This window comes from Pongo abelii, chromosome 5 (genome assembly GCF_028885655.2).
Source record: "Pongo abelii isolate AG06213 chromosome 5, NHGRI_mPonAbe1-v2.0_pri, whole genome shotgun sequence".
NCBI classification, from domain to species: Eukaryota; Metazoa; Chordata; class Mammalia; order Primates; family Hominidae; genus Pongo; species Pongo abelii.
This window is the reverse complement of record NC_071990.2, coordinates 9,102,833-9,247,011: the sequence shown is the minus strand read 5'-3', so window position 1 is coordinate 9,247,011 and position 144,179 is coordinate 9,102,833. Positions and strand designations below refer to the sequence as shown.

Sequence of the window (144,179 nt, the reverse complement as noted above, 5' to 3'; positions counted from 1 at the left end):
TATCAACTCATTGTGATTCCATAAAAGACTGAATTCTATACCCGCTGAGGGAGAGTAGGGAGGCAAGCAGGAGGGGTTGAGAGGAGGAGGGAGGGAGCTGGGGATGCAGCGAATGGCAAGGCCTGGCGCTGGGATCTGGCAGCCGCGCTTCCACAGTGAGAGTTTGCCCCGTCCTGTTCCGCTTCTCTCCCAGTGTGGGGACTGAAGGCTGGGAGATCCCACCACACGGCTCAGTGTCCTGTCAGGTTTGAAATTATTTCTGACAGGCTACCAAAACAATTGGTCCCTCACTCCAGCAGCTTTTACACTAGTTGAAGTCTAATTTATAAGATAGATCATCCGCTTCAGTGATCTCATGTCGGCTCCTCCTAAGCTACCTTATGCAGAGACCTCATTTGAGAAATACAAAGCTGGCCCAAAGCCCAACCCTTCAGAGCCCCCCACAAATGACCCCTTTGAAAGGACAGCTTGGAGGCCTCTATTGATTATTGCTTAATGTAAATACTCTTCTTAGCACTCAGCTTTATTTTTTTTATTGAATGTGCAACCGTGGTATTTATATGAAATGCATGCTTACTGGTGGTGTTTTAATAGAAACTAGCTCTGGAATGTGTCCACTCGGTCTACTCTCACCCTCGTCAATGCTGAAGGAGGGCTGACTTCGTGTCAAAGAGGTTGTTCCCGCTGTGGTGCAACCTGGGTCTCCTGCCAGGAGAGCTATTAGTAGAAAGGTTTTGGAAATAAAATTCAGAATTCCCAGTGGGTTTTGTGGTTGGAGGGGAACCATATATTTTGAGAATATCTATAAGGTAAATGAAATATTTAAAACTTTAGAAATATTATTATATAGAGAGTCCATTTTAGCTAAATATAGTATTTAGAAAATTCTTTGGTTAGGAAAGAGATCATGTCCTTTGCAGAAACATAAATGGAGCTGGAAACCGTTATCCTCAGCAAACTAACACAGGATCAGAAAACCAAACACCGCACGTTCTCACTTATAAGTGGGAGCTGAATGATGAGAACACATGGACATATAGTGGAGAATAACACACACCGGGGTCTGGTTGGGGGGTAGGGGAAGGGAGAGCATTAGGAAGAATAGCTAATGGATGCTGGGCTTAATATGTAGGTGATAGGTTGATCTGCTCAGCAAACGACCATGGTACACAATTGCCTATGTAACAAACCTGCACATCCCGCACATGTACCCTGGAACTTAAAGGTTGAAGAGAGAAATAAAAAAGAAAATACTTGTATTATTTAGAGATGCTATTATTCAGAAACGGCACTCAGCAAATATTAGTCTATCTAACAACATTGAAAAGATAAAAGCCGAGCTGTTTACTTATACAGTCCATCCAAGGAAACTGTCAATTTTATACCCTACACCCCAACCTAAAATTGCTTAAAAGCTGTAAACAATGCAGTTCTGGGAGGATTCCAGCTAATGCATGTTTTCCAGCTTCTCTCGGATCACAGCGGTATACTACTACTCACGAGTGGTTTAAGCTCCTAGTCTAAAAACTGGCCAAGAAAGCCAGTGTCTCCACAATGATGTGGAAGCCATCAGTCCCAGTGGCCACTGTTCTTGGAACCATAGCAGGCCCTGAGAACTCATGTTTCTACGTCCCAAGATTAATTTGCCCACTTACTGGGCCAAGTACACATTTAGGTATCTGGAAAAGTGGAGTGTTGTTATTTCTTTTACTGATCTGTGGCCCAACATTGAGCTTATAAAAAACAACTGTCACTTCTGTGGATTCAGTTAGAGTTTTAGTTATTTAGTATTTATTTACTCCCTAGCTCTTAAAGGTGATGGGAGTAAAGTTCTCAATGCTCATTATTGGGGAAGTAAATATTTTCCAAACTAGAAGTGTTCGTTTTCTATTTTAAAATTCTTCTCAGCGTACACTTTTTTGATAAAGGCTTGGTTTTAGATAAAAAATAAAATTTTAAAAAATTAAAATAAAAATAAAAGAATTAGGATTATTGCCTAACATATGAACATATGAACAAAATACATAGTGAATATACTATTTTTAAACCTAGAAAATAAACATGAAAGCTGGAAACCAAGGAAGGGGCAGCAACTTACAAGTGTCAGATATTCTGCTAGGCACTGAGGTTAAGTATCTCAAGAAATTTAATATTCTGTAGGTGTGATCAGGTCAGATAAATTAGAGCTTCCCAATGAAAATGTGAAATAAATTGTAGAAGCATCACACACTTTTGAAAACTATTTACACTTAGCTAAATCACTGAATAGACCAACATGAACTATTGACTATGCAATGAGTTAACAGGCCTAGGTAACCATATGTTGTTTGATTTTGGGAAATAGTACAGCATAGTCACTTAAGATAATCTGCCTATGGTTCAATGGGGAGAGCATTCTAACAATTTATTTTTCACCTGGGAAAACTTCTCTCATTCAATTGCTTTTTTTTATGACTACACTAGATATCTAAACATTGCACTTGAACCACAGGTGAAATTTTATAATTCTTTTATTTAAAAATCTTCTTAGGGCTGGTGGGGTTTTGTTATTATTTTAGGCACTATCAAAAATATGGATAAAAGAGAAATCTCAAATTCTCTTTCCCTGGAACTTGTGAAGAAATGGAGATAATGTAAAAGATTGTAACAAACAAACAAGAAAAAGATGAATACATCTTAATCTCTTGTGATTTGAGAAGGAGGCAAGCTAACATGTTGAAAGCCCCACTAATCTGAATTAAAGAAAGTTTGCTCCTCGTGAGGGCATTTTATGAATATCACAGGCCATTTCACCTCTCTGAACATCAACTGCTAGCTTAGAAAATGAATGAACTGGACTAACGAATATCTAAAGTCACTTTGAATTCTAAAGTATTATGGTTCTTTTAAAATCAGTTGCAAAGTGAGATTGGACTAAAAATATTACCTCACCACTCTTATTCATTGTGTCAATTCCCTAAGCCTTACTATCTTTTAGAAAAGTTTTCTGTTTGCTTAATAATGTATTCCAGTACTAATTGTAATACTAACAGCTTCATGTCAACAGGCGAGCCAAGCTAGAAAAAAAAAACAAAAAACAAAAAAAACAAGAAGTAGACACAGAAGTACTCTAAACCAGCTTGGTTTTATGTAGTCTTGTTTAAAGAAAACTTCCAAATTCCAGCTGTGTACTGCTTAAATGTCTCCTTAAATGAAACTGACAGAGGGAGAATAGGATCCAATTAGCAGGAGTTTCCTTTCCTTGCATCTGATAAGTTAACATCTGTGCCTTCTGATAAAGCCACTCTATTTTTTTTTTAGTGGCATTTGCACTATTCATTAGTTCCCTTTTAGTGCAAATAGCTGACTCCAAAAAATGCCCTGGGGCTACAAGGAATTGTTAGACAGGTGGTAGAGAGGCATCACCTGAGAAGAGAACCTCTCCAGCTATACATCTGAGTTTCCACATTAACAATATCCATTCAAATGGGAAAGAAAACTTTATTAGTCACATTGAGTATTTTAATATTTCCAGTGATTCACTTAATATAGTGTAATAAGGTTATGATGATATCAATAATGATGGCAAGATTAATTACTAATTCGCAGTTATCTGCTGCTTCCCTTTAAGGTACACAAAGTATTTAAGAAAATGCTGTTGTTGTTGTTGCTGTTGTTGTTGTTTCCTTGTGATTGTGTGTCTCTGTTCAGACAGGAAATTTTTTTTTTCTCTTACCCTCATTCCCAAATGTCAGGCCCTCAGGTTATATTTTTGTTTGCAGAATTCTCAGCCCTCCTCCAATTTTTCTGCCAATTTCCCCCCTGCTCTATCATGTCAGACAATGTCCTCTGGAGCCTCCACCTGTCAGCAAGCACCTCTACCCTTTTGTTTCTGCACGTAATACTCCCTCCTCTTCTGTCTTAAAGGAATTCAGAAGACATCAACCAGTTCCCTTGTAGTCATCCCTTTTACTGAGAGATTTCTGGTTCTCGCAAGCCCAACACCTACTTACCATATGAACAATATGTAATGTTGGCCAAATCCTTGTGTAACAACCTCTTCTCTTAAAGGCTTCTGCACTGCAGTGATTTCACCAGAATCAGTCCATCTTTTTCCTCTATCTATCCACAGACTCTTTGAGAAACACACGCCTCTTCTCATTCTGACAAGACTGTTAAGAGCTTTGGTCCAGAACTCAGTGTTTGAGGTAGTTCCCTCCTTCATACCTTAAAGATTCTGAAATAATAGTCTTAATAATCTGCCATTACCTAAGAGGAGATCCACCGTTTTTAATCAGAAGAAAACTTTATATAGCAGGAACTCTGCAAGAGTCTGCAAAGATGGGTTCCAATCACAGGAAGGGTCTTTAGCAGTCACCTACGAGTACACTGTGACGTAGCACCCTTTTCCTGTCATTGCTGAACAGACAGTGATGGCCCAATATCTTCCACCCAGAGAGCACAAAAAATAACAAAAAAAGCTAAAAATTTATTTTTAAATTATGATGAGCTGACTTACTTATCCATATGGAGTCCAGACCACTGTGACACCAACCATTGTGGTAGGTAGGAAATTCATTATATATTATTTGCAGCACTTCATTTGCAGTGAAAGCTTTCACTTAAATTAGCACTTATTTATTGGTCAGACAAAATATGTGGCACGATTGCTCTACCATTTGATTGCAAGCAGAGAGACGGTATAGAGTCAGATGTGGGGTGGGCATACTAAATGTTGTATCAAGCAAACAAGAGCGACAACAGAAATTTCCATTCTTAAAATTTGAACAACACTGAGGATCCCCACTGTGAAGAAATGTCAGCAGTTCCCCTCCACCCAAAATAAACCCCAAACTGGATACAATTGTCAAAACCTACCACTTCACAGCTCTGTGAAATGCCATAGCTAAACAACAAATACAGAAGCATCTATTCATGAAAAATTCTTGGGCTCCAGGTAAAAACAGTGGAGTCTGTTGCATTCTCGCCTGGGGATGTCCCATTCTTCTTCTTCCCCAAGTCAGTTGAGATGGTAGTGCTGCTAGGACAGGGCTGGTTGTAAAAATGAGCAACTCTGTTTTAATTTGATTTGGCAAGGGGCAAAACCTTATACCCAGTGGCACTGTCAATGAAAGCAGCAAATTCAAAAGAAAATAAAAAGGGAAAACATGAAGATGGGGTCCTGGTTGGGTGAGAAGTTGAATGGTGGACTAGTCAGAAATTTAACCAGGGGGTCCTGGAAATGAGAGGGCAATAAAGGGACTAAGTAAGATTTCTACACATGCCTGGCTGACTCAGAGTCTGTCGAGACAGTTCCAGGATGTCCCAGCAAAAGTAAACACTTGCACAAATGTGAAATCTGCGTGACATTTAAATGCAGGCCCCAAACCATACTCAGACCTGTCAGGAGAGGACAGAGTTTTACTGGCAAGAGGTATTTGAGCAAAGCCTCTGGCCAAATGATTGGCTAACTATGAAGCCATGCAGGTTCACGTGTGATCTTTAGGATGCCAGGATAATAAATAAAAACAAGAATAAGAATAAAAAGAACTTGAACGGAGACACAGTGGGCCCACACCGTGAGGGGAGAGTAAACACAATAGTCTAGACAAATTACTAAAAAGGAAAACAAAATGGAAAAAATAACAACTCTCAAAATCCAGAGTTGCTACAACAAATTGTCTAACATTGCTATGTTTTTAGTAAAAAAAAATAGGATATACAAACAATAGGGAAGTGTAACATACATAGGGAAAAAGTAGTCAGTAAAAAGTGTGAATGGGCAAAGATGTTGGTTTTAATAAAGTCTTCAAAGCAGCTATTATTTATGCATGTTAAAAAAATTAAAGAAAAATATGATGAATCAACAAATAGGAATCACAACAGTAGAAACTCTAGAATAAGTTTTAGAAATAGAAACTAAGTAGAAAGTTTTAAAAAGTGAAACTCTAAAACCAAATGGAAATTTTTAAGTTGAAAAGTACAGTAACTAGCATGAATAATTTATTACATGTACTCAACAAACAGACTTAAGATGACAGAAGCAAGAATCTATGAACTTGAAAATAGAGCACTGGAAATTATTCATTAAAGAAAAATGAATAATCAGAGACTTGTGGGATCAGTAAAAGCCTGTCAACATGTAGGTGTAATGGGAGTCCTGGAAAAAAACGAGAGAGGAAAGAGGCAGAAAAAATGTTTAAAGAATAAATTCTTATAATTTTCCAAATTGGATGACAAATGTTACTACAGGGAAGCTCAATGAATCCAAGTAGGATAAATACAAAGATATCCACACTTACCACATTATCGTTAAACTTTTGAAAGTCAAGGGCAAAGAGAAAATCTTAAAAGCAGCAAAAGAAAACGGACTCACTGTGTACAGAAGAACAGCAATATAATTAAAAGTTGCCTTTTTTGTCAAAAATGATAGAGATCTGAAGGTAGCGGAGTGGCAAAATTAAAATTCTTTAAAAAGAAAAAGCAAAAACAAACTTGTCCACCAAGAATTCAACAAAACTATCTTTCAAAAAGAAAAAATAAAGGCATTATCTTGCCTGAGAAAATTGATTGCTGGCAGAATTGCTTTGTAAGAGATGTGAAAGAGAGTTCTACAGCCCGAAAAAGAATCACACTAAATGGTAATTCAAATCTAGAGGAAGAAATGAAGAACACTGAAAATGAAAAATACATGAGAAAGTATAGAAGAATACATAGCTATCTTTTTAAAAAGAATTTTTAAAATTTCTTTAATAGTCATGGGCAAATATTATTATGACATTATATTTATGGCTTTCTAACATATATACATGTAATATACATGACAATTAGAATTAAAAAATGGGAGGAAAAGGAGCTACACTGGAACAAAGCTGCTCTATTTTTCTGGAACTAAGCCAGTGCTAACCTGAAATAGACTATGACAAAGTAAGAGGCATGCTGTAATGCCTAGGTCAAACAACTAGATTAACAGACATACAGTAATGAGACATTTTAAAATTATGAAAAGTTAAGAGTCATATAATACTCTCTAGAGCAAAAATATGTATCTTTTACATAAAAGAAGGCAATAAAGGAGGAACAAAAGTTAGGCATATAAAAATCAAATGGAAATGAGCAGTCATAATCCAACCATGACAATAAGCACATTAAATGTGAATGAACAAATCACTGTAATTAAAAAAACACAGATTGTAGGACTGGATTTAAAAAATCAGGATACAACTGTCTCCTAGAGAAACACAATAGAATCATGGGCACAAATAGGTAGGATGTAAAAGCGTAGACAAATATATACCAAACAAATAGTAGGTATAAGAGAGCAGAAGTATCTATATTAATATCAGAAAAAATAGTCACTAAAACAAAAGTATTACTAGAGACAAAGTGAGACATTTCACAGTGATAAAAGGATCAATTCAACTGGAACATGTAATAATGGTAAATGTATACTCAAAAGGAAAACATCTAAAATAAATGAAGCAAAAACTCACTAAAAGGAAAGGTATGAAAGACAATTCAACAATTAGAATCAGAGTTTCAGTATTTCACTCTTAATATATAATAGAACTAGACAGAAAATAGTACACTCAAACAATACCTTGACTTAACTGCAGATTGATTTAACTCAGCAACAGCAAAATACACTTTCTTTTTATAACACACATAGAAGTCTCTAAAGTAGACCAACTACAGATTTAAAACAACTCTTTTTTTTTATTATACTTTAAGTTTTAGGGTACATGTGCACAATATGCAGGTTTGTTACATATGTATACATGTGCCATGTTGGTGTGCTGCACCCATTAACTTGTCATTTAGTATTAGGTATATCTCCTAATGCCATCCCTCTCCGCTACCCCCACCCCACAACAGTCCCCAGAGTGTGATGTTCCCCTTCCTGTGTCCATGTGTTCTCATTGTTCAATTCCCATCTATGAGTGAGAACATGCGCTGTTTGGTTTTTTGTCCTTGCGATAGTTTACTGAGAATGATGGTTTCCAGCTTCATCCATGTCCCTATAAAGAACATGAACTCATCATTCTTTATGGCTGCATAGTATTCCATGGTGTATATGTGCCACATTTTCTTGATCTAGTCTATCATTGTTGGACTTTTAGGTTGCTTCCAAGTCTTTGCTATTGTGAATAGTGCCACAATAAACATACATGTGCATGTGTCTTTATAGCAGCATGATTTATAATCCTTTGGGTATATACCCAATAATGGAATGGCTGGGTCAAATGGTATTTCTAGTTCTAGATCCCTGAGGAATCGCCACACTGACTTCCACAATGGTTGAACTAGTTTACAGTCTCACCAACAATGTAAAAGTGTTCCTATTTCTCCACATCCTCTCCAGCACCTGTTGTTTCCTGACTTTTTAATAATCGCCATTCTAACTGGTGCGAGATGGTATCTCATTGTGGTTTTGATTTGCATTTCTCTGATGGCCGGTGATGGTGAGCATTTTTTCATGTGTCTTTTGGCTGCATAAATGTCTTCTTTTGAGAAGTGTCTGTTCATATCCTTCGCCCACTTGTTGATGGGGTTGTTTGTTTTTTTCTTGTACATTTGTTTGAGTTCTTTGTAGATTCTGGATATTAGCCCTTTGTCAGATGAGTAGATTGCAAAAATTTTCTCCCATTCTGTAGGTTTCCTGTTCACTCTGATGGTAGTTTCTTTTGCTGTGCAGAAGCTCTTTAGTTTAATTAGATCCCATTCATCAATTTTGGCTTTTGTTGCCATTGGTTTTGGTGTTTTAGACATGAAGTCCTTGCCCATTGCCTATGTCCTGAATGGTATTGCCTAGGTTTTCTTCTATTGTTTTTATGGTTTTAAGTCTAACATTTAAGTCTTTAATCCATCTTGAATTAATTTTTGGATAAGGTGAAAGGAAGGGATCCATTTTCAGCTTTCTACATATGGCTAGCCAGTTTTCCCAGCACCATTTATTAAATAAGGAATCCTTTCCCCATTTCTTGTTTTTGTCCGGTTTGTCAAAGATCAGATAGTTGTAGATACGTGGCATTATTTCTGAGGGCTGTGTTCTGTTCCATTGGTCTATATCTCTGTTTTGGTACCAGTACCATGCTGTTTTGGTTACTGTAGCCTTGTAGTATAGTTTGAAGTCAGGTAGTGTGATGCCTCCAGCTTTGTTCTTTTGGCTTAGGATTGACTTGGCAGTGTAGGCTGGGCATGCTGGCTCATGCCTGTAGTACCAGCAATTTGGGAGGCCAAGGTGGGTGGTTCACTTGAGGTCATGAGATTGAGGCCAAGATGGTGAGACCCCTTCTCTACTGAAAATACAAAAATTAGCCAGGAGTGGTGGTGAGCACCTATAATCTCAGCTACTTGGGAGGCTGAGGCAGGAGAATTGCTTGAACCTGGGAGGCAGAGGTTGCAATGAGAGAGCTGAAATCACGCCACTGCACTTCAGCCTGGGTGAGAGAGCAAGACTCCGTCTCAAAACAACAATGACAAAAAACAGAATAAAACAAAACAAACAAACAAAAACCCTTAAAAACGATTAAAAGAACTGAAATAGCCAAAGTATCTTTCCCAACTACAATAAAATTGGAACTGAACAACAGAAAGAATATTGGGAAATCCCTAAATATTTACAAATTAGACAATACAATTCTAAATAATACCAAAGAAGTCACAGAGAATTGGAAAGTATTTTGACCTAAATAAAAACAAAACTCAATACATCAAAATCTGTATTACATGCTGCAACATGGATGAACCTCAAAAACATTATACTAAGTTAAAGAAGCCAAATGCAAAAAAAATTGCATATTACCTGATTCCGTTTAAATGAAGTATCTGGAAAACTCAAATTTGAAGAGACAGTATTCAGATTAGTAGTGCCGGGGACTGGGGTGGGAGGGGAACATGGTGGGTAGGTACAGACATTGACCGCAAAAGGGCATGAGGAAACTTTTTGGGGTGATGGAAATATTTTAAAACTAGATGTGGTGAGAGCTGCACAACTCTCTAAACTTGCTAAGAATTATTCAATTGTACATTTACAATAGGTCTATTTGATGGTGTGTGAATTGTACCTCAATAGAGCTGTTAAATACACAAACAAATGTATTGAATAAGTTTATAACATGGTCAAAATCTGGAAAATTTGTTTCATAATAATTTGGCACACTTTTACTTATTTCCAAGAAAAAAAATCCCTATAAATCTTTATATTTAAAACAAAGTCGTAGACTAAAACTTCCTAAATTACAAAACCCGATTCTTTCTAGAGAAAAACACAGTATAGCTATAGCATTTCAAGCATTCAAAACAGGTCACCACCTTTTGTGTGTTCCTGTGTACATGGATAGGTAGAGGCTAATCAATTTAAGACCAATAACTGACTGGCAACTTGGAGGAGTTTTTCTGAATCTGAACTGGGCACAAAAATTGAATCACATATTCTTTAAAAATTTTTGTTTTAATTTAAAGCACTTAAACAAAAAACAATTCTGCAATAACTATGCCACAATCATTTCAGTGTTACATTGGTTATTGATGTTCAGGTCTACTTATTGGAGGTTCCTACTATTTCCCTGGAATAGCCACAGACAAAATGAAATTTTTGCAAGTTCTTGCTTTGGTCTTATTAAAGTAGAACATGAACTGTGCATTAATTTAAAAAAACTAATCTTTCTAGATTTTTATTAATTTTCATTATATGTGACAGCAAAAAGTAGGAACTTTTTATTTTCTAGACTTTTCAAAAAACAGTCAATTGTGTTTTTAAAGAAATATCTTCTTAGCACATGGTCTGTCTCTCTTTTGTGCTCATGTTTTTTTTTCTATTTACATGCTACTTAATTCAAGTTTATAGTTGTAAAACAAAAGCCACTGATATAAAAAGATGTGGAAACAAAAAAACCATTGAGGCAAACATAGAATTGAGCTGGTGGAAGCCAAAGTGTACAGGTTTTTTAATTCATCTGGCCAATAAGGTAAATGGATATTTTTTTGTAGCAAGTACTTGCAAAAGATGTTGTAGACTATTTAGCTTTCATGTCGCTCCCCCACATTCTCTGTGGAACTCCTTTCCAGCCCTTGTATCAGTTATATATTGCCACAATGAGGCTGCACAACAACTGCAAAATTTCAATGCCATATAAAAATAAGCATTGATTCCTCACTCATCTGGAGCCAGTGAGGGTAGGCTAGACTGCTCTATTGATCTTTATTGAGTTCTTCATGCTATTGACTGGTCTCCAGTGACCTTCATTGGTTCAAGTGGGGCAACTCAGCTCTGTCTGCTCTGAATGTCTCATCCACCAGCAAGCTAGCCTGTATGTTTTTGGAGGCGACAAAGGCAGAGAAGCAAGAAAGAAAAAGCCTAAAGAACAGGTTATTTTTCAACCTCTGCTTTGTGTCTAATTTTCTAACATTCCATTGGTCAAAGCAAGTCATGTAGTTGAGCCCGGAGCCAAGTTGTGGTTCTGAATGCCCCACCCACAATGAGGGAAAGCATGTCAAAATTACAGAGGAAAAGGGAGATTTAGGGTAAGAAGAATGGAGGACATTTTTAAAATCAATCTGTCACATGCTACTATCCCGGAGGCTAAAATCATATGCATTAACTTCCTAGCACCTGAGACTTGCAGTCCCTTTTCCACCTCAACTACTATTATTCCTTTGCCCTTTCCTTTCACTACCAACTCCTATGGCCTCACCCTTGGCTGCTAGAGGTCCAACTCTCAACCTAAATTCCAAACACACTTTATGAATAAATTATTCTACCTGTCCAGCTCTCTCCTTCCCTGACTCTACTTTTCCAACTTCAGTATCCTTGTGCTCAAAGCCCAGTCTTTGATCCTTTCTTCCCTGGTCTCCAAGTGTATCGACTGCCCGTGGATTCATTTCTTTCCTCGACACAGGAGAACTCAGTCCTCATTAGCTGAACATTTTCCTTGTTACAATTGCTCTTCCCCCATACTCCTTTGGACAAACTTTAAACGCAAATGAAATCAACTACCCACGTTTTCCACACTGATACCTGGGTCGTTTTGTGCTGCTGGAGAAAAAACATAGAGCTTGGCTGAGGCTGAGGTGGCTAGCCATCTGCCAAAGATTCGCGGTGCCTTTCATGGTGTCAATGTATTGCTGTGAATCAGCTTTCTGGCCAAGTTCTACATTTTCCAGCAACTCCTTTGAACCTATATTAGGCCATATCACTGAAGGTGTCCACTGAAATGGAACCATGCCACTTCCAGACGGGACACTAAGAATGCCTTCTGTAATTCTCCAGTCCTTTGTTTTTCTCTCCTTGCCGACTGGCTACAGAGTATCCAGCATAAGACCCTGAGGTCCCACAGATAATAGTGCCACAGAAAGGAAAGAGCCTGGGTGGCTGAAGGAACATAAGGAATGTTACCTAACAACCACAAACAGCTATGTTGGAATCAACAGGAAGAGGGCAGGGCATGGTGTCACATGCCTATAGTCCCAGCTACTGGGAAGGCAGAGGTAGGAGGATTCCTTGAATCCAGGAGTTCGAGACCAGCCTGAGCAACATAACAAGGACCTGTCTTTAATTAAAAGAAAAACAAAATATATATATATATACACACACACACACATATATATCTTTTTAAAAAGATATATATATATATATACACAAATTTAAATGTTGATTCCATGGGATTTTATATATATATATGTATATATGTATATGTGTGTGTACATACACACACATACATACATAAGACTATATATAGTCTCATGTATCTATATACACACATATATACATATATAGTCTTGTATATATACACACGTACACATATGTGTATGTATATGTATGTGTGTATATATATAATATATATATATATATATATACACAAAAGACATTTGGTTATCGTGTTAAGCCACTGGTTTTATATACACACACACATACACAAACACACACACACACATACACACACACGACATTTGGTTATTGTGTTAGGCCACTGAAATGTTGAGGTAGACATCTTCAGCAACGTGTGCTGCATAACTTAATTAATATCTATTAGTGCTGTAAGATCTGCAGTCTGCTATTTCATTGTAGCCTATTATATGGTTCTGCAATACTGAGCCAGGTTCCTGTAAGTCTTCTTCGATTCCTTTCAGCAACTGTTCACACCACTTCTTCTCGCCCATATCCTCACCTATTTACTCTCTCACAATTCCAATTATTCTGAAGATAAACTTGCTTTCTTTTCACAAAAACTGAAGTTCCTTCCTCATCTCTGAAATACAAGTACCAAGAAAACATAAAATATGCCCAATTTTATAGTGGCTCAGAATGAATCAAATGTTCTTTAGCAAGTGTTTAAACACATAAGGAAAATAAACTCTTTCAAGCACTGGTGGGTACTGGATTTAACTTTCAAGTTTAGAAACAAGCTACTTATAGAAAATGTAAGTCACAAGCTGCTGACAAAAATCAGTTATAATGGACATTTCATTAGAATATTTTTCTTCAGTTATGAAGGCAAACACATAAGATTGTTTTCCTTTAGTAACTATCTTCTCGGATGGGATTAAGTTTTGCTAATCTTGTAGAGCAGTGGCTCTCAATCTGTTAGGATTTACGGCTTACTTTCAAATTCAGAATTTTAGCATACTTGAAGTGATGTAAAGCCTCAGAACAACAGGTAATAAGCAAAAGCTAGAGGACAGTTGTACTCTGGTATAGCTGTTCTGGAAGGGTCTGTAGTCCTTCAATTATTCTCTATTTCAGAGCTATATTGGTTATGCATAGAATAATTTCTGCCTTGACTTGTTTTGTTATACTCACAAGGAACATTCCAACAACTTTTTGGTAAACATCAGAATCTTTCTTTGCTACCAGTTTTCCTTTAGACTGAAACTAAGCCTCTTACCGCTTGCTTACAAAAAACAGCAGTTGAATTCTGCTGTTCTTTATTTCGCAGAAATCATTCCATTAGGTTATCTTTCTCACAAACAGTATCCTAACAAAATAAATACTTAAGTTTAAGTATGTCCCCCAAAACATTTCCCATTACTGGACCATTTGTCAAGGGCTTAGAACACATGTACGAATTGTAATAGGTTGGTTGAGAATAACTGTTGCAGGGAAATTAGAACAGGTAATTCAAACTTTATAAAATGAGAGTGTAAATGAGTTTGTTTAGTAGTGATTCCGCAGGATCCAACTCAAGATGTTCAGAAGGCAAATTCATTCATAATATCTAAGGGCATCAAAGAGAAGGAAATTTTGGAGCATGGAGAAAATCAAGTTAAATATAGATTCTATTTACCGCTAACACTAAAACATTATTTGTTTTAACAAAAAAAAGATAAGGTGAAATTCAAGACACTGTTAGGTATCAGGGGTCCATAAGATAAAGTTTCCTTCAGTGATGAGATTGTGAAGAGTATTTCAATGTTCACTAGTGTCAACAAGATTAAAAAAGAAAAAGAATAGAATGGGATACAGAGCACATCTAACAGGAGTGCTGTTTATCTGGCAGAGTAGAGTCATGTTTCAAACAGAAAAAGCCATGTTTCTCTCCTTTCTAAAATGCATGAAATCCTCAAGACAGAAATAACCATCATCTTGAAAGTCCATACAAAAGGAAGACTATAGCATTAATCTACCAATCAATGAGCCACTTTCGTTGATCCTCCAAGCAATTGAGAAGAACTAGACATCATTATTAAACAAAAAGCACCATTTTAAATGGCAAACGTACATCATAATTTTAAATAATAGTACCTTACATTTGTGTAGCACTTCAGAGTTTACGAAGCACTTTTATATACATTATCTCATTTATCAACCTCTAAAAGAGGAAGAAAAATTTAAGGCAAGGAAAGGGATTAGTATCAGTGTTGCACTGGATAAATGAGGGTGAAGTTCTAGAATAATAGAAGTCCTCAACAAATCTTCATCAGGAGCTGATGAATTGCCCATCTCAACTTCATTATCCTTATCATGAGCACTTATGATAGAAATGAAAAATTGATGAGCACCGTCATAATCAAAGAGAATAAATGTTTCTCTGTTAAAGTGAATGCATAATCTTTCCAGGAATAAAATAACAATATTCATTAATTATTAAATTCCGATAATGCTGACACCAAATCTCATTTCAACCAGTGAAGAAAATTAGCAATATAGAAGAAAACTGTTGGACTTGGTGTTGTTAACCTATGTATACACACATAAAGTCATTGAAAAGACTGCCTAAAGTTTAGTCTTTTGTCTCTCCCAGTTGGGTGAATATTCTCAGAATCCATTTATATCAGAATATTCTGTTACCTTCTAAAAACAGATTGAGCAAATGTCAAAGGCTCTGCATGCATTACTTATAGCAGAAGTTAAGGACATCTTATGACAAAATATTTTCTTGAGTCATCAGGTTTTATTAGAGAATTGCCATGTTTTCTTCAGTATCCCATATAACCTCTCAGCCCAGCCCAACAAAAATATGCTGTAAGAAGTATAATTTACCCCATTAAGGAATTGCCTATTTTCTTTATCTGATCCCATCAGTTATTTCCATTCCACTGATGAAAATTACAACAGAGAATAGTGATAATTTGCCATTAGATACTTTAAAATGTGCATTAGTGATGTCTTTAAGATATAATGCTTTTTAATCACACACCAAAATTAAACTTCCAAATAAATACCAAATGTAACTAAGTAAAACAAAAGAAAGGAACAAATAAAAAAGCTTCAATACTTCTCCAAAGAGATAACCACTGCAAAATTATTGGTTTAGGTTTTTCTAGTCCTGTTTTCTATGACTGTGTGTGTATCTCTGTGTGTGTCTATGCATATATGACTCTGTGAATCTATGTGTGTATGTGTGTATCAGTGTGTGTGTATTTTTGTGTCTGTGTATGTTTAGTCTGTATCTGGGCACTTCCATAAGTTAGCTAAAACTTGCAGGCTTCTGTTACAAGTATTAAGGGAGAGTTAGCAATCTCTACAACATTAAGGCTAGATTAAAGCATATTCCTTCAAGAATCTATGATCTAGCCATTACAAATATTTATGTTATGAAATAATTATTGAAAGACAAAAATGAAATATAAATGAAAATATATTTTTAAAAATAATCATAATACGCAGTTTTGTAACCTTCTGAGAGCTAAAGATGCAGATGCTTCAAGGCTTAACAGATGGTGATTATGGTTTAAAGATATGCATTTAAAAGGGATCATACCCAAATGATAACAAGTGTTGTAAGTTTTGAGCACATATCCTGCACCTAGAAATCTATTAAGCATTTAAACTATATTAAGTGTGTTCCTAATTCCAACTTTATTACACACCGATTGTATTATGCAAAAGTAGAAATGTCTCCTTTATTTACTTGACCCTCAAATGTCATCTTAGGAAGGAGGAGATGACCATTTGAGAGGGAGGACACTTACTCTTGCCAGTCGCCCTTATGTAGTCTCTGGCTTTAACGAGTCTTTTATATTAAGGTAATATTAAGGCAATTTAAATTTCAAATTCCTTATTAGTCCCACTCCCCCCCAGGCCTCCATGGTTGTTCTTCCATGATCACATTTTGGGCTAATAGCAAGTTTCTGGAGACTCGGGGTGGTGGTGGAAGAGGTCCCTGATTCTGTCACCAGGTTGAGGTCTGCTTGCTTGGGACCCTGGGCTAAGACTCACTGCTCAATGTCTTAGGCCATCATCTCTCCCTCTCACTGAATTAATAACATTTATTGCTTCAGGGGGAGGCCACACACCACCTAAAACAAGACATTAATAGTCAGCTTTGAGCTCAGAACTAAAGATGTAAAATCATTCATAGAATTTTAGTCTTTAAAACCTGAGATTCTTGAAAGAAAAAAAAGCTATTTTACTTTCCCAGGTCTGCTTCCTCTCTATGTTAAAAGAAAACCTTGATAATCTGAACACAGGGCTTTCCTCTAAGTCATGGTATTGAGGAAGAAGAGCATAAAATACAGGAAGTCCCTTCCAAATACAAAAGGGAAAGTTACTCCTGGTACTTGGAGAATCTTGGAGAGAGGTTTGGGAGGGGGAAAGTACAGGGGCAGAGCCCAAATCAAATGGAGCCACAACCTTCCCCTGAGACATGGAGAGGCAAGATGATGGATATGGAGAAACACAAGCACACAAGTTCTAGTTACCCATTTCTGAAGTTTATCTGGGATGTCTGTAAGCCTCAGAAAATCCTACACTCAGCATCAAATGGAAGCCGTAGAGCATCAAAGATGACAGAGTCCTCTAACATCTCGACCCAAAATGACCATTTAGACACATGAAAGGAAATCTAGGAATTCCATGTGATTTGGTCATTGGACATGGATGTGCTGAGAGACACAGAAGATGCCTGAAATTGGGCAGAGAAGATTCCTTCAATAAGACATCACGGAAGGAATCATGATCAGCATCATTAGGTGTCAGCATAAGTCTCCAGAATTCCAAGTGGGCCAGCCACTCCTTATTAACATAGAAAGGGGTGACCAGGATCTAGTGCAACAAGAGCATCATTACCCAGAGGACAGGCCAGGGAGCAGGGTTCCTTGGTGGAAGCTATGAATATGCCTGAATTTCAAGAATACCCAGGGAGGGAGCCAGGGGAAGAGACTGCCTATAGAGTTGGACCTTGAAATCAACTGAATATTTACTCTAAACTGAAAGAAATGGAGTTTCATTTATTTGACAATTTTAAGTCACTTAGGTAGAGGTTGGCAAGATGTGAGCCTTAAAGTCCCAGAAATCAGTTTCTTAAAGGGCGCCTGTGGCCTTTCAAGGAATTTTGGACTAAAAAATTCTGTAGTTTCTGAAACTGTCTACTTGTCTTTTAAAACAACTATTTTGCAGCATTTAAAAATTTATATTTTAATTTGCAAAAGCTAACATGCCTAGCAAATAAGATTTCACTGTTACAGAAAACAAAATTTGTAACCAATCCTATAGCCTCCAGTAGGGGTTGTTCTATAACGTTGATTCAGAAAATCTCTGAGGTCATTTTGCTATTGGAAGTAGACATTTATTTTAGCTTAGAGTGTTTTCCCTTTCTTAATCTCATTAATATCAAATTTCAAAAATTTTTACATCTCTGACCTAAAAATGATATATGAAAAAATAAAACAATTAAATATAAAGTTTAGAAAGTAAACAACCAAGCAAAAGATTATTTAATCATCACCATCATGTTACTTTATTTTTTTTTCAGTAATTTTAAACCAAAGCATAAAAATAACTTATTTTGTTGCCCTGGAGGAAATTACACAGAAAACAATGTTCAGAATATTATGGAACAGTCATCTATAAAATGAAAAATTATTGACCATTAAAATATTTATATTACTGCTAATAAAAATGTAGTTTTGATATAATATGTACCTATGCTCTTATTTTGGAAATATATTTGTATCTTTCTGAAAAAAATGATTATAAAACCATATTTCAGAATATTAAAATGTGTATTTTATTGGCTTATCTTAATTTTTTAGCAATTTCTTTAAGGAAACTATGTGCTGTAAAGAATGAGAAAGTTTCGACTTAAGTGGAAAAAAGACAATTTTTGTGTTGTTAAAAAAGTTAATGTCTCCCTGTGGAAAAAAGAAAAGAAAAGGATAACCTATCACATAGAAGTAAACATATACTTGATATTATAGCAAATGAGAAATTGGAAGTTGGGAATTCTTTGCCTGAAATGGTTCTTGAATTTTTCTTTTAGCTCAAGCAAGTCCACCTACTTTCCATTTCTCTAGTTACCCCTTCTCAAACCTTGCAGTCACAAATTAGCAACAGACACAGGATTGCATGCCACCAGCTTTGCTCAGGAAAGACTTGGGCAGCTGCTCAACTGGATGAAATGTTGTTTGAGAGATTAACTCAGAAAGATGATGAAACCAACAGGAACACAGCAGTTGGAACTTGCCCCAAGTCATCGAAAGAATGAAGTTCAATATAAAAATCTAAAATAAATAAGGGACTATAAATGAGGGGACACCCTTAAAATTTAGGAGAAAGTTTCCAGGTGAGGAAAGCTGCACCTCTAATTTCCCATTTCCAATCACTTCCCTTGGAAGAAGGGCAAGACCCACCCAGTGGTCAGCAATCCTGCAAATGCAGGGGATAGGATATTTTCAGAAGGAAAAATTCAACAGCTTCAATGGCTTACGATTTTTTTTCCCAAAAATTCCCCCTAAGAATTAGGAGTGTCAGACATTGACATAAGTCTCAGAGAACTGACCCGTAAAATAATTAGAAGAGGAATTCCCCCAGGCCCCACCCTCTTGTCGTAGAGCTGGGTCAGATGAAAGATGCCTCTGTTTACTTCCTGATCCATCTAATTTCTGTAACAAGGACCATCCCAAACACATCTCCCAGCAGCTGCTAAAGCTGAAACTCAAGAGGTTGCCCCAGGCACCATGGCACCTTCTTAGAACTGTTCGACCCGAATGGATTAGTTTTCCTTAACACAGGTGGCAATTTAACAGGAGACCAAACTTTTACACTAGTAAGAGACCATTGGAAATAACTTCAAAGCCCGTAGGCCTAAAGCACAGGTAAGAAAACACAAGGTTTTCTAAAATGCAAATCAGCTGCCCAATCTCCCACTCTCAGTTTTCAAAGGATGATAATTTTGAGAGTAGTGGGAATGACAGAAATCAAAGAATAATGCAATTTCAAAAATAAAGAAAAGTCAGCATATTTCCATTAGAAATTCTAAAACTGCCATTTTTAATTCTGAAACAAAGCTGGAGGACCAAATTTTGCATAAGACTTGGTCATATTTCAAACAAAATGTTACCACACTTTTGCCCGCGAAACTTCTTACAAAGTTCCAAAAACAATATCAAGGACTAATTGATTTACTTTTATTATACAATATTTTCCATGGATTTTTAAATACAGAAAGCCAAAACAAAAACAAACAAAAAACTGCATGATCATCCTCTTCACAATAGCCCAGAATTTTAATTAAGCTGCTTACATAAAAATGTTGGTAAACAGGGCATAACATATATACCATAACATTTCCTAATATATGATGAGAGCGCATGAAAAAGTTTAGGAATTAGGTGAGTCAGAGAAAGAGTAGATTAGTTAAAAGAGATTAGAGGCTGACAAAAAATGTCTCTGAAGAGCTGACAGAGACTCCAAATTACAGGATAATGGACATAAAAGCACTTTGACACATGTAAAAACAAAGTAACTATTGTTGGAAGTTTAATAATTCAAAGGGAAACAATACTCATATATTGGTATTTACTTATACATGAATTTATATATACATATATACATATGCATGATGAACTAGCAGAATATTTCTTCTTTACTTTTTCCAACATCATATTTTGTATATTTAACGATAGATCATAAGGTGATTTCGAGATTGAGTTCTTTTTTGCATTCTTAACATAACACCCGGTTTATTGAAATCAAGGGAAAGGAAGAAAAAACATACACTATTCCTAACTGGAAGGTTGGAAAAATGTATTTGTCTTAAATTTTTAGATTTTAATCTCATACTAGCTTATCAGTACCTAACTATATGTAACTACCAGAAAGAATTCTTTAAAAAAGTGGAACAGAGGTGGAAAACAACAATGGAAATGAAGACTTGTTCCATAAGTAAAGTCTCAAACTGCCTCATAGTTCATATTCACTCCGGTTTTATTTTTTATTGCATAGAATAGAAAATTGACATGAAAATATATGGAGTTTATGAAGACATTTCGTGTCATAATCACACTTTTTGTAGAAAAAGAATTTCTGCTTTAATCAAATAGAGCTGTGCATTCTCGATACTTGGATGAGACTTTCTCTAATATATTTACTAATTTCGTACATGAATTAAACTTGTGACTGTCATGTACAAGCAAAAGAATCCTAAGGGGTTTGATAATGATTTGAGTAGGAGTTTGGGACCCCAAATGTGATCTTTTGGACAGATTCCCTTTCATTTTTCACACCCTATTTGTTTTTCAGGAAACAGTTCATTTTTTTAGGCACGATCCCAGCGTGGATCCTAGAATCCTGCCTATTTTGAAAATCTCCCGTGCTCATTTTATGAGGTTCCATGGGGGTGAGGGTGATTAGGAATCTAGCAGGAGAGAAATAAGCTGGCAAAAAAAAAAAAAAAAAAAAAAGTGCTGACTTGAGCCTCAGCAAGTCCAGTTTTTGTGACGTTGACTAGCTTTGTGAGCCTAGGCTGGTCACTTCATTTCTGTGGATCCAATTTCTCATTCTTTAAATGAAGGGATAGGAGTAGATTCGATTTTTAAAGTCAATTGTAAGATTACCATTCTATCGTAGGGCATATTACACTTTAATTTCATATTAAAATAAATATTTTATTATGTCATATTCTATAACATGCCATATTCTATAGCATGTCATATTCTATAACATTATTATAACTCCTGCATTATTTTTTGTTGAAGTTGTCTTCATAAATGAGCTGAGACATCATGCAATAGAATAGGTCAGCCCGTTTTGTTTGCCCATTTTTAAATGTAATGGAATAAAAGACCATTTAATTTCTGACTCAGTGGAAGTCATGCACCAGATTAGTGATAGATTAGAGAAAAGAAACTAAGACCCCTTTCTTCCTAATCAGTCAGTGTTCTGAAGTAGGTATGTATTTATTTAAGAGAAGTTATTTGTCAGGGAGCACTAAGAATAGATTTGACCCTTGCAACCATAATCTGTGAAGAATCATTAGTAAAATCTTCATTCTCTCATTTCATTACTTACACCCTTATTTTAAATTATTTGTTATACAGGCTATATCAAACATTGCACAGAGTTTTCATAGAATGTGTGCTCAATAAATATGTGTGAAGATTTGCCTAGAATGTAGATATTAACTTGCAGTTTCTGTACTAAGAAATATAACCTGTTATTTAAATACTCACTTTGACACTTGGCCTTGTGATCTTCAGCAGATTACTTAAATTCCCTGAGCCTCATTTCACCATTCCTACCTCACAGGATTATCATAAAGATTAAAGGAGATAATGCACGTACTGGCCTGTTTGTTCTTCTTCCTTTTGTTAATTTTATTACTATTTTTATCTTTATTTATGTCCATCTATTTTTTCTTCCTTTCTCCCCAAAGACAGAGGCATGTCTTAGTCAACTTTATCTACCAACCCAGAAGAAATTTAATTAGTATTGCATTCATTAATCCACATTCTCTGCCTATACTAATAATTTTGTTAGATGCTTCCCTTGTCGGTGATAGCTCTTTCTCATGTATCCTGGTTGAATGTGATTCCCGCATATGGCCCAGCTGGGCAAATTCCAGGGAAATAAGAGAAGCTGCAGAGGAGGGGGCTAGAAAGGAGCTGGTAAATTTTAGAAGTAAGCAAAGGAAGAGAGGAGCCCCAAGAAAGGCAATATTTTAAAACTGAGTCACTAGAAAGGTGAGAAGGTCATTAGCAGAATTAAAAATCAAGAAGCACGACTAGGTGGGACAAAGAAAGAGCTCATGTGGGAAATGTTACCCATGAAAGACCTTCACATGCTGAGATTTGCACACACAGGGGAAAGGGAAGGATTGGTACCCGGGAAGTGGTGAGCCTGGAGTTGTCATCGGTTTCAAGGCTCCATGAAGCCATAATGTTAAATCAGGTTGTTAAAGCAGAGAGAATAACTGGAGAAAAGATGGTTAAGGACAAATCCTTGGGACAATATCTATATTTAATAGTTGGAAGGAGAAGGAAATACATTAAACATAACCACTAAGCACCATCGCCAAGGTTTTCATAGGTAAAACTCTAGAGTATCTCTTTAGTTAGGCATTATCCCATTATAGAAAAGATCAGTCTGAATGTTGAGACTTGCTGGAAGTCACACAGGCTGTACAAACAATAACTAAAATGATTTATTTTTTCTTCTCCAATCATTAATGTTTAATAGAATATTTTAATACTAACCTAATATTAGTACCTATAGAAAACACCTTTTCTAACAGGATCTAGAATAATTTTAATATATTATCAACTATATCAATATATCAATGCTATAGTTTAAGTTAAGCTGTAAAATTGGTTCTTGATTTTCTGCCAGATATATGATGAGAAATACAAATTTGTAAATAACTTGAAAATGATCAGGGATGGATTTAGACTGTATTTGTGCTCACTAATGAACATGACAATTTTTTTACCTTCTGGCCTTTATGTCAGATACAATGCAGAATGACGATCTGTCTTGGGGAAGCTGGGAAAAGCATATTTCATCAAATAAAAACTTGGCTAGCCCTTCCTGATATCACCCACATGCTAAGGCCTCCTTCTCAGATGCAAAACTCCTTTATTCACAGGTTCCTTGGAAGAATGTTTCCCAAAATAGGCTGCATGTTAAAATCACCAGAAGGTCTTGCAAAAATACTGATGGGTAACTCCAAGATATTCTGATTTAATTTCTGTGGGGTGCCACCTGGGCATCAATATTTGTAAAAGTTCCTTAGATGATTCTAGTGTTCAGCAATATTTAAAATAAAGAGGCTCCCAATGTCTTCCAACCAGAGATGAAAGGAATAAGGAAAGATTGAAAGTAGGAGATGTCAACAAATAGTAACTATTTGAAGCAACAGAATTTCTATAACATTTACTGTTCAATTCAAAGTAAGTGCAGCTAAATCTTTCACAGATAATAAAGAGGCTACCTAAGACAATATATAGGAAACTCTAACAAAATGCAGTTGTTCAAATAATATACAATTTATATTTTAAAAATTTATATAATACATAACAAGGCCCATTTTATGAATTTATCACTAAAATATATTTATCTTTAAGAGCATTATTAGAAAGAAATTTCTATTTTCAAACAGAAATACCAGCATATATAGGAATTTTCTGTGTTATGAGTTTTCAGAGCATTTTTGTATATTTTAAAATCAATCCACATAAGATTCTTCTGAGATGCCATTGTTAAAGAATGCAACCCAAAGTATCTACATCATAGTCATATTAATTGTTTGCTTAAAATGTAAGGTTTTTCCCTTTCAATTCAAGACTTACCAAGAATCAAAATTTCTGAGTGCACCTCAATTTTCTTTTTTTTTTCTTTTTTTTTTTTTTTTTGAGACGGAGTCTCGCTGTCGCCCAGGTTGGATGCAGTGGCGCGATCTCGGCTCACTGCAGGCTCCGCCCCCCCGGGGTTCACGCCATTCTCCTGCCCCAGCCTCCCGAGTAGCTGGGACTACAGGTGCCCGCCACCTCACCCGGCTAATTTTTTGTATTTTTAGTAGAGACGGGGTTTCACCGTGTTAGCCAGGATGGTCTCGATCTCCTGACCTCGTGATCCGCCCGCCTCGGCCTCCCAAAGTGCTGGGATTACAGGCGTGAGCCCCCACGCCCAGCCCTCAATTTTCTATATACCTAAATTATTACAGGACTTCTATCCTAAAATAATAAGAACTAGGTGCTGTTCTTCATTTATAGCTAAGGAAACTAAATCTATAGTTATGAAAATGATTATGCTCATTTGAGTGTTTCTCTTTTAATGCTGGATAGATACATGATTAGCTGAATTTCCTTCTTCTCAAAAGGTTGGAATGGAGAAGACATAACATTTTGGGGTCAACACCTTAATAATATTGAATGCTTAATATGTGCTAAGAATATTGTCTTAAACACTAGAAACACAATAATAAAAAAAGACATGATATATGGAATCAAGGGACTACTAAAACCTCAAACTCACGTATTACTTTAGGTGAAGACGCAATTGCAGAGACTTCGTAATTGGGAGAACTAAACTGACTTTCTGTCCTTAAGAAGGGACTGCCCAGTTTTGGGGGACGAATAACTGCCACCAGGCTTTCAAAGAAGTATTAACAAGGTAATTTCTGTGTGCCTCTATAATGAAGTTAGAAGACCTTGGTAGAGCTTGCTATATCTAGAATTGGCTGGAAATGATTCACAGTTAAAAACATAAACAAACCAAACAAACAGAAAGTTAGATTTTTTTAAATAGAATATGGAGTTTAAGAGAAGAAGAGTTGATTTCAAATGCTAATTGAATTAGCATGTATTAATGGAGAAAAAATCAGTGACTACAGTGGTTTTGATTATTTTCTTTTTGGATGGTGGAAAAAATATATATGAGTTCTTTGCACGTATGTAATTTTGCACACTTCTTTCCTTTTCAACTTGACACATACCATGAGCACTTTATTTCTTTTTCTTTTTGGAAAAGTTTTTATAGGCTATGTAAATGTTTGACATGGAGATGGACCATCACTTATATTAAAAATCCAATTATGTTACAGAATTTTTATTTACATATTTTGGGCATAATAAGCAAAATAGTAATAAATATCTTTGTACAGAATCCAATGTCTATACTGTATGTTTAATTATTTTATTAAGAGAGATTCCTAGAAGTAGAATTATGCTGGATTCAGTTGGAGAGATAAAGGATACAAACTCTTTGAAGGTTATGATTACTTACTGATTAACTGTTTTCTGGAAGAGTCATACAAATAAAAGCTTTCATTAGTATTTCATGAGTGTATATCTCCTCCTACCCATTCTAACACAATATTATTGTTTTAAATCTTTATTTATCACACACTTTCAATTTGCTATCATCAATTATTAGTGATTAATAATATGTAAAACTGATTAATAACTTCTTGCATATTTAAAAGAGTGACAATCATTTATTTTATTACTTATTTGAATTTCAAGGATTATAATACAAATTTGCCAATTAAAAATGCAAATGAAAGTCATTTCTGTCCTATGAAACCAAATAGTGATGGTAATTTTCAAGAATGAAAAAAAGAAAAATAACATTTTTGGCCAAGTACTGTATACTCTTATAAACATTTGGGGATTTTGTTGTTATTGTAGATGAGAATATCAGAAAGTTTAAGTAAAGTTTTCAGGATTTTTAATTTACTATGTAGCATCAATGTTATTCAACATCAATTGTGACTTCAAATTTTATGTTCTTTAGATTATATAATTACAAATAATGTTTTTATTTTTATTTCCATTGTAAAAAATATATGAGATCACAAAGGACATTGTATTCTCTAAGAGCTAACTTCTTAGAAATTAAGTAATGATAAACAATAATTAACAATGGATTAATATAGTTAATTTAAAAAAGATGTTCGCCTAAAAATACAAATAATATAAAAAAAGTGACAGGGCAAAAACAAGTATATTTAAATTTTATTGAGCCACAGATAGTTTAAAATTAGTTGAAGACAGTCAATAAACTTAAACATTGTTTTTCATCTTAATCCAATTTTGTTTTTGGTTTATTTCTTCTTAAATGCCACATCACAGTCTCCCTACTGATATCATCTAAAGCTTTGATGTCTGATGCTCATAAGTCACAACAAAAGTGAATGATATTTCGATTATATTCAAGGGTATAGAATTGTTATTTCAGTTTCAAAATACTAAAAATGACAAAGCTGAATTTTAGTACTGAGTCAAACATTTCCAGTTTAAGATGAAAAACAGCTTTTTTTTCCCAAATATAATTTATTTAAAATGTTTCTTTGAGAGCACAAAGTTAATTTTTAGGCTAATAACAGAAACTAGAATTTGTTTAATATATAAAGCTTCATCTTTTGATATCAGGAATACATATGTATGCATGGAGTATATATATTTAGTGATAGATTGAGCTATATTGTCTCTGTTTATGAAAGTAATATATTTCTATATATAAAATGAAAAGGTATTCATATATGCACTTACAAATATATAAATAAAAAATATATTATCAATTACATATATACTGAGTTACAGAATATGTCTCTGGTAAATAAGCAGTACACATGTCATAAATATGTATTCTTTGCATATGATGAAAGTAAATGTTATTTTCTTCTATAAAAATTATGTCACACATTTTATTTGGAATAAAAATAACACTGAATTTCTTTTAAAAGGACATTAATGTGATTCAACATCAGTTTTGAAATTATGAAAGTAAGTGACTAGGAACCCAGTATATAATCATAAAATCTAGGTTGTACATGTAAATTTTCAAAAGTAATAAAGTATAACGACAGAAACAAATTAATAAGGTCAATATGCCTAATGATGAAGAACATATAGACAGCTTTTACCTTCTATTTTTATATCTATCATTTATTGCCTATGAGTGGAGGAAGGAAAATTTCAAAAACCAAAGGTAAAGCGTATGTAGGAAACCAAGTAAGTTACTTTCACCCTTAGAAATAACTGTTTACAGTCTATTAAAATAAATAGCTTTGAGTTTAAATAATGATTACAACTAACTATGAAATAAATGGACAAAGACCCAAGAAGTGTGCACTATTTCTAAAATCTCTATCAATCATGCCTGCTACAAAACTTATTTCATCAAGAATTTGTTAAAGATCAGGCCCCTTTTCTTGACTGATTCTGCAGACAAGGACAGTTAACTCCTCCTGGTTAGAGTAAAGGTGATTTTTTCATGGTATGGCTGTGGTTACTAATTCCAGGCTGTTCCAATCCTGAAGATCTATAAACTGGCCAGATCTGACGTTCTGGCTTAGGAAATCACTAAAGAAGAACTCTAGTTATTAGATAAGGTCTTTCTTCGTATTTTCCAAAAGCAAATTAAGTTACGAAATGTCTGTTTTAACACTCGGAAACACACAGCATACTTACGTGGTGAGCTAGGAATGCAGAAAGGCCAAAAGAGATCAAAGGAAAAATTTGCATTTTCTCTTTTTCTTTAGCCCAAATGTCATTAGTAATACCTCCAAAATGATTACTTTTTACCAGGTTTCTTGGCTCCCTTTAGCCCTCAAGCTCACAAAATATTAAAAGAGAGACGAAAGAATCTGAAAGAAGTACCTACATTTAAGCAATTGTACATTAAGAAAAAGAATGCTATCTATTTAATTAACATGTCACCTTCTGGAAGGCCAGGTGTTCCTTAGAAGTTACCTATATAAGTATTGATCTATCTAAACCTCATATGGGTTGACAAGATAATGTGGCAACAGAAGCTTTGTCTGAGGGAAAAAAATATGTCTAAAGACTTGTTTACTATTTCAGCTTCTGTTTAAAAAAGGATTTCACAGCGCAGTCTTTGTTCCTAAGTAGGGTTGTGCCTTTTGTACAAGTTAATGCTTGCAGAACAATTTTACTGTGATTATTTGTTGTTCATTACTTAGATATGTGGGTTAGAAATGTGTGCTGTTACTGGAGTTCCTTAGGCTATATTCATCTCCCAAATGTGGGCGACATATTACATACATTTAGCTATAACAGTGTTGATTTTAGAAAATTTAAAAATACTATATACAATAGGAAAAGTATGCTTATCTGCCTCAATATTTATTTAATTATATACATTTATATATGCACATATATACACACATGCACATTTATGAACTATAGATACATAGTTATAAATATATTTGTGTATTAAAATGTTTTTATGCAGATCCAGAAATTGATCAGAATTGTTAATATATTGGAATGGATTTTTTCTTACTACTTCCTTGAGAAAAAGGAAATATAAATATGACTGGCTCACAATTCCTGTCTTACAAAACCTTAGAAATAAAAATGATTGCATAATTCAGAAAAACAATTTAAGATCAATGTAATAAAAATATAGATGTGTCCACGTGTCGAGCTTTGGTTTTATTAATATAACCAAATATAAAGATAAGGCCAACAAGTGCCGTTTCAAAATTAGAGCTGAACAAGCCCTAATAACAGCAGACAGTAAGAAACTTTCACTGGATAACCACTTTCCATTGCCAACAGTATGACTTACTGCTCACTGAATCAGTGAGAAATCAGGCAGAAATGCTTAAAATAAGACTAAAAGTAATTTCAAATTGTAGAAACTAAATGTGAAAATGCACTGACAGAATCTGCCATCACTCAGTGAATTGACAAGTAAGCAACAATGCAAGGAGAAATTGAGACAACTATCCTCCTGCTCTGTATAAAAGAGACAGGAACACACAGGAATTCTGGTGATCAGGAGGATTTAATGTAGGTAAGGCAGGAGCAATTGTCCAGAATGTACCACAGCATGAAGAAAATATTCCACTTCATTCATTCATTTCATTCATTTGTTCCAGGATTTTTTTTTTCTTTTCTTTTTTTTTTTTTTTTTTTTGAGATGGGGTCTCGCTCTGTCACCCAGGCTGAAGTGCAGTGGCGCGATCTCGGCTCACTGCAAGCTCTGCCTCCCGGGTTCACGCCATTCTCCTGCCTCAGCCTCCCGAGTAGCTGGGACTACAGGCGCCAGCCACCACGCCCGGCTAATTTTTTGTAATTTTAGTAGAGACGGGGTTTCACCGTGTTAGCCAAGATGGTCTCAATCTCCTGACCTCGTGATCTGACCTCCTCGGCCTCCCAAAGTGCTGGGATTACAGGCGTGAGCCACCGCACCTGGCCAGGATTTCTTAAATTGCGATTTTTTTTCGGTAATCTATTGCTATGTAACAGATACATTTTAAGCTCAGTGACTTAGAACAATTACCATTTTAATATTTCATAATTTTCTGGGTTGTCTGGGCTTAGCTGGATAGATTTCTGGTTACTGAGATGTCACTTGACTGGACTTGAACTCCAAGATGGCTCTTGAACTTGGTTGGCAGTTAGTGCTGGCTGGCTGTAGCCAGTTCACTTGAAATTTTTGAGAAAGCCTCATCTCTCTTCCATGTGACTCCTTCATGTGGTTTGGGCTTCTCTGGGCAAACAATAGGTCACAAAAAGAAGCATTCAAAGAAGACACATTCCAATGCCTGAGGACTCATCAAGCCTTTGCATTATGCTTGCAAATATCCCATGAGCCAATGTTAGACATAGGGCAAACTCAAAGTCAAAGTAGGAGGAAACTACACAGGGTCTAAATACAAGAGGGCATGGGTTCACTGGGAGACTCAAAAGTAACATAGTTTCCCTTGCATGCATGTGTTTGGATAGGGGAATGGTTTCAGAAGTGGATTCGGGGTAGCAGCATTGAGAAGGCAAGAAGGCTAGCGAGAATATAGCCTCAGCAGTACTGCAGCTTCAGACTGATCCTATGGGAAGCTCTGAAGCTAAATTTTCACCCAGAGTTAGTCCAGCCTTAAGACAAGGGGGGCATGGAGCACTTCTAATTAGGCCAGTAAGTCTTTAGCTCTTTAGCTCTAGGAAGGAGAAGGGAAGTGACGGGGCATGGCCTCCCAGTGAGAATAGGGTGGCTGTAAGTCATTAGCAGTCAACTATCATAGTAGCTGGAGCAGGAAGCACTTACAGCGCACACAGCATCAACTACAGATGTTCACCTGCAAAGCTTTGTTGTTATGTTCCTAAGAATATTGAAGCTCGCGATGTTGATTCCACACATATCATGGAATACTCCTCTTTGTAAAAATGTCATTCATTCTAGTATTTTTATATTATCATAATAATAGTTGTTTTTTTCTCCTTATGCTTATAAGAAATCTATAGAAGAGAAGAAGAAGAAAATCTATAGCATTTTTATTTTTCCTTACTTATTTTTGGAAAAAAAATCCTAAAGTGAAGAATTCACTTTGTAGCATCAAATGCTCAGCCCATAATTATTTCATTACTGGATGATGATAATGAGTAAAAGAGGAAAAGAAAGAAGAAAAAGATAAAAATAGCAAAGAGAATTTCTACAAAGAGGACTTGGAGAGCTAGGGGGAAAAAAGGAGGCTTCCTGAGGTATAAGAATGAAGTGTCTTTTTACTCAGTGGGAACCTTATCAAAGAGAGCTTACCAGAGAAGACAGGATTTATTGAAAAATGTTTAATAAAGGCCATTGAAAGATGTGTTTGTTCATGAAATACTCAACTAAAGATATAATTTAGAGAAATACAAGTGTTTTAAAATCTGAAAAGGAAAACAATGATCTATCTTAAGGACAGAAAATTTTGTATGTTATCACAAGAGAATGAAAATAGGAAGAATCATCTGATATATTTATGAGAGTTTTAAAAATCAATTATTAAAGAGATTATAAAATACTTTGAAGAAATAGAAAGGAAGCTGACTTTAAAAATAAATATATGTTTATATTTATAGGACACTACAGCAGAAAAATGCAATAAGATTTGCATGTGTATAAGTCTTTCATAAAGTTTACATTCAGATTGCATGAAATATGATATATGTTAAAATTACTTCTATGGTTTTGACATAAAATGTGTAATTGAACAATTTTTTATTCTAATGACAATATTCCTGATTTAATGTGTAAATTGAATATTTTAAATAAAATAATCCTTAGTGTTTGCTTTTGGTTAAATCAAGTGAAAATTCAAATTGTTAACAAAAACGTTATAGTCAACAAACATTGGTTAGATTAGTCAGCTCATTTACCAAACGTTAAAGTAGCACTATAATAAACATAACAATTTAGTGCCAGTAAACGAATAGTTTGTTGGGAAGAACAGAAAGTCAAGACAGACTCAAGTGCAAATGAATATATGTTTAATATAATAAAAGTTGCCTTAAAATTAGTTATGAAAAGATGAATCCCATTATTTCCTTGTTCTATAGTACAATTCCGATTTCTCTGTAGTTGATATGAAAATAACACATCAACTAATAAACGTACTAGAAGAAAACACATTACTCAAAGAATAAACTTGGGTCAAGAAAGCATGTTTTAGCAAGGTCATACTCTTCTAATCACACAGTGTGAAAATATTGATAAATTATAACAGTTAAACATTTTTATAAATTAGAAAACCAAAAGCAAAATCATATTTAAAACAAGAAATGGGACAGGCACGGTGGCTCACGCCTATGATCCCAGCACTTTGGGAGGCTGAGGCAGGTGGACCCACTTGAGGTTAGGAGTTTGAGACCAGTCTGGCCAACCTGGCGAAACTCCAGCTCTACTAAAAATACGAAAATTAGCCAGGTGTGGTGGCGCATGCCTGTAATCCCAGCTACTCGGGAGGCTGAGGCAGGAGAATTGCTTGAACCCGGGAGGTGGAGGTTGAAGTGAGCTGAGATCGTGTCACTGCATGATAGAGCAAGACTCTGACTCAAAAAAAAAGAGAACAAAATGTTATACAAAGGGTATAAAAAGGTTAACACTCATCTTTGATAAAGGTCATGTATAAATCATAATCAATAAACAATCAGATGAAATTCTATTGTGTGTGTGTGTGTGTGTGTGTGTGAGTGTTTGTAGAATAAGAGGGAGAACATACATATACTGGGTAAGCAACATGATAATAAAAGGCCCAATTACTTAAAGGAAAAATAAGCAAACCACATAGACACACAGATTGATTTTTAAGAAAAGAACAATGGTTAAGGAACACATAAAAATATGATAAAGTCGAGGGTAATTTTATAATCTTAGTTAAAATATAAAATGTAAAACTTAGCTGGGCGTGATGGCAAGCACCTGTAGTCCCAGCTGCTTGGGAGGCTGAGGCAGGAGAATTGCTTGAACCTGGGAGGCGAGGTTGCAGTGAGCCGAGATCGTGCCACTGCACTCCAACCTGGGTGACAGAGCAAGTCTCCATCTCAAAAATAACATAACATAAAATAAAATTTAAAAAAGTAATAAAATATAAAATGTAAATACATCGTTTTAAAATCAATCATAAACAATTTGATGGAGCAAAGTCTTATCTAGGCTAGTTTGAGGAAATATGTACCTCATGAATTATTGGTGGGAATGTTAATTGATGCAACTTGCTTGTAGAGAGAGTTAATATCTACAAAATTTTAGCATTCACATATCATTAGACCAAGAAAATTAACCTAAAAATACATTTGAAAATGTACATGTTTAGGGAACTTCATATAAGCATTGTCTGTGATTCAAAAAGATTAAAACAATGATAGGCTAACATCATGGAATAATTTACAGTTATTATAAAAGAATAAGGTAGATCTACCTGTGATCTAACGTGATCAGAAACACATGTACACACATGCACACTTATAAACACACATTCTTCCATATGCTTTGAAATGTCCTCCAATAAATAACCTTTTAATAGAACTTGGCTCTGTGGAAGACTAAACGGGTATAATACAAGTACTGGAAGAAACCCTGGAAGGAGAGGTATCTGTGATAGCTGAGCCCCACAATGGAAGCAGGGCAAAATCCCCATCACTCATAGAGGAGAGCTGCCTGGGCCAGCAACCAGACCCATCTGATAACAATAGGAGTGGGCCAATATTGTCTTATTCTACCAAGATTTGGGGATTTATTTGTGACTGCAGCCTATCCTTGTCTATATCAGAAAAATAAAATGTATACATTTATTACTTTTTCCCCCAAAAGTGCAAAATAAATTTTAATATAAGAATTATCTTGTTTGATTTCATAGTACTTTATTTAAATTTTTCTTTCCTATAAGGAAATATTTTCAAATTTTTGGGTTAGGAAACACCTAAAAATTATCTTAAATTCCAATTATTTCAAGATTTCAGCACACAATTTGGCCTTTATTTTTTCCAAACCAGCAAATATTTTGCAAAACAAACTTAGTTGCTCAGCTTTCAGATAGAGCCTAAGACTATACACATAATGTAAGAGAGGCAGTGAATAATTTATTTCACAAAATATCACGCAGAAATTGTGAAAACAGAGGAATACAGCCTGTGACTACTTAGATGCCTCAGGTAAAAGATAGGTCTGTATATGAATCATTGCTCAACCAAAAATCTAGTAATAACCCATCTCAGGTAAAGTTCATATTGCACAAGTAAAGAAAACTTTACAGAAATATGCAGCTATAATAATATGCTTCACTATTTTGAACGATTCTAAACCTATAATTTGCAAGTGACACCAGATCACAATGTTTTACAGTATTTGGCTTACATTATGAAATTGAATACAAGGTGGCTAAAATTATTCCCAGGAATAAAATGTCGTCATTGAATAGTGAACATAGTAAAGATGATCACATCAGCAGTAGCGATGCCTTTATTTGAGCTTTGCCTAAATATCAAAGAATAATGTTAACTTTAACTAGAAGAGAGCCCCCTGTGTTCTTAAATACACAAATCACTTGATAGTAACAACGTTTCAAAATATTGAAGGCTAAAATTTTAGTGTTTTTATTTACAAAATCAATTCCTTGTCAGTGTTTCATCTGAGTCTTTACTATCTAGAGAGTAATCTAATTTACTAAGCTACAATAGTTTTGGCATAAACATAAATAACATGTCTTTCAGAAATCAAGACTTTATTTGCTCTATCCATGAAAAAATACAAGAAAGTCTATGTTTTATTCACAAATTATTTTTATACGTGTGTGGATATGATTTTCTGTAGATAAGCACATTGGGACAAAATATTACATACTGAGTTTTTAAACTGACAAATAATAATTGTACATATTCATGGGGTCCATAGTGATGTTTTGATACAGATCCTACATAGTGGTCATATCAGAAAAATAGCATATTCACCATCTCAGACATTTATCTTCCCTTGGTGTTGGGAACATTTAATAAACTCCTTGTATCTATTTGGAACTATATATTAATGTTAACTAGAGTCATCCTACAGTACTATAGAACACTAGAACCTGTTCTTTCCATCTAGTTATGGTTTTGTATCCTTTAAGAAAATTTTTCCCTATTCCCCTTTCCCCCTACTCTTCCCAGCCTCTAGTATCCGCTGTTCTACTTTTTACTTCTATGAGACCACCTTTTGTTAGCTTCCACAAATGAGTGAGAACATGTGGTGTTTCACTTTCTGTGTCTGATTTATTTCACTTAACATAATATCCTCCGATTCTCACTATGTTGCCACAAATGACAGGATTTTTTTTCCTTTTTAATGCCTGAATAGTATTCCATTGTGTATAATATATACCACCTTTTCTTTATCCATCCATCTGCTGTTGGACACCTAGGTTGATCCCATACCTTGGCTATTGTGAATAGTGCTGCTATAAACATGGGGTTGCAGATGTCTCCTCCATAAACGGATTTCTTTTCCTTTGGATAAATGCCCAGTAGTGAGATTGCTGGATCATATGGGAGTTCTTGTGGTATTTTGGGGAAACTCCATTCCGTTCTCCATAGTTTTTTCTGATCTCTCCACATTAAACTCTCCTCTCTCTCAAAGCAGGCAAGCCTTGTGGCACACTTGGGGTATCTCTGGCTTACGTAATTTGTCTTCTACAGAGTGTTCCTTCTTGTGTTCCCACTACTTTGGACAATCATCTTTTATTCTATTTTCTCATAAAAAGAACTTCTACGTCAACTGACTTCAGTTTTCAGATGAATACCTGGCTCTCTATTTTATGGTAGAATTGAAAAAAAAGAAAGTGATAAATAATCTGGTTGTGGAATCAATTAGATTTTTAAACAGATTTCTCTTCTCAGTATTCTCCCAATATTCCATAGAACAATATATTTTTAGTCAATATTCTTTTAAAATATTTCAAGGTCTCACTAAAGGCAAGACACATGTATATGAAATTTGAAATGTTATTAAAATGGAAACATTCTGCTAGCGGTGATTTCATTAGCAGTGGGAAATATGCAAATATTTCTAGAGTAAATTGATTTAGGTTTATCTCTCTGTGAAGCTGCTTGAAAGTTTCCACCCTTATCCAGGTGTTGCAGTGTAGGCGGACACATGTAGTCAACAAAAGGGCTCTTTGATGCCAACACCATATCACTCGAAACTGAACAATGCACGTTATTACAAGGCAATTCTTTCTGTTTTATCCCATCATTAGAAGAAAATAAGAGTGGAAATGCATGTGCTTGCAATACACTTGTTAGAAACAAGCTTGATTGCGCAGGGATGTAAAGCAAAAAGGACTCTTCTGCAAAGAGGCTGATTCACCACTAAGTGCATGCTTTGGATGTATCAGGGTAAGAGATGGAAATAAGAAGATGCAATAATCTTTCTTTGTTCTTAGACGTCCGGAGATATTTTCCTTCATTCATTTGCTTTCAAACAAGTACAAACTGCTGCTCAATGTCCTCTACTATTAGCCTTCATCTGGTTGAGCACATTTTATCTTGAACTTTGACCCACTTCTTACCTTCTTTCTCCCTGACGCTTTACATTGGGATGCAAGCTTTATGCAGGTAGGGACTTTGTTTTGGGCACTGATATCTCTCCAATATCTAACACATGGTCAATAAACACCTACGAATGAATGAATGAATGGAGCTAGAATTGTATGAGCTACATATTCTCTATTTGAGACACAATTTTGAATCTCTGTCAAACAGACACTAGAAAGATTTGGAGAAGAGCTACTAAGACCATCTATTTCTTCTGTCTCTACTACAAACGAATCCAAAACACCAAAAAGAAAAGAAGTGTTAGTTATATCCTTATTACTTATTTCTATAGAAAATCTAGTTCACTCTAATGACACATATGACCACTATGTTCATGTTTTTCTATTATTTTTAAAGCAATAGAGTTGTTAAAATAATGGACATTTCATTGATTATTTTAGTTTTGACTTTTCAGGTGATTTCTGACAATGATATTCTATAAGACAATAAAATACCATTATTATAATAAGAACTAATATTTTATTAGCACTTCACAACTTAAAAAGTACATCCACACTTATTTAGTAGTTTTATAAGCCATTACTCATTTTGTTTTTTTCTGACCTTAAACTTTAAACATATATTTAATATCTCACTCTATGTTTATTAATTATTCTTCTTTATTTAGTGTCTGTAATGCCTTACATATGATCTGTGGGTAGAGGATATGGTAGAGGCTTTTAACATATGTTATTTTATTTAATCTCCAGAAAATCTTACAAAGCTTATAATACTCCCATCACACAGACAGAAAAAATAAGATTCAGCAGGATAGAGACTACATATTTTACAGTCTATTTTCTTTCTGCTTTTTCAGACTGCTGTCTACATAACACTTAATATGTTGGGTTAATGACTATCGAGACTGGTTGGCCTACATCGCAAGGTTCTTTTTATTTGCATATCTTCACTTTTAGAGAAATTAGTCACAAGAGAGTCATCTAGTTTGTCCCACTCCTACAGGTTTTTTTCTGCTAATTTTTTTCCTGGTATTTTTTTAGTCTTGTTCAAAAACTGTTGTTAGATAAAATGTTCTTCTCAAACATATAACAAACTTCTGGATTGAATGTTTCCTAGTAGTAATTTTTCTTTTTATCATTTATTGCCCTGCTTCTGAATGTGGAAAAATATTAGATCACAAATTAAAGTTCTGTATTAGCTCTTTTTATTTTAGTATAGCCATGCAGGGCAGTATAGTCGGGAGGTGGGGTAAGAAACACAGACAGCTCAGGTAATCAATAAGACTACCACTATTTAGGGGTTATTCAGTTCTGAAACCCAAAATGTCAGCAGTACAAGCGCACATCAGTTAACATACTAGCTAATGATTGAAATTTAATTTGGTTATATGTTGTGTAATCCACATTTTTACATAATATGGACTCACTTTAAGTTATACCCAATAACAAGTTTCAAAAATGGAGATGCCTCATTTGCTTGGACCTTGGTGTTTTAATCCTTTTCTCCTAGATATGATTTCAGCTATAACCTGTTGTTTAAACCAGAATGTAATTTATTCAAAGGGCTTCCAAGTGGAGAAATACCTTATAATCACTCTTAACTGTCTACACCGTTGCATAACCACTCTCATGTCTGAATTAGTCTCAAAACAAATTGAACTGGACTCAGGAAAACAGGAGTCTAATTCCAGATCTGCCAATGGATAGTTGTGAGACGTCTTCAAAGTTTGGTCAATTATGTTTGTAGGATATTTTTTTGTTTGCCTTAGTTATTTTTGCCCAACATTATCCCTGAAGTTTTTAGGCCTCCCTCCTTAAGGAAAAAGCATAAAATTCCCAGAATCATCTATCATTTGATTGATACTATCATATCTTTCCTTCTTATTATTAGTATCCATACGAAGGCTAAAAAAAAATCTCATAATCAATTGCCATTCAATTCAGTCAGTATTGGTGTCTGTAAAATGCCTTAAGGAACCTTTAGTAGATTCGTAATTTAAGAGAAATCTTATATATATGGTAGCTAAACTAGTTAAGGGAGGTATACTACTTATAGATTTAACAAGAAACTTTATGATACAAAAATCTCCGTAGAATTTTATTTCTTGTAATTTGACTTACATTTAAATATGTTTAGCCAATATGTTATCTACACTTATTTAGCACATACTATGTAATAATCACTGCACTAGCATCCCAAATGCATGAAACTGTTCCATCTTCACATCTTTGTGGGTTGTAAGTATAAGGCTATGAGAAGTTAATTAAATTATCCAAGGTGACCCTACAGGATAGATCCAGTATTTGAATTGTGGATGAGATGACAAAATAAAAGATATATCTGTTATGGAATATGGTGTTTCTGTAGGAGCTTGATATCTTTTTAGAGTATCTATAGGTCAGGATCCAATCAGGAGAAAGATATCACATAGTAATGTGAAAAGATGAAGTTTAATGTGAGACATTATTTAATTATGATAAAAGTTACTACAAAAATATACATAGAACTCTGAAGGGTTCTATAGGGATAAGTGAGAGTATTCAAGGGAGGACAAAGTTGGAAGCGGAGTCTCTCCCAAAGCTGAGGCTCCAACCTCATTGGAAGAGGTGTGCTTTATGTCCATTGGAAGGCAAAGAAGTTTGCTGGTTTTCCTAGGCCAGAGAATAAGCAGAAGTAAAATTTTCAGGGTATAAGGAAGCTGAGGCTGACAGGCAGACACACAAAAGGAGTAGGGGTGCCGCTGCAAGTGTGAGACCAGGAGGAGCAAGTGACAGCCGTTTTGGGAGGAAAACAGAAAACAACCCTCTGGATTGCAGGCAAGCAGAGGCTGCTGCAACTTTCAGAGCCATAGGAAAGTTGTCAAAGAATCAAAGTTGGTGGACGGTTTCTCAGAGGACATTGGTGTGATCCTGCAAGTTATAGGCCTCAAGCATGTAGACAGCCTGTAGGCAAGGGAATTTCCAAGCCCAGGCCAAGGTTGTAAAGTCACTGAGGAACTGTGCCCTCTGTGTCTGATGTCTCTACCCACATACCCTATTAACTAACTGTGTTGCAGAAGTATGAGAAAACAAAATAAGGCCTGATAGAACCAGGAAGGAAATCTCCCTTTCTCCTACAATGCCTCTACAGCACCCAATTCTGACCAAGCTTTATATAGTGGTCCCTGTATAGAAGAGATGCTTAGAGAGTTCAGTACATTATCACAGAGCTGGTACTCAAAGGTGGATTTACAGACCAGATGCAGTAAATTGATAACCAGCACAGACCATGACAAATTTGTTGTTACAGAGCTTATTTACACAGTTTAAAAATCACTTGAAAAGAGTGCTACCAATAATTAAAATTATCTCTTAAGTTAAACATCTGAGTTATTGCACAGACTTTTTAAGACCACACAAATTTTGTTGCAGAAATTGCAAGGAATGGAATTGCCCCCAACCTAACACAGCCACTGATTGCTCGCATCTTTCAAAGTATAAGTTTCCCTTTTACATTATTGAATAAACCACTTTTCTAGTCTCATGTAAGGAATGATTTCAAATGGAAGGGCTTTAGCCATCTCTCAGTAACAATACGATGAAAGCTATCAATCCTTGTGATGACTCTTCAAAATCTCAATCATAAGTGCCTTTCACTAAAGTAGACATGTTTCATGGAAGATACACAGATTTTAAAAAAAAAAGAGAAAAGTTAAAAAAGAGAAATTTATGATTTTCTGTTATAATTGCTTTTAAAACTGAAAGGAATTTTCATTCATATAACCCAAATTCTATTCTAGTTTTAGGTTTAGAAGATGTTGAAATGAATCAAGAAACTATAGCATTGTTCTTGGTTAACTTTTATCATTAGGATCTAAGTATAAACCCACTTGTGTTCTCCTAAAGTTTTGAAATCGGTTCTGGTTTGAGTTTTGAATTATTATTTGGAGGAAGAGAGCAGAAATTATTTTTTCAACCATTCTTTTTAATATGCTTGGAAGAAAATCAAGTAGGACTGGGAATATATTAAATTATAATTTATGCTCCCTTAAGCTTAGCTAGATTTGAAGAATTTATGTTGCCCTAAATACTTGAGCCAGTTTTATGTTCTTAACATAGCAACAAACAAAATGTTAAAGAAAGTCCTTCCAAATTATTATACTGCTCCAATTATCTTCTCTTCCCTGATTGTGAAGGAAATGTCAAGTGGGGGAAGTTTAAAATGATTCATATATTGCTCTCTAATTAAAATAATAGTAGACAAATTATACTGAATGGGCAAAAGCTGGAAGCATTCCCTTTGAAAACTGGCACAAGACCAGGATGCCCTCTCTCAGCACTCCTATTCAACATAGTATTGGAAATTCTGGCCAGGGCAATCAGGCAAAAGAAAGAAATAAGGAATATTAAAACAGGAAGAGAGGAAGTCAAATTGTCTCTGTTTGCAGATGACATGATTCTATATTAAGAAAACCCCATTGTCTCAGCCCCCAAACTCCTTAAGCTGATAAGCAACTTCAGCAAAGTCTCAGGATACAAAATCAATGTGCAAAAATCACAAGCATTCCTATACACCAACAATAGACAAGCAAAGAGCCAAACCATGAAAAAACTCCCATTCACAATTGCTACAAAGAGAATAAAATTCCTAGGAATACAACTTACAAGGGACTGAAGGACGTCTTCAAGGAGAACTACACACCACTGCTCAAGGAAATAAGAGAGGACACAAACAAATGGAAAAAACATTCCATGCTTACAGACAGGAAGAATCAATATTATGAAAATAGCCATACTGCCCAAAGTAATTTATAGACTTGATGCTATTCCCATCAAGCTACCATTGACTTTCTTCACAGAATTAGAAAAAAAAACTACTTTAAATTTCATATAGAACCAAAAAAAGAGCCTGTATAGCCAAGACAATCCTAAGCAAAAGAAAAAAGCTGGAGGCATCATGCTACCTTACTTCAAACTATACTACAAGGCTACAATAACCAAAACAGCATGGTATTGGTACCAAAACAGATGTATAGACCAATAAAACAGAACAGAGACCTCAGAAATAACACCACAAATCTACAACCATCTGATCTTTGACAAACCTGACAAAAACAAGCAATGGGGAAAGGATACCATATTTAATAAATGGTGCTGGGAAAACTGGCTAGCCATATGCAGAGAACTGGACTCTTTCCTTGCAACTTATACAAAAAATAACTCAAGATGGATTAAAGATTTAGAGGAAAACCCAAAACCATAAAAACCCTAGAAAAAAACCTAGGCAATACCATTCAGGACATAGGCATGGGTAAAGACTTCATGACTAAAACACCAAAAGCAATGGCAACAAAAGCCAAAATTGACAAATGGAATCTAATTAAACTAAGGAGCATCTGGACAGCAAAAGAAACTAGCATCAGAGTGAACAAGTAACCTAAGGAATGGGAGAAGATTTTTGCAATCTACCCATCTGACAAAGGTCTAATATCCAGAATCTATAAGGAACTTAAACAAATTTACAAGAAAAAAACAACCCCATCAAAAAGTGGGCAAAGGATATGAACAGGCACTTCTCAAAAGAAGACATTTATGCAACCAACAAACATATGAAAAAAAGCTCATCATCACTGATCGTCAGAGAAATTCAAATCAAAACCACAAGGAGATACCATGTCATGCCAGTCAGAATGACAATTATTAAAAAGTCAGGAAACAATAGATGCTGGTGAGGGTGTGGAGAAATAGTAATGCTTCTGCACCGTTGGCGAGAGTGTAAATTAGTTCAACCATTGTAGAAGACAGTGTGGTGATTTCTCAAGGATCAAGAACCAGAAATACCATTTGACCCAGCAATTCCATTACTGGGTATATACCCAAATGTTTAAAAATCATTCTACTATAAAGACACATGCAGATGTATGTTTATTGCAACACTATTTACAATAGCAAAGACTTGGAACCAACCAAAATGCCCATCAATGTTAGACTGAACAAAGAAAATGTGGCATGGAGTACTACGCAGCCATGAAAAAGAATGAGATTATGTCCTTTGCACAGACGTGGATGAAGCTGGAAGCCTTCAAACTCAGCAAACTAACACAGAAACAGAAAAGCAAACACCACATGTTTTCACACATAAGTGGGAGTTGAACAATGAGAACACATGGACACAGGGAGGGGAACAATGCATGGACACAGGGAGAGGAATAGCACAACCAGCGCCTGTAGGGGTTGAGGGCAGACAGGAGGGAGAATATTAGGACAAATACCTAATGCATGCAGGGCTTAAAACTCTAGATGATGGGTTGATTGGTGTAGCAAACCACCATGGCACATATATACCTATGTAACAAACCTGTACGTTCTGCACATGTGTCCTGGAACTTAAAGTAAAATTTTTAAAAAGGCTATTATAAGAGATTTGCTCACAGTATGGCCAAGTGAAGGCCTAAAATTAAAGAAAAACAATTTTCAGATTGTAACAATGAACTCAGAAAAAAATAAAAAACAATCATCTACAGGCATGGGATAGTGAAAAAAAATTTTGGCAGATTTTAGTGGAGAGCCAACCAGTGAAAGAAGGAAAAAGCATAGGTGGTTTCCCACTTTACCAGCTTTAAACAGACAGATTACAGTCAATCCAACATGAGACAGACAAAACTCTAGGAGAAGAAAAGATCTATAGTGTTTTCAGTGTGAATACAACCAAGTAAAATCCTTGCTTAAAAAAAAATCATTCTTGGCTGGGCATGGTGGCTCATGCCTGTAATCCCAGGACTTTGGGAGGCCAAGGCAGGTGGATCACGAGGTCGGGATATCGAGACCACCCTGGCTAACATGGTGAAATCCCATCTCTACTAAAAATACAAAAAATTAGCCGGGCATGGTGGTGGCCACCTGCAGTTCCAGCTACTTGGGAGGCTGAGGCAGGAGAATAGTGTGAACCCAGGAGGCGGAGCTTGTAGTGAGCTGAGATCCCACCGCTGCACTCCAGCCTGCGTGACAGAGAGAGACTCTGTCTCAAAAAAAAAAATTGGAGAAATACAAAATAATAGAAAATCTACGCAACATAACAGTGACAATGGCTAGGATACAACAAGACATAACCTCAAAATTATCCCACAGCTAAGATGAAAAGCATAATTTATTCTCAAGAGAAAGGTTAACCAAGAAATACAAACCCAGGATGACCAAGATAGAAGAATTAGAAGGCAAGTTTTCTCAATTTGGAGAAAGATAGAAATTTATGCATTCAAAAATATTAGCAAATCTCGAACAAGATAATTATAAAAGCCACCACTAAGCACATCACAAATAAAATACAAAAAAATAAAAATTAAGAACAAGTCTTGAAAAAAAGCCAGAGAAAAATGGAATATGATGTACAGGGAAACAGTAATTCTAAACATTGTTAATTACTCATTAAAAGCCACTGAGGTCAGAAAACAGTAGAACAGCCTTACAGCACTGAAGGAAGAAAAGAGAAAAAATAATCAGAATTCTGTATCTGTCTCAGAAATTGGAAATTAGTCTTCAAAAATGAAAGTGAACTAAAAACATTTATACATACATAAAAATGAAAGAATCAGTTCCCAAGACATTTGCACTATAAAAAAATGCTAAAGGAAGTTTTTAAAATCATACCAGATTGAAAGTGAAATCTACATGAAGGAAAGGCAAGGGTTGGACAAAACATCTGGACAAATGTAACACCTTTTTTATTTTCCATTGATTTCAGATTAATATGAGTGTTTAAAGCAAACATGTTAACATTGTATCTCAGAGCCCACAATGATTGCAGATGGGTACATATGGAAACTGCAGCATGAATGGAGGAGGGGGGGTGGTGAACATGCATTGCTGCTAAGTATTTTCTTCATAGTGTGTAAAATTGAACAATGTTAACTCCAACTAGACTCTGAAAAGTTACAGATTCATATTGTAATCCCTATTTTAACCACAATAGACATAATGCTAAGGGGCATATCTAAAATCCATTAGGTGATAGAAAATGAGCTTCTGAAAACATTTTCAAAGAATCCAAAAGAATTGAGGAAAGAGAAACAGAGGGAAAAAAAACAAGAGAGGATATACAGAAAATGCTAGATCTAAATTCAAAAGCCAAAAAATTATGTAAATATAAATATGATAGCACTCCAATTAAAAGACAAATTATTAGAATAGGCTAAAAGACATGTTCCAACTATATACTACCTACAAAAGATAGACTTCAATATAATGTCACAGGTTGAAAGCAGACGAATGAAAAATGGTAAGAACAGGAAGTCTGGAGTGACTATATTAACATCAGATAATAGCAATTTGAAGTAAAAGTGTTACAAGAAATAAAATGAGTTATTTTCTAATAATAAATGTGTCAATTCTTTAGGAATACATTACAATCATAAATGTCTATGTGCCTAGTAAAAGCTCTTAAATACATGAAGCAAGCATAAACATTAAAAGGAGATTTAGGAGATGTAGACCATTTCACGGTCATAGTTGGAGATGTTAACATCACTTTCTCAGTAGTTGATAGACTAGTTAGGTTGAAGAAAATCAATAAAGATATAGATGATCTGAACAAGAACAATAACTTTGACTTTTCAAATGCATATAATATATTCATTGAGATAGATCATATGATGTATTATAAAACAAGGCTAGATATAATAAAAATGGCTGAAATAACACAGTGGATGTTTTCTGACAATAATAAAATAAAATTAAAAACCAGTAACAGGTCAGGCATGGTGGCTCATGCCTGTAATCCCAGCACTTTGGGAGGTCGAGGCGGGCAGATCACGAAGTCAGGAGTTCGAGACTAGCCTCGCCAATATGGTGAAACCCCATTTTTACTAAAAAAATACAAAAATTCACCAGCCCTGGTGGCATGCACCTGTAGGCCCAGCTACTCAGAAGACTAAGGCAGGAGAATCACTTGAACCTGGGAGGAGAAGGTTGCGGTGAGCCGAGATTGCGCCACTGCACTCCAGCCTGGGCGACAGAGTGAGACTCCGTCAAACAAAACAAAACAAAACAAACAAAAAAGATATCTAGAAACACGCAAATATTTGGAAATTAAACAGCATAATTTTCAATAATTATTCAAAGAAAATCATAAAAATTAGAACTGTTTTAAATTAAATGATACTGAAAATATTACATATCAAAATATATAGCATGCAGTTAAAAATGTTTAGAAGAAATTTCATAACTTTAGATTCTCATAATAGAAAGGAAGAAAAACCTAAAATTAATGATCTATGTTTCATCCTAAGTAGCTAGAAAAAAGAAAGCAAAGTAAATCCTTAGTAATATAAGAGTAGAATTCAATAAAATAGAAAACAAAACAACACAAAAGAAAACAAAGACAAAAGTGGCATTTTCAAAAGATCCACAAATTGATAGATCCATAAGTGTTCAAGAAAACAAAAAAGAAAAGGCACAGATATTAGTAATGAAAAAAGTGTTTCTCACTACTGATCCTACAGACAATAAATTATAAAGCGATATGAACAACTTAAAGAAATGTACAGACACACACACACACACACACACACATACATGTACACACCCCATAGATGGCCCGGGCCTGGTACTTTCACTGGTGAATTACATCAAACATTTAAAAAGTACCAGTCTTGGCCGGGCGCGGTGGCTCACCCCTATCATCCCAGCACTTTGGGAGGCCGAGGTGGGCGGATCATCTGAGGTCAGGAATTTGAGACTAGCCTGACCAACGTGGTGAAAAAAACCCGTCTCTACTAAAAGTACAAAATTAGCCGGGCGTGGTGGCACATGCCTGTAATTCCAGCTACTCAGGAGGCTGAGGCAAGAGAATCGCTTAAACCCGGGAGACGGAGGTTGCAGTGAGCCGAGACAGCGCCCTTGCGCTCCAGCCTGGGCAACAGAGCGGAACTCCGTCTCAAAAAAAAAAAAGTACCAGAAGTACCAGTCTTAAACAAACTCTGTCAAAAATGAAACAAGAAATAACTCTAATACCAAAACTCAAAAAAGACATACATTACAAAAATAGAAAATTACAAGCCAATAACCCTAAGGAATCTAGCCCTTAATAAAATATTAGCAAGTTGAATCCACCTATGATAATACCTTACAACTAAATGGAATTTATTTTAAGAACTGCTGGATTGGTTTAAAGTTCAATGTTAATCAATATAATTTGCCATAATATCAGAATAAAAAGAATAATCATGTGATCATTTCAGTAAGTGTGTAAAAATATTTAACAAAGCTTAACTCTCAGGCACACTACAAAGTCTTCAGAAAACAGGAATCAGAGGGAATCCCATTGAGTTAATAAAGGGTAAGTATTAAAAAAAAACTGAAGGTAACGTTTTACTTAATAATGAATCATTGCAGAAATTTCCCCTCAGTTTGGGAATAAGGGATGAGTACCTCCATTATTTCTCGCCAACATTTAACTAAATGCCCTAGCCATTATAATAACTAACTAAATAAGCCAAAAGCATAAAGATGATAGAGGAAGAAATAAAACTTACTCTATTTGCAGATGACATGATTGATTATGTAGAAAATGTTAACGAATCTATAAAATGGTCTTTTAAACTAACTAATGAATTCAGCATACTCACAAGGTAGAATAAATAAAATACATTATATTCATATATATGAGTAGAAAATATTTAGAAAATAAACATTTTAAAAAGCAATTTACAATGAGGTCAAAATCATAAAACACTTATGAATATCCATAAAAACATATGCAAAGTCTCTCAATAAAAGCTATATTTTATTATATATTTGCAGAGAAAATTTTTAAAAGACCAAATGATAGATGTAAAGATGGATTATGTTCAGAGACTAGAATGATCAACATTATTAAAATGCCAAGAGCTAAATTTATCTCTAGATCAAATAATCCTCACCATAACTCTTTTGCTTACTTGTAGAAGAGTTTTTATAGAAATTCACAAATTAATCTTAAAATTGATATGAAAATGAAAAATAGAAAATCTTGAAAATGAAAAACAAAATTAGATGAATTATACTATGTGATTTTAAGACTTCCAGTAAAGGTACTGCACAAAGAAGTATGGAAATGGCATAAGTAACAAATAATAAATTAACAAATGAAAATTAGAAGCCCAGAAATATATCCAGTCATTTGATTTTCACAAAGAAACCAAAGAAATTTAATGGATGAATGTAAGTCTTTTCCACAAATTATGCAAGAATAACTATTTTTAATACATTTTTAAAATAAGCCTCACCCCTATTTCACACCACACACAAATATTAATTTGAGCTGGATCATCAACTTAAACATAAAAGCTGAAATCATAAAGTTTCTTAGAAAACATAAAAAATATCTTTATAATCTTGAGATTAGCAAATATTTCTCAGACAAGTCACAGAAAGCCAAAAAACCAAAGTTATCAATAAATTATACTTTCTTAAAATGAAAATGACCTGCTCTTCAACAACACTGTTGAGAAAAGAAAGAGGTAAATTATCTATTAGAAGAAAATATTTGAAAATCAAACTTTTTTTTAATGTGATAATAAAGTCTTAATTTATTCCTTTTTTTTGTGATGCTTAAGTCCTAAGACCAGTGACAGTGAAGATTGTATAACAAATAAGAGATAATTCTGCAACTGGTAAATTTCAACATTCTTTTATTATTATTATTATTATTATTATTATTATACTTTAAGTTTTAGGGTACATGTGCACAAAGTGCAGGTTAGTTACATATGTATACATGTGCCATGCTGGTGTGTTGCACCCAGTAACTCGCCATTTAGCATTAGGTATATCTCCTAATGCTCTCCCTCCCCCCTCCTCCCACCCCACAACAGTCCCCAGAGTGTGATGTTGCCCTTCCTGTGCCCATGTGTTCTCATTGTTCAATTCCCATCTATGAGTGAGAACATGCGCTGTTTGGTTTTTTGTCCTTGTGAGAGTTTACTGAGAATGATGATTTCCAATTTCATCCATGTCCCTACAAAGGACATGAACTCATCATTTTTTATGGCTGCATAGTATTCCATGGTGTATATGTGCCACATTTTCTTAATCCAGTCTATCATTGTTGGACATTTGGGTTGGTTCCAAGTCTTTGCTATTGTGAATAATGCCACAATAAACATACGTGTGCATGTGTCTTTATAGCAGCGTGATTTATAGGCCTTTGGGTATATACCCAGTAATGGGATGGCTGGGTCAAATGGGATTTCTAGTTCTAGATCCCTGAGGAATCGCCACACTGACTTCCACAATGGTTGAACTAGTTTACAGTCCCACCAACAGTGTAAAAGTGTTCCTATTTCTCCACATCCTCTCCAGCACCTGTTGTTTCCTGACTTTTTAATGATTGCCATTCTAACTGGTGTGAGATGGTATCTCATTGTGGTTTTGATTTGCATTTTTCTGATGGCCAGTGATGATGAGCATTTTCTCATGTGTCTTTTGGCTGCATAAATGTCTTCTTTTGAGAAATGTCTGTTCATATCCTTCATCCACTTTTTGATGGGGTTATTTGTTTTCTTCTTGTAAATTTGTTTGAGTTCATTGTAGATTCTGGATATTAGCCCTTTGTCAGATGAGTAGGTTGTGAAAATTTTCTCCCATTTTGTAGGTTGCCTGTTCACTCTAATGGTAGTTTCTTTTGCTGTGCAGAAGCTTTTTAGTTTAATTAGATCCCATTTGTCAATTTTGGCTTTTGTTGCCATTGCTTTTGGTGTTTTAGACATGACAGGGATGCCCTCTCTCACCCCTCCTATTCAACATAGTGTTGGAAGTTCTGGCCAGGGCAATTAGGCAGGAGAAGGAAATAAAGGGTATTCAATTAGGAAAAGAGGAAATCAAATTGTCCCTGTTTGCAGATGACATGATTGTATATCTAGAAAATCCCATTGTCTCAGCCAAAAATCTCCTTAAGCTGATAAGCAACTTCAGCAAAGTCACAGGATACAAAATCAATGTACAAAAATCACAAGCATTCTTATACACCAATAACAGACAAACAGAGAGTCAAATCATGAGTGAACTCCCATTCACAATTGCTTCAAAGAGAATAAAATACTTAGGAATCCAACTTACAAGGGACGTGAAGGACCTCTTCAAGGAGAACTATAAACCACTGCTCAATGAAATAAAAGAGGACACAAACAAATGGAAGAACATTCCATGCTCATGGGTAGGAAGAATCAATATTGTGAAAATGGCCATACCGCCCAAGGTAATTTATAGATTCAATGCCATCAACATCAAGCTACCAATGACTTTCTTCACAGAATTGGAAAAAACTACTTTAAAGTTCGTATGGAACCAAAAAAGAGCCCGCATCGCCAAGTCAATCCTAAGCCAAAAGAACAAAGCTGGAGGTATCACGCTACCTGACTTCAAACTATACTACAAGGCTACAGTAACCAAAACAGCATGGTACTGCTACCAAAACAGAGATACAGATCAATGGAACAGAACAGAGCCCTCAGAAATAAAGCCGCATATCTACAACTATCTGATCTTTGACAAACCTGAGAAAAACAAGCAATGGGGAAAGGATTCCCTATTTAATAAATGGTGCTGGGAAAACTGGCTAGCCACATGTAGAAGGCTGAAACTGGATCCCTTCCTTACATCTTATTCAAAAATTAATTCAAGATGGATTAAAGACTTAAATGTTAGACCTAAAACCATAAAAACCCTAGAAGAAAACCTAGGCATTACCATTCAGGACATAGGCATGGGCAAGGACTTCATGTCTAAAACACCAATAATCAAACATTTAACAAAGGACCAGTACCTAAGATATGTAAAGATCTTGTATAACTCAAAAATTAGAGTAAATAACCCAATAAAAAATGGGCCAATGAGTTGTACAGACATTAAAATCAATTGTGAATAAGTACATGAAAAATGGGAAAACTTAATCATCAGGGAAATCTGAGTTAAAGTCACAAAGAGGTATCACTGCACACCTACTATCATGGCTAAAATCAAAATGATTGGCAATACTAAAACTTAGTGAGGACTTGAAGCAATAAGTATTGTAGCACATTATGGGAATGTAAAATGGTCCAACTATGTTTTTAAATTTTTTGGCAGTTAAAAAGTTAAACATGAGCCAATCATCCTATGGCACAGGCATTTCATTTACTCAAGAGATTATAAAAAAGTTTACCTAATTATGTATATGTGATTATGTAAATTATATATGTGTATTCACAAAGATATTATAAAAGAATATTCATTGCAGCTTTATTCATAATAGACAAAGGTTGAAAACAGCTCAGGTGTCCGTCCATAGGAGAATGAATAAACAAACTAATACAACAAAATACTACTTATCAGTGAAAAAGAAGCAAACCACTAATACGCAAGAAACACTAATCTCAAAAACATTATATTGAACAGAAGAAGCTCTACACAAATAGTATGTACTGTGTAATTCCTTTTATATAAAGTTATAAAATAGGTAAAAATAATCCAAGTCTGTAAAAATTTAGAACAGTGGTATGAGGGTGTGGGGACAGGATTCAGTTAACAGGGATATTGGTTGATGTAATGTTCTATTTATTGATTGGATTTGGGTTATGGAGATGTATACACTACTAAAAATTAGTGAATATACATACTTAAGATTTCTACAATTTACCATAGTCAGTTTTAAACAAAATATTGAAATGATAAATAAATACTAAACTCTACTCAACAGTATACATGCTGAATATTATAAGTGATGGTAATAATGTCTACAATTTATTTTGAAATGTACCAAGAATGAGATAGAGTGATGGATGGAGGAGAGATAGATAGATACATGGATATATGCATAATAAGATGATGATAGTAAGATGTCGATGGTAGAAATCACGTGGTAAATAGAAGTAAGGGAATTCACCCTCAAGTGTATTGCAGGTTTGAAATCTTCATAGCACAATGTTGAAATAAAGTTTTTATTCTTTCATTCCACTTTCATGTTGCTTAGGTTTGTACTCTGAGAATATTTAATGAGATAATATTTGCAAAGCCCTTAAAATAATGCTTGGTATACAGTAAGTGCTCAATGAGGGTTTTGTTTTTGTTTTTTTAAACTAACTCATTAATCAAATAGCAAAATACTTAGAAGTATGAAATTAGACGTTGTCACACTGCTATGCATTAGTTAATGAGAAATTTTCAAAATGGGTTTGTGCTGTAATTCCAGTAGACCTAGAATTGGCTTGAGTTGTTTTGTCCGTGTACCTGCATGGCACTGACCTCTCGTCAAGGAAGGTACAGAATCGCGGTGTTACTTTGTAAGCTCCAGTCCAAAGGGTGATTTGAGTGAGTTTGTCAACATTCTTTTTTGATAACAATAAGATTAATGATTTGCAGCTGGTCTCAGTGATAATGCAGGAGAGCTCTGCTGTTGGGACTGATTGTGTAGGAAGAATATAAACACGCAAGCAGCAGCATGTAAGAAATTTTGGCCAAAACTTCATTTGGGGCTTCCTGGTTCCAAAATATTCCATATACAGTGAGTGTTTGGTGAATCTAGAGACACAGCTCCGCTGGGAAGGCCCACACAGAGGGAGAGTAGTGGCATCTCTCGCCTGATATCCCCAGCCTTAGCTGTACCTTACTTATTGCTGCAGCCATCCTGTGCCCTTAGCCATCCTTAGCTGTACCCTAGTTAATGCTACAGACATCCTGTGCTCTTCTTGTGCCATAGACTTTCGATTTGTAAGCATTGCCATTTGGGGTCCTGTGGGCCTTCTTTAGCAATATAGAACCCTCACTGCTACCTTTAGTGCTATATTTTAGTATAATTTTCTTTTAAATCAAATTAGATGAAGTACATCATATCACACAGAGTTAATTTTTTTTAAGAAAGGAGATGACAGAGGCATGTGTTATCCTCAGTGGAAGTAGTGCCTAGCACCTCATGAGAGAAAAACACCTCATGTCTAATAAAACAAATGGCTTTTGACTAGGTGGGTTAGCTGTATCTAATCTAAACCAATAGTAGGAAAACACGGTTTTGAAGATATAGTGAAATCTATTTTATTGAGATACTAAACAAAATAAACTATAATTTTCCTCTAATTTACTTAAAAGCAGCAGAGAATGTTTCATTTATCAATACAACCAAGATACCAGGCTTTTTTTTTAACACAGTTGTCGAATGGAACATTGTGATGGTATTCTGATGATCTCCAAAAGTGAATCATGTACATGCATGTGTACACATTGTACTATCTTCTTAATCAAATAAAAAATTATCAATTCCATATCTTGACTAAGGGGAAGTGGCAAATAATCTATGTGTAATCCACTGTACTCCACTACTATAAGTGAGGCTGGACAGACTATCAACTATGAATCTGCCTGGTTCTTTTTTTTTTTAGTTTGTGGCTTTTAAAAATTTTTTCTTTTTGTGCAGATCTGTTTTAAAAGTTCAGTTTTTATCATAGTTTATGTGCAATTTTATATGTTTTTAGCTTAAAATTCCAACATAAGAATTTTTCCATGTTGTTATAAGTATACATAAAAATCATTTTTAATGGTTGAGTCACAGTATTGGAAGATAAACCATATCTTACATAAAAATTTATCCACTTTTGGACATTTACATATGTTTGTTTACTTGTTTTTTTATTATAAATGCTGATATATTCACTTCTCTATATATAACTATTGCCACATTTTGAATTATATTTTAATATGTAAAGTTAAAAAAAACCTAGAAACAATATGATCAGGGAGTTCACAAAAGACAAAGTGGAAATAACCAACCAGCATGTTTTAAAATGTTGAATCTACCTGATTTTCTTACACCATTTAGGATTCTGAAACTGACGAATATACATTATTCCAGGGGTGTAAAAAAATGGGTGTCAGGTAATCACTTACCCTTAGAAGAGTAGATTAAACACAAAGATTAAAAAAATTAAATAGCACAAATATAAAGCATTAATACAAAAAATAGGATGCTGAGTTGTGAAGGGGTTGTTCAAGGCTTTCTTAACATTATTTTGCTAAACACTGCATCTTTAAGATATTTCTTGAAGAAATACTCTTTGGCCAATTAAATTGGAAACACTTTGCATGGGTTATCCACCACCCACCCACCCCGTCCCCCGGCAAAGTCACAATAAAGGAAAACTGACTAAAACCATGGAAAAAACCTGCAGGAAATAAGCCTGCTTCATTTTGCGGTCAGTCGATGGCTTATCATGCTGTCCCTTCATTATTATTATTCCTTAGTTCAGTATGGGATCCTTTTTTCTTGGCAGCAATACCAATGTCTTAAGTGCAGTTCACTTTCAGACAAGCTGGATTATTCTAGGAAAAAGAATTTTCTGGAATTGAGAGTTTGTAGGAAAGGATAAGTATGCATAAAAGAGAAAAAAGGAAAAAACTTACCACGGTTGGCAAAATACTTTCACCTGACTTGACCTGAACAAATTTTTTTTTTTCACGTTACTTGCCTGGTTGGGCATTTTTACAATGAGCCTATGAAAAGCTCAGTATCATGGATTGAATGCAATATATTTTTAAAACCTCTTAAAATCACCTAAAAACTGGAAACTCAATTTATCTTTTCCATCAAATCAAAAGGTAGCAAGAAGAAATAAGGGCTTCAGAAAACAATGCAAATTCAAACTCTTGGTTTCTTAACCATCAGTGTGAGCCTGGGGTTAACCGGAATCTTGGCTTAAGTGTACTTTGAAAAAGCATATTAAGTATTATAAACTTTTTTTCAAAACAAAACCAAATGTAGTTTTAAAACAATTTCTAATAACCCCTTACAACAAGGTTCCCAACCACGGGTGAATTGCAGGAGTAGACTTTGTGATATGTATGTTGGTGGGTCATAACTGGTGGGACTCTGAGGGTATGTTTCCTGTTTGGGCTCCTTCAGGGAAGTAGAAGAAAGTAAGAATTTTAGGTGCTTAAGATGCTAGGCAGAGCCTAAAGTATTAAGAAATGTTGCTATCCTAACATTAAGTCCTCGGGGAATTGCACAATTTCTCAGATATTGGTGATAAAAGCATCCACTCCTGTATTCCTGTTGCTTTTCCATTTCAGGTCCTGATTGTTCCCTTCGGCATTTAGAATTTGTTCTACCAGTTTTCTACAGTAGTCTGTGACCAGAGCTGATCCCACCAGCAGCACATTAGACAAGGAAACTTTATCGACAATGGAGATTATTGTTATGCAATCCCCAAGTAAAGAGCCTTTGTTCTGTTGGTTGATGGCTTACTCTTCTCTGGCTGCCCTTACTAGGTTACCTGTATGCATTAAAAGAAAGGTCACAAGAGTTACATAAATAATCCGTCCTACATACATAGAGCACCTATAACTCAGAATTACAGATATAGAATCAACAGGTGGTAAAATAAGAAACATTCAGCACCTGTGAGATCTTGAGCAATCCCGCAATCCTGCTTTCTGGAGTTCAATTCTTCACCTGAACAGTGAGAGAGTTGGGGTAGTTAGACTTCCTTCTTTTTTTGGGCGGGGGGGCGGGGATGGAGTATCACTCTGTCTTGCTCAGGCTGGAGTGCAGTGGTGCCATCTCAGCTCACTGCAGCCTCCACCTCCCAGGTTCAGGTGATTCTCCTGTCTCAACATCCAGAGTAGCTGAGACTACAGGTGTGTGCCACTACACCTGGCTAATTTGTATTTTTAGTAGAGATGGGGTTTCACCATGTTGGCCAGGCTGGTTTTGAATTCCTAGCGTCAGGTGATCCCCCCGCCTTGGCTTCCTAAAGTGCTTAGATACAGGCGTGAGTCACTGTTCCTGGCCTAGACTCCCTTCTGAAGCTCTAAAATACAAATCAAAATTAAAAACTGTTATTTTAGTGAGATCAGGGATCTAGAAGGGAGAGGGGCCATCCCTTGAACTTAGCAGGTCAACCTCTTGAAAAGGCACCCGCCCCTTCTTAAGGGAGAGCATTTGTAATCATTGCAGCAGACTTAATAAGGAAGCACAAATCTCACTCAAAATAGCATTTTAAATGTTCCAGTTTATTACGGTCACTAAAGTAATACAGTACATTCCCTTTTCTACACACGAATAAACTAAAAATCATCAGATAAAAAGCAGCTGTTGTGTAAGGAGCTGAATTTATTGAGGGAAGAGGGGAAAAAGCAGAAAAGAAGACTTATTCCTCTCAAATATTCTAATCATGTTGTATGTATAAATAGATACATAGCTACTGGGAGTGAATTTTTTTTCTGAAAAGTAAGAAAATAACTTTCCTACTTTCCAACAGGTAGGTAAAATTCATTGCAAAAAGCTAGTCTTCATTACACAAAAGAAAAACATTTGATTGAAGTTTACATCTAGAGATGGAGTACAGTCAAGCTGTATAGGTCATAGTTAATTTCATGCTGAATGCCCCAGATAAAGCTGTGAGAGGGAAGGTTAGTACACATGTATGGCTTTCAGATTCTCTCAGTCAAGACTTGGGTCCTTGTTTTTCCATCTGATAGTGAGAGGTGACAGCATGCTGGCAGTCCTCACAGCCCTGGCTCGCTCTCGGCGCCTCCTCTGCCTGGGCTCCCACTTTGGCAGCACTTGAGGAGCCCTTCAGCCCACCGCTGCACCCTGGGAGCCCCTTTCTGGGCTGGCCAAGGCTGGAGCCGGCTCCCTCAGCTTGCAGGGAGGTGTGGAGGAAGATGCGCGAGCGGGAACTGGGGCTGCGCGCGCGGCGCTTGCAGGCCAGCTGGAGTCCCGGGTGGCCGTGGGCTTGGCGGGCCCCGCACTCCGAGCAGCCGGCCGGCCCTGCTGGCGGGGCAATGAGGGGCTTAGCACTCGGGCCAGCGGCTGCGGAGGGTGTACTGGGTCCCCCAGCAGTGCCAGCCCACCGGCGCTGTGCTCGATTTCTCGCCGGGCCTTAGCTGCCTTCCTGCGGGGCAGGGCTCGGGACCGGCAGCCCGCCATGCCTGAGCCTCCCACCCCCTCTGTGGGCTCCTGTGCGACCCGAGCCTCCCCGATGAGCGCCGCCCCCTGCTCCACGGCGCCCAGTCCCATCGACAACCCAAGGGCTGAGGAGTGCGGGCGCACGGTGCGGGACTGGCAGGCAACTCCACCTGCAGCCCCGGTGCGGGATCCACTGGGTGAAGCCAACTGGGCTCCTGAGTCTGGTGGGGACGTGGAGAACCTTTATGTCTAGCTCAGGGATTGTGAATACACTAATCAGCACCCTGTGTCTAGCTCAGGGTTTGTGAATGCACCAGTCGACACTCTGTATCTAGCTACTCTGGTGGGGCCTTGGAGAACCTTTATGTCTAGCTCAGGGATTGTAAATACACCAATCGGCACTCTGTATCTAGCTCAAGGTTTGTAAACACACCAATCAGCACCCTGTGTCTAGCTCAGGGTTTGCAAATGCACCAATCTACACTCTGTGTCTAGCTACTCTGGTGGGGCCTTGGAGAACCTTTGTGTTGACACTCTGTATCTAGCTAATCTGGTGGGGAGGTGGAGAATCTTTGTGTCTAGCTCAGGGATTGTAAACGCACCAATCAGCGCCCTGTCAAAACAGACCACTGAGCGCTACCAATCAGCAGGAAGTGGGTGGGGCCAGATAAGAGAATAAAAGCAGGCTGCCCCAGCCAGCAGTGGCAACCCGCTCAGGTTTTGTTCCACACTGTGGAAGCTTTGTTCTTTTGCTCTTTGCAATAAATCTTGTTGCTGCTCACTCTTTGAGTCCGTACTGCTTTTATGAGCTATAACACTCACCACAAACGTCTGCAACTTCACTCCTGAAGCCAGCAAGACCGCAGGCTCACCGGGAGAAAAGAACAACTGCAGATGCGCTGCCTTAAGAGCTGTAACACTCACCGGTGAAGGCCTGCAGCTTCACTCCTGAGCCAGCGAGACCACGAGCCCACCAGAAGGAAGAAACTCCTAACACATCTGAACATCATGAAGGAACAAACTCCAGACGCGCCACTTTAAGAGCTGTAACACTCACCGCGAGGGTCCGCGGCTTCATTCTGGAGGTCAGTGAGACCAAGAACCCAGCAATTCCAGACACAGTAGGTAGGACATCCTAGCACAGACTGTTGATATCACATCAACCGCAGAACCCTGCAGCACACCAAGGAACCCCCACAGGAGGCAAGTAAACAACATGTTGTCAAACTTACAAAAGTGATGTATTATAATAAAATTTAAAACAAAAATCGTGAATGACAATTGTGAATTTAAGTTGATCATAAGTAGTGTGGGGCAAGTATAAAATATTTTGTGAAATGAGTGCCTCGAATTAGGATAAACATGAAAAGTTAAGGCCAGTTTATAGCTACTACATTCAAAGACTTCTGAGATATACTTCTTAGAGATGTGAATCTGAGTAAAATTGCAAACAGGTTAATTAACAATACTGTTTGTGTTTGCATTGCACTGAACTGGAGTAAGCAAGTTCTACATCAACAAATATTAGATGTATTTCCTGAGGAAATTTAGTTGTACAAATTTAGTTAGGGATGTTGCCATTGGCCAGTGCCTAGAAATCTTCCATGACAAAGTTATTGAGAAAAAACCACTGTGTTGTATCAAACAGTAAAATCAATATGTAAGGGAAGTTAGAGGAACTTCATTTCCTAAGTGATGCTCCAGTCTTACCCAGCTCCTGCATGATTCTGGGTGAAGGGGATCTTACAATCAGATTGCTAATCAAAGATATTGCCGTGGGAATTGTGCCTCCTTGCACACCATTTTTCATCATTCATCATATAGAAGGGTGTAGTATCATATGGAATACAGATTTACCAGCTTTCAGAGAGTGTTGTGCTACAGATGGGATTCAGCAGTCAGTCTGACAGCATTTCATGAGTATTATCTGTCTTCACTTCGTTTCACACCCTGCTCTGGCCTTAGTGGAGGATTCTCATACACAGGACCAGAGGGTATGAGTGAAGAATATTTAGTATTGACCTTTCTCTTTCAAGTATGATCACTATGAATGTAAACAGAATAAGAAAGAGTGGAGGGAAAAACTGTTGCAGATGTCATATTAGTCAAGGTTCTCTGAAGAAACAATCAATAAAAGGAAAATTATTATGAGCAATTGACTTATGTGGTTATGGATGCTGAGAAGTCCCACAGTCTACCATCTGCAAGCTAGAGACCCAGGCAAGCTGATGGTGAAGTTCCAGTCCATACCCAAAGGCCTGAGAACCAGGGAGTCAACGGTATACATGCCAATCCAAGTATGAAGGCCTGAGAATTAGGAGAAGCTGATGGTATAAGTCTCAGTCCAAATCAAAAGGCCCAAGAACCAGGAGCACCAATGGATGTACCAGGTCAAGCAAACAGCAAATTCAGCCTTCCTCCACATTGTTATTCTATTTTAGTTCTTAGTGGATGGGACGACACCCACCCACATTGGTGAGGGTGATCTTTATTCAGTCTATTGATTCAAATGCTAATCTCTCTAGAAAAGCCCCCACAGATACACCCAGAAATACTGTTTTACCTGCTATCTGGGCTTCCCTTATCCCAGCCGAGTTACCCATCACAGATCAAAACAATGTATCGCTTCAGAATCCATTTCTGAAGCACATTGAGTAAGAGTGATACACTCTGATTGCCTTTTCCCTCATGTGTTCCTTCTTTCTGTTATTTGTTCGTTATCTCACATTTGGTGATTCCACAATCATTATCCCTTGCTTTTTTTTTTTTTTTTAAATAAAGACAAACCTGATGCTATGACCTAGGAGAAAAACAGATTTGTTGTCATTAAAGATCATGCTGCTTTTCTTGAATGGTGCTTCCAAAAGATATGAAATTGGTTTGCTTTCTGGTATGTGTGTTGAAACATTATGGAACAATACTCTGAGAGTTAGAAGATTGGCTTTCTAAAACGATTTTTTTCTGCATTTTATAAGTAATTCTTGACATAATCACTTGACTTATGCTAAGTTTTGATTTCCCCAACAGCAAAATGAAATCAAGAATGCACAGTATTTACTTAGTTTGTGGCAATATTTGGGGGTGGCTTGTGAAGAAAATGATTTTAGCTATCTTGAAGAATTTTTAAAATGTTCTGACAAATGATTATATCCCATTTAGCAGTTAAGAAAATAGAAGAAAAAAAATCAAGTAAATTTTTATACTGTAGATATTTTAATTGGAACAGTGAAGAGGATATAAGAATGATTTATATGTCTATCATATAAAATTGCTTTTATGTGAAGAAACTATTTTGTGACACTGAACCAGTTATCAAATATTAAAGCCTGCAATGACTAAAAAAAGCTAAGTCAAAAGACTGAGTTAAGTTGGAAATTATCAAATAATAAACTGTAGATATGAACAATAGTTTATCTGGTAGGCATTCTTTCCACATTTGTATAAACTTTCTATTTCTTTTTAGGCCAGTAACCTAGAAAAAACAATAGTAATCTAAAAGGCTTATCTCATGTCACCTTTCAATTGCTATTTGAAAATACATTAGCTTTTTCTAGTTTAATGGAAAACAACATGATTATTTAACTTCCCAAGTATCATAATAGAGAATTGAATATGATTTAAAGATCCCAAATGAGTCCCCTAAAATCCACATACATTAAGTGATCGACATTGTAATGTGATGAGATTATAGACCATTGGCATTACTTTGGAAGTCCTGTATTATTTCTTCTATGGCTAATTGACTGCATAGTACCCACATATGCAGTTAAACAGTCTTCTATAAGTTTGCTAGTATTTGAAAAGAAGAAACCCTATGTTAAGGCAACAATTTAAGTGAAGAATGAAAAAAAATGCTTACTATATTTGTCACTAGTTTCTTCTTATATAAACAGAATATCTAAATCATAACATTTTAAGCTAAAACAGCACTTTTGAAAGTTCAAGTTCTCTTGATCTATAAAAGTAATTTGTGACTGCACAGTAAGCAAAACAAAGGTTACCAATCCATGGCCCAAATTATTAAATAGAAAAGACCAAGGTGGGCATGATTATTTTTACATTTCTGACAGATGCAATTTTTCACATGCTAATACTTCACTGGATGGTGGGAAGGGTTAGGAGAAGTGGATTGTCACGGAAATGTAGATGCACTTGTAGAAATTGCTTGCTGGAATGCAGGAATGAGCTTTGATCCTTCACATACAGCTTCTATGTAGAAAATCCAATGTGTAATGTAGAGATGGAAAAACCCCTTTCTTTTTGTTTTTATTTAAAATGATTTTCAGTCATGTATCTGAAGCTTGAGCACCCATTAAAAAACAACATCAACATCCCATAAAAGTAAGTTTGCACTATGAAAGGCATATGTTTGTAGGCCGCTGCCACGCTGCATCCTTCTGTTTCAGCATCTATAAAAGGAAGTGCCTGGATTATATACTATTTAAGGTCCTTGAAGACAGAAAATTCGATATTGTTATTAAAAGGAAGTTTTGATGGATTGATGAAAGGGTGCATATGTAATAAAGGCCGTATCATGAAATATTAACTAGGTGCAGTGTATGTGGGAGTTCTCTGTACTTTTGGAAATTTTCATAATTAAATATTGAAAAGTACAATGTTGATTAATGATATTCTACAGTATGTACTGGTAGATAAGAATTGATACATGCATTTACATTATTTAGTATTTACAGTAATATCTGAAGTATCAGCTCCATTTTATAGATGCAACTGAGGAAAGAGAGAGGTTTTACCTACAATAACCCAACTAATTAGCCAAAGATTATAAAATGAAAAACAGCTCCTGATTGTTTGTAATAAAAATTCAAATTAAGTGTGTGTGTGTGTATGTATATATATATATACATATATTCTACTTGCCAAGTAATTATTCATACTTTAGGCATGTATCAAATGTGCTCAGCAGCACGTTAATGACACTGTTCAATTTTATAGAAATTTATAGTTTATAAAGTAGTTTCAGATGTGTCGTTCTCATTCAATTATCGAAACAAAACTGTGTGATAGGTCAGGTAGGAGATACTATCTATATGTTAGCAACGAGGCCTCTCATCACAGAGAAATATGTTGATTTTCTTAGGGTAATCAAACAAAAAATCAGATCGTGGCCCAGAATCCTGGTTGTCTATCTCCTATTGGAACTGTGTAGACTATAAAAGAAAAGAAGGGACTTTACTTAGAAGCAACTAACAATCAAATTGGCGAGATATGTCTTATAAAGTAATCAGAAAATAAATTTAAAACATTAGCAAATAGGTTCTTGGTTCTGTAAGAACACAATAGTCAGGAACGTACTGAAGAAATTCACAGTAAGAAAAAAGGCTGCTGTTTGTTAGTTCCAAGATGACTGATCTTCAGATTTTTTACATCGATGTCAATTCAGAAAAATTTGAAATACAAAAATTTTATTTTTTATCAGTAGTTCCCAAATTCTCCAGCAAATTTGGTGGTATACTAATGATCCTTAAATTCATTTTTTTCCAAAAAATGAATTTTGGTCAAGCATAGGAACTCATACCTGTAATCCTAGCACTTTGGAAGGCCCAGGTGGGAGGATCACTTGAGGCCAGGAATTTGAGACCAGCCTGGACAACACAGCAAGGCTCCAACTCTTCAAAACATAAAAACATTAGCCAGGCATGGTGGTGCATACCTGTAGTCCTAGCTCCTTGGTAGGCTGAGATGGGAGGATCATTTGGGCCCAGGAGTTGGAGGCTGCAGTGAGCTATAATCAGGCCACTGTACTCCAGCCTGGACAGCAGAGCAAGACCCAGTCTTTGGGGAAAAAAATGTGAATCTTGGGATGGTTCACTTATAAACTGGAATAATCCCCTTATTTGTACTTAGGACCATCTAATTAAAGTCCATATTATCATCACCATGACCTCAATCTGCTCAACCTGTTTTTGAAAGGAATGCCCCTATGACTGCAGTATAGCAAGAATATTTAGGAATTTACAATGACTTTGAACAATGTGAAGTTATAATAACAGAATCCAGACAAAATACAAAATTTCCTTTTCAAATGCAATAACAATTGCTGATGTTGAATTAAGGGAATTAAATTACATGGTTTGATTCTATTTTCCTGTGTTTATACAACCTTAAATTGTCAAAATAAAATTTCAGTTAAATATATTTTTTCCATTGTGCTCTTTCATGAAGAAAAGAAAAAAAATAAAAGTAGCAAAACTAAAATGTTAAGTATGGAAAAATAAAATTATAAGGTCATTTTCAATTGGCTCATTTATTAGGATATTATTACTGTATAATTTTAAAAAGGATAGTTAGATTTTCTTTGATGTCTGTACACAAATTTGATTCTGTCAACAATCTATTTGGCATTAGCCAAAATAGTAGAATGTATGGTTAGATTTATAGAAACATGCTACATTATCTATATAAGATAAACTCATAGATGCATAATAGAAAATCTTATGTAATTATAGATCATTAATATATCATGCTTGTATATGAATAAGAAATTAGAATATGAAAACAATAAAAATTATTTAAAATTACAATGCACACTGAGGCTCTAGGAAGAATGCCCTTCACCTGTAAGGGAAGCAAGCCTGCATAAACACATTGGATATTTCCATCCCTTCTGATTTCTTCTCTAATCCGTTGTGGAAGGGAGATCATTGGCACCTTAAAAGTCTTAGGTGAAGACATTAGTTTCCTCATTTCTAATGACTTTAATTGAATGTGTAGTGTGTATATGGAACTATAATTCTGTCCAGAGGTTGCTTGTCAAACCATGTTTTTATTGTAATTACCTGATTTGTTCAGCTTTAATCATATTTACTTTTGAAGGTTAGCTGTCCTGCTCAGACACGGTTAGTTGAAGAAGGGAAAAATACGTAACACCCACAGGCAGAAAGCCTAAAAGAAAGAAAAAGGAAGAGAGTATTGTCTTCCCATTTGGAAAATAAACAGAGCCAAGCTGTCACTTACAAATTATTGTAAACTGACAGATCATATTATTTCCTTTCACTTCATTGCATTTCATAGTCACTTTTGGCATTTGATGCTGACTTGTAACTTTTGGGAAAGAAGGCTTATCATTCTTCTTTGAAGATTTAATTGACTTTGATCTTGTTAGATGCCAATGATGATGAATCTATTCACAAATAGACTTAAAGAGAGAAAGTTGAAAATGGACAACATCCCTCTTTTCCATGATTTCCACTTAGGAAACGAATTTAAGTCAATTTTTCATCACATTTCTACATAGTGTGGAAACCTTGCCAAATTCACCTACCGGGCTCTGGGTTAACTTTTGTGAAGAAGTGGTATTTTAACACTATGACTCCAGTTAATGCCACAAGTCTATTGGATTATTATAATCAGTCAACATCACTTACAAATACTTATTTACTTTCTGATACGTTCACATATAATCAATACAGAGCAAACTACCCAATTATATCTTGATATTGTTATCAAGAGGGAACCAACCTAGCTAGTGGCTTCATCTTGGTACCAAGTTGAAAATGATATTATTAATGGTGTCAAGGAAAAGAAAAATGAGAAATAGCAAGATGAAGAAAATTAGCACTAAAAGCAACTTTTAACTAGTATATAATAACCAGTAGAAGGATTTGATAGGAAATCTAAGACAACTGAACACTTTTGTACAAGGCAATAAGAAGATATCACACGATTGTGTCCAAAAAAAGAAAATTAAAAAAATTCAAAACAAAAATAGCCACTTTGAGGATCCACTTATCTATTGCTTATATAATACAAAATCCCCAAACTTAGGGGTCAAAATACCAACCATTATTCTATTCCTATGTTTTATAGTTTGAGTAGTTGATTATGTTCAACTAGGTGTTTCTGATTCTCTCATGCATTTGCACTCTGACAATGGCTAGAGCTAGAGCTAGCTTAAAAGGTTCTTCACTCACATCTGGGACCTCAGCTGGGCTGTTGGCCAGAACACCGATATATAGCATCTACATACGACCTGGGTTCAGGTTGTCACAGAGAATGAGCATTTTAATTTTTTCTTCTCAAGGAAGTTCCTACTTCACTGAAAGGGGAGGCCAGCACTAGTCACTCTTGCTATAATTGGGTCAGTAGGCACAGATTCTGAAAGTTGCTTATGGGATCCATTTGACTATCACATGTAACAATGTTTACAATCTTAGCTTTTATAAGTAATAAAGTTTATTCTTTCAGTGCATGTGCCCTGTATTTGTTTTACATTTCAATGTATTAAAAACTCAAGTGTCCCCCTTCAGAGACTCTACCATCTCAGTACCTTAATGATATTAGATGCTAAATAAATATTTACTAAAATCAATGATAACTGTTATGGTTCTACATCAGATGAGAAATGTTGGATTATACTTCAATTAAATGAACTTAATTTAAAATTCTCTCCTAGAGAGATAAGAGGCATTACAGAGCCTATTATCAGCAAATCAAACCGTCAACTAAAAACTGAAAAATCTATGAGGTATCAGGCAGCAACTGATAAGACTTCAGGGACAGCTGGATGGCAGTGTTATTGATTTTTAAAAATTTTTCAATATGTTTACTTGATTGGTGCCCTTCACACCATCTAAATCAAATCTATCAAATCTTGGCATTTTGCTCTGATATGGAGTAATAATGAAGTATTAGAAGAGGTGCCAACTTGGAACAGCATTGGCTGAACAGGCTGAAATAGGTGTTGAAGTATTGACACCAGGTACCATTTCAACCCCTAGGCATGCTGTGAGCTAGCACAGAATGAACTGAACTATGTGCCTGAGTTATTGGCAAACTACTTTTAATCATGAGCTACTGTTGAGTCAAGCCTACAACTCATTCCACTCACTTTCCTTATGGCAGTATCAAATAAACTTGGAAAAAGATGCAGACTTTTATGTTTCATGGAACAAAATCTTCATGGACAAGACTGACAAAAAACTCAGAATCTTGGGCCCTGTTCTTTTATTTTTATTTTTTCACATCGTAGATATAAATGATTGAAGTTAGTCAAGTTTTTAATTTTTAATTATGTGCATATATAGTATGTGTATATATACATTTATAGGTTCATGACATATTTTGACACAGGCATGCAATGTGTAATTATCATGTCAGGGTAATCGGAGTATCCATTACTTCAAACATTTGCCCTTTGTGTTACAAGTAATCCAACTATACTATTTCAGTTATTTTTAAATGTACAATTAAATTGTTATTGACTATAGTCACCCTGTTGTGTTAGCAAATGCTAGGTCTTATTCATCCTATTTTTTGTATCCATTAACGATCCCCACCTGCCCATCACATGCCTGAACCCCCCACTATCCTTCTATACCCTCTCCATGAGTTCAATTGTTTTAATTTTTAGCTTCACAAAGAAGTGAGAATATGTGAAGTTTGTCTTTCTGTGCCTGGCTCATTTCACTTGACATAATGACCTCCAGTTTCATCCATGTTGCAAATGACAGGACCTCAATCTTTTTATGGCTGGATAGTACTCCATTGTGTTTAAATAATCACATTTTTTATCCATTCATCTGTTGGTGAATACTTAGGTTGCTTCCAAATCTTGGCTATTGTATTTTTTGAGGAACCTCCAAACTGTTCTCCCTAGTGAGTGTACTAATTTACACTCTCCCATCAACAGTGGACAGGCCTTCCCTTATCTTCACATCTTCACTAGCATTTGTTATTGCCTGTCTTTTGGATAAAAGCAATTTTAACTGGCATGAGATGATATCTCATTGTAGTTTTGATTTGCATTTCTCTGATGATCAGTAACGCTGAGCACCCTTTCTTATACCTGTTTGACATTTGTTTGTCTCTTTTTGAGAAATGTCTGATCAGATATGTTGCCTGTTTTTAAACTGAATTATTAGGTTTTTTTTTTTCTATAGACTTGATCGAGCTCTTTATGGATTCTGTTTATAACTCCCTTGTCAGATGGGTTGTTTGCAAACATTTTCTCCCATTCTGTGGGTTGTTTCTTCACTTTGTTGATAGTTTCCTTTGCTAGGCAGAAGCATTTTAACTTGATGTAATACCATCTGTCCGTATTTGCTTTAGTTGCCTGTGCTTGTGGAGTATTACTCAAGAAATCTTTGCCCACTCCAGTGTTCTGAAGAGCTTCCCGAAGGTTTTCTTTCAGTAGTTTCACAATTTGAGGTCTTAGATTTAAGTCTTTAATCCATTTTGCTTTGACTTTTGTGTTTTGTGAAAAATAGGAATCTAGTTTCATTCTTCTGTGCATGGATATCCAGTTTTTCCATCACCATTGATTGAAGAGACCATCCTTTTCCCAAGGAATGTTCTTGGTACTTTTGTCAAAAATGAGTTCACTGTAGATGTATGTACGTAGATGTAGATGTATTTTATTTAAGATAGTTTTGGCTATTCTGTGACTTTTATAGTTCCAAATATATTTTAGGATAGTTTTTTTTATTTCTGTGAAGAATGTTTTTGGTATTTTGATAGAGATGGCATTGAATTTGTAGATTGCTTTAGTAGTATGGGCATTTTAAAAATATTCATTTTTCCAAACTATGAACATGAAATAACTTTCCATTTTTTGAGGGTCCTCTTCAATTTTTTGCATTAATTTTATATAGCATTTATTGTAGAGATATTTCACTTCTTTGGTTAATTCCTAGGTATTTTATGTTATTTCTAACTATTATAAATGGAATTAGTTTTCTTGATTTCTTTTTCATATTGTTTGCTACTCATATATAGAAATTCTACTGATTTTTTTTTTTTTTTTTTTTTTTGCTTGCTAATTTTGGATCCTGCAGCTTTACTGAATTTGTTTGTCAACTCTAATAGTTTTTTTTTTTTGGTGGCATCTTTAGGTTTTTTCAAATATAAGATCATATCATCTGCAAACAAGGATAATTTGACTTATTCCTTTCCAATTTGGGTGCCCTTTATTTCTTTCTCTTGTATGATTGCTCTAGCTGGGACTTCCAGTACCACGTTGAATAACAGTGGTGAAAGTGAGCATCCTTGTGGTGTTCCCAATATTAGAGGAAAAGGTTTCCGTTTTCTCCCATTTAGTATGATACTAGCTGTGGGCCTTTTATTATGCTGAGTTATGTTCCTTCTGTACCCAGTTTTTTGAGAATTTTTATCGTGAAGGGATGTTGAATTTTATCAAATGTTTGTTTTAGCATCAATTTAAATGGTCATAGGGTTTTTGTCCTTCATTCTGCTAATATGATGTTTCACATTGATTGATTTGCATATGTTAGCCATCCTTGTATCCCTGGGATAAATCCCACTTGGCCATGATGAATAATCTTTTTAATGTGTTGTTGAATTTGGTTTGCAAGTATCTTGTTGAGGATTTTTGCATCAATATTCATCAGTGATATTGGCCTGTAGTTTTATTTTCATTGCTGTGTCTTTCTCTGGTTTTGGTATCAGGGTAATAGTGGCCTCATAGAATGAAGTATCTGGAAGTATACCCTCCACCTCTATTTTGTAAAATAGTTTAAGTAGGATTGGTATTAGTTCTTCTTGAAATCTTTGGTAGAATTTAGCAGTGAAGGCATTGGGTTCCAGTTTTTTTGTTTTGTTTTGTTTTGTTTTTCTGGGAGACTTTTTATTATGGCTTTGTTTTCATTACTTGTTAGTGGTCTATTCAAGTTTTGGGTTTCTTTATGGTTCAATCTTGATAGGTTGTATGTTTCTAGGAATCTATTTATTTCTTCTAGACTTTTACATTTATTGGCATACAATTGCTATTGTAGCCGCTAATGACCCTTTGAATTTCTGTAGTATTGGTTGTAATGTCTCCCTTTTTCATCTCTAATATTATTATATTATTATTATTTTTGAGACAGAGTCTCACTCTGTCACCAGGCTGGACTGTGATGGTGCGATCTCAGCTCACTGCAACCTCTGCCTCCTGGGTTGAAGCGAGTCTCCTGCTTCAGCCTCCCAAGTAACTGGGACTACAGGCGCGTGTCACCATGCCCAGCTAATTTTTGTGTTTTTAGTAGAGGCAGGGCTTCACCGTGTTGGCCAGGATGGTCTCAATCTCTTGACCTCATGATTCACCCGCCTCAGCCTCCCAAAGTGCTGAGATTACAGGCATGAGCCACTGTGCCCAGCCTCTAATATTATTTATGTGGATCTTCTCTCTTGTTTTTCTTAGTTAGTCTGGCTAAAGTGTTGTCAGTTTTCCTTATCTTTCAAAAAAAACCAACTTTTTGTTTCACTGATCTTGTGTGTTATTTTCTTCATTTCATTTATTTCTGCTCTGATCTTTATTATTTTCTTCTCCTAATTTTGGGTTTGAGGTTGCTCTTGTTTTTCTAATTCTTTAAGCTGCATCACAAGGTTATTTATTTCAAAATTATCTTCTTGTTTGATGTAGGCACTTACACACGGCTCTCTCAGTGCGGCTTTTACTGTATCCCATAGGTTTTGGTGTGTTGCGTTTTCATTATCATTTGTTTCAAGAAATTTATTTCCCTTCTTAATCTGTTCATTAACCCACTGGTCATTCAGGAGTCAGTATTTTAATTTAGTCTTTAACAACTACTAAAGAAAATTACTTGTGTATCATATTGTGAAAGGAGAACCATTTGACTTTTGATGTGGCTGTAAGTACCTAAATCAGGAAAGACTCATTCAAAAAAATCACACGCTATGTATGTCTCAATAACAGAAGAAATTCAGTGTTGGAATTTGCAAAGATGATAACCGAAGAGACAAATGGGGAATAGTGAGTCAATCCAAGGACCAACAACAACAGGAAAAAGGTATTGCCTTTAGGACTGGAGGGACAATGAAGGTTGTGATCTTGACAGAGCCCAGAAGTCAGAGCTTTACATCGAGAACCAGCATGGAGGCTGTCCAGCATCAACTGGGACCATGAAGTGACAAGTAGTAGTCTGGTGGTAGCTGGAGACACAGAGAGACACTGTTACTGTCAGGGACATTCCATGTTGAAAGCAGAAAAAGAAAGGGCAAGATTCCTGGGCTTCTCCCCTCTCTCTGCTTTCTAGTCTTCCATAGGTACCTCCTATTAGCTAAATATATGGGAAGTGACATATCAAAGGATCTGGGACTGTTCTTCACTGAGAGAGAGACCAGAGCTGGAAGAAAACAGAGAACACATAAGGATAGCCAAAGCTATCCGAAGTAAAAGAAACACAACTGGAGGAATCATATTACCTGACTTCAAATTATACTAGAGAGCTATAGTAACAAAAATGGCATGGTACTGACATAAATACAGACACATAGGCCAGTGAAATAGAATAAAGAACTCTGAAATAAATCTATACATCTACAGTGAACTCATTTTTGACGTAAGTGCCAAGAACATACATTGGGAAAAGGACAGTCTCTTCAATAAATGGTGCTGGGAAAACTGGATATCCATATGCAGAAGAATGAAACTAGACCCCATCTCTGACCATACAAAAAAAATGGATTAAAATGGATTAAAGATTTAAATCTAAGACCTTGGTGAATCTCTTCAGGACATTGCAGTGGGCAAAGATTTCTGAGTAATACTCCAGGGAAGAAAGAAGACAGAGAATACCCAAGACATCAAACAAACAAACAAACAAAGAAACAAACAAAAAAACTGACTCAGTACTCTCTTAGCATGATTCTGCTACAATTTATGCTTGTATAAGCTTATGTTCTAGCTATGCTGAAGTACTGAAGTATGTGTAATTTCCCAAACTGTGCTATGTCTTGAATCTGTGCCTTTGCCCAAGCTGCTTTCTTGCTGGCAATGCCCCTTTCATTTACATCCCCTTGGTTGATAGCTACTTATCTTTAAAGATTTGTTACTCTGAGACCTGTCCTAACCACCTTTTCCTATTCCACTAGAATTAGACACATCCTCCTTTTTGCACCTATTGTACTTTCTCTATATAAATATCATAGCGTTTCATCATTATAGTTAACATGTCTACCCTCTCCTACTAAATGGTAAGCTGGAGAGAGTAAGAGCTTATTTTCATTGTTTCAATGTTTATGACACCTATCACAGTGCCTGGCTTATAATTCTGCACATAAACAGGTAATGAGTGAATGAGTGGTTAGATGGATAGTGGACAGAATCCCAGGAGATCTAAATAAATACTTACTCACATCCTGCCTTCACAGTCTAGTGTTTCTACTACAATTCTAACCCTTCACTTTCTGATATTGAGATACATATTAACTACTTTGTTAATTGACTGCAAGGAGGAGAAATCCTTTTCTTTATTGATAGGCTCTTTATTAACCTCCTATTTGACTATAAAAGACTATTTTAGGAGTTAAGAAATACTGAGGAATGTATAGTCTAACTGAATCTTTTGAATGACCTCAAACCAATTAATTTTTTTATGTAGGCTGGCATTAGTACATACTAAAATAATTTGTATTCTGGTTAATATATTTAACTATATAACTGAATAATTTAAAAAATCTACTATTCAATAAGCAAATCAATAAGTACATGATGGTTAATTTTATGTGTCAACTTGATTGGACCATGGAGTGCCCAGATATTTAGTCTAATGTTTCTTTAAATGTGGGTCAGTATTAGTACATATTAAAATAATTTGTATTCTGATTAATGTATTTAGCTATATAACTGAATTTATTTTAAAAAACAACTACTATTCAATAAGCAGATCAATAAGTATGTGATGTTAATTTTATCCATCAACTTGATTGGGCCATGGAGTGCTCAGATATTTAGACAAACATTATTCTGTGTGTGTCAGTGAGTTTTTTTTGGATGAGGTTAACATTTTCATCAGCAGACTGAGTAAAAAAGATTTTGCTCTCTAATGTGGATGGACCTCATCCAATCAATTGGAGACCTAGATAAAACAGAAATGTTAACCCTTTCTGCATTAAGGGGAAACTCCTCCTGCCTGGCTGCTTGAGCTGGAATTTTTTCTGCCCTTCAGACTTAAACGGAAATATTTGCTCTTCTTAGAACTTGAGGCTGCCGACTTTTGAACTGGGACTTATACCTCATTGGCTCTCCTGATTCTACAGCTTGCTAACCGCAGATCTTGGGATCTCTCATCCTCCATAAACATGTAAGCTAAGTTCTTATAATATGTATTTTTATATCTCTCTATCTATTATCTATCTATCTATCTATCTATCTATCTATCTATCTATCTATCTATTTATCTCCTATTGGTGCTATTTTTCTGGAGTCTCCTGACTGATACATATTTTGGTACCCAGAGCTGTTTTAGAGGACATAATTTTAAGAGTATTTTCTGAATTGATTCTGGGATTTCTAAAATTGGCTCCTTAATTTGCTTAGATTTAAATATACTAGTAACTCAATTTCCAGTGGTAAAGAGAGCACTGATAGTCTATGGCAGGCAATACAGATACATAAGATGTCACCGTTAGAAATTCTTAATCAACCATTTAAAGGAAACAAAGATCTGGGTAACTGTATAATGTGATATTTTTGAACATTTTCTGAAAACTAACAAATTTAATGAGATGGGCTGGCTGAGCTTATGGTCTGAATAAAGTGGGAAAAGAAAAGGATGATCTCAGGGATTTGAATTCTCAGCTCAAACATCACATACATAACTTGAAATCTTCTATGTGTGCCTTCAAGGAAACGTTTATCTCCATTAAGGGCTGAGATTGCTGAAAGTCAAATGCAGAATCTCATTCTGTGACTAGTTAAATTACAATTCAAGTTGAACTTCCAGCCTTGAAAGGTGTCTACAATTAAAGTGAGGGCATGAAGTGGAAACAAATGGGATCCTGAAAGCTAGAATGAGACAGCTTATGCCTGTCCCATCATTATATTTGAAAGCACATAACTGGTCTGGTTTTACAGATTGACAGCTGGCGAGGAATTTTGCCTCAGGATGCATCATACCTCAAGTATAAGCCATATCTAATTTAGATAACACTTAGTTGAGACTTTGGACTTTAGACTTAGAGTTGGGATGAGCTAAGAATTTTAGGGCTATTGGGATGAAATGATTGTATTTTATATGTGAGAAGGCCAAGAATTTAAGGGGGTGAGGGAAAAGTGTTAAGGACTGTATTTAAGGGGGTGAGGGAAAAGTGTTAAGGACTGAATTCTGTTTCCTCCAAAAATGTATATGATAAAGACATAACCCCCAATGTTATGGTATTCAGAGATGGAGCATTTTGGAGAAAATTAGGTTTAAATGAGGTTATGAGAGTGAAGTCCTCATAAAAAAAAAATAGTGCCCTCATAAGAAGAGACACTGGGGTGTTTCCTTCTCTTTTTCTACTATGTGAGGAATTGTGAGGAGGTGGCCATCTGCAAGCCAGGAAGAGAGCCCTCACCAAAATGTAATCATGCTGGCATGCTGATCTTAGACTTCCATCTTCCAGAACTGTGAAAAATATGTTTATGTTGCTTATACCATCTAGTAAATGGTATTTTGTTATGGTAGCCCAAGCCAACTAAGACATTGTACCAATCTAGATGATGCCATTAGTTTTCAGAATCTACTCAAACCAAATGAGCACATGAGCTTTGTTTCCACTAGCAGCATAATCTACATTGCTTCTGCATCTTGAGAAACCTGTGTGTAACAATATTTAAATTGGTATCAAGTTGAATCAACCAAAATATGTTTAAATGTCCCACATAACGTATATTATGAGCTATGGTCTATGGGAAATTATTATTGGTGAGAATCTGTAAAGCAGGTGGCTATCATTTTGGAAACGTAGTCCAAAACTATATAGAGTCAGGGTCTTGCTTACTGTGTTGCCCAGGCTGGAGTGCAGTGGCATGATCATAGCTCACTGCAGCCTGGACCTCCTGTGCCCAAGTGATTGATCCTCCCACCTCAGCCTTCTGAGTAGCTAAGGTGCCACCTTGCCTGGTTATTTTTATTATTATTATTATTATTTTTTAGTAAAGACAATGTCTCGCTGTGTTGCCCACACTGGTATCAATTTCCTTGGGCTCAAGCAATCCTCTCTGCTCAGCTTCCCAAAGTCCTGGTATTAAAACAATATTTTATGCCACTTTAAGTTTATAGGAAGAAATGTAAATTTCTAGAATAAGATTTTTTATAATTAAGTAAATCAAGTGCATCATATTGACATTTAAATTAAAGGTTCGACAATTTATAAAATCTTCAATTTCTATATCTTATTACACTATTCAACATAATTTGTAGCTGACACATAGTTTCTACTTTAACATGATGGTATTTCCCAATGGCACTTTTATTTCTAAATTCCCATTCTCTCTATTAAATATTTAAGCCAATGTTATTTAGATCAAACACTGCACTTCCCCCTGGAAATTTGTTTGTAGGCTCTTCTATTTTATCAACTCTTCATTACGATTTGATCTTATATAAATTATACTCATAAGTCAAATGTTTTGGCAAACAGAGACGTTTCACAGGTCAGATTTAAATGGTGGCAACAAATATTTTGAAATATTTAATAGTTCAAACTTTTTAGTCATTTTTTCCAAATGTGTAAAGCAAGCAAACATACTTAAAATAGCAACAGTAAAAAGTCAGTGTACTAAACAGAGACAGTCAACAGCTGGTAGAAAATTGAATTGAACTTTGTCCAGACACAATAGAAAAAGGAAATTAAAGGCTTCAAATTGCTTATAGCAGACCAGAGTAAATCCAAATGCATTTTGGGGTCATTAAAACATCTTGAACAATTTTCCAAAGATTTTAGTACAAGAAGCCCCCACCCACCAAAAAAAGAAAATTTGCTAAGCATTACTTTCCTATCATATTTCATAAGAAATTTAATCCATATGTTTCGGATTCATTCATACTTAAGTCATCAAACAGTTTTTGTGCAAGAGCTATTTGATTTCTAAGAAATCATTTGAGCCTTTTATAGAAGTCCACTCATTTTCTTTGAAGTAAGTTTTGGAAAACTGAAAATACTTGACTCACTGTTTAAACTTAGCTTTTAAGGTTTTGTACAATCATGGAACCTCAGATTTTAGAAGAGATAGTAAACATAATCTATTCCAACATCCAACCCAAAATAGAATGTCTCTTAAAAATCTTTGGCAGATAAAAAAATTATTTACTTCTTGATTTTGCAGTGATAAGGAACTCATTATTTCAGAAGAAATTTTATCCCATCAAACCTCATCTTCTCTTTTATCCTATCACAATTATTTGGCATTCATAATATAAGGCTGTGTGTGTGTGTGTGTGTGCACATGTGTGAATTATGACTGACTTCTTTTTTTAGAGAGCTTCCTAGTACTTTACTGCTACTTTGTCTTGATTTTGATAATTTTAGAATTTAGCTGATGTAGAGAAACTAACTCAAGTTTGATACACTAATAATTGTTCTTAGAAAAGCTTCATTACATTTTTGTTTAAATATGTAATAGACAAAGATGTATATTCTGCACAAATAGTTCCAATTCATCTAGATCACACTTTATGAGAAAATATTAATTCCCCAATTTACGGACGGGGAAAACAAATTTCAGAGAATTAATTTGTTTTAATGATGCCACGTGACTATCTCATAGCTCTTTTATTCAAACCCAGGTCTTGATTCCAAAGCCCTGGCTTTTTCCCTTCTACATTGAACTTAATCCCAATTAAAATTTTCATGTTTATAAGGGCTTTTTCTCCATGTAGTAGTTATAAAAGACAAACTGAATTTTACACACTTACATTATATGTTACTGCTACAGAATTGTCTAATTATGTATTATGAATAGGGCGAGTCACATGAAAGTACTGCTCTGTCACTCAAAAATGTTTAGTATCTGCAATTGTATATGTCCAATTAAACATGTAGATATACTTGCCTCCATGTTTGTATTAAGTTTTGTAGTAGAACATTTCTGGTAATGCATACATATAAGCTCAGCATATGAACAAATCTGATTATAGTAAAAAGTGGCTTATTCAAAAGATAGAAGTGAAAAAATCATGGACATTTGTCTATGTGTAAGTATTTAACTGAACAAATAATCAAACACTAGTGCAAATTATGCAGGAAATGCGAGGCTTTGGAATTATTCTTCTCTGACTTCACTTTATTTACTGAGAGCCAACTACGTGACAAGCACTGGGTCCAGTCCTCGCAACATGAGAATGAATAAGTCACTGTTTCTCTTTCAGAGCCTTTAGTTTTTTGTAGGGGTTATTTTCTCTTTTATTATTCATATTGCGGCTCAAGTATTCAAATCCAGATTTCCTGGCTATATTTCTGTGGGTTTTGTTTTTGTTTATGTTTTTTTTTTCTTCTAACTCTTAATTCTCTTAATTCTTGGGTGGCCCACTGGTTTTCTAGTTGGAAATGTGACTTCTCTCAGCTTCTTTTAAAAATATCTCTTTTAATTTTTTTGCTTTCTGTTTTCATGACTGGCATTGAAGTCTCTCTGGTGGAAAGCATTCTTGTTACAAGTTCTGAATTTCAGTTTCAAAAATGTTATTGCTCAAATTATCTAATTAATCATCAGAACTTTGTGTTGTCCTTAGAAAAATATCATTTTCCATACTTGCAGTGAAATCATCAAACAAAATGTCAAAGCACCAGAATATTCAAAAAGTAAGAAACAAGATATGATTTTACTAGGTATAATTTTTAAAATATTGATGTTTAAATACAATTTAGTCATAACCTTCACTCAACATTTATTGAGTACCCACCTTATTGGTAGCAGGAGGAAACTGTAATAGAAGTTTTAAGGTAATCTCACATTGAAGAACCATTTTTCAGGAGAAGAATTGGATAATGTGAAAGAAAGCAAATAATAACATAGCTGTAGATGTGATTATTTAAATGATCCTTGTGATGAAAACCAGGAATGGTTGTAGTTGAAAGAACAGTAGGCTGTAGGTTGGCAAATGCAGATGTGGAACATTTTGGTATGATGAGTAATAATTATAGTGTATGAGTAGAGATATCATCTTTTTTCATTTTTTTAATTTTTATTTTTTTGTCACCCAGGCGGGAACGCAGTGGTACTTGGCTCACTGCATCCTCCACCCCCCGGGTTCAAATTATTCTCCTACCTCAGCCTCCTGAGTAGCTGAGATTACAGGCGTGTGCCACCACAGGTAGCTGATTTTTGTATTTTTAGTAGAGATGGGGTTTCACCATGTTGGCCAGGCTGGTCTCGAACTCCTGACCTCATGATCTGCCTGCCTCAGCCTCCCAAAGTGCTGGGATTACAGGCGTGAGCCACTGTGCCTGGTCCGCAAGCAGATATATTTTCTAGGCAAGGAATATGAATTGAGATATTACACGAGACTAAAATAAGCATGTCAACAGGGATTACAGAATAAAAACAATAGAATGGAAGGTGCTTTAGAAATTACCTCATTCAAACATTATGAATTTACAGAGAATTACACAAAAGCTCCAGTTTTTCCCAGGTAACATCTCATACAGCTGGTACTGGATTCTAAAAATCAGAACTCTAAATCCAATACTTTCTCCATTTGTGTGAGTGATGTTATTTGGTAGGGTATGATCAAGAGAATGTAAGAGAGCAAAGTGAAAGCTTTGAAGATCCATGTTACAATTGTATTCACTGGTAAATTCCAAGCTGTGTTGCTTAACTGTATGATACATTGAACAGATATGTGAACTTCTTGAATTAGAAATCTATCAATAGATGTGAAAGGAATACATTTTTCATTCAGAAAAAGGTATATACTTAAAATAAAAATCCAATGTGAAATTTTACAATTAAATTGATAGCGTAATAAATAAAGAGTTTAGCTGGGACTCCAAATGTTGGACTGTGGATCAGACACGTTTGGGATCCAGGCAAGAAAATACCTGAAGCTGGGTGGAGAAAGTGAAAAGTTTGCCAATGATTATGTTATTGATCTAGGGTATTAAACATGGATTCTGTGTATAATAAATCCTAAACCAAATCAAAGGCAGTCCTATTTGTGAAACTGTCGGAACTATTCATTTAATTTATGATACCAGGTTGCCAAAGCTATTAAAAAACATATAGAAGGGGAGGAGCCAAGATGGCCGAATAGGAACAGCTCCGGTCTACAGCTCCCAGCGCGAGCGACGCAGAAGACGGGTGATTTCTGCATTTCCATCTGAGGTACCGTGTTCATCTCACTAGGGAGTGCCAGACAGTGGGCGCAGGTCAGTGGGTGAGCGCACCGTGCGCCAGCTGAAGTAGGGGCGAGGCATTGCCTCACTCGGGAAGCGCAAGGGGTCAGGGAGTTCCCCTTCCAGAGGTGACAGACGGCACCTGGAAAATCGGCCACTCCCACCCGAATACTGTGCTTTTCCGACGGGCTTAGGAAACGGTGCCCCAGGAGAGTATAGCCCGCACCTGGCTCAGAGGGTCCTACGCCCACGGAGTCTCCCTGATTGCTAGCACAGCAGTCTGAGATCAAACAGCAAGTCGGCAGCGAGGCTGGGGGAGGGGCGCCCGCCATTGCCCAGGCTCGCTTAGGTAAACAAAGCAGCCTGGAAGCTTGAACTGGGTGGAGCCCACCACAGCTCAAGGAGGCCTGCCTGCCTCTGTAGGCTCCACCTCTGGGGGCAGGGCACAGACAAACAAAAAGACAGCAGTAACCTCTGCAGACTTAAATGTCCCTGTCTGACAGCTGTGAGGAGAGCAGTGGTTCTCCCAGCACGCAGCTGGAGATCTGAGAACGGGCTGACTGCCTCCTCAAGTGGGTCCCTGACCCCTGACCCCCGAGCAGCCTAACTGGGAGGCACCCCCCAGCAGGGGCAGACTGACACCTCACACGGCCGGCCAGGTACTCCAACAGACCTGCAGCTGAGGGTTCTGTCTGTTAGAAGGAAAACTAACAGAAAGGACATCCACACCAAAAACCCATCTGTACATCACCATCATCAAAGACCAAAAGTAGATAAAACCACAAAGATGGGGAAAAAACAGAGCAGAAAAACTGGAAACTCTAAAAACCAGAGTACCTCTCCTCCTCCAAAGGAACGCAGTTCCTCACCAGCAACGGAACAAAGCTGGACGGAGAATGACTTTGACGAGCTGAGAGAAGAAGGCTTCAGACGATCAAATTACTCCGAGCTACGGGAGGATATTCAATCCAAAGGCAAAGAAGTTGAAAACTTTGAAAAAAATTTAGAAGAATGTATAACTAGAATAAGCAATACAGAGAAGTGCTTAAAGGAGCTGATGGAGCTGAAAACCAAGGCTCGAGAACTACGTGAAGAATGCAGAAGCCTCAGGAGCCGATGCGATCAAATGGAAGAAAGGGTATCAGCCCTGGAAGATGAAATGAATGAAATGAAGCGAGAAGGGAAGTTTAGAGAAAAAAGAATAAAAAGAAATGAGCAAAGCCTCCAAGAAATGTGGGACTATGTGAAAAGACCAAATCTACGTCTGATTGGTGTACCTGAAAGTGATGGGGAGAATGGAAACAAGTTGGAAAACACTCTGCAGGATATTATCCAGGAGAACTTCCCCAATCTAGCAAGGCAGGCCAACATTCAGATTCAGGAAATACAGAGAACGCCACAAAGATACTCTTCGAGAAGAGCAACTCCAAGACACATAATTGTCAGATTCACCAAAGTTGAAATGAAGGAAAAAATGTTAAGGGCAGCCAGAGAGAAAGGACGGGTTACCATCAAAGGGAAGCCCATCAGACTAACAGCGGATCTCTCGGCAGAAACCCTACAAGCCAGAAGAGAGTGGGGGCCAATATTCAACATTCTTAAAGAAAAGAATTTTCAACCCAGAATTTCATATCCTGCCAAACTAAGCTTCATAAGTGAAGGAGAAATAAAATACTTTACAGACAAGCAAATGCTGAGAGATTTTGTCACCACCAGGCCTGCCCTAAAAGAGCTCTTGAAGGAAGCGCTAAACATGGAAAGGCACAACCGGTACCAGCCACTGCAAAATCATACCGAAATGTAAAGACCATTGAGACTAGGAAGAGACTGCATCAACTAACGAGCAAAACATCGAGCTAACATCATAATGACAGGATCAAATTCACACATAACAATATTAACTTTAAATGTAAATGGACTAAATGGTCCAATTAAAAGACACAGACTGGCAAATTGGATAAAGACTCAAGACCCATCAGTGTGCTGTATTCAGGAAACCCATCTCACGTGCAGAGACACACATAGGTTCAAAATAAAAGGATGGAGGAAGATCTACCAAGCAAATGGAAAACAAAAAAAGGCAGGGGTTGCAATCCTAGTCTCTGATAAAACAGACTTTAAACCAACAAAGATCAAAAGAGACAAAGAAGGCCATTACATAATGGTAAAGGGATTAATTCAACAAGAAGAGCTAACTATCCTAAATATATATGCACCCAATACAGGAGCACCCAGATTCATAAAGCAAGTCCTGAGTGACCTACAAAGAGACTTAGACTCCCACACATTAATAATGGGAGACTTTAACACCCCACTGTCAACATTAGACAGATCAACGAGACAGAAAGTCAACAAGGATACCCAGGAATTGAACTCAGCTCTGCACCAAGCAGACCTAATAGACATCTACAGAACTCTCCACCCCAAATCAACAGAATATACATTTTTTTCAGCACCACACCACACCTATTCCAAAATTGACCATATCCTTGGAAGTAAAGCTCTCCTCAATAAATGTAAAAGAACAGAAATTGTAACAAACTGTCTCTCAGATCACAGTGCAATCAAGCTAGAACTCAGGATTAAGAATCTCACTCAAAACCACTCAACTACGTGGAAACTGAACAACCTGCTCCTGAATGACTACTGGGTACATAACGAAATGAAGGCAGAAATAAAGATGTTCTTTGAAACCAACGAGAACCAAGACACAACATACCAGAATCTCTGGGATGCATTCAAAGCAGTGTGTAGAGGGAAATTTATAGCACTAAATGCCCACAAGAGAAAGCAGGAAAGATCCAAAATTGACACCCTAACATCACAATTAAAAGAAATAGAAAAGCAAGAGCAAACACATTCAAAAGCTAGCAGAAGGCAAGAAATAACTAAAATCAGAGCAGAACTGAAGGAAATAGAGACACAAAAAACCCTTCAAAAAATAAATGAATCCAGGAGCTGGTTTTTTGAAAGGATCAACAAAATTGATAGACCGCTAGCAAGATTAATAAAGAAAAAAAGAGAGAAGAATCAAATAGATGCAATAAAAAATGATAAAGGGGATATCACCACCGATCTCACAGAAATACAAACTACCATCAGAGAATATTACAAACACCTCTATGCAAATAAACTAGAAAATCTAGAAGAAATGGATAAATTCCTCAACACATACACCCTCCCAAGACTAAACCAAGAAGAAGTTCAATCTCTGAATAGACCAATAACAGGAGCTGAAATTATGGCAATAATCAATAGCTTACCAACCAAAAAAAGTCCAGGACCAGATGGGTTCACAGCCGAATTCTACCAGAGGTACAAGGAGGAGCTGGTACCATTCCTTCTGAAACTATTCCAATCAATAGAAAAAGAGGGAATCCTCCCTAACTCATTTTATGAGGCCAGCATCATCCTGATACCAAAGCCTGGCAGAGACACAACAAAAAAAGAGAATTTTAGACCAATATCCTTGATGAACATTGATGCAAAAATCCTCAATAAAATACTGGCAAACAGAATCCAGCAGCACATCAAAAAGCTTATCCACCATGATCAAGTGGGCTTCATCCCTGGGATGCAAGGCTGGTTCAATATACGCAAATCAATAAATGTAATCCAGCATATAAACAGAACCAAAGACAAAAACCACATGATTATCTCAATAGATGCAGAAAAGGCCTTTGACAAAATTCAACAACCCTTCATGCTAAAAACTCTCAATAAATTAGGAATTGATGGGACGTATCTCAAAATAATAAGAGCTATTTATGACAAACCCACAGCCAATATCATACTGAATGGGCAAAAACTGAAAGCATTCCCTTTGAAAACTGGCACAAGACAGTGATGCCCTCTCTCGCCACTTCTATTCAACATAGTGTTGGAAGTTCTGGCCAGGGCAATTAGGCAGGAGAAGGAAATCAAGGGTATTCAATTAGGAAAAGAGGAAGTCAAATTGTCCCTGTTTGCAGATGACATGATAGTATATCTAGAAAACCCCATTGTCTCAGCCCAAAATCTCCTTAAGCTGATAAGCAACTTCAGCAAAGTCTCAGGATACAAAATCAATGTGCAAAAATCACAAGCATTCTTATACATCAATAACAGACAAACAGAGAGCCAAATCATGAGTGAACTCCCATTCACAATTGCTTCAAAGAGAATAAAATACCTAGGAATCCAACTTACAAGGGATGTGAAAGACCTCTTCAAGGAGAACTACAAACCACTGCTCAAGGAAATAAAAGAGGATACAAACAAATGGAAGAACATTCCATGCTCATGGGTAGGAAGAATCAATATCATGAAAATGGCCATCCTTCCCAAGGTAATTTACAGATTCAATGCCATCCCCATCAAGCTACCAATGACTTTCTTCACAGAATTGGAAAAAACTACTTTAAAGTTCATATGGAACCAAAAAAGAGCCCGCATCGCCAAGTCAATCCTAAGCCAAAAGAACAAAGCTGGAGGCATCACACTACCTGACTTCAAACTATACTACAAGGCTACAGTAACCAAAACAGCATGGTACTGGTACCAAAACAGAGATATAGATCAATGGAACAGAACAGAGCCGTCAGAAATAATGCCACATATCTACAACCATCTGATCTTCGACAAACCTGACAAAAACAAGAAATGGGGAAAGGATTCCCTATTTAATAAATGGTGCTGGGAAAACTGGCTAGCCATATGTAGAAAGCTGAAACTGGATCCCTTCCTTACACCTTATACAAAAATCAATTCAAGATGGATTAAAGACTTAAATGTTAGACCTAAAACCATAAAAACCCTAGAAGAAAACCTAGGCAATACCATTCAGGACATAGGCATGGGCAAGGACTTCATGTCTAAAACACCAAAAGCAATGGCAACAAAAGCCAAAATTGACAAATGGGATCTAATTAAACTAAAGAGCTTCTGCACAGCAAAGGAAACTACCATCAGAGTGAACAGGCAACCTACAAAATGGGAGAAAATTTTCGCAACCTACTCATCTGACAAAGGGCTAATATCCAGAATCTACAATGAACTCCAACAAATTTACAAGAAAAAAACAAACAACCCCATCAAAAAGTGGGCGAAGGACATGAACAGACACTTCTCAAAAGAAGACATTTATGCAGCCAAAAGACACATGAAAAAATGCTCACCATCACTGGCCATCAGAGAAATGCAAATCAAAACCACAATGAGATACCATCTCACACCAGTTAGAATGGCGATCATTAAAAAGTCAGGAAACAACAGGTGCTGGAGAGGCTGTGGAGAAATAGGAACACTTTTACACTGTTGGTGGGACTGTAAACTAGTTCAACCCTTGTGGAAGTCAGTGTGGCGATTCCTCAGGGATCTAGAACTAGAAATTCCATTCGACCCAGCCATCCCATTACTGGGTATATACCCAAAGGACTATAAATCATGCTGCTATAAAGACACATGCACACGTATGTTTATTGCCGCATTATTCACAATAGCAAAGACTTGGAACCAACCCAAATGTCCAACAATGATAGACTGGATTAAGAAAATGTGGCACATCTACACCATGGAATACTATGCAGCCATAAGAAATGATGAGTTCATGTCCTTTGTAGGGACATGGATGAAATTGGAAATCATCATTCTCAGTAAACTATCGCAAGAACAAAAAACCAAACACCGCATATTCTCACTCATAGGTGGGAATTGAACAACGAGAACACATGGACACAGGAAGGGGAACATCACACTTCAGGGACTGTTGTGGGTTGGGGGGAGGGGGGAGGGATAACATTGGGAGATATACCTAATGCTAGATGACGAGTTGGTGGGTGCAGTGCACCAGCATGGCACATGTATACATATGTAACTTACCTGCACATTGCGCACATGTACCCCAAGACCTAAAGTATAATAATAATAATAATAATAATAATAATTACAATAAAAGAAAAAAAAAGAAAAAAAAAACATATAGAAGGATCAATCATCATTTGAAATCTTTGAAAAAAATTTTATAAAAACCATCACAACTGGTTTTTGAATTGGGGCAAGGAGTTGGACAAGTTTGCACAGGATCTTAGAGCTGATGTTGTTATTTCTCTGTGGATAAAGAAAGATAAAGTTAAATGTTACATTAACAAGAAACTCAGGTAGAGCAGTAATTTTATGTATGAATTGTTAATACTCCTTAGAATTGGTTCTTTCTTTATATGTTTTCTTTCAGCTAATATATTTTCATTTTAAAAATTTATCTTTTAAAAGTATTAAACATCATATTTTATTCAGTTAGCAACTATATTACTAGACCTATAGAGATGAAATGGGGAAAAAATCCAGCTTCTGAAATATAATTGTCTCCTTTTGCTTTCCAGAACGGTAATTGAGGTGCTTTCTTTTGTAATAAGTCATTGGGCAGATCTAGGTCTGATCTCAGATTCCAGGGTTCTTTCCTTGTCACAGAGCTTCCTCTTTCTACTAAACTGCTAATAGTGAGTTTTAACAACAACAACAACAACAAAATAATAATTTAATTTGCTTGCACAGTGCAGGTGGTTGCAACCAAAGTATAATTGATGTATTCAGATGACTTTAAATGCCAGGTGGTCATTTTAAGGTCATTTTTATACATCCTGATAATTACGAGTAGCAGAGACTCTGCCAAGATTTGCATAACTACTAAGCATCCTTACATATGTGACGGCCTTAGATCCTTTCAGCAGCCCTGTGAGACTGTCAAATAAAAGCAAATACCAGGAAGATGAAATTACGCTCCCAAGGCTGTAGGAATACTAAGTAGCAAAGATAAAATTTTAACCCAAGCTCCCTGGAAACCACTGCCCAGCTTTCTGAGTGTTCTAGCCATAATAAAGCAGGGAGAAGGTCAGAGAGACAGAGCATAAGAACTCTTAAAATTGTTTATATCAATGTCTGTATAATTTCATCACTCCAACACTGAGAACAAAAATTATAAAATGTTGAGAGTTTCACCAGGCATATGCAAATGTTGGAGTCACTATCCTTTATTTTTTTACTAAAATACATAATTATTAAACCCTAAATGCATTAACACCAGAGTTACTCAAATCTAAATACAAATGCCTACTTTTTTAAAAACTATGTGAGTTGTCACAGATCCTTGCTCATAAAGTAAGAAAATGTGGCACATAGACACCATGGAATACTATGCAGCCATAAAAAATGATGAGTTCATGTCCTTTGTAGGGACATAGATGAAGCTGGAAACCATCATTCTCAGCAAACTATTGCAAGGACAAAAAACCAAACCCCGCATATTCTCACTCATAGGTGGGAATTGAACAAAGATAACACATGGACACAGGAAGGGGAACATCACACACCGGGGACTGTTGTGGTGTGAGGGGAGGGGGGGAGGGATAGCATTAGGAGATATACCTAATGCTAAATGATGAGTTAATGGGTGCAGCACACCAACATGGCACATATACATATGTAACAAACCTGCACGTTGTGCACATGTACCCTAAAACTTAAAGTATAATAATAATAATAATAATAATAAAGAAAACAAAACCTTATAAGTCCACAAAAATATAAATAAAATAATCAATAAAATGGTTAACTTTTGTATAAACAGCTCACATCTGAGAGTGACTTGCCAAGGTGGACAACTAAAACTTAGGGAGCTTAAACTGAGCCTGAGTCTCCTCCCTAGGTTCAGAGTGACTTCTGCTGCAAACATTTCCCCAGAGGAAGCAAAAATGCCAATATTATTGTTTTTTAAAAAACATGTAGTATATATAACTACATAACATATTTACTTGGAACTATTTGGTGTATCTATATAGTTCTAATTGTTAGTTGATAATCTTTTTCTAAATCATTGTGCCAAACTCGAGAACCCCAAAGAGTACCTGAATTCTAACTGAACATTATTTATCTAATTAAAAAAAGCATATATATGTATGTAATGATGGGTGCCACACTAAGTATCTTAATGCGATTATTTAACATGTATTTCTTAAATCTTAAAATGTGAATTCTATTTTAATAATTTTTTTCTGTCTGTAATTTGTCTAATGTGATGTTTGCTTGCATTTCCTCATCCATAGAACACTGTATCTCAGGAGGTTCCCTTTACTGTTCTGTCCAAGTACTTACATCCAAGAGGTGATTGACTGTACCACCATGACTCTCTACACTTTGAAAGAACATGCAACATCACTGCTTTGGGTATTGTCTTTATCTGTTCTTCTTCTTTATGTCTCTTTTGTCTTTTTAATATTTTTTCTTTTCTATGATCACCTTTCCATCACCATTTACCACACTTGATTCCACAATTCCCTGCATAGCTTTCTCCGTTTAGCCAGACCTAATTATTGTGATTCTGTCCTGAGACGCGGAAAGATTACAAGTGTAGGTGACAGAAGTGTATAGATGCTATATGTTTTTGTAATGGATGTCTGGTACATCTTCCCTCCAACTCAAAGCTTGGAAAGTTAAGTGTAGGACTCATTTTGGGATTTTTCTGCAAAAAGGAAAATCCTCTTGTTCCCATTAGAGGAGTTTGTTTGTGAAGTCCTCTTAGGCAACTAACACCGTGTGGGTAGAAAGAGAGGATTAAGAACATCACAGTAGGCACAAAAATAGGGTCAATTTTCACATTACACAGTTAAATTAGAAAGGAAGGAAATAAAGACATCAGGGGATAAAATTAATGTAATTGGAGAATACTGTAGTCAAATAGTTTGTTTGCTCTAATCTTGTACATGATATAAAAATGTTGTTGCGAATGGACCCCAGCTGCAAGTAATCACAGTCAGAGACTAAATGGAATCAACGGTGGTGATCTGGTAGAGAGGCAAATGCCTATGCAGCTTTCCTTAGAGGAGAATAGATAATCAACAGTCCCATGATTAATACAGGAAAGTGTGTCACAACTCCGAAAATTAATTCATATGCCCATGCTAAGGATTTGAAATGATGAAAAAATTGTTTCCAGCTCTACAGTTCTTCTATTTATACTTTTCTTTCCTTTTTTTCTTATTCTTTTTTTGAGAAAAGGTCTCACTCTGTCATTCAGGCTGGAGTGCAATTGCACGATCTCGGCTCCCTCAACGTCCCAGGCTCAGGTGATCCTCCCACCTCAGCCTCCTGAGTAGCTGGCACTACAGGCACGCACCCATCACACCTGGTTAGTTTTTGTATTTTTTCGTAGAGACATGGTTGTTTGCCATGTTGTCCACACTGGTCTCGGGCTCCTTAGCTCAAGCAATCTGCCTGCCTTGGCTTCCCAAAGTGCTGGGATAGCAGGGGTGAGCTGCCATGCCTAGCCTATTTTTTCTTTATTTAAATGGCATAGATAACCCCTTTGCTTGTATGGTCAGCCCATCATCAAAAGAGTCATTTAGTATGGAAGGCCTTGGAAGTGTGTTTGTACCAAAAAGGAGATGGGTACCTGTTCCTCAGTATCCCAAGTAGTGTGTGATCCTACATGTTGTATTTTAAAACATTGCTTTTTTTTCCATCCAAATTTGAAGAGTAGCATCATCATCATCAACAACAACACCACCACACACAGAAATTCAAGAAGAGAATGAGTCTTACAGGTGTATCTTTACTGCTTTGGACTACAGGAATATTATATTTATTTAAGAATTGATTAACTTTGGTTGTGAATATCTTGTAAGTAAATGATTAAACCCAATCTCAGTCTATGAAAACCTTGAGAAGACTCAAGGTTTTCTTGAGTAGACCTTCTTAAGATCTTCTGGGAAGATCTTTCCAAGAAGAATAGAGGGTCCACCCCTAACAATAACTGGGTATTCACTAATTCCTTCTCCAGTGATTTTCTCTCTGATGGTATAAGTAGGACTTGCTTAGCGTAGGATAAGCAATACTTGGCATTCTGGGTCACTAATTTTATTCTGATATTTGGGCGATAATTTCAGTAATTTCTATAGTAATTCAAAATATCATTTTGCTACTGAAGCAAATAACAGGGTGCTGAATTTGCATGGATATAAAATATAAAATGTGAAACATATTATTTATTTAGTTTTATCTATCTTAACAATCCCTGCTAATAGAAGCTTATTCTCACCCGCATTGAAACAGCCTCTGTAAAGTTTGCTTTTCATCACATTATTCTTTTCATTTTTTCATAGACATTCTCACAATTTGAAATTATCTTGATGGTATTTGGATTACTTTTTTATTATTTGTGCGATGCCAGAATGCAAGATCCATAGAAGCAGAGTTCTCATCTGTCTTGGTCATGTATATTTATACACACCTGTATCAGAGCATCCTTGGTTGTTCAGTTTTTATTCGTTGAAAAGGATGATTGAAAGATTTAGTTAATTGGATTTTTTAAAGCTTTAGAATTATTGACTTAATAGATTCCAGGCACACTTCTAAATGATTTTCCATGACTCGCTAGCTATTTTGAGGTGATTTCTATTTTTAAGAAGATGACATAAGAATCTAGTAGGTTAAATACTTTATCGTAAAACACAGAAATAACTGCTATGAGTTAAAATTTACAAAGTTGAACTGAGCTAAAAATAATGCAGTGGTTAAAAGCTTGGGCTTTAATATTAATCTAACTTGATATCTAACTGGAGCCACTAGTTTCTAAACATGACCATAAGTCAACCTCTCTAAAGTGGACATAATAATTCCTATTTCCTTGAGTTGTGAGAATTGATGCAATGATGTTAATTACAATGTTAAGTACAATGATGTTAAGTACAATGATACAATGTACTTAACACAGCACCTGGCATGTAAGAAGCTCCCCCACATAGTAGCTCTTCTTATTACTTGTTTGAGTGAATTTTCAAGGAAGGATGGCATGAAGTCTGGGCGTAACCTGACAACAGAACTAGGAATTAAGCTAGAGGAAAGCGTGATCTTTGTGAGGAAAATACAGTTGGTTCCATGAATGATGCTGTATAATCTGGTACACATGCAAAGTCCATGCTAAACATCTTGTTTACTTCTGCAGGTATTAAAATGTTACAAATATTAATATAGTTCACTTAAAATTAAAGTTATAACATATAAATTACAGGATAACCCTATGTCACCATGAAAAGTTATTTACATTATACAAATATACAATTTTTATACAATCTTTTTTCCCCAGCTGCATTGAAATATAATTATAAAAACAGAAATCATATATGTTTATGGTATACAATGTGATGTTCTGATACACGACATATTGTGAAATTATTACCACAGGCAAGCTAATTAAGATATTCATCACTTCACATGTTTATGTGTGTGTGTGTGTGTGCATGTGTGTGTGGTGAGAACACTGAAGATCTACTATTTTAGCTATTTCCTAGTATACTATGCATTATTATTGACAATAGTAACCATGCTGCACAAGAGACCTCTAGAACTTCTTCATCCTAACTGAAACATTCTAACTACTGGTCAACATCTCACCATTTCCTTCCCTGCCTTCATCCTATGGCATCCACAATTTTACTCACTGCTTCCATGAGTTCCACTTGTTAAATTCCACATATAAAGTGAGATCAAGGGGTATTTGTCTTTCCATGCCTGGCTTATTTCACTTAACATAATGTCCTCCAGGTTCATCCATGTTGTCTCAAATGACAGAATTTTATTTTTTTAAGGCTCAATAGTGCTCCATTGTGTATTACACCATTTTATTTATCCGTTCATCTTTCAGTAGACATTTAAGTTGATTCCAAATCTTGTCTGTTGTGAATAATGCTGCAATACACATGAAAATGCAGGTTATCTCTTCAACATACTGACTTAATTTCTTTTGAATATATACCCAGAAGAAAGATTGCTGGATCGTATAGTAGTTTTGTTTGTTTTTAAATAAATCTTCGTGCTATTTTTCATAATTTCTGTACTAATTTACATTCCTACCAATAGTAAACCCTTTTGTCCACATCCTTGCCAAAAGTTTGAAGTCTTTTGTCTTATTGAAAATAGTCATTCTAATATGTGTGAGGTGATATCTCATTGAGGTTTTAATTTGCATTTCTCTGATATTTAATGATCTTGAGCATTTTTTTCATATACCTGTTGGCCATTTGTATATTTCCTTTCAAGAAATGTCTGTTCTGTTCTGTTGACCATTTTTTAATTGAGTTTTTTTTGTTTGAGTTCCTTATATATTTTGGCTATTAACTCTTTATTAGATGTATGGTTTACAATTATTTTTTTTCATTTCGTAGGTTATCTTTTCACTCCACTGATTGTTTCCTGTGTTGTGTGGAAGCCTTTTACTTTGATATAATTGAATTTTTCTCTTTTTGCTTTTGTTGTGTGTGTTTTTGTGGTCATATCCAAAAAATAATTGGTCAGACCAATATCAAGAAGATTTTAAAAATATTTTCTGCTACTAGTTTTATAGTTTGGGGTTTAAAATTTAATTATTTCATCCATTTCAAGTTGATTTTGTATATGGTATGAGATAAGGGTCCAATTTCATTCTTCTGCATGTGGATATCTGGTTTTCCTTTCCAAAGGAAAAGAAGATATTTTAGTATCCCTATTGTGTATTCTTGGTACCTTTGTCAAAGATCAATTGAGTATATAAATGTGTGGATTTACTTCTGGTCTCTCTATTCCATTGCATTGGTCTTTATGTCTTATTATGGCAGTATGATGCCATTCTGTTTACTACAACTTTGTTGTTTATTTTGAAATAATGTAGTTTAATGCCTCCAGTTTGTTTCATTTTGCTCAAGATTGCTTTGGCTATTTAGGGCCTTTTCTGGTTTCATATGAATTTTAAGGTTCTGTTTTCTTTCTCTGTAAAAAAATCATTGGAATTTTGATAGAGATTGTATTGAATCTGTACATTGCTGACATGGTTTGGCTGTGTCCTCACTCAAATCTCATCTTGAATTGTTGTTCCTATAAGCTCTACTTGTCATGGGAGGGACCAATTGGGAGGTAATTTAATCATTGGGGCGATTACCCTCATGCTGTTCTCATGATAGTGAATGAGTTCTCACGAGATCTGATGGTTTTATATGGGCTTTTCCCCCTTTTGCTCGGCACTTCTCCTTGTTGCCACCATGTGAAGAAGGACCTGTTTGCTTCACCTTCTGCAATGATTGTAAGTTACCTGGGGCCTCCCCAGCTATGCTGATCTGTGAGTCAATTAAACTTCTTTCCTTTATAAATTACTCAGTCTCAGGTATGTCTTTATTAGCAGTGTGAGAATGGAGTAACACAGTAAATTGGCCCACTGCAGAGAGTGGGGCACTGCTGTCAAGATACCCCAAAATGTGTAAGTGATTTTGGAACTGGGTAACAGGCAGAGATTGGAACCATTTGAAGGGCTCAGAAAAAGGCAGGAAAATGTGAGAAAGTTTGGAACTTCCCAGAGACTTGGAGGACTCAGAAGACAGAAAGATATGGGAAAGTTTGGAACTTCCTAGAGACTTGTTGAACGGCTTTGACCAAAATGCTGATAGTAATATAGACAATGAAGTTAGGCTGAGGTGATCTCAGATGGAGGTGAGGAACTTGTTGAAAACTGGAGTAAAGCTCACTCTTGCTATGCAGAGAGACTGGCAGCATTTTGCCCCTGCTCTAGAGATTTGTGGAACTTTGAACTTGAGAGAGATGATTTAGGGTATCTGCCAACAGAAATTTCTAAGTGGCAAAGCAGCCTGACAATGTGATAGAAAAGAAACCCCCATTTTCTGGGTAGAAAATCAAGTGGGCTGCAGAAATTTGCATAAGTAATGAGGAGCCAAATGTAAATCACGAAGACAATAGGGAAAATGACTCCAGTGCATGTCAGCAACCTTCATGGCAGCCCCTCTCGTCACAGGTCTGGAGGCCTACGAGGGAAAAGTGGTTTCGTAGGCCAGGTCCAGGGCCTCCCTTCTCTATGCAGCATCATAGCATGGTGCCCTGCACCCTAGCTTCATCAGCTCCAGATGTGGCTAAAAGGGGCCGAGGTATAGCTTGAACCATTGTGTGACAGGGTGTAAACCTCAAGTCTTGGTGGCTTCCATGAGGTGATGAGCCTATGGGTGCACAGAAGTCAGGAATTGAGGTTTGAGCACCTCTGCCTAGATTCCAGAGGATGTATGGAAATGCCTAGATGTCCAGACAGAAGTTTGCTGCAAGGGTGAAGCCCTCCTGGAGAACCTCCGCTAGGGTAGTGCAGAAGGGAAATGTGGAGTTGGAGCCCCCACACGGAATTCCCACTGGTACACTGCCTAGTGGAGCTGTGAGAGGGTTACCATCCTCCAGACCCCAGAATAGTGGATCCAGTGACAGCTTGCATTGTGTGCCTGGAAAAGCCACAGACACTCAATGCCAGCTCATGAAAGCAGCCAGAAGGGGAGCTGTACCCTGAAAAGCCACAGGAGTGGAGCTGTCCAAGGCTGTGAGAGCCCAACTCTTGCATCACCATGCCCTGGATATGAGGCATGGAGTCAAAGATGATCATTTTGGAACTTTAATGTTTAATGACTGCCCTATTAGATTTCAGATTTGCATGGGTCCTATAACCCCTTTGTTTTGGCCATTTCCTCCCATTTGGAGTGAGTGTATTTACCCAATGCCTGTACCCCATTGTATCTAGGAAGTAACTAACTTCTTTTGATTTTACAGGCTCATAGGTGGGAGGGACTCTCCTTGTCTCAGATGAAACTTTGGACTTGGACTTTTGAGTTAATGCTGGAATGAGTTAAGACTTTGGGGGACTATTAGAAGGGCATGATTGTGTTTTGAAATGTTGAGGACATGATATTTGGGAAGGACCAGTGGCAGAATAATATGGTTTGGCTGTGCCGCCACCCAAATCTCATCTTGAATTGTAGTTCCCATAATCCCCACATTTCATGGGAGGGATCCATTGGGAGGTAATTTAATCATGGGGGTGGTTACCCTCATGGTGTTCTCATGATAGTGAGTGAGTTCTCACAAGATCTGAAGTTTTCATAAGGAGCTTTTCCCCTCTTTGCTTGGCATTTCTCCTTGCTGCTACCATGTGAAGAAGGACGTGTTTTCTTTCACTTCCACCATGACTGTAAGTTTCCTGAGGCTTCCCCAGCCATGCGGAACTGTAAGCCAATTAAACCCATTTCCTTTATAAATTACTCATTCTCAGGTATTTATTAGCAGTGTGAGAATGGACTAATAAATACAATTACCTTGGGTAATATTGACATTTTAACAATACTAATTCTTCCAATCTATGTACACAGGATAGCTTTCCATTCAATCAGGCCTTCTTAAATTTCTTTCATCACTGTTTTATAGTTTGCATTGTCCATATTTTTATTTCTTTGGTTAAATTTATTCTGAAGTATTTTATTTTTCTGATGCTATTGTAAATGAGATTTTTAAAATTTCAATTTAGGATAGTTCATTGTTAGTGTATAGAAACACTACTGATTTTTGCATGTTGATTTTGTATTCTGCAACTTTATTAAATTTGTTTATTAGTTTCAACTTTTTTTTGGTGGAATCCTTAGAGTTTTTATGTTATCTACAAACAGACAATTTAATTTCTTTCTGATTTGATTGCCTTTTTTTGTTTGCTTGTGGTTTTGTTTTTGTTTTTGCCTAATTGCTCTGATGAGGACTTTCTGTACTGTATCGAATAGAAATGGTGAAAATGGGCATCCTTGTCTTGGTCTTCATCTTAAACACAGTTGACTGGGATGTTAACTGTGGACTTGTCATATATGGCCATTTTTATTATGATTATATATGGCATTATGTTAAGGTACATTCCTTCTATACCTAACTTTTGGGGAGTTTTTATTATAAAAGTAGGTTGAATTTTATCAAATGCTTTTTCTGCATCTATTGAGATGATAATATGAATTTATCCTTTATTCTCTTAGTGTAGTGTATCACATTAATTGATTTTCACATGGTGAACCATCCGTGAATCCTAAGGATAAATCCTACTTGACCATGATGTATGATTATTTTAATGTGCTATTGAATTTGTTTTATTGGTATTTTGTTGAAGATTTTTGCATCAATGTTCATCGGGAAAATTAACTTGTAATTGTTTTCACATTATAAAAGCTTTCATTTCTGATTTCTTTTAAATAAAAATAAACTCTTAGAGACCATTTATTCCTTTATTAAAATGATAAAAATAAACCACAAATTATATAAAATTAGTAGCCTCTCTCACTTAGCATGTGAGTGAATATAAAATAGAATTAAAATTCTACTGGATAAAACAAATCTGATTTTTAGAAATGTACTTTATAGATGACCTGAGACTTTTTTTTGTTATTGTAAGTAAAAGCTATAAATTAACTTAAAGGTGTCTTCAAAATTCAGCCTGTGAGAACTCAACAGTCTGCCATGTTCCCTGATTCAAGGCTGCCATATTCCCTGCCTCGGGGCTGCTTACCCTAAACAAATTATGATCACATTCTATACTGCTTATAAATAAGTCAAAATTCATTTTATTACTATCATAAGAGAAACCTTCTATGATTAGCCAAAGTCTTATGAAGCCAGACTATTTTAATATTTGGACAAAACTTGTCCAACACATTAGAAAAACATGAATGTGTTCTATAACTAAGCCCAAAACCTTTATGCATGGGGTATTTCCATAAGTCTATCCCCTAAAATACAGTTAATTTAGAGTGGCTTTGCTTTACAACATGAAACAGATTGTGTCTTATATATTATAGCTCAGTTAGTCCTAGCAATTTGAAAGCATGTAACAGAGAAAAATAAATTAAGCTTTTTTAAAACTGGGAAACCAAGTTAGAGCCTCCAGTGTAAAGTTTATAAAATAAACTAAAATTTGAACAGAAAAATAAGTTCCATCTTGGAGTTTGCCAGTAAAATCCTTTTGGATTTATATCTTACTTTTACAGTTATTATTTATATGTTTTTGCAAAAACAAAAAATGAAAAGGGCAAAGTTAAATTCTTGAAAGATGGAGAAGTATGAATGGCAACAATAATAAAAAGAGGAGGAAAATAGGCTAGACAGAGCTGTCTCTCTCTGGTCCTTCTGCCAGAGAGAATGAATTTTAACATGAAACTTTGTGGGAGCAGGACAGAACTTGAATTTTTAAAACTTAGATCGCTGAAGATTTTGTATCTAGTTTTTTGTCATTAAATTCTGAAAGCCATTCCCTAATACTGAGCACTTTATTTCAGCTTTAGGACAAATATTAGCCTCAAGAAGGCTAGGAACCAAAATTATGCTGCCTCTTCAGGGTGACACTGAGCAAATGCCTTTCTTAGTTTTCAATGGACGTGAAATGGGGCAATAATACCTAGCTTGTAAGGATGTTTATATATAAGCTGATGATTGTACAACACTATATAAGTGCTAATTGACCTGCATTTGTGTTAAAGATTTTGTAGTTATAACTGCATCTTGCCAGGTATAACTACAAGGCCTTTTTTTTTTCATAGTTTTTAATGAGTATTCGTTCACTACCCCTCTGGAAAGTAGGTTGGAGTTATGAGCATGATGAGTGGAGGTAAAATGTGGCTATTTTAACCTGATTTTGAAAAGTATTTCACTACCACTCATATAGGCTGTGCTTATAGCACTACTAAAACACATTAACATTATACTTGTGACTATAAAGACTAATGCCTAGAATGAGTTTAATATTTTGACTACAAAGAGACCTGATGAAATTCCAAATGAGATGTAATGAAGTCTTAGTTTTTCAGGCCATGAAATATCACCAATTAATAAACATAAATGATGAGATCACTCCACTTGTAAATAGCAAATATAATATTTCCATGTCCCAGAGTGATGTGATGGCTATTTGGAGGCATAAAAAATTGTTAATGTTTGTAAGTGTCTTAACATTTTTGGCTGAAAGCAAAATGTAGTGTTCCATACCTAAAGTAATATGTGGAATTTTTAAAACAAACAATTATGGTATGTTTTACAAAGTGTTTAAAAATAGATATTCCAGTGAATTTTGGTGTACACTAAACAATAATAAAAAACAATTTTCCTCATAAACAAGAAAAATATTTGGAACTTTCTTAAAGACTCTTAGGGTAGAAAGAAAAATTTTGACTAGTAATTCGTATGTGGCAATCTGCCAAATAATAATTTTGTTTCGATCTGTCTAGGCAGCAGTAAACTTGTTTCTCAAGAAGATAATTAAAAATAATAAGAAAAATGCAATCTGTAGGACTTACTATAGACACTTGTAGCCAAAATATAGAGTTATAGGGTATGATCATTAAATACACTTCTGAATAATGAAGGTGTGTTCTAAAACTCCTTTTTAATGTCTTTGGTTTTGAAACTTGCCCTGTCTTCCATGTCTCTACGTGTTCCCTCATGCCTTGGTACAAGGGACAGGTAAGAGGAGTTTTGTGCCATCTGAGTAGCAGGTCACACAGCTAGTCTAAAATCACTTCAATCTGATTTATTGATATCGTTTAGTGTTATTGATCCAAAATAAATTGCTCCAAGTTCACATCTGCTAGATTAACATATTTCTCTACTGCTGTCAGCTAAAAATGTACTTTTATGTAAGCACCTGTACATTTTCCATGAAATACATTCATGTTCCTTCAGCACTTACATAGCATAAAGTAATATATTATTCACGCTTTCCTCCCTTCTACATTATGAGACAATTCTATGTATTTTTATCTTCTGTTTCATCAGTGATTCTCTTGCATTTAAAAATGTTTCTGAACTGCGAACTACATAATTTATTTTTCTTGCAAATTAGGAGTCCCTGCAAATGTTCTGCTTGAGAAAAAAACACCACCATTGGAATGAGCAGGAGAACTCAAACCAACTGGGACTTGACATATTAAATGTAAACATAGCTTAGATAGATAGATAGATAGATAGATAGATAGATAGATAGATATAGTAAATTACACCTTTGCTTGGTTTACACATCTAAAGTTCTTGAAGCTATGGTTTCAAAACCTATGATACTTTCTTCTTAAGTGCAGGAATGCTGGAAAATTAAAAACTTAAAAACTAGTGCGTGTACGATTTACTGGATACCAACAATCATGAAATTGTTTCTTTAGAATTCCAAGTATATATACATATATATATGCACACATATATTTAAAATCTATTTTATTTGTCTATTTATTTATGAAATAAATATTATGAATACAAAATTACTTTGAGGGAAAATTATCTCTTTAGATACTGAAAGATAAATAATAAAATTAATCCCAACTCAACATATATAATTTTATGTATTATATTATTATTAATATGTATTATATTAGCTATATGGTTTATGTATAAAAGACCTTGCCAAACTATTCAGATATTTACTTTATCAAATACTTAAAATATTTAATAAATATTTTATTAAATATATGTATTTATTTATATTATGAGTTAGAGATAGAAGACATGTATGAACTTGTTTTTTTCTTCCAGTTTAATAGAATATTAACCCATATTTCAGTTCTCCATATTGATAGCCAATAGACACTAAAAACACACCAATTATCTAATGGGGCAATTGCATGGTTCCATAAGTTATCGAGAAGTAGCTTGGCAAGAGGAAAGAAAATTACAGATAGTCTCTGTAATTTTTTGTTTAGCAGCTTTGCACAAAGTTGTTTTGGGAAACTAGTTGATTAGTAGGTGGACACAAAAACATGATTTCACTTAAAGAAAATCCATGTCTCCTTTCAAATCTACTGATGTTTTATGTAATTACAGAAGAGAAGCTTTTTTATCTGTGAAGCCAATATTTTGGAAGGGTATGATCAAATCAGGAGAAGCAGGGCTATATTAACAAACACTGGGCTTTTCTATCTTCTATTCTTTCCTTTCCTTTTCTTTTCTTTTTATTCCTTTTCTTTCATTTGTTCTCCTTTCTTTCTTTTTTCTTTTTACTTCTCCTAGACAGGCAAATTCAAAGAGCATAAGTAGCTAAAAAGTTCCCAAATACTCTGCAAGTAGTCAATACTAATGATTACACTACCAAGATTCTAGTGATGATTCCAATGTCTGAAGTGATGAAGTTTTGAAGTTCTGTTATGTCTCTTACTATCTGTGACACTCCAGATGTGTTTCTAAAATTCTCTAAACCTCAGTGACTTTATGCGAATAAAATAAAATCATGGAGGCGGTATAAAGTATCTGACACAGGATGGATCAGCAAATGTATGGCTATTATAATTGTTAATAGAAAGGGCTATGTTCCTATGAAGTGACAGAATTGTGATAATTCAGGCTTCTTGACTTTTTAGTACATAATTCTTTTCATTATTCCACATTATCTCATATTTGTCTGGAAGTAGGGAATCATGTAATAATATACACTTGGAATTGCCAAATGAGAGGTGTAGTTTTGGTTCACGGCAAGCCTCAAAAATACTAGCATATAAAAATATTTTAACATGTTTATTAGGGAACGCCAACAGATACAGATTTTAAAAATGTGAAGACAGCTTACAAAGTAACATATAAAAATATGGGGAAAATATTATAATTTATTTCAATACTGCAGATTTGAAAATACTTTGTGAATAATGTTTGCACTAAGAAGAATTTCTTTAAATTAGCAACTGGATTTTCTTGCATTTTTAAAGCAGTATTTCCTTAAGAAAAAAGCAGGCTTAGTTTCTCTGTGACACAGAAAATTCCTATCATTTTCACTTTGTTCCAAAATTATATTAATGGAGTTTTTGTCATGGGAATAAATTAAAATGGGGCATACCGCATGTGGAACGTGATGGTATTTCTGCAGCATGCGATTTACAAGAAAACAATCTCATTTAGATCATATCACTGACCGCGTGGCCGACACGGGGGACCACCTGGGGCCCATGTGGAACCTCTCCACGCAAATGGGTTCATTCAGTAAGAAACATGTGATTTTTAAGAGATTTCATTTAGAATTCTTCAGAACAAGTTTATGAAAGGATCACTTATATTTAGATTAGAATGGGCTATTTCTTGCAGCTGTGCAAATTTCACATCGTATTTAAGTCCTGGAGATTTCTGACAGAAACGTAAGTTGAATGACAGTGACAGAGAAAGAGGCACCTTAGCAAAAAGAGCCAAAATCATGACCTTTACATTTAAAAATATCTAAGTTTTAGGAGCTTCTGCATAACCCTGCTGCTCTTAGATGTGTGACTTTCCAATATAAAGAATAAAATATACCATCATATAAAGCTTTCCTCATCATGCCCTTTTATCATCAATTTTAATCTACTTGTAAACTAACAAGAGGAATAAGAATGTATCTAAAAACCAATCACAGAATCAAACAAACCAAATTCAGATACAATAATATGCTGGCAATATTAAAATATCAGAATTGGCATCGAAGTATTTATTTATGTTTAATGAACTTATAAATGTAAAAAGAGTAGGACATACATTTTTGAAATGTTTCTAGGATTTGGAAGATTGCTTTAGTTTTTATTGTAGGCATTTTCCCATAGCAATTCAAATTGTGCTGTAAATCTACATATATCAAACCAAAACGTATCCAAAAAAAAAAAAAAAAAAACTGGCCTATGCAATGCACCCATAAATTAGAATCTCCCAAAATGTGTCTTCTCTCAGGACACTAAGGGCAAGGATAGTGAGTAAACCAAAGAAACTTTTTTTCTGTATAGTATTTAATTAAATCAACTGGAAAATGTTGGTAATGAAAAAGTTTTGAAATCACTTATTTATCATTTATTATAAATTCCTAAATACATTATAGAAGTGATGGATTGTACATTGGAAGAAAGAAAGAAAGAAGGAAAGAGCACATGATAAAGAAAATTTTTAGTTAGCATTACTGTATTCAACAAGTTTCAAGCTGATTGTTTCTCTGGTTTGTGAAATTTATGCTTTCAGCTTATAATGTTCCAAAGGAAATAAAACCACCCACTGGATGTCAGTCAATATCATTATCTCTTCCATTTTTCTGTTTTGCCATGCAAATTTTTTTTTAATTCACAATTTTACAAAATAAAAAGAGAGTCTTTATGGCCCAACAATCAAGAGACCCTCAAGAGTACAGAAGAGTCGAAGAGGTGGAGGTGGAGAAGGGAGGTGGAGAGGTGGAGGTGGAGGTGGGAAGGGAAGGTGGAGAAGGGAAGAGAGGAGGCAAGATATAACACATTCTCAGGATAAATCTGATAGGAAATCTCACAAGTAAGGCATTCAGCCAACTGCCATATGCCCTGACAAAGATACCAACAGCAGCAGTGAGCCCAGGGAGCTGTTTTATCATTAGCCCCTCACCCAGCAGTGGTAGAAACTCATTTAGCCCCATGCTGGACTTTCATTAGGCCAGACTCGCATCAGATGGTCCCATGCTTTGGCTCAGGAGCGGTGTGGCCCTTTATTGGGGGAGGCAGCCACATCTCAGCTCAGCAGGGAGCCCAGATTGGAGTGTTCCTCGCTGACAGATGCCAGGGCCTCAGCGGAGGACCCAGTGGCCAAGGGGGCCTGATGCAAAACTATCTTTTATGTTGGCATTTTGTGGGACAAAACCAATGGAAAAGGAAGAATAATAATCCTAAAGCTTTCAAGTTTGTCTTTAACCTGACTTCCACTGAAAATAAGATAGAGTGAAAAAGAAAATCCACAAAGCTGAAAGCAAAGAGAAAATGCCAAAAATCTTCACTTGGAATCACAACAAAGAGCTGAGCTGACACTGACAATCGTTTTTTTTTTTTTCCTCCGGACTGTAATAAAAAGTCAATGAAGCAAGGGACGTCAATATATTCTAATAACAAAGATGTGAAATTTTAGAGGGCCCTTTTCCTTCTTCGTCATAGGGAAGCTTTAAAATATGCAGAAAGAGAGAGCAAGTATCCAAGTCTAATAGATGCATATAGGAAAGATATGTTTCTTAAAAAAGAAAAAAGCTAAAACTTACATCATAGCAGTGATACATATTGTGGTTTTGGGGAGAAAGGAATTTAAAAATTCAATTTGTGTTTATTTCTTCTAAATCTATAATTCTATCAAGAATTATAGACAAAAGAAGAAAGCCAGCTGATGCTTTTTTTCTATTAGCCTTTTTCAGGAGGAAAAAATTGTGTTCAATATTTTAATCCCTGATTATTTAAAAAATTATATTACTATGCTTTATTATCTGAAAGCTTTTTAGAACTATATAGGAACCCAAAATGTATCTTTCTGTTCATTTTTTAGGTGTCTATGAATTATAGAATAAACAATAGATGATCTAGGAGAAACAGAAAGCATTTTTATTCTTTTATTTCATGCATTTAACTGGGTTATTTTTATACCAATTACAAATGCCATTACTTTATATATAAAGTTTTCATATCAATATGATATACTAAAGAATACTTTTTAAATGTAAGTTATTTTATATTTACTAACTCTTCTGAAAATGTGTATTTCAATTTATATAAAAGCAGTAGATTGAAAGGCAAAGAAAAGCAGAATGAACCTTCCTAATATACAGTATTTTCTATGGAAATTTATGTATTGTATATTTAGAAGATTTCAATAAAACATTAGCAAATTACATAACATCTAAAATACCTGTGATATTCTGAACTCTGAATGTTGGTCGACAGATCAGGAAAAAAAATACTAGTCAGTTTCTCATCTTTTCAAAGATGAGTCTCTAGTTATTGTAAAGTATTCTAGTCTCCTTCTTCATCTTCTCTTGGATGAAGTTTGCGGATATCTTTAGGTCAATGGACCATAGGGAGCTTTCTTGGTGCAGTGAAGGCCTTTATAGTACATTTCTCTCCAGGCATCTCTATTCCTGTTTGTCAATGACATGTGGCTTATCATCCACTTAATCATCCTGGTTTATGTCAATTTACAGACATGTTAGGGAGCCTCACTGCAGATGATTTCTTTCACTGAATTTTTAAAAATGAACTTTTGGTATTTCTGTATACTCATTTATTTATTTAAATAGTAATATTATTTGAAAGAGAAAATCTTTTTGTTTACTAAGAACTAATGGTGCAAAAATATTGCAAAATTCTTTTTAAAAGAAAATAAACAGACATGCATATAAGCAACTATAAACCAATAACCCAAACAAAAAATAAATAAGAAGCTGAAATTATTGCAGTATCATTGATATTTTGAGATTGGCTCTCTCTGGCTTTTAATTTTAGAAGCAGAGCTAGTGTAGGTATGTATGAAGGTGTGTGTGTGCATGTGAGTGTGTGTGTGTGTGTGTGTGAAAATAATTACCAATGACCTACAGTAACAGTCCTTCCCGCCTAGATGTTTCAGCTGCATTTGACGTCATTATTGCCTGAGACAACAGTCTGGCTGCGATGTTAACAAACTGGGCCAAGCCTCTTTGATGCACCACAGGTATTAGAAAGTTGAGCACTCACGTAAGCCCTCGAGCAGGTGGGCTGTGTTGAAGCGCCACCTACTGAAACATCGTGTTTCCCAATCCTGCATTCCCAAAGTTGTCATTTACTACAGCATTGGCAAAACTGGTTCAGGGGAAAAAATTCCAGTACAAATGAAATCCTATTTTTGGCAAGCAGGACTCTATAAGTGTGTCAGCTTCCAACTTTACTGATTACAACAGTTTGTCTATGCTGATGCATTTGTGATCTCTCTTTTCTAAGTAAGAATATAGACCAAAAGGAATACCAGCTTGCATGTTCATAAATTGGGTCATTTATGAGTGTAGGAAAAGAAGGGAGAGGAAGGAGGAGGACAGGGCAGTGTTCAATGCAATTTACACATTTGCAAGACTTTTTTTCATAATAAAATAGATCTGAGTAAAAAATGTCATACAATCTCATACACTCGCACATGCACCTACATAAATCTCTAACGGATTATATTCATCCTAAGGGAGGCGATTAAAATAACCCGAATTGACATCTGTATGCACATTCCCTTATTGTTGCCAATCACCTACTCTCCACTATTAAAAAAAAAAGAGAAAAAAGTGTTCAGGAGGAACTGAATATTCTATCTCACTTTATAAGTGAGAATAAGAATGCTGTCCAGCCACAATGCAAGAGGTAACACTAGCTCGTGACAGACAGGACAAGCTTTAGTAACTGATCTTGAGATTGGTTGAGATGTTGTTAGGTTTTAAAACAGGATGGCATGTTACATATCATGGACATTGAGAAAACAAAACGATTTTCTTTCTAAAACAATTTCTTAAAAATATAATGTAGCATTTCTTCTACATAGCAGGCTTGCCCTTGGTGGGGAAAGCCACTTACGGTGACAGCATAAGGATTTCTATTTGTAGAATTAAGGGGAAGAGATTATTTGGTTTTTCTTTTGACTCCATTTTTAAAGTTATGCAAGTAGTAAATCCATTCTTCATGGAAATATAGACTATCTATTTAAATAATATACCAAAGGCTAATTATGACAGTGCTAATATAATTTTCTGAATCAAGGTCACTTGTTTGACACACACACACATATATATATATATATATATAACTATACATAAACTATACATATAAACTATATATATGGTGCAAAAATATTGCAAAATTATTTTTAAAAGAAAACAAATAGACATGCATAGAAGCAACTATAAACCAATAACCCAAACAAAAAATAATATATATATATATTTAGTTAGTTAGTTAGTTATTTAAACAATGAAAGTAAAAGTTCCCAGGCCTGATATATTCTTAAAGTTCTCTTTGGTAAATATATATTTGTATGATATAAATAAGAGCTGTGCAGAAGTTTATATAAGTAGAAAAGTCATTTATATACTTAACTACTGTAGCAACACTTTTACATAGGCTCCTTTTAAGACTGCAATGCTTTATTACATTGACTTTTAGACTCATAAACTTCCAAAGGTAATACCCCTTATAACACTTATTATCTTTTTCCAAAACAACCACTGCCCTTTCATTACATAGAAAGCTTAATTGTCAAAGTCAAAATTAAATCCTATTAAGGGATTGGTTTAAAGCCACAAAGGAGTAAAACAAATTTGAGAAAGCAGCTTAATCCTCTTCCTCAACTATGAACCATTAGGCATTGTGTTTTTAATGTAAAAAGAACTTGGAATTTAGATTCAAAATATTTATTCACACATAACATTTTAGGTATTGCTCTAATTTATTTTTAGGCCATTGTTCTTAGTCAGAATTAAAAGCTGCACCCTTGGGAATTATAACCCTGGCAAGAAGTGGGGCTGGCTTTTGTGGCCTCCACTAACTCATTTGATCAAAAAAAAATGTGAATTCTTTCCCTATCATCCATAAAATGTGGGTCATAGTAACTACTTTTTCTCCCGGAAAAGCTATGGAAATAATACTCTTAAATCATCAAGATTTTCGAAGAGAGACATTATTTCAAAATCAAAATTTCAAAACTTTCCTGAAAATGCAAATTAAATTTTAAGCTTAATTAATCCAAATTTGTATCTGGAAATACACACCAACATGTATGCTAACATGCTCTTATAAAAAGGTCAGACTCAGAAACAATTCTTTTACTAGTTTATGAAAATGACGGACTTAGAACTGGTGCCAGAGTCAGCATTCCACGTTATTAAAAAGCAAATTTAAGGATAGGGTCTATTATAGGCAAGTCTTCATTCTATGAGGGAATTTTATTTTAAGGGTTTTTAAATATCTACCGGGATAGAAAAGGAAAATATAGGCATTAAACACCTGCAGCCCCGAAAAGCAGACCATTTCACTCAACAAGAAGAAAAGAATGAATCCCACCTAAGAAGAAACTTTTTCTCACTTTATGGAAGCATGTGCTGTTCAAATCTGCCCTTGCAAAAGAGCATAGTGATCAAAATATGCACATGCTTCAGGTCATAACAACGAACACCTAAAATAACAAAACACAGACACACAAATAGAATCATGAACATATTGATAAGATGGATTAGACTTCATCATCTTCTACTGTGTCCCAAACAAAATATCACTCATTCATGAATTCAGCCCCAAGGCAGAATCTGAGTAAATAAATGGGCAAGCCCCATGCTCCAGGATCACCACACTCTGGTTTGGCTTGCTCAATGGAGAGCAAATTCCAAAGTGGAGAGCACGCTGCCTGATGACACCCAGTTTCAGCCTGAAGACTATTAGCAATCCAAGGTAGCTGGTGCTTTGAGGTCATACACCACATACACGCAATTTGGAAATAAAATAAGTGCCTAAACCAGTCTATCTAGTAGATACACAAGGGTGCATTTAGGTGGCTCTTTTCACCTTTAGACAATTATTTAAAATAAGAGTGCTTTCTTTACAAGTCTCAAAGTTGGCTTAATCTTTATACTTTGCTAAAAAATCAGTATGTAATCAAGTCCTCTAAGGAATGGTTCTAATTTAATGTATTCTGGATTTAATTTAAAGAAATCTGGAAGGACTTTCAAAGCAATGCAACTTTTTCAGAGCAAATGAAAAGTATGTCTTAAATGGTATTTGGCAGTTAACATCCCCCTAATGACACCATTGCTAAGTTGTTTGAAAATTATGATTCCCATTGTCTGGACAGAAGTGCCCACTTTTCTCTCTAAGAATGTCCTATTAAGCTTAGTGAAACAATGCTAGGACTTAAGTCCATGGTGTACAATGTGGCCCAAGTATTAAACATTTAAGAACTCACGGAAAATACAGAGTAAGATAGCACAGATCAAACCTAATTATGTATGTATGCACATATTTTCTATATACAAAATAAATACTTAAAAGTTAATAACTAGAAAATAGCAAATATCTTCTAGATATTTAAATCCAGAGATTTCTGATTAAAAATTTCATGTTGCATATATAACTGTATTACATTGTTTCTAAGCCTGGTGCACAGGCTGGATTATCCTATACTCTACTGGTTGAAGAATCTTGATATAAATAATTTTATTCTTATATTTTCCAATCATAAAAATTTACATCTTATAATAAAATCATAAATACTTCTCTTCCAAGAGCAAACAGGTTGCTTTGTATATATATAATTTTTCCTATATTCTCTACCAATAAGATTTTAATAAGAAATATTACCACTTACTTACCCTCCCAAATACTTGCAAATTATTTTCTTTATAAAATTATAAAATATATAGTTAATTAAAAACTGAGACTTCCATACCTACAAATTAAGAATAAAAACTTCTGTAACTATTCAAAGACTATTACTCACTCAAAATACTGTATATATAAAAAGAAAAGCATGTTGAAAAGTTGATAATTAACTCAAATAAAAATCAATGTGACATTCGTTTGTAGTTATTCATATCATTTTTCTAAACTTCAAAGCAGCAGCAGCATCTAAATGTTTGTCCAAAGTTCCCAATTTTGGTTTTAACTGTAGCTATTTAGCTTGTAAAGCACAATGCTGGCCTAATTTCCAAGCTTTAGACCTTATTAGTGAACAAATTTCTATATTTAGAACCTCATATTACACTTGATTCTTCACATACCTAATTTTTAGTGCCAAGCCCCTGATTTAGGTTCCTAAATGCATATTTCAAGCTGCCAACTATTTCTTGTCATAATAGGATTAAGTTGTCTATTGTAGATCATAAAATAGATAAGATATGCCAAAACTGTTTATACAAAACTTTAAGACCATGAGCTAGCAGAGTTTCGTTCACATTATTATCATAATCCTACAAAAACCCTAAAGTCATCATTAGTAATTGGTTAGGTTCATAAATTAGGTTACTAAATTAGCAGATCCAAAATAATACCAATGATTCTTTTTCTTAAATTAACAAAACTTGTGTTTATAATAATTCTGCTAGATTTTCAGCATAAAAATTGGCAACCACCCAAGTTATCTGATATCTAAATATTTTACTTATGTAATGCTAGGACTAAAGGTAAGCTTTGGAAACAGCAAGCTCATTCTTTCATTTTATAGATGAGGTCAAGAAGCTCCTGATCACACAGAGAACTCAAGATTTCTGGTTTCTGGTGTAGAGAGCTTGCTGCTAACTTTCCTGCATTTAACTCAAAGCTGAATAAATAATAATATCTTCTGGTGGAGTTCTCTAATAGAACTACATTCAAGAATTATTGATCTATTTATACTAAAACTCAACTCTTTTCAAATCTGGATGTAAGTCCATTTGAGAAATAAACAACTTTTGCATATGTTGACAGATTACATGCCAGTGGCTTTGAGAGTAGAAAGAAAGAGTGGTTATGATAACCAAATGAAGCTTTCTATTCTCTTCCAGGTTATGCCTGCTCCTGAGCCCCTTACGTTGTGTTGGTCATCTGGTTTATCTATGGAAACAGCAGGCCTGCTGGTATTTTTATGCTCAGATCAAAATTACATGCCCAACAGGGAGACACTTTTTGCCAAATTACATCATTGGAAGTGTTGTCTTCACTAATAAAATGTGCAGGGGGGATCATGGGAAGAGATGCATTGGGTGCATCTGATTCCAAAAAGTGCCTGAGACCAAAAGGACTAAGGTGTCCAAGACAAACCAAAGTCAAATCGAACGCTCTTTTACCTCTCTTCTTCCGCCCTTTCATTCTCATCAATTCATAGAAATGTAATTCTCCCTGGGCCACATCATCTTAGCTTTGGCACTTCGGTCCCTATCCCGTTACTATCTTGAAACAGCTTTCTCCTTGCTTTGTTTCTGCCCTTCTCTGATTCTGAAAAGGACAGAAAAGAGAACTATCTAGATGTCACTCAAAACCATATTGAATTCCTTAAATAGAATCAACATGGGGAGCGCCTTCACCTAAAGCACATGTGTTCCCCAACATCAGAGAATTCATGGGGAAAACAAAGGGAGCGGCTTCCCCGAGGATTTATCCCCAACACCACATCAGAGAGACAATGAATGTGATAGATTAAATGCACCGGCTTCTTCAGTTAGAGTTGTTTTTGCTTTGGCATGAGAAAACTGAAAGTTCTTTTTTTTTCATTTTTTGTATTTTACTTTAAGTTTTAGGGTACATGTGCACAATGTGCAGGTTAGTTACATATGTATACATGTGCCATGCTGGTGTGCTGCACCCATTAACTTGCCATTTAGCATTAGGTATATCGCCCAGTGCTATCCCTCCCCCCTCCCCCCACCCCACAACAGTCCCCAGAGTGTGATGTTCCCCTTCCTGTGTCCATGTGTTCTCATTGTTCAATTCCCATCTATGAGTGAGAACATGCGCTGTTTGGTTTTTTGTCCTTGCGATAGTTTACTGAGAATAATGATTTCCAATTTCATCCATGTCCCTACAAAGGACGTGAACTCATCATTTTTTATGGCTACATAGTATTCCATGGTGAATATGTGCCACATTTTCTTAATCCAGTCTATCATTGTTGGACATTTGGGTTGGTTCCAAGTCTTTGCTATTGTGAATAATGCCACAATAAACATACGTGTGCATGTGTCTTTATAGCAGCATGATTTATAGTCCTTTGGGTATATACCCAGTAATGGGATGGCTGGGTCAAATGGTATTTCTAGTTCTAAATCCCTGAGGAATTGCCACACTGACTTCCACAATGGTTGAACTAGTTTACAGTCCCACCAACAGCGTAAAAGTGTTCCTATTTCTCCACATCCTCTCCAGCACCTGTTGTTTCCTGACTTTTTAATGATTGCCATTCTAACTGGTGTGAGATGGTATCTCATTGTGGTTTTGATTTGCATTTCTCTGATGGTCAGTGATGATGAGCATTTTTTCATGTGTCTTTTGGCTGCATAAATGTCTTCTTTGAGAAGTGTCTGTTCATATCCTTTGCCCACTTTTTGAAGGGGTTGTTTGTTTTTTTGTTGTAAATTTGTTTGAGTTCATTGTAGATTCTGGATATTAGCCCTTTGTCAGATGAGTAGGTTGCGAAAATTTTCTCCCATCTTGTAGGTTGCATGTTCACTCTGATGGTAGTTTCTTTTGCTGTGCAGAAGCTCTTTAGTTTATTTAGATCCCATTTGTCAATTTTGGCTTTTGTTGCCATTGTTTTTGGTATTTTAGACATGAAGTCCTTGCCCATGCCTATGTCCTGAATGGTAATGCCTAGGTTTTCTTCTAGGGTTTTTATGGTTTTAGGTCTAATGTTTAAGTCTTTAATCCATCTTGAATTAATTTTTGAATAAGATGTAAGGAAGGGATCCAGTTTCAGCTTTTTACATGTGGCTAGCCAGTTTTCCCAGCACCATTTATTAAATAGGGAATCCTTTCCCCATTGCTTGTTTTTCTCAGGTTTGTCAAAGATCAGATAGTTGTAGATATGCAGCTTTATTTCTGAGGGCTCTGTTCTGTTCCATTGATCTATATCTCTGTTTTGGTAGCAGTACCATGCTGTTTTGGTTACTGTAGCCTTGTAGTATAGTTTGAAGTCAGGTAGCGTGATGCCTCCAGCTTTGTTCTTTTGGCTTAGGATTGACTTGGCAATGCGGGCTCTTTTTTGGTTCCATATGAACTTTAAAGTAGTTTTTTCCAATTCTGTGAAGAAAGTCATTGGTAGCTTGATGGTGATGGCATTGAATCTATAAATTACCTTGGGCAGTATGGCCATTTTCACGATATTGATTCTTCCTATCCATGAGCATGGAATGTTCTTCCATTTGTTTGTGTCCTCTTTTGTTTCATTGAGCAGTGGTTTATAGTTCTGCTTGAAGAGGTCCTTCACGTCCCTTGTAAGTTGGATTCCTAAGTATTTTATTCTCTTTGAAGCAATTGTGAATGGGAGTTCACTCATGATTTGGCTCTCTGTTTGTCTGTTATTGGTGTATAAGAATGCTTGTGATTTTTCTACATTGATTTTGTATCCTGTGACTTTGCTGAAGTTGCTTATCAGCTTAAGGAGATTTTGGGCTGAGACAATGGGATTTTCTAGATATACAATCATGTCATCTGCAAACAGGGACAATTTGATTTCCTCTTTTCCTAATTGAATACCCTTTATTTCCTTCCCCTGCCTGATTGCTCTGGCCAGAACTGCCAACACTATGTTGAATAAGAGTGGTGAGAGAGGGCATCCCTGTCTTGTACCAGTTTTCAAAAAGAATGCTTCTAGTTTTTGCCCATTCAGTATGATATTGGCTGTGGGTTTGTCATAGATAGCTCTTATTATTTTGAGATACGTCCCATCAATACCTAATTTATTGAGAGTTTTTAGCATGAAGGGTTGTTGAATTTTGTCAAAGGCCTTTTCTGCATCTATTGATATAATCATGTGGTTTTTGTCTTTGGTTCTGTTTATATGCTGGATTACATTTATTGATTTGCGTATATTGAACCAGCCTTGCATCCCAGGGATGAAGCCCACTTGATCATGGTGGATAAGCTTTTTGATGTGCTGCTGGATTCGGTTTGCCAGTATTTTATTGAGGATTTTTGCATCAATGTTCATCAAGGATATTGGTCTAAAATTCTCTTTTTTGGTTGTGTCTCTGCCCAGCTTTGGTATCAGGACGATGCTGGCCTCATAAAATGAGTTAGGGAGGATTCCCTCTTTTTCTATTGATTGGAATAGTTTCAGAAGGAATGGTACCAGTTCCTCCTTGTACCTCTGGTAGAATTCAGCTGTGAATCCATCTGGTCCTGGACTCTTTTTGGTTGGTAAGCTATTGATTATTGTCACAATTTCAGCTCCTGTTATTGGTCTATTCAGAGATTCAACTTCTTCCTGTTTAGTCTTGGGAGAGTGTATGTGTCAAGGAATTTATCCATTCTTTTAATTTTCTAGTTTATTTGCATAGAGGTGTTTGTAGTATTCTCCGATGGTAGTTTGTATTTCTGTTGAAACCAACGAGAACAAAGACACAACGTACCAGAATCTCTGGGACACATTCAAAACACTGTGTAGAGGGAAATTTATAGCACTAAATGCCCACAAGAGAAAGCAGGAAAGATCCAAAATTGACACCCTAACATCACAATTAAAAGAACTAGAAAGTTCTTGAATGTTACGGAATATCTCCTATGTCAAGCCTTCCCTTGTTTTCCCAAGGAAATAAAAGTTTCCCTTGCCTCTTTCCTTCTAAAAAATAGGTGTTTTCAGGCTGGGTGCAGTGGCTCACACCTGTAATCCCCACAATTTGGAAGGCCAAGGCAGGTGGATCACTTGAGGTCAGGAGTTTGAGACCTGTCTGGCCAACATGGTGAAAACCCATCTCTACTAAAAATACAAAAATTAGGCATGATGGCACACGCCTGTAATCCCAGCTATTCGGGAGGCTGAGGCAGGAGAATCGCTTGAACCCGGGAGGCAGAGATTGCAGTGAGCCGAGATCATGCCACTGCACTCCAGCCTGGGTGACAGAGTGGGACTCCGTCTAAAAAAGAAAAGAAAAGAAAAAAAAAATAGGACTTTTCCATCTATCAGGCACTGACTACATTGTCCTGTAATTAGTAACTTATGAGCCTGCCCCAGCACCCTACCCAGCTGACAGATGAATTGAGAGCAGAGCCCATGATATCTCCATCTTTCTGTGTAGTTCAGGCTCTGCGTACCTGGAACGCACACCTTCTCCCTGGCCAACCCCCATGGGGAATGCATGTTCATCTTCAGAGATTCATCTCCTTCATCTGGTGTGTCTATGTCCATGTGTTCCCATTCACATGTCCTAAGTAGATTCAACCACATTACAACCTGCCCTGTGTGATATTTCAGCGTCTTCAAAAACTATTTAATATGGAGCCTGGCACACACTAAACATAATTATAATCTAGAATTAAGAAAGCAATATCCTGAAATAGTTTCTAGATTTTTTTTTAACTCCTCATTTAATTATCTTGGTGTATTTCCTATCGAACTTAATGGGTATTCAGTAAAACTGAACAAAAACCAAATTCAGTTGGGTGCTCTCTTATTAATGCTTTTATTATCCCAAGAACTAAGAAGAAAAATGAATATTCTAAATTAGAGAGAAGAAAAATATATTTAGGAAATTATAAAAATGGAAATTACACTTTTACCTATTATTTTATCATTGTTTATCATTGTTACCTACTAAAATGTTAAAAATAGATGTTAAAGAATTAGCAGTTACAGAGGGTCTTTGCTATTGAAATAGTCTTCACCCCATAATAATTAAAAATAAAAAATTAAACATAATAAAAATTGGCTTTTAAAAAAGACATTCTCTGACCAGTCACTTTAATGAAAATATTTGAGATTAATTTGAAACAGAGTAGCAATTTTCTTATGTCTTGATATGCAGAGATCTGAATGCTTTAGATGATGAAGATGCATGATATCCTACTTACAAAGCGGACATGTTCTGTAAAGCTACCTAAAGCACGTTTATTTGGCAAACATTTACATTGGGTTTACTATATTCTAGGAATAACTCTGAGCTTGCTATCAATCAATAATCTAAATAGTATCATTAACTACATTTCACAGTTGAGGAAACAGGCACATAGAAGTTGAGTAATGTCCATGGTTCCATAGTAAGTGGCAGAGTTGGAATTACAATCTAGGCATTCCGACCACAAAGTTTATGCCACTGTGCTGCACAAGAACTAGACAATGACAAATAAGGACTCTACGTGCCCATGGGCTTACCTTACCTGTGTGATAGAAGTATGTCTTAGGGGGGAAAAATGTCTCAGTCTGAGTTTAAAACATTGATTAAACAGATCAACTTACTTTGTAGCAAACAATGTTATACAAGTGTTTATCTATGGCAGCAATTTCTATCCCATAAAGTACTATCTCTTTTTATGGTTAGAACATACAGTTAAAAACCTCCCAGGCACCTCAACTTGGCAAAACCACATGCAACTTAGTTAATAAGCCTAACCAAAGCTCATTGTCACTGCCCTGTCAACGCTTGGTGGAGCCTCAAGCACTCCTCCAGGTACTCAGTGCAAACTTCAGAACATGCCTTTTGTTCTTACTTCCTTCTCCTTCACCAGCGCCAGGTGCAGTTGGTCACCCAACCCTGTGAATTTGGCTTCCTTACCATCCTTCAACTCCATTCTCCTCTTCGTCTTCATTGCTGCAACCTTATCCTAGCTTCCAAGTTCTCTCCTGGGCAACTGCCATGGTCACCCTATGGTCTGCCAATTTCCAAGCTTTCTTCACTCATCCCAGTTCATCCTCCATACAGCTGCAGCAGCAGGTGAACTTTCTAAAAAGCAAATTTAATTATTCCGGTTCTCTTCTGTGTTGCCATCATCTTCATTCTTCCCCCATTGCCACCTGCCTACGATAAAGTGCAAACTCCCCAGGATGGAATAATGGCTATAAATGACTGTGGCTAGCCTTGCACTGTAAAATATGGTAGCCATTAGCCACAAGTACTTTGAGCACTTGAAATGTGGCTAGTCCAACAGAAGTGTGCTTTAAGTGTAAAACATGTGCCAGATTCCAAAGACTTAGCATGAAAAAGAATGTAAAATATCTCTTCAATATTTTTATTTTGATCACATGTTGAAATGATATTTTGGATATATTGGGTTAAGCAAAATATATTATTTAAATTACCTTTTTTGTTTTCTTTTTCTTGCCTTTTTTAAATGGGTCTACTAGAAAATTTCAAACTACGTAGGTGGCTTGCATCAAGATTTCTATTAGATTGCATTGACTAACCGTGCTGAACTTTCGGTAGCTTCCAGGATCTACCAGTCTGCCCAGAATGCCCTCCTTCCACTTCTCCACTTCCAGAACTTGCCCTGGTAAAGGTGAATTTGTCTTGAAACACTCAATTTCCCTACAAAACTCTTACTAACGTTAATGCTGTATGCAAGGGCCTTCACTGTGCAGCCACATGTGGGCGTCCAAATTTCCGAAATCTACTCCTCGGGCACATGACCATCATCATTAGAGCAAATTCTTAACTAGTGTTTCCCATGTGCTAAGCACTGTTCTAAGTGCTTTACATTTATTTATTCAATCCTTATAAGAGCCCCCAAAGGAGGCCTCTAGTACCATTTAATCGCCATAGCAATCCTATGTGGTATGTATTATTCTCATGCCATTTTACAGATGGTGCACAGAGATGTAACCTTCCTCGTCACTCACCCAGCTCTGGAAGGTGCTCGTAGCAATTCCACTCTACTGGCTCTCTAATTTTCAGCCAGTTATTGCTGCCTCCACTCCAATCTTCCCTGCCTCATGCTTTTGTTCATGCTGAACTTTGGCTTTTCTGAATTGTCACACTTCATTATCCAATACCAATTGCTTGGTAGCTTAATTATCCACCATCAATTGATAAAATGCCCATGACAGGAACGATCAAACCATCTTGTTCACTGAAATATCCTCAGTGCCTAACAGATGCCTGGCACATAGTCATCAGTCAATAAATACTTTTAAATTGAAAAACAAAGATTCCAGGCCTATTGTTTTTCCTTCTGAATTGTATATAGGAACCGTAGACATATAAGCAAGACATAAAAATAATAGTGATAATAATAACAATAGCGGCTGCCTAGCATTGAATCCCTGTCGTGACAGGTCATATGCATTTTTCTCAGATCCTCACTGCCCTGTGAGGTGGGCACCATTGTCCTCAGTCATAGATGAGAACACTCAAACCACAGTGCTTCTTGCTGGAGGAATCACAGCTGCCTAGAGCCCTTCGAAGTGTTCAAATCACGATTTGATCCTTTCTCTCCATCGTGAGGCTCTAGGAAACACTCCCTGAAACCAAAAGGTTACCAAGACTAGTTGGAAAGAGAATGGATTCTATCTTCACTAAAATTATCAGAGTGCTGCTTTCATGAGGTAGAAAGCTGGCCCAAAGGGGCACTGACCAGCTTGAAGTTTTCTTCTTCCTTCCCTAGGGCACCAGGATATGGGAAAGCGAGGATGCCAAACACAAATGCTCCTTCCACTGCCTTGTGCAGGGTTGCCCTTCAGTTAGAGGATCAGTGACAGCAGAACCATGCATCTGTACTCAATTCCCCTGCCCGTAACCCCCAACTCTGCCCCTAACTCTCCCTGTAGCCACACAAACCCTTCAGATCTTCAGGAGGCCATATTTATTCAGACTTTAATAATTAAGCACTCCTCAAAGACTTTCTGTTTTCACCCAAATCTCTCCTAGGATGCAGGACTAAGCCCCTGCACTCTGAGGCTTTGCCTCATCAGGACTTGGTGATGGGTGCCTTCTACAATTCCTAGAAAACACGGTCTGTCAACCACTGGTTCTCACCCTGGTTCCATGTACACAGACATGCTTAAACTATACAACGTTGCAATAGAGTTGATAGCAGAGAGAGAGAATATCTTCTCTTCCTTCATATTGTCAAGGTTCCCACCCTGGTGCTGAGCAAGCTTTTGCTGAGTCATTCATTTATTCAGCAAACATTTATTTTGATCCTACCATGAGCAAATGCATTAGACCATGAGTCTTGGTGAAAATCAATAGAAGTTCTTCATGGTTCTTGCTTTTAAAAATGATTTGTGTATCAGCATACATAAATATCTAGAAGGTCAAGAAGAATGGCATACATTCTATGGAAAATGAACATACCAAGTCCTATAGTTTTCTTGTGGAAAAATGGGTGAGGGCTGATCAAGGAAATTTTAATGGAAGAGATAACAATGAAACTGAGCCTTGAAAATTGGATGGCGGCTTGCAGTGACTGGCAGAGATTTTTTATGGCCCCATTTGGTTATATCACATCCATTATTATTATTGTTATCATTATTTTTTGAGACAGAGTCTTGCTCTGTCGCCCAGGCTGGAATACAGTGGCCCAATCTCGGCTCACTGCAAGCTCTGCCTCCCAGGTTCATGCCATTCTCCTGCCTCAGCCTCCCAAGTAGCTGGGACTACAGATGACCACCACCATGCCCAGCTAATTTTTTATATTTTAGTAGAGATGGGGTTTCACCATGTTAGCCAGGCTGGTCTCAATCTCCTGACCTCGTGATCCACCCGTCTTGGCCTGCCAAAGTGCTGAGATTACAGGCGTGAGCCACCATGCCCAGCCCATTATTTTTTTAAGATTATGTATTTATATAGATTTAATGATTATCTAAACTAAATATAAAACTGGCCTATATGCCCATTGTATGATTTTGAATGCATTTCTAAAGCATCAGAGTATCAATTAATTTAATAAATACTAGCTAAGGGGCTGTTAAGGTTTTGGTAATTTAGGAAATCCAAATATAAACAAAAGAGAGTTTATATCTTCAAGGATTTTACAACCTAATGAGGCACTAGTAATAGTAAGTTAAATATGCTGAGTACCGTCTATATGCCAGGTATTGATCTAAACTTATTTTTGAATATTAGTTCATATATAACCTGAATACAACCAATATTATTCCCAATGTACAGATGAGGGCACAGAGCAGAATGACACAGATGTTTTAATACAAACATAAAATGATTGGCATTACCATAGAGGTTTGATGCCATAGATCAAGGGGGCCTAACATTAAGTCGGGGTTCTGAACCAATGGAGGAATGATGATTGATTGGTTTCTTTGTTCTGCTTATAGACCATGACTAGATAGTTATTAAGAGGAAACTATTAATTCCTTCTTCTTTTCTAATGCTAACATCTTCATTATGAACGGCCAGTAACATTTATATAAAAGTTTCATTTTTCTTAAAAGCATCACGTCTATCATTTAAAAACTATATTTGAAGTAGTAGATTTCTGTACCACCAAAAGTTGAAATAATGTTCAAAATTTACTGAAGGTACATAAACATTATTTTAAATATACTTGCAAAATCACTTTAGGTATGTTTTTTGGAGTACCTAAAATAATTACTTAACTCAAGCAGGTAGCTCAGATATTCAATGGTAAATAAAATCAAATGCAATTCCAGGGATGGGCATAATTCTATTGACAGACAGGTCTGGGCTGAGGCAGAGAGCTGAGGGCAGCATTTTGGCCCTGGAGTTGCCAGATGCTCTTTTCACGATATTCTGCAAGCTTTGGAGGAGGCTGTGGTAGAGAGACTGTAAGATATGAATTTAACCCCTGTATCCAAACCTATCAAAAAACCAGCAGAGAGATAAGCCATCTAATAAGGATAGAAACAGTAGGCGAAACAAATGTGACTTCCTATCTTCAGGGTGCTCTCTAGGTAATGATAAAGAAAATCATGGAAGTTTAGGAACTGTGGATCTAAAGTTGATTTATTAAAGAGTCAGAAGATTTTTTGCACAATATACTAGCTATAAATGCATAAAAAACCTGCAGGACTTCTCTGGAAATGTTTCTGTATTGATTTCATTGTTGCTTGAGTCAGATATGGATGTTTTCCTTTTATGCAAAACGCTGATGTGCACCAATTTGTGACTGGGTTCGTGCCTTCAGGAATTCTCTGTAGGGCATGTAAGTAACCATATTGTAACAGTTTGAAATTGGAAGAATCTCATTTTCCATTTCTTTTCACTTACTCAGCAACAAAAAACTAAAGGCCAATGACAACCCTTCTCTTCCCCACTCATCTCATCCAGAAAGAGGGAAAATACTTTAGTTAATACTTTGACACATTGTATTCATTTTCTGGACTCTTTCACCTTTTGATTACTGCACTGCTCTCTCCCAATTCTTTCTAAAAACAAGAATTCTCTGGAGACCATTGTTTATTTAACATAAAATATTATCTTCTAAGGAAGGTAATTACTAGGTGATGGTCCTAACACATCTCAAATGACGTCGGTTTGCAATGTCCCATATGCAGTGCTCAGCAGAGGGTTAAATAAAGCAGCAGGTTAAAATTGGCTTTCAGATGAAACTTAGAAAGCACATACAGATTTTCTTTTCAAGAAAGACTTTTGCATTTTTCTTTTAGTTATGTGCTTTTAATTTCCTGCACCTACATCAACATTTGTGGCACACCTTTGTTGTCTCTGCGGCAACTGTAAAAATTTTGCAAGGAAGGCAATGCGTTGCGATCATATTTCCAAGCCTGTAGAACACAGTTGACCCTGTCCTAGTCTTTGAAAGTCAATAGGTGAAGTTTTTGACAGAGGGGACTTCGATGATGGGTTGGAGCCCAGGGACTGTTCAGGATGTCTACTGTACAGAGGAATCTGGCTGAATCACACTGTATTGGATTCTGATGAGGGAGCTGAGTCTATGCGGGCTCAAGGACATTGTGTATGGTTAGTCTCTGAGATACAAGAACACACAGGATAAAAACATGAGAAGAAAAAATAGCATAAGTAATCTGCCTATAGATTTTTAAGAAATAAAACATATATATACATATCACTATTTGTTAAATATTGCAAGAGAATAATTTCATCTAATATCATTGTAAAAGGGAACAGTGTGGCAAAGAAGTACAACTGTAGCAAATTATCTAATTGTGACCCTCTGCATTTCACTATCTCTTGAGCTTTGCTTATTTTAATTATGGGTATCACACTGGACTCAAGAGGACACTCATTACCCCCAATAAATATCTGAATCCAGGTGAGGCAAAATTGTTTAGAGCAAAATTGTTTAGGCAAAATTGTTACCCTATGTTCAAATCCCAGTTCTGCTCTTACTGTCCTTGCGACCTTGAGTATGTTATTTAATCTTACTAAGAACCCTTTACTTACTGTAAAACAGATACAACAGTCATAATACCTACTTCACTGATTTTTTGGAGAGAAGTAAGTTAGAAAATCTATATTAAGTGCCAGTGCTAAAGTCCAGTACATTGGGAAAAACTGGCTGAATATTAAGTAACCATTATCATATCAAACAAAACCTTTCATTGATTTATTATTTTCTATACTTGAGACTGGATGAAATTTTCAAAAAATTATTATTATTATTATTATTATTATTATTATTATTTTGAGATGGAGTCTTGCTCTGTCACCCAGGCTGGAGTGCAGTAGTGTGATCTTGGCTCACTGCAACCTCCACCTCCCGGGTTCAAGCAATTCTCCTGCCTCAGCCTCCTGAGTAGCTGCTATTACAGGCACATGCCACCACGCCAGGCTAACTTTTGTATTTTTAATAGAGATGGGGTTTCACTATGTTGGTCAGGCTGGTCTCAAACTCCTGACCTCGTAATTTGCCCGCCTCGACCTCCTGAAGTGCTGAGATTACAGGCGTGAGCCACCGTTCCCAGCCATTTTTATTAAACATTAGCATATACTTGATCTTTGAGGCCACTGTAATTCAGAAAATACTTGCATTCACTTGCAAAAAATGCACACACACATACACAAAACCCGTAAGTTAACAACAGGACTGAGAAAAATATAAATCAGAGGGAGGAAATGGAATACATATTTGAGGTCTGTACTGGCAGCGCCAAATCAGAAAGCAGAAGCCACAGCAGTTTCTTAAACAGAGAATATTTAACGGGAAGAAGTGATAGCAACATAGAAAGTTGTTACTTAGGTAACTAAAAAGATAAGAACACAATTAAGAAAAAAATGAGAAGAAAAAACAACATGAATAAACTGCCTGTAAATTTTAAGCAATAAAAATGTTTATACATATATGTGTGTATATGTATATATCACTATTTGTTAAATATTGCAAGAGAATAACTTCATATACTATCGTGGCAAAAGAGAACACTGCAACAAAGGACTATTGCAGAGGTACAACTTCTGAAAGCAGCTTTGATACTTACAGATGAAGGGGAAATGGGAAGAGGTAGGAATTATTCAAATTTGTGGGCTGGAACCTAAACCTCTGAGGAAGGGGCTGGTTTTGCAAGAACTGGCAAATTTGCAAACTGGACTCAACTGCTTCTGCAGGAAAAAAACTGCTGATGCTGGGGTGAAGAATGTTCCTAGGGTGAGTGTCACAGAGACAATGGGCAGTAGAACAGAGCACCAGGGAGCCAGTGAGAAGGAAACAGGAACGAGTAAGGCCCTTCTCCCTCTTCTAGCCTTGCCGTCTCCTTCCCGTGTCCTTTATCTCCCCCCACCACTCCACCTCTGCCACCTCACAAAGCAGCATATAGGAGAGTGGGGGACAGAGATGCTGCATCTGAATTCCAATCTTTACTCTGAACCTTCCTGTCTAGCAAATAAAAAGAAAAGTAAAGTAAAACAATCAGGCAAAATTAAGTGCAAACATTGTTCTCAGAAAGCCGTCCTATAATGTCTTCTTATCTTTTAAGAAAAGCCGAACTCAGGACATCGAAGTACAAGTGAGAAAATATTCATGCCTCTAAAACAGTATGACTCAGTCAAAGGAAAAAATAAATTATCAGAAATGTAACACCAAATTGAGTTATAAAATAAAAGTTGTTCTCAACTAAGGAAAGCATGTCATGGTATATCTCAGAGAGGAACCTCATTTGAGTGCAGTTAATCCCCCCCAAAATGGTAGAGCGACAGTGGGGTTGCTCTGGAATCCTACTTTACAATTTTCAAGCTACTTTCAAAATAGGAATTTCTAGTTTATGAGCTTGGATGCTAAAGGTATTGTATACTTTATAGTGAAGCCTATTAATGCTTTCTCCAGAGGACATTAGACACAGTTTTCGTTGTCCAATACAGTCATGTGCCACATAACATTGTGGTTGAAGACCATATGTATGACAGTGATCCCATAATATTCTAAAACTGTATTTTTACTCTATCTTTTCTATGTTTACATAGGCTTAGATATACAAATGGTTACAATTGTGTTCTAATTGCCTGCAGTATTCAGTACAGTACCATGCTGTATAGGTTTGTAGCCTAAGAGCAATAGGCTCCACCATAGAGCTTAGGCATATAGTAGGCTCTACCATCTAGGTGTGTATAAATATCATCTCTGATGGTCACACAATGACAAAATTGCCTAATGACACATTTCTGGGAATGTGTCTCCATCATTAAGTGATGCATGACTCTGTGGCAATTCTCATGTTACTGTGCCTATGTGAGTAGCAGAAATCACCACCAACCAGAAATTTTGGAAATTCTAGATATATATTTTTCCATTCTTCCTCACAACAGTGGCATGCTAGTTGTGGCACTCAGCGTCCAGTGCCTGGGTAGAAAGTGGTGTCACTGCAGCATCTAGTGCTCAGTGCTGGTGGCAGTGGAGCTCTCATTAGACACGTCCTGTGTCCAGTTTGGGGCACTGTTCTCATGAGAGAGACTCTGGCTTCTCAGCTGTCTCAGTGTCTTCTCCTCTTCTTGGTTACCTGGCTGCTCAAGGAGGTATTGTTTGTCCTCCTCACTTTCCGTTGGCTTCTCCCTAGGCACAGTTTTGCATAGCCAGCCCTGGATATCGGTGAGTCACAAGATGAGGTCAAGGTGAACATTCTGAGGACAATTCTGATACCTGAGTTAGCCAACTTCTGAGGGCTCCCATCTGACGAGGCTGAGAAGAGTGTGACACTGTCTGAAGAATGAAGATGTTTTCAGCAGCTCCTTGTTCTGCCTCAGAATCCCAGTTGGAGGAAGAACTAATAGGCTCTGTCCAGCTAACCACCTATAGGAGTCCTGCTCTCTTCCAAGCTGTCTATTCTGTATGTTAACCTTCAGACTGATCTAGGGAGCCCTCCTTTTTGCCTCCCAGTTCATCACTGTGTCCCAGCAACAAGACCTGTCGCCAGGAACAAAGTCTCCCTGATAGAGCAGTGGGTAGATTGCACCATCTAAATTCCAGTTCAATTAAGAGCCTCACCTGCAATCCTGGGACATGTATCCTTTCTCTGCCTAAAATTTGATATAAAGTAAATGAATATTTGAAATTAACAAACTACAATACAGTTGACTTTATACGGTCAGTTTTAACTCCCTATGCGGTCAAAAAATTTACATGTAAATTTTGACTCTCCCAAAACTTAACTAGTAATAGCCTAATGTTGCCAGGAAGCTTTACTGAAACATAAACAGTTGATTAACATGTTTTTATATTATATGTATTATATACTGTATTCTTAAAGTAAGCTAGAGAAAAGAAAATATCATTAACAAAATCGTAAAGAAGCAAAACTATACTCACTATTCATTAAGTGGAAGTAGATCATCATCCTCATTGTCTTCACATTGAGTAGGCTGAGGAGGAGGAAGGGGAGGAGAGGTTGTTCTTGCTGTCTCAGGGGTGGCAGAGGCCGAAGAGGTGGAGGAGGTGGAAGGGAAAGCAGGAAAAACAAGAGAGGCAGCCACACGTTTTGTAATTAACAGAAATACATAGTAATTTCTGGCAAACTTTTTTACTTTTTCACTTTTTCATTTCTCTAAAAAATGTTTCTATATGGTACCAATCCTTCCACCACTTGCTTTAGTTTCAGCACCCGCGTCATAGAAGGGTCTATGTTGTGGAAACAGTCAAAAGCAGTCCTGAACCATCAGAACCCTTCTACCAAATTGTCGAACATAAATGTGTTTCCTGGCACGGCTTCTCCTGTGTCTTCTTCCTCGTTATCTGGCACTGATTCAGAAGCGCTCATCTCCATCAAGTCATCTTCTGTTAATTCCTCTGGTGTGATGTCTGTAAGTTCTTAAATTTCTTTAAGATCCATATCTTGAAATCCTGCACCCTCCATCTTTTTTTGCCTTATCCACAATCTCTTTCATGATTTCCTTGATTGGCTCTGTTGTAAATCCTATGAAGTCATGCGCAACATCTGGACACAGTTTTCTCCAGCAGGAATTTATTGTTTCTGGCTCAGTGGCTTTCACAGCTTTTTCAATAACAATGATGGCATCTTTAATGGTGTAATCCTCCCAGACATTCATGATATTCTCTCAATTGAGGGTTCTCTTCCATAGCCTTAACAATCTTTTCCATATAATACCCTGTGAAATAAGCCTTAAAAGTCCTAATGACCTCCTGATCTGGAGGGCAAATTAGAGACTTTTGCAGGGGAGGCACATAGACTACTTTGATGCTTCTGTGGTTGAACTCATGGGGTTCTTGGTGGCCAGAGACATTGCCCAACATCAAAAGAACTTTGAAAGGAAGTTACTTACTGGCAAGGTACTGCCTGTCTTCAGGGACAAAGCATGGATAAAACCAATACAGAAAAAGTGTTCCCATTGTCCAGGCCTTCTTATTATACAATCAAAAGACTGACAGCTGGTCTTTATCTTTTCCCTTCAAGACTTGGAGCTTAGCAGCCTTATAGATAAGGGGAGTCCTGATTGTAAACCTGACTGCATTTGCACAAACCAGTAGAGTTATTCTGTTCCATCCTGCCTTAAATCCTGGTGCTCACTTCTCTTCCTTACTAATAAATGTCCTTTGTGGTATTTTTTCTTCTATAAAAGGGCACTTCCAATTGCATTAAAAACCTGTTCAGGCAGATATCATTTCTTCTCAATGAGGTTTTCTTTTCTTTTCTTTTTTTTTTTTCCGAAATGGAGGCTTGCTCTGTCACCCAGGCTGGAGTGCAGTGGCCAAATCTCGGCTCGCTGCAACCTCCGCTTCCCAGGTTCAAGCGATTCTCCTGCCTCAGCCTCCCGAATAGCTGGGATTACAGGCGTGAACCACCACACCCAGCTACTTTTTGTATCTTTAGTAGAGATGGGGTTTCACCACGTTGGCCAGGCTGATCTCAAACTTCTGACCTTCTGATTCACCCTCCTCGGCCTCCCAAAGTGCTGGGATTATAGGCGTGAGCCACCACACGTGGCCCTCAATGATTTTCTTAATGGCATCTGGGACTTGTTTGCTGCCTCCTGGTCAGCAGAAGCTGCTTCTCCTCTAACTCTAACATTTTTAAAGACAAATCACTTTCAAAAATTATCAAACCATCCTTTGCTGGCATTCACTTCCCCAGCTTTATATATCTCCCCCTCCTTTTACTTTAAGTTGTTACTTTGCTTTTTGTCAAATCATATTAGAGTTTATAGATATGTCTTTCTTATAGCAATCCTAGACCCACATAAAAGCTGCATTTTCTATACGAGATAAAAAGGTATTTCACAAAAAAGTGCAAGTTTTTTGTGCCTGCTGGCATAGCTGCAGCTACAGCTTCATAAATTTCTTTTTCATTTTTCACAATGGTTTTTATGGGGGAACCATGAAATGAAATGGTGGGCAACCAGCAGCTGGTAGACCTCAATCTAGGACATATATCGAGCAATTCAAATAATTCTTGTAATATCATGACTTTTTGCTGCTTTTGGGGAGCAATTTCAGCATCACTCGTGGCCCTTCATATGGGTCCCATGGTGTTATTAAAGATTTGCAGTGTTGCATTAAACATGATGAAGAATATGCAAGAACCACAAAGATCACTATTTATTGCAATACACTATTTACTGGAGAGAGGGACTATTCACTCAGGGATGATGAACATCACATGTGTTTTAAGTGAATACTGGCAACACTTGAGCTCACCGCAATAACAACAGGAGGTGGCTACAAAATTACGACAGTAGTATAGTATATAGTACATTGAATTTTATGCACTTATGACTTCATATTGCATCTTTGTGCTTCTTTGCATTTCTTTCAACAGCAAATGGCACCACATATGGTCTGTAAATGTTTGTGTGCATAAGTTTTGAACATTTTTAAATGTTTGTTATAGATTTGTGTATATTTTATAGTAGTAAATGTTTAAATAAACTAGCATGTACATGTATTCTACGCATTCATGACACACCTAATTTCTTAATTTTTTACATAGTTCCAAGCTACACAGTTCACCTGTGAGTTTTTTCAAATTGTCTCAAATCTCCAAAAATTTTTCCAGTATATTTATTGAAAAAGATCCACATATAAGTGGACCCACGCCGTTCAAACCCATGTTGTTCAAGGGTCAACTGTAAATCTCTGCAATGAAGAAAAACGTGACCATGTGACTAAGTTATCCCCAGTACAATGTAAGCAGGTGTGCATTTGATGTCCCTGGTACCCTACTGTCCTGTGCACACCAGTTCTACTATCCGGTGAACACTCTGGGCAGGAGACATGACCAGGATGAGTCCCACTCCAGCATTCTCCAGATGTTTTATCTGCCCTGTAGCCTCTCCTAACCTTTCCATGTCTACCAATAAATAGTCCTATATACATCCTGTTGCCGGCCAGCCAGGGGTGATGTATGCTGCCCATGTGGTTTGGATCCAGGAAGAGTATTTTCTGGTCTACATGCTATTATGAAGGCTGCCCACACCCATACCCAGGGAATATTGTATACTAATCTTTCCACCCTTTTCGTGCTCTTTTTTAAAGAAGATTCTGTTGAACAAACTACTCTTAACATTTCACAAATGATATTTAGAAAGATGTGACTTCAAACCTTTTCCTTTACCAGGGAATACTCCAAAGATTCTACTTATTTCCCTTCATTTTGTAAATGTGTGGAGGAGTCTTTTGAAACTATTAGGAGAATATACTTGTAAACATTCACAATAAATTCCTTTTAGATTTTACTAGAAAATTTTAGTTTGTGTATATATATTTTTTTAATTTTCAAAATTCTTCTATTGCTGAGAATTTTAGAGTTTTTATCAGTCTTCCTGTCATGGTGCCTGGCCTGGGATAGATAGATTTTTAGCAAGCACAAACATCTACAAAAGAATATAAAATGACAAAGTGATCAAATCCTCATGGTACCATGTACAATAATAGGAAAATGGGTCAAAAATATGCTCAAAGTTGCATAATTAATATTTTACCCTAAAAAATGTGAGAAGTCAAAAGCATGGCATGGATATGATGGCATTCTGTGCTCATTCCCAAATATGAGAGTGAACAATTACAAAATTATCTTCCTTTTTACCAGTAAGTTATCTGTAAAGTTAGTCTCTCAGTTTTGCTCAGGGCCTGTATTTCCAGTGGCTGTCCTGCCTTTACCTACCAATAATAGACATAGTTTATAAGTTCAACCAATGATACATCGAAACAGATGTTTGTTTTCCACAAGCCACACCCTAAGCAAAAGAAAGCCTTAGGATACTAACAAGCTAATGTAGTTTATGGGCATAAGAATTCAATGTTTAGAAGATTATAAAAACAAGGTTTACAGAATTATTTTAATTATTCATTAAGATATTCTCTCTTTCTTTTGGGAATATCTTTTTTATAATACTTAAGATTGTATGGTCATTAAAAAAAACTCCAGAGGGCACAAGATTTCCCCATCCTTGCCTGGGAAAGATTTTCTTCTGAGCTATAAATGTTAAGATCCTAAACCTTTATAGATGCCTTCTGGTGATGCAAGAGGCCTAGGGGACAAGTTTTGAAAAGGGGTGCTTAAAAATATTCCCTGGGAATGAGAGATGTTTAAAAAAATGCTGCTGTTATTCGGAACCATATGAAATTGCTGATACTCAACTATTTTGATCTACAGAAGGGCCACTTCATATGGCTCAGCCTGCCACTCTGACTGATATATTGTATTATAGGTTTATAGTACCTTATAGTTAGCAGAGCCCTTTCTCATACATGATTTTATTCCACCCTCAAATAATCCATGTGGTAGGAAAGTTATAACTATTTCTTTCTCATAGATGAGAAATCTGTGCTTTAGAGGAAAGATGGGGCTTCCTGGCCTGCGTCATGTAACTCTAAAGAAGCTGAGCTGGTGCTCAGACTCCCACTGCAGGCTTCTCAGTAGCAGGCATGGCCTTCACATACAGGTGTCAGGACGGCTCCCAGCTGGGGCAGGAAGTGCAGGCCAACATGGAGACAGAACTCATCTCCCAGCTGAAGTTTCCTGGCTGTCCTTTTCTAATTTACACCAAAACTTGGTCAAATGAATACAGAAACAGAATCACTTCCCTACAGCAGGGATAATCCTTCATAACTGGTCTTCATTACTGATGTTTGGAATGTATTTTTCCCCTCAGTGGAATAAAGGCTGTTGATGTACCCGGATTATTGGGCATATCTGGTTTGTTACAACTTTGAGAAGGGTCAACAACCTTAGGGGTATATTCATCGTATAGATTCCCATCAGTGATAGGAGGGCAGAGTGGTAGGCAGAATTCTTAATGGCTCCCAAGATTCCCACCCCCTGGTATACAGAGCCTGTATATGTACCTTCCCTTGAATATCTTAGTGGGATCTGTGAGTATAATAAGGTGGTTACTCCTATGATTGTGTTATGTTCTATAAGACTCCTTCTTAGAAGACTAGAGAAGGAGTCTCCTGCAATATGTCATACCAAATTCTGCCAATAACCAGTGAGCTTGGAGGAGACGCCTGAACTCCAGATGAGACTACAGCCCCAGCTGACCCCCCTTGATTCAGTCTGGTTAGAAACTCTGAATAGAGGAGTCACCTAACTTGAACCTGGAATCCTGACCCATTTAAATGCTAAGGTAATAAATTTGTGTTGTTTTAAGCCTTTAAGTTTGTGGTAACTTGTCATCCAGCAATAGAAAACTAATACCAAGACATAGTGCTTCAGATACTTTCATGATTTGCCTACATGAGATTAACCTAAGTTGCCTAACTATTCATTTTCAAGGCTTGAAGAGCATTTATGTGAAGAGAATAATCCATAACCCTGTATGCTAAACTCAAAAGCTATGTTATGTCAACTCATACATTTTCTTTATTCAGTTTCTGGAAAACAACATAATAATAGACTTTCTGTGACATACATATATTTGCTATCTGAAATATTCTCAACAATAAACATTTCTGTTTTCTTTCACAATATAGAAAATTTAAGTAAATACATGCAGTTTTGTTAGTTTTTTTAAACATAATATAAATAATTGCTGTGCTATGTTAGATTGTGTTAACGTTTGCATGGTCCTGCACATTGGTTATGTATTAGCTTCATTTTATAGATGAATACATTAAACCATAGATTAGTTGAAATAATTTGTTTAGAACTAGTAACTGGCAATGTTGGAATAAACTCAGCTTTTTTGACTCCTGAGTTCAAGGTTATTTTGATCATGGCATTCCTAAAAAAGCAAAATAAAGAAAATACAATAACTGTAATGGAGAAAAGTGAATACTTTTTTCCACAAAAACTAAAATAACAACAACAGCAAAAATCCTTTGGTTAGGAGTGATCATGTTGGTGGATGTGGTGTTTAAGCCAGTTTTCTCCGTAACTAAGTTAGAGCCTCAGGAGCCTGGGATTCCCTCCTGAGATAGCTCCCCTGGCTCCACCCTCTGTTAATTCACCAAAATGTATATTTTTTACCTTGCTGATATTGATTTGATTTGCAGAGACTTTACTTCTTCAGGATTTCAACTTTCTGCTCATCTTTTGTGTAGATGTTTTAGATGACCTTTACTGCTTCTGAGTCTGTCCCTACATTAAGTCTGTGTCTGTTTTTTCCTTTGTGCGTGGAACTCCAGTGTAGTTTATGCCCTGGAATCTCCTGAAGGTGTTAAGGTCATCTTGGGTTCTACAATATGCCAATTCTGTCCAGGTCGAATTGCTTATACTGAGAGTTGAATGTTCAAACAATTTAAACCAATGAGCTATGTTCGGTATTTGTTTGATATGTATAAAATATAAAAAATAAGTAATTTTATATCTATATTAACTTGCTAATGAATTGTATAAACCCTTAATGACTGGAATTTTTCATAAATTAAGTATCTAATTATAATTAAACTGGTTAAAAATAATTGAAGTAGACTTAATGGTCAATCAGGCATGAGATATCATCCATTGCAAAGGTGTTTAACAATTTCTTTTCATATTATGGAGAAAAATATAGGTCAGAAGAAAACAGCAATGTTTTTGTATTTTTCTATAACAAAAGTTGATATAAACATTTTTCAGGCATAGTGTATATAAAATATTTTATTTCACAATGACTACAACTAATTCTGGAACAATAGATTATCCACTTGAAGCATCTATTTCAAAAAATACCAAAATCAGGGTTAAAAAATTAGAAGCCTTTAAAAAGTTTAATTGCTATTTCTTAAATTTTACTTTAAATGTAATGATCCAACTTAACCCAACTTATAATAGAATATAATTGGTTATGCTAAAACATTATGCAAAGAAAACATATTTCAAAGTAATTTGTATAGAATGATAATTTATTTGGACAATTCTGATGGAAAGAGCAAACATCAATATTGTTTTTCTTTTCATGCAAAGAATATGGATCATTTCTTTACTCTTCTACATTTTTTAAGTTATTCCACAAGGAAATACATTATTTTGGTAATAAATAATTAAAATATGATATTTTTACATTCAGCAATTAATATAGATAAGTATAAAGGAAAGGACTTTCAAAAGTCACTCGCCTGGGGTGTGTTCTCCATGAATAGTTTCTGGATTTCAGATCACCTCATCTGATTTCTCTGTCCTGACTTTTGACCATACTCTCTAAGTCTATCTTCACTTTCCATGGTTTCCTGGTATTCTCTTTCAAGTTCTGGTCTTGCCTCTTGACAATTCTTTTTTTTTTTTTTTTTTTTTTTTTGCTTTTGCCTCTTCTCTGGTTTCCATTTTGAAAAAATCGAACGTCCTCCTTATTGGTAAATCCACACTTCTTAATCTCTATGTTGATAATTCCCTACGTTAACTGTCTTCTTCTTCTTGAAACAATCTCTCCATTGGCTTCCATGCCACCGTATCCTCCTGGCTTTCTTCCTCTCTGACTGCTTCCTAATCTCATTTACCAGTTATTTCTTAGGTTTTATTCTTCTGTGTTAAATGTATGCTTTCCTCTGGACTCTGACCTAAATTCTTTTCTTTTCCTGTAATATGCTGTTAACCATTTGCCAAATCTTTACTACCAAAATGCTGCCAAAACCCACACTTTTGCATCCAACCCATGACTTCTCTTCTTAGCTATAGACCCACGTAAGTGAGAGCCCATATACCACACTCAATGTGTCAAAACCAGAGCTCCTCATGTGTCCCTCCAATCCCGATCCTCTTCTCATGTTCCTTACACAACAAATAATGCTATCATCTTCCCAGCTGATTGTTCAGAAATTTTGGAGTCCTATGTAACCCCATCTTTTCTTTTTTCTCCTGTGTTCAATTAATTACCAAATGATACTGATTTCCAAAATCTATCCACTTGTCATTATCTCCATTATCTTCTCCATAGTTTAATCCAACATCAACTGTTTTCTTGGCTAAAGCAAGCTCTTAACTGATTTCCCCACAATTACTCTTGCTCTCCTAAATTTATAGTTCACACTACAGTGAGGGTTATTATTATTATTTTGCCAAAGCAAAATGGTCTTTTATTGTCTCAAAAAAAATTCTTACTAATTCGAAGAGTCTCTTTATCTAGACCCTGCATTCCTTTTCAGTCTTATCATAAACAATTATCTTCTGTCTATATATTCCAGTCATACTGAACTTTTTCCTTTAGGGTTTTTGCATCGTATTGCATCGTAAATCTATTTTTCTTACATTCTGTTTTCTGGTTTAATGTCTATTCCTCTTTCAGTTCTTGGTTTATATGCCAGTTCTTCTAGGAAGTCTGCATTGATTCATCCCTTTCCTCAGACTCAGTAAGATCCCTTTCTTTTAAACTTCAATAGCACAAGTTAGTTCCTTAATATTTGCCATCTCCACTTGACTGTACATTTAAGGAGGGCAAGCCTGTGTGTACTTTTGCTTTGCAGTTTTTTTCTCAGGACCTACAACAATGCAGACTCTATAACGGTGCAGTCACGTTGCAGATACTCAAAAAACATGTGTTGAATAAATGACTGATGGGACGGTGTTGGTTCTTACATACCAGCTGTCCCCAGTGTTCTGCCAGCTCCTTGTCAGCTGAGGCCTTGTCCCAATTATGAAAGAATACAGAGAAAAGACAGAGAAATAACTTACCACTCTTCCTTGTCCTGACATGCCCTGGACCATGCCTTTTTACAAGCTGCTGAGCCTTAGTTATTATGTGTGAGGAACAGAGTATTTCTTGCAGCCCAAGAAGGTCTTTCTTTCTCTGCATTCATGGAAGGAATAGGGATAAGTGTGTGCAATTGCTGGCTCTGGTCCTAATCAGAAGCTTGAAGAACCAGAAAACCCATGACATATGTCTTGTTTTCTGTCTGAGAGTTTGCACGTTGACATCAATCAGTGGTCAGTGAGGAACTGCAGACTACGTGGAATGGGGCTGGGAGTGGAAGAAGGAATGTTACTGCTTCATCCAAAACAAATTTCTCAATTGTTTGACAGTTGTTGAGCAATGAGAAAAGATGCAGTCAATCTGTGATTTTTTTATTTTGCACTTATGATCTGAAGTCTTTTGGCAACACATCATGCTAGTCAAGAGTGGTGGAAGAGACATTGCCATAGTTTCTTCTTTAAGGTTTAGGATCTAGATGGCATACAACAACAACAACAAAAAAACACAAAGATAAGGTAAAACAAGACTACTATTAATATGTAGACATAGCTCTATTTATATATGCTAAGCCAAACTAACAGAATAGAATACCTACATAATTTCCAAACAAAGTTTCAGAAAATTGTTAAACATTAAACAAGATACAAAAACTTAAAGTTTTAATGTTTTGACATTTCAAAGTTTTCAAGAATTAGAAATTATTTCTAAATTTTTCCAGTCGCGGCCTCAGACTCACTAGAAGTTTGAAGATGGAGTTCACACTTGGAAAGATCACCTTGGGTTTGGCTATAGGCCTGTTCCGTCAAATCATTCATATTTTTCTTCTAAGGAGCAAGGCAAAAACTCCAAATGATTTACATAGATGCCCCTAGGAAAGAAACCCATAAACAATATAAGCAAATTAATGGGGAAGGATTGTGAAGAACTGCAATATGTCTGAGATTTTTATCCTATTTGGACATGAACAAATTAGCCTGCCATAGTTTCTTGGTTGCTAGCGGAAGACGTGAGACTCCTGGTTCAGAGACAAGGACTTTATGACTCACAGCACAGCAAGCAGCATGGGCATCATGTCTGTGCTGAATCATATTGCCTCTTGCCTTCCAAATCCTAGAGGGTAATATTGAAGGGCCCTGGTGGATCTTTCACATACAGTTGGCTTGTGTGAGGAAACCAACACATACAGCTGGAGAACCCTAAACTCAGGATACCTGAATGTTTTATAAGCAGCTAAAAGCATATTGGCCTTTTCTGCCAGAGGGGGACTCTAAATTCCAAGGCTCTTCATTCTATAACCATCCTTGAAAAAAATAGCCCCTGTGCTCACAAGACATACATAAAAATGAAGAACCATGATAGTTGTTAAAATAAAGGGAAAGAACTTAGTTTTGCATTTTTCTGTTTTCTTTTTCTTTCTTAGCTTAGACCTAGAAAGCAGAGGATGCTTCAAATAATACTAGTTGCTTGTGCTGTTAAAATGAACGTACATGATTAGATATTTATTTATGTCTTTTCTTTCTTTGTTTTCCCTCATCATGACCCAGTTTGCTTAGTATACAGTCAGGACCAATAAGTGTTTTTTATCTGTATGAATGCTCAGAGGGGTGTAATATAAGCATTGCTATAGCTCATTTCCAGAAAAGAGGCCACACTTGTATAGATTTTTTTAAAAATTACCAACAACTGGCCCAACCCTACTCTGACTTTGGCCACACAACTCTCAATACTGAATAATATCAAGCTGTAGTTCAGACATATCACCTAGTACAGACATTTATTGTTATTTTATGTCTGTGTTACACTGATAAAATTAAACAATACTATGCTGCATCACTTTATTTATGCATAGGAATACAAACAATTCTACCAGGAGTTTTAATGTTAGTTGTGTGTATCAGGGCATAAACCCATGAAAAACACTTCCTTTACCTATGGGAAGCTGATACCTCATAAATATGTGGCCTTCTCCTGCAGAGTGTAAAGATTGGTAAATAAAGGGCTCTCTGATAGAAAAAGTGCTCATCCCTGTGAGGTCAATGAGTCCTTTAAAGGCACCCTAGTTCTATTGAGTGCCCTAGAAGAGTTCATTAACCCGACGCAAATAGACCATTTACTGCTACCTAGAAGATCATGCTAATTAAATTGTTCTGTTTCTCCACTTATGTCCTGATTTTCTATGAATACATGAATGTCTTGAGTCTCATTCCCCATGTCTTTGTTGAAAACAGAGATGATTACAGATTCAGGCTCTCTTACTTGAACATCTGTGTTATAAATCTCAGGCTTCTTTGGACTTCTTCAAAACCATTTTTGTAAAACCTTGTCACAGTAATGTCATACTAAGTAAGATCAGTCGAGATGGAGGATTTTTTTTTTTTTTTTTTTTTTTGACGGAGTCTCACTCTCTTGCCCAGGCTGGTGTGCAGTGTCGTGATCTCGGCTCACTGCAAGCTCTGCCTGCCGGGTTCACGCCATTCTCCTGCCTCAGCCGCCCGAGTAGCTGGGACTACATTTCTATCTCTGCTTTGTTTCATTCCCAAACTCGCAGGTTTCTCATGAGTTTTATATTTGTTGGATGAGTCATTTAATGTTAAAGTGCCTGGTATACAAAGCATCAATAATGATGTGCATTATCATTATACTTATATGCAATTGTCTATAAATATCTATAACCATTATCTATGCATGAGTTTTATTAACTTCCTTCTTGCTAAAATTCAAAAATGTCATTTCTCTTACTTGAGGCTAATTTCTACATTTGTGCTATGGATTTCATCCTCATCAGTCTTAAATTATAAGCAGGTCTTCTCTTTTACATATACAACCTCTCATTCCAAATCTCTATTTCTATGTCTCTCAACTGGAACTTTCCCTTTCCCAGTCGCTTTTAACTGTACTCATGTCTCCTCTATAAAACAACATTAACAAATACTCTCTAGACATCGTTTCTCTTTCTAGTAATTTCCCTCTCTATTTTCTCCACTGTATAGCCAAACTTCTCAAAAGAATTAGTTTTATTACTATTTCCTCACTTTATCCCAATATGGATTTGTCCACTTTATACCATTGAAATTGTTTTCATTAAGGTTAACAATAACATCTGTTAATAGATCATGGCATCCAAGAGATATTTCCAGTCATCTTTTGTACAAGTTATCCTAGCTGCATTTAATATTTTTGATTACCTTTCAATATGTTTCTCTTATATTGGCATTTACACTCCACTTTCTCCAGGTTTTCTCTTTTTAACTTTTGGCTTTGTTTTAGAACCAGCCTCATCTACATTAAACATGAAATACAGGTCCGAGGGACTCTCTTGTCTTTTATTGATTTCAAGCATATTTATAGTTTGAATTATATCATATAGATGACTTACAAATGTATAGCTTTAGCCCAGATATCTTCTGATTTCCAGACCTGTATATTCCTCTACATTCTTGTCATTTTCTTTTAGAAAGTCAAAGCCCTCTAAAACTGGAATTGTCCACTTAGGACTCATTTACATTCCCTTACCCTTTCCACACACATAATTCTCCAAAAAAAAAAAAAAAACAAAAAAAAAACAAACCTCAAAAACACCATCTAACCTATCCACTCCAGAAATCTGGAGTCATCTTTGATACTTCCCTTCCTCAAATATATAAGAAAATCCCATCACTTTTTCCCTCCTAGACAGTTCTTACGATCTGTAGTCCACCACCCTGGACCATACTCTCAATATCTTCCTCAAAGATGACTATAGTAGGTTCCCAGGAATCTGTCTGGATCCCCTCCAATCCATTCTGAAAACAAGAGTTTTTGACATGTATGACTCTTCCAAAAAATTATCTATGTCACTGTTTCAGCCTCTTATTATCCTCAAGACAAAGCCAACTCCCCCACGTGGCCAGCCATGCCCTTTCCAGATGCCCTCTCCATGTTCGTCTTCATCCTCTGTCACTGCCTATGAGGGCTCTTCTTTCCAGCCCTCATCTTACATGTGCTCCTTCCCGCCATGGTTATTGCGCATGCACTGTTCCCTCTTCTGGGATGTTCTTATCCTGCATTGTCATTAAGTTCACTCTACCTGATCCTTCAGCACTTGGATCAAGTGTTCCATGCTCAGGGAAGCCTCTGCTGATTCATTGACTAGGTCAGTTTTCCTTATTACATGTTCTCAGAGCATGGTTTTTACCTCTCTGTTGTAGCTCGTCAACAGTAACAATTTTACATGTTTACGTGATTATTTGGTGAATATATCTCTCCTCCACCAGAGTACAATATACACAAAATTAGAGATGAGTCTGTTTTCACTCATTGCTGAAGATCACAGTCGAGAGGCATATAAAAGGCACTTGGCAAATAATTAAAGAAATGACAAAAAAGCCACAAAAGCAACAGTTTAGAAATGAAAGATTTGTAGAATAGAATGAAGTCAAGAAATTCTGAAAAAAAAGGAGAAACGAGAGAAAGAAGAAAAAGAACAATGAGAAAAGAAGGATTAAACAAAAACTTTGAGAAAAAAAAGAAAAAGGAAAAGGAAAAAAGAAGCAAAAACAACAAACAAACAAACAAAACCAAAAACAAGTATTAAATATTTGGCATGTGCTAAGCACCATCACCACGTTAAAATCTTTGTAAGTATTACGCTTAAAACAAATCCAAAGGTTGAACTATTCTTATGGATGAGACAACTGGGGCAGGGGCATAGGGAAGTTCAGGATCACAGTCCACTTAGGTGCTGGGATTTAAACCTCGGTCTGTTAGAATGGAGTGAAAAAAGTTACCTTAGAATTATCAAGGCCAAGATTATAATATTGAATTAAACATTCTGGGCAACACAGAATGCCTGAGAGTTTTCGTGAAGGCAGCTTATCTGTTCCCAATAGCATATATAAAAATAATCTAACATCTGGCCAGGCATGCTGGCTCACATGTGTAATCCCAGCACTTTGGGAGGCTGAGGTGGGTGGATCACCTGAGGTCAGGAGTTCAAGGCCAGCCTGGCCAACATGGGAAAACCCTGTCTCTACTAAAAATACAAAAATTAGCCAGGCGTGGTGGAGGGTGCCTGTAATCCTAGCTACTCAAGAGGCTGAGGCAGGAGAATCACCTGAACCTGGGAGGTGGAGGTTGCAGTGAGCCGAGATTGCACCACTGCACTCCAGCCTGGGCGACAGAGTGAGACTCCATCTCAAAAAATAAATAAATAAATAAATAAACTAACATCTTTTTTTAAATCATCATTATTACTATTTTATTATTATACTTTAAGTTCCAGGGTACATGAGCACAAAATGCAGGTTTGATACATAGGTGTACTTGTGCCATGTTGGTTTGCTGCACCCATCAACTCATCATTTACATTAGGTATTTCTCCTAATGCTATCCATCCACCAGCCCCTACTCCCCGACAGGCCCCGGTGTGTGATGTTCCCTGCCCTGTGACCAAGTGATCTCATTGTTCAATTCCCACCTATGAGTGAGAACATGCAGTGTTTGGTTTTCTGTCCTTGTGATAGTTGCTGAGAATGATGGTCTCCAGCTTCATCCATGTCCCTGCAAAAGACATGAACTCCTCCTTTTTCATGGCTGCATAGTATTCCGTGATGTATATGTGTCACATTTTCTTAGTCCAGTCTATCACTGATGGACATTTGGGTTGGTTCCAAGTCTTTGGTATTGTGAATAGTGCTGCAATAAACATACATGTGCATGTGTCTTTACAGCAGCATGATTTGTAGTCTTTTGGGTATATACCCAGTAATGGGATTGCTGGGTCAAATGGTATTTCTAGTTCTAGATCCTTGAGGGATCACCACACTGTCTTCCACAATGGTTGAACTAATTTACACTCCCACCAACAGTGTAAAAGCGTTCCTATTTCTCCACATCCTCTGCAGCATCTGTTGTTTCCTGACTTTTTAATGACTGCCATCCTAACTGGTGTGAGATGGTCTCTCATTGTGGTTTTGATTTGCATTTCTCTGATGACCAGTGATGATGAGCATTTTTTCATGTGTCTGTTGGCTGCATAGATACCTTCTTTGGAGAAGTGTCTGTTCATATCCTTTGCCCACTTTTTGATGGAGTTGTTTGCTTTTTCTTGTAAATTTGTTTGAGTTCTTTGTAGGTTCTGGGTATTAGCCGTTTGTCAGATGGGTAGATTGCAAAAGTTTTCTCCCATTCTGTAGGTTGCCTGTTCACTCTGATGGTAGTTTCTTTTGCCATGCAGAAGCTCTTTAGTTTAATTAGATCCCATTTGTCAATTTTGGCTTTTGTTGCCATTGCTTTTGGTGTTTTAGTCATGAAGTCCTTGCCCATGCCTATGTCCTGAATGGTATTGCCTAGGTTTTCTTCTAGAGTTTTTATGGTTTTAGGTCTAACATTTAAGTCTTTAATCCATCTTAATTAATTTTTGGATAAGGTGTAAGGAAGGGATCCAGTTTCAGCTTTCTACATATGGCTAGCCAGTTTTCCCAGCACCATTTATTAAATAGGGAATCCTTTCCCCATTTCTTGTTTTTGTCAGAGATCAGAAGGTTGTAGATGTATGGTGTTATTTCTGAGGGCTCTGTTCTGTTCCATTGGTCTATATCTCTGTTTTGGTACCAGTACCATGCTGTTTTGGTTACTGTAGCCTTGTAGTATAGTTTGAAGTCAGGTAGCATGATGCCTCCCGCTTTGTTCTTTTTGCTTAGGATTGTCGTGGCAATGCGGGCTCTTTTTTGGTTCCATATTAACTTTAAAGCAGTTTTTTCCAATTCTGTGAAGAATTTTTTCCAATTCCAAAAGCATTGGAAGTCATTGGTAGCTTGATGGGGATGGCATTGAATCTATAAATTACCTTGGGCATTATGGCCATTTTCATGATACTGATTCTTCCTGTCCATGAGCATGGAATGTTCTTCGATTTGTTTGTGTCCTCTTTTATTTTATTGAGCAGTATTTGTAGTTCTCCTTGAAGAGGTCCTTCACATCCCTTGTAAATTGGATTGCTAGGTATTTTATTCCCTTTGTAGCAATTGTGAATGGGAGTTCACTCATGATTTGGCTCTCTGTTTGTCTGTTATTGGTGTATAGGAATGCTTGTGATTTTTGCACATTGATTTTGTATGCTGAGACTTTGCTGAAGTTGCTTATCAGCTCAAGGAGATTTTGGGCTGAGACGATGGGGTTTTCTAAATACACAATCATGTCATCTGCAAACAAGGATAATTTGACCTCATCTTTTCCTAATTGAATTCCCTTTACTTCTGTCTCTTATCTAATTGCCCTGGCCAGAACTTCCAACACTATTTTGTATAGGAGTGGTGAGAGAGGGCATCCTTGTCTTGTGCCAGGTTTCAAAGGGAATGCTTCCAGTTTTTACCCATTCAGTATGATATTGGCTCTGGGTTTGTCATAAATAGCTGTTATTATTTTGAGATACGCTCCATCAATTCCTAGTTTATTGAGAGCTTTTAGCATGAAGGGCTGTTGAATTTTGTCAAAGGCCTCTTCTGCATCTATTGAGATAATAATGTGGTTTTTGTTGTTGGTTCGGTTTATGTGATGGATTATGTCTATTGATCTGCGTATGTTGAATCAGCCTTGCATCCCAGGGATGAAACTAACCTGATTGTGGTGGATAAGCTTTTTGATGTGCTGCTGGATTCGGTTTGCCAGTATTTTATTGAGGATTTTTGCATCAATGTTCATCAGGGATATTGGTCTAAAATTCTCTTTTTTTTTGTTGTGTCTCTGCAAGACTTTGGTATCAGGATGATGTTGGCCTCATAAAATGAGTTAGGGAGGATTCCCTCTTTTTCTATTGATTGGAATAGTTTCAGAAGGAATGGTACCAGCTCCTCTTTGTACCTCTGGTAGAATTCAGCTATGAATCTGTCTGGTCCTGGACTTTTTTTGGTCGGTAGGCTATTAATTATTGCCTCAATTTCAGAGCCTGTTATTGGTCTATTAAGAGATTCAACTTCTTCCTGTTTTAGTCTTGGGAGGGTGTATGTGTCCAGGATTGATCCATTTCTTCTAGATTTTCTAGTTTATTTGTGTAGAGGTGCTTTTATTATTCTCTGATGGTAGTTTGGGATCGGCGTTGATATCCCCTTTATCACTTTTTATTGCATCTATTTGATTCTTCTCTCTTATCTTTTTTATTCGCCTTGATAGCAGTCTATCAATTTTGTTGATATTTTCAAAAACCAGCTCTTGGATTCATTGATTTTTTTGAAGGGTTTTTTGTGTCTGTATCTCTTTCAGTTCTCTGATCTTAGTTATTTCTTGCCTTCTGCTAGCTTTTGAATTTGTTTGCTCTTGCTTCTCTAGTTATTTTAATTGTGATGTTAGGGTGTCGATTTTAGATCTTTCCTGCTTTCTCTGGTGGACATTTAGTGCTATAAATTTCCCTGCACACACTGCTTTATATGTGTCCGAGAAATTCTGGTATGTTGTCTTTGTTCTCATTGGTTTCAAAGAACATTTGTATTTCTCCCTTCGTTTCATTATTTACTCAGTAGTCATTCAAGAGCAGGTTGTTCAGGTGCTGGAGAGGATGTGGAGAAATAGGAACGCTTTTACACTGTTGGTGGGACTGTAAATTAGTTCAACCATTGTGGAAGACAGTGTGGCGATTCCTCAAGGATCTAGAACTAGAAATACCATTTGACCCAGCCATCCCATTACTGGGTATATACCCAAAGGATTATAAATCATGCTGCTATAAAGACACATGCATAAGTATATTTATTGTAGCACTATTCACAATAGCAAAGACTTGGAACCAATCCAAATGTCCAACAATGATAGACTGGATTAAGAAAATGTGGCACATAGACACCATGGAATACTATGCAGCCATAAAAAAGGATGAGTTCATGTCCTTTGTAGGGACATGGATGAAGCTGGAAACCATCATTCTCAGCAACTATCGCAAGGACAGAAAACCAAACACTGCATGTTCTCACTCATAGGTGGGAATTGAACAATGAGAACACTTGGACACAGTGTGGGGAACACCATACACTGGGGCCTGTTGTGGCATGGGGGGAGGGGGGAAGCATAGCATTAGGAGATATATGTAATGTAAATGACGAGTTAATGGATGCAGCACACCAACATGGCACATGTATATATATGTAACAAACCTGTGCGTTGTGCACATGTACCCTGGAACTTAAAGTATAATAATAATAATTAAAAAAAAGAGCAGGTTGTTCAGTTTCCATGTAGTTGTGTGGTTTTGAGTGAGTTTCTTAATCCTGAGCTCTAATTTGATTGCACTGTGGTCTGAGAGACAGTTTGTTGTGATTTCTGTTCTTTTACATTTGCTGAGGAGTGCTTTACTTCCAATTATGTGATCAATTTTGGAATAAGTGTGATGTGGTGCTGAGAAGAATGTATATTCTGTTGATTTGTGGTGGAGAGTTCTGTAGATGTCTACTAGGTCTGCTTGGTGCAGAGCTGAGTTCAAGCTCTGGATATCATTGTTAACCTTCTGTCTTGTTGATCTATCTAATGTTGACAGTGGGGTGTTAAAGTCTCCCATTATTATTGTGGGGGAGTCTAAGTCTCTTCGTAGGTCTCTAAGGACTTACTTTATGAATCTGGATGCTCCTGTATTGGGTGCATATATATTTAGGATAGTTAGTTCTTCTTGTTGAATTGATCCCTTTACCATTATGTAATGGCCTTCTTTGTCTCTTTTCATCTTTGCTGGTTTAAAGTTTGTTTTATCAGAGACTAGGATTGCAACCCCTGCTTTCCATTTGCTTGGTAGATCTTCCTCCATCCTTTTATTTTGAGCCTATGTGCATCTTTGCACATGAGATGGGTCTCCTGAATACAGCACATTGATGGGTCTTGACTCTTTATCCAGTTTGCAGTCTGTGTCTTTTAATTGGGGCATTTAGCCCATTTACATCTAAGATTAATATTGTTATGTGTGAATTTGATCCTGTCATTATGATGTTAACTGGTTATTTTGCTCATTAGTTAATGCAGTTTCTTCCTAGCATTGATGGTCTTTACAATTTGGCATGTTTTTGCAGTGGCTGCTATCGGTTGTTTCTTTCCATGTTTAGTGCTTCCTTCAGGAGCTCTTGTAAGGCAGGCCTGGTGGTGACAAAATCTCTCAGCCTTTGCTTGTCTGTAAAGGATTTTATTTCTCCTTCACTTATGAAACTTAGTTTGGCTGGATATGAAATTCTGGGTTGAAAATTCTTTTCTTTAAGAATGTTGAATATTGGCCCCCACTCTCTTCTGTCTTGCAGGGTTTCTGCTGAGGGATCTGCTATTAGTCTGATGGGCTTCCCTTTGTGGGTAACTCGACCTTTCTCTCTGGCTGCCCTTAACATTTTTTCCTTCATTTCAACCTTGGTGAATCTGACAATTACATGTCTTGGGGTTGCTCTTCTCGAGGAGTATCTTTGTGGTGTTCTCTGTATTTCCTGAATTTGAATGTTGGCCTGCCTTGCTAGGTTGGGGAAGTTCTCCTGGATAATATCCTGCAGAGTGTTTTCCAGTTTGGTTCCATTCTCCTCATCACTTTCAGGTACACCAATCAAATGTAGATTTGGTCTTTTCACATAGTCCCATATTTCTTGGAGGCTTTGTTCATTTCTTTTTACTCTTTTTTCTCTAAACTTGTCTTCTCACTTTATTTCATTAATTTGGTCTTAAGTCACTGATACCCTTTCTTCCACTTGATCAAATCGGCTATTGAAGCTTGCACATGTGTCCCAAAGTTCTCATGCCATGGTTTTCAGCTCCATCAGGTCATTAAGGTCTTCTCTACATTGTTTATTCTAGTTAGCCATTCGTCTAACCTTTTTTCAGGGGTTTTAGCTTCCTTGCAATGGGTTCAAACGTGTTCCTTTAGCTCAGAGAAGCTTGTTATTACCGACCTTCTGAAGCCTACTTCTGTCAACTCATCAAATTCATTCTCTGTCCAGCTTTGTTCCCTTGCTGGTGAGGAGCTGCAATCCTTTGAAGGAGGTGCTCTGATTTTTAGAATTTTTGGCTTTTCTACTCTGGTTTCTCCCCATCTTTGTGGTTTTATCTACCTTTGGTCTTTGATGTTGATGACCTACAGATGGGGTTGTGGTGTAGTTGTCCTTTTTGTTGATGTTGATGCTATTCCTTTCTGTTTGTTAGTTTTCCTTCTAATAGTCAGGTCCCTCAGCTGCAGGTCTGTTGGAGTTTGCTGGAGGTCCACTCTAGACCCTGTTTGCCTGGGTTTCACCAGCAGAGGCTACAGAACAGCAAATATTGCTGCCTGCTCCTTCTTCTGGAATCTTCATCCCAGAGGGGCACCCGCCTATATGAGGTGTCTGTCGGCCCCTACTTGGAGGTGTCTCCCAGTTAGGCTACACAGGGGTCAGAGACCCACTTGAGGAGGCAGTCTGTCCGTTCTCAGAGCTCAAACGCCGTGTTGGGAGAACCACTGCTCTCTTCAAGGCTGTCAGACAGGGACATTTAAGTTTGCAGAAGTCGTCTGCTGCCTTTTGTTAATCTAAGCCCTGCCCACAGAGGCGGAGTCTAGAGGCAGAAGACCTTGCTGAGCTGCAGTGGGCTCCCCTGAGTTAGAGATTCCAGGCTGCTTTGTTTACTTACTCAAGCCTCAGCAATGGTGGACGCCCCTCCCCCAGCCAGGCTGCTGCCTTGCAGTTCCATCTCAGACTGCTGCACTAGCAGTGAGCAAGGCTCCAGGCACGAGAGAGGAACTCCTTGTCTGCCAGTTGCTAAGACCTTGGGTAAAGCTCAGTATTTGGGTGGGAATCTCTCATTTTTCCAGGTACAGTCTATCATGGCTTCCCTTGGCTAGGAAAGGGAAATCCCCCAATCCCTTGTGCTTCCCGGGTGAGGCAATGCCCCACCCTGCTTCAACTCACCCTCTATGGGCTGCACCCACTTTCCATCCAGTCCCAATGAGATGAACCAAGTACCTCAGCTGGAAATGTAGAAATCACCTGTCTTCTCCATCAATCACGCTGGGAGCTGCAGACCAGAGCTCTTCCTGTTCAGCCATCTTAACCTAACATCTTTAACTAGATCATGCAGGAAAAACTGGTTAAAATACATGACTAGGTTAACTATTAAATAACCCTTATTTTATTATAAAATAATGCTTTGATTTAAAAATAATAGTTTATGTTCAGTACCAACAATGACTATTTTTTGAATGGGCAAGGAAGAAGATGAACATTAAACTTTGATTGAGGATCCTCATAAGACAATAAGCAATTAATATTCTCAGTCTAATTTTCAGCTTAAAAGACATGAAGTTCTATACTTTAAAAATATTAAGAATTTTTAAGGCCAATTAAAAGTGTGATTAAAAGTGTGAGAGTGTGGAAATGATAGACATACTAGGTAAGAACAAAGTGAAAACAATTTGTATTTGTTCCGTGGTTATATCCAGGTGAGGCAAGGCAGTGCCAGTCTCTACTGTACGCGTCCCCTCCACACTGGACGTTTCACATGCAAGTTACACAAGCTTCACATCATCCTGCAATATAGGTCAGTATAGGTATTAGTCTTTTTTATTTATTTTATTGAAGAGGGGAATGAGTCTCAGACAGACATAGCACGTTATACAAGATCGTAAAATTAGTAAGTAGAGAAACCAGGGTTAGTTAGTCTGACCAGAAGTCATATGGGTTTTCAATTTCACATGCTCCCCCATAGGACTGATTATGGAGAATGGGACAAGAAGGAGGATACAACACTTTAGCAGCCAAGGTTATGAGTTTAAAGTAATTTGAGAAAAAAATCCACACATTTCATTAAACTTTCTTAGTTTAAACATAACTATTAACTCACTTGTGTTTACTATCCTATACTTTCTTAAAAGTGCTTTGCATGCAATATATCAATTTAGTATTACAATCACCCATTAAAATAGGTAATATAACTTCCAGTTTGCAGATATGGAAACTGAAGTGGAGGCATGTTAATTGACCTGCCCAATATTACTCAGTAAGTGTTGGAGTGGGAACATGGACAAACTGCTTTCCAAAACCCTGTGGTTTATTGGATATTCATTGGAAAAAAAAATTTTTTTTGAAGAAAGGAAGTTTGAGTATTCCTAAGCATTAAAAGAGAAAAAGCTAAATTGCTGGTTAAATAAGAAAAGGAAGTATGAATAATTCAACAAGATCTTAGTTTCAAGAGCTACATATTTTGTGACAACTTTAGGATTAAAAGAACAGAAAGGAAAATAAACTTTGCTTTTATCATAATTATTAGCATCCTAATGTTTACTATTCTTCATTCATACTCTTAGATTGTTAATTAATTTTAAGCAGATATTAATGGTCTGAAAAAATCTATGCAAAAGAAAGCCATGTTAGTCTTTCTTGATAATATATATGTTGCTATTAAGAAATTGCTGAAAGTCTAAGAGCCATGATAAAAACACATTATTTATAGAAAACATGTAGTGTCTTAAATAATGAACTGAGTCAAAATTTAAGTTTTCAAGTCAAGTTGAATAACCAAATGTTTTTCATATTTATAGAAAGCACGTGTCTCTGGTATGTATGGACTTTTAAAATTCATAAGTTATTTCTTAAAATCCTTCATGAGGCTTAGGCTAGGTTACTAGTTGCCCAGCTAGTTTGGGAGAACATCTGATTTCTCAATTTTTAGAAATAATTTAGAAAGCTCAATTGCTAAGAAGCTAACAGTATTCCTATTTCCATCCCTAGATGATGGAAAATAGTTTTTAAAAATATAACAATATATAGCAGTAATTTCCCAACTTAAGAAATTAATTGACACACACAGTTATGAATAATAAAGGAGAAAAGAGTTGAAAATAGGGACATACAATCTAAGAACTTCTACTTTGATAAAACCCATTTAATAATATTAAAATAAATGAAGATGCAGTAGAGTTCCCTAAGATGTTTTTAAAAATAGGTTGAATGAGACTATAGGGAAAAACACACACACACACACAAATTTAAGCAGTGAGAAATGATACTCTTTTTGCTTCTTAATATTATAATGACCTCCACATCATCTACTTGAATTAGTGTAATTTATCCTATTCAGGTTTTTCAGAAGTTGATATTATCTTCGAGATTCTCTGATTTTTTAAAAACATGTAAATTGCCTTGAATTTGGATATGCAAATCCATTATCTCAAAGCTAGAGAAAGCTTTGAAAAAGCTGTCTTCTTAGGTGGTAGAGGGAAAGGTACTCCTCCTAACTTCAGCATTCCCTTAAAGAAAGGTCAATCTAAAGCTTGCCATGTTTGCAGAAACCATCTCCTACCCTCCTTTCCTCGTTGCACATGGCCAAGTATATGCTGAAAACAATCTGCTCTAGTAAACAGGCCAAATTTTAAAAAGTGGCACGAGATGAGATAAAAAGGAAGTGTGTGTATCAACCTGATCTTTTTCAGGAGCAAGGAATAATCAGGAGAGAATTGAAGTCAGATGGACATCCTGGCTTCCTGTGGAACAGAAACTCGAAATCAAAGCTCTGTCGTCTCTCCAAGTCCCTTTTAAACTGTGGCTTCAGGGTCTGCAAATTATCCTCTATCTGATCATTGGTGCTGACTCTATGGAAATTATTTGTCTTTGGAGTGCAGGATAATGCAATAATTGAGAATCTAGGTTTTATAGATAGAACAGAATTAAGATAGTATTCTAGCTCTGACACCAGGCAGGTGTCCTCAGGCAATTGACGTATACAAGGGCCTTGGGCAATTGTATTTATACTTGTATTTATGTAAGTGCCTTGGGCAATGGTTTCTACTCTCTAACCATTTTAGGAATAACTTGGGATGCTTATCTCACAGGACCGCTGG

General features: G+C 36.4%; 1 long non-coding RNA gene across 1 annotated transcript; it reads right to left on the bottom strand.

The window, feature by feature from the left end:
* Positions 1-68,502: 68,502 nt before the first annotated feature.
* On the bottom strand, positions 68,503-129,547 carry LOC134761648 (uncharacterized). The gene is made up of 3 exons (XR_010140568.1): positions 129,367-129,547; positions 120,633-120,685; positions 68,503-68,748 (listed from the first exon to the last, which is right to left on the bottom strand). It is a non-coding gene; the product is annotated as an uncharacterized LOC134761648 (long non-coding RNA).
* Between the last annotated feature and the right edge of the window lie 14,632 nt (positions 129,548-144,179).